This window comes from Pseudopodoces humilis, chromosome 6 (genome assembly GCF_049639895.1).
Source record: "Pseudopodoces humilis isolate 2021_Gansu_Grassland_sample_001 chromosome 6, ASM4963989v1, whole genome shotgun sequence".
Taxonomy (NCBI): Eukaryota; Metazoa; Chordata; class Aves; order Passeriformes; family Paridae; genus Pseudopodoces; species Pseudopodoces humilis.
Window position 1 is genome coordinate 5,290,373 of NC_142205.1, and position 141,871 is coordinate 5,432,243.

At 45.8% G+C, this 141,871-nt stretch overlaps 5 protein-coding genes across 5 annotated transcripts; 2 read left to right on the top strand and 3 right to left on the bottom strand.

The window, feature by feature from the left end:
- Nucleotides 1-1,549: 1,549 nt before the first annotated feature.
- On the bottom strand, nt 1,550-18,731 carry RPIA (ribose 5-phosphate isomerase A). The gene is made up of 9 exons (XM_005517929.3): nt 18,523-18,731; nt 13,027-13,087; nt 10,952-11,007; nt 7,129-7,188; nt 6,216-6,280; nt 5,815-5,883; nt 5,170-5,311; nt 4,583-4,682; nt 1,550-2,736 (listed from the first exon to the last, which is right to left on the bottom strand). The coding sequence occupies exons 1-9, from the start codon at nt 18,703-18,705 to the stop codon at nt 2,639-2,641; spliced, it is 834 nt and encodes a 277-aa protein (XP_005517986.3). The 5' UTR covers nt 18,706-18,731; the 3' UTR covers nt 1,550-2,638.
- Nucleotides 18,732-25,670: 6,939 nt separating this feature from the next.
- On the top strand, nt 25,671-67,047 carry EIF2AK3 (eukaryotic translation initiation factor 2 alpha kinase 3). Its single transcript, XM_005517928.3, has 17 exons — nt 25,671-25,933; nt 32,506-32,635; nt 47,177-47,371; nt 48,959-49,089; nt 50,778-51,012; nt 51,264-51,426; nt 52,302-52,439; nt 52,983-53,105; nt 53,643-53,863; nt 54,194-54,306; nt 55,368-55,490; nt 56,701-56,850; nt 57,852-58,620; nt 62,311-62,478; nt 63,008-63,109; nt 65,290-65,352; nt 66,409-67,047. Exons 1-17 carry the CDS (start codon nt 25,671-25,673, stop codon nt 66,583-66,585), a joined length of 3,264 nt encoding a protein of 1,087 aa, XP_005517985.3. The 3' UTR covers nt 66,586-67,047.
- Nucleotides 67,048-70,103: 3,056 nt separating this feature from the next.
- Nucleotides 70,104-77,185, bottom strand: LOC102099071 (histamine H2 receptor-like). Its single transcript, XM_014258873.2, has 6 exons — nt 77,106-77,185; nt 76,656-76,776; nt 75,534-75,655; nt 75,145-75,418; nt 71,915-72,091; nt 70,104-70,776 (listed from the first exon to the last, which is right to left on the bottom strand). Exons 3-6 carry the CDS (start codon nt 75,550-75,552, stop codon nt 70,104-70,106), a joined length of 1,143 nt encoding a protein of 380 aa, XP_014114348.2. The 5' UTR covers nt 75,553-75,655; nt 76,656-76,776; nt 77,106-77,185.
- Nucleotides 77,186-104,212: 27,027 nt separating this feature from the next.
- LOC148184085 (uncharacterized) lies at nt 104,213-117,154 on the bottom strand. Its single transcript, XM_088057115.1, has 8 exons — nt 117,034-117,154; nt 112,114-112,160; nt 110,892-110,984; nt 108,731-108,896; nt 106,921-107,058; nt 105,742-105,871; nt 104,764-104,925; nt 104,213-104,284 (listed from the first exon to the last, which is right to left on the bottom strand). The coding sequence occupies exons 2-7, from the start codon at nt 112,144-112,146 to the stop codon at nt 104,784-104,786; spliced, it is 702 nt and encodes a 233-aa protein (XP_087913241.1). The 5' UTR covers nt 112,147-112,160; nt 117,034-117,154; the 3' UTR covers nt 104,213-104,284; nt 104,764-104,783.
- A 12,299-nt stretch (nt 117,155-129,453) lies between these two features.
- Nucleotides 129,454-132,596, top strand: FOXI3 (forkhead box I3). Its single transcript, XM_088056730.1, has 2 exons — nt 129,454-130,153; nt 131,203-132,596. Exons 1-2 carry the CDS (start codon nt 129,454-129,456, stop codon nt 131,790-131,792), a joined length of 1,290 nt encoding a protein of 429 aa, XP_087912856.1. The 3' UTR covers nt 131,793-132,596.
- Nucleotides 132,597-141,871: the final 9,275 nt, after the last annotated feature.

Genomic DNA, 141,871 nt, shown 5'->3' on the forward strand with positions numbered 1-141,871 from the left:
AAATGCACCCTAAATAGCCACGACCAGCCTGCCTTGGGTGTAAAAGGACACCTCCTCCCACCTGCTTTTGATAGCATTTTTTTCCCAATGACATCTTCTAAAAATATATCCCTGCTTTTCTTCCCAGGGTGCAAGGGAGCAGGGTGGAAGTGGCAGCCCATTTCTAAAGTCTTCTGAGGAGTACCTTGAAAAATCAAAGCCCAGAGCAAATGCCACAGTGAAACCAGCCAAGGTGGTAAAATCAAATTTGATGAACTCAGGCTCGGGAGCAGCTGCACTGCTTCTGCCCAAGGAAGAGACAGGCAGCTGCAGTGCCTGCCCTCAGCTGGAGATCTACCACAGCATGCTCATCTGTAAACTGCTACCCCTCCAAAAATGTTTGTAATAATGGTGATAGCCTAGAAAAGCAAGGACCAGGGACTAGAAATACCTCTGCTGCCATACACTTCGCTTTTTCCAAGCACGCTTGAGGCAAGGCAGCTGAGCATCAGTGTAAGTGGCTGTGTTGGTGACAGGGCAGAGCCAGGGCACAAAGCCACCCCAGGAGGGGATGGACCCCCTGCACCACACCTGAATGTGCTGGCAGATGAAGATGAGGGTGGTCATGACAGAGGAGGGAGCCTGGCAGCCTCCAAGGGAAAGGATATGACCATTCCCAAACCCCATCTACTGGCTCTGCAAATGTGAGCTGGGGGAGCTTGCACAAGGATTCACACCCTAAACTTTCTCCAGGGATTTTAATTCCACACAGACATTTTAATTCCAGCTGTGCATACAGTGCACACCGTGCCCATAACCCACAGCACAAGGCCCAGTCGGAGTCCCATCCCAGCAGGGGAAACTGCTGCAAAAGTCCCCACAGGATCTACCCCAGCACCCAGAGTGGATCAGGAATCAGACCTGCCCATCTTCAGGCTAAGGAGCCCCTGCTAAGCACAAAGCTGAATGAGATCACAGCTGGTGCAGGGCCAGAAAGTAAAGGTGCAGTAATGGGTTTATTGGCTTTTTGAGAAGGAGCTGTTTGGTTTCAGACAGAGGAGAGTCAACAGCAGCATTCACTCCCGCTAATCTCATTTCCAGCAGCATGCTGAGCGAGAAGGCACTTGGGCACTAAGCTGTGCTCGATTGCTCTGTTTATCCAGGATTACATTAGGAGCCCAAGAGCACCTGAAAACAGCCCCTAGCCAGAGCTGGGGCTTTGCAAATGGCTTCTGCAGCATCGGGCTTGTGGGAAAAGAAATCCCAGTGTTTCCAGCAAGCTGCTGGCAGTTTGCTCAGTACAAGAGCTGGATTTAGGTGCACAGGTTTTAGATGTCCAAATTGAAGACGGTGTCTGTTGAGGAAAGTAGTGCAGATAACAAGTGTTGACCAGATAATTTGGCTTATTTTAAATAATTAATTTACCCTAAGCAAAAGGAAATCAAATGCAGAAGGATGGATTTGGCCAGGGTGAGGGATTCTTGCAAGGGGGAAGTTAGCAGAAGGTCTGACCATGATCTGCTCCATTATCCACAAAGTAAGTTACTTTGAGAAGAAAATTACCACCAAGTCTGGTATAACAGCTCTTTATTTCAGTGTCTAAAACACAAAGAGAGGGCTTGCATTTCAACATCAGAACCATGCAAAGCACCTATACACCAAAAATGAGATACTGAATGAGTGTCTCTCTCCTGCTACACCTGGAATTTAGGCAGGAAGACTCAATTTTCCTGTGCGTTCTGCTCTATCCTTCACAAATCAACCAGCTGTGAGGGGTCATAATTAACCTTCATTCCAAACCAAAGCATTTGCCACTGAACACTACTCCACATTGCCCTAAGCTGCTAAAATATGCTCCTGTAAACTTCATCAAGCACCCAGTTCTGTTCTTGGTCTACAAGGACAAAGTCCTGAACATCTCCAGCTACAGGACAGACTTTAATCAGAGGTACTGAATTAAACGAGAGCAGAGTTTGGCTCAAAGGATGAATGTCTCCTCCATACAGAAGCCCAGAAAAGGCCCTTATCAGTGTCCCAGAGAGGGGGATGTAGAGACCACCCTAGGCTCAGAGAATTGTCATGGTGCACAGAGGACAACCAGACATCCTGAACTATTAAAAAACAGTGGTATAGAAAAATAAAAGGCATAAAATACTGAACCAAAAAGGTTCTAAATAAGGCATCAGCAGGTCCCAACTGGATGTGCTCCTGTTTCATACATCACCCTCCCAGCCAGGATAATTAGGAACGATGCAGGATTGTATTTCTGACCTCCATCATTAAGCACTATGAGCAACCAGAAGGGTTCAAGTTCTCTTTCAAAAAAAAGAAAAAAAAACCCTCCAAACACAAAACCAGGGATTAATGTTTTTGGTAAGTATTTCTTAGAAAAGAAAATAAAAACGTTAAAGCAATTCATTGAAACGATTCATTAAAAAAAGACAACATTCCTGTAAAGTAAAAATATATATATATATAAATAGAATCTATTTTTTGTTTGTTTGTTCACTTGGTTTTTTTTTAAAAAAAAGACATTCAGCATCACGTCAGCGGATTCTGATGGGCTTTCCCGCGGGTCTCCTGCGACAGCCGCTGCTCCTTAAGGCAAAACGTCGGGTTGGCACCGTCACGACGGCTGAGTCCCCGTGGCAGGGCCCTGTCAGCAGGGCTGCTTCTCCCTCACGCTGACAGAGCCGTCCTCCATCCCAAAATACACCACCTCGGCCATGTCGATGAACAGCCCCGTCTCCACCACGCCTGCGGAACGAGAGGTCGCTGGTTACTGCCAGAGCCACCCCTGTGCTCGTGTCCTCTGCTCTGCCTGTGCTTTTGCTCGTTAAAAAGCACCAGCGCCTCCACCAGAGGTGTGGAGAAGTGTCCAGCCTGTATCAGCCACACAGGGAGCTTCTGGCAAGTCTTCTCCATGCAGCCACTCCCAGCAAAAACTCTCCAGAGACTGAGAAACAGCTCCCAAAGCTCCCCCGACATCCACGCTGCCCCAGCCACCACTGTTGCACCAACACAATCATGAGAAAAGCATTTTCTGCCATCTGATGACTCCCTTTGTCTTTAAACTCATCTGAAACACCACCCTGTAAGAGATCACCTGGCTAACACTTGTTCAAATGCTAAGACTCAGCAGCTCCGGTGCTACCTCTGCAATTTGTAGCCCATTTGTAAATGTACTTTAGATTGCATTTAATTATGGGGTGCTCCTAACTTCACAGTGATCACTGAGACACAGCCAGAGGCCAGGAAGGTGGATAGAAACAGAGGACAAGGGCAACCACAAGCACAAGGTGGCCAAAACCCTTCTACCAGCACTGCATTTAGGCCTCAACAGCTTCACATTTAGGCTCATCCACTTCTGGGTAGGGAAGATCTTCCCTTAGCAGTTCCATTTCTGAGCAGAAAACAGTGCTGAGACCAAACCCACAGGATGGAGCATGTCCCAGTGGTTTTTCTCAATCAAAAAGAGATGCAGGGAAGAAGTTCCTGCTGTGCAGAGCAACCAGGCACTGTCTGCCTCTTGCACAGACACAGCTCTAATGACAGAGAGATTTGTACAGCCACGGGCAGCAACTGCATTAGGATATGAAGCACTGCACCAGGGGCAGATCAGCAGTGGTCACCAGAGATCCCTTCCAACCCCAACAGTTCTGTGATTCTGTGACAAGAACTACTGAGGGAAGTAAAACCACTGACCAGAAACAACTACAAGTTACTGGCCACTCTTCACTCAGCCAACACCCACAGCCTCTGCCTGGCCTGGTGCTTCAGTCGTGGAGCCAGGACAATATATGGCTGTTTGTGGGCATGCTGGCGTTTGTGCAATGAGATCCCAACCTGTTCCTGCATGTTCTGGCAACACATGGGCAGTCAGTGAAGGCAGCTGTGTGAAGGCAGGACTTCAGGGACAGGCTTTGCCAAGGTAACTGGAAAGACACCCCGATTCTACTTCCCTGAAGTTCAGAGAGTGCCAGTGCCCCTGGGCAGACCTGGATGGTCCAGAGGCAGCTCTTGCCTGGGCAGCAGGTCTCATGCAAGGCAGGAGTCCTTGCAGAGAGGCTGTTTTATTTGCAAACAGAGCACTCAGCCACTGCTGCTCGAGCCCAGCAAGAGCTTGGGTACACTTCATCCTCACAGCAGGGAGGGTCTCCCAATGGGAATGGGTTGCAGAGCTGTAAGCAGCTCCTGGAAAATACCACAGACAGTGCAAACCCTCCCTCCAGAGTGCACCAGTGTTTCCACTAAAAGCCCCTCTCTAAATGGGCACAAGGAGGGTAAAGAAGAGGACAGGACTGTTGTGCCTAATGGGAAACTGTCAACATCACCAGCAGCACTTCAGGTTTTCACCACTGTACGGAAAAAGCCACATGGGCACAATGTACCAATTGTACCAATTGAGCTGACTGCTCTTGAGTAGAAAGACATGCAGGGACCTGCAGGAGGGCAACACACACACACACACACACACACACACACACACATTTCCTCATATCCTGGCTCTCAAGCCAGGAGAGAGCTGACACAGTCCAGGTTACTTATCACACACCAAGCCTCAGCCAGCTTTTTGTGTTTTTTAAAAAACCACAGACATCACCTGGTATCATTTTTATAGCGCTGTTCACTTCACGCCACTCGTGAACCTTGTCAAACTTCCAGTCCAGGATGAAGTTCCCATTGTCTGTCACCACAGGGCCCTGGAAGCAAACCCAGTTGTCATGGCATGAGTTCTGTGTCTCCTGATCCCAGCCAGGGATTGTCACAGCCCTCACTGGGACCACTGCAGTGGTTTAGAGTCATCATTCAAGCAAACTGGGGCCATCCCCACAATAAACCTGTCAGTGGAACCATGACCCCCAACTCGAGATCCTCCTTGGCAGGTCAGCCTGCCCTGCAGCCCCCCAATACCCCCAGGGCAGCAGGTCAGACCAGTCTGGCAATCCCTCTGCTCCCTGCTCTGGGATGTTTCTTTAGGAGTCACAGCCAGAGAGGCTTTCAATGAGCAGCCTGAACACCTAAACACACAATTCAGTAACCCAAGTGTAATAAGGAGGAATTACACAAGATGTCACTTGTGGGAGTGAAAGCCCAGGTTTCACTAGATAAAGGGCTTGACCTCTGGTCCTCCCTTTGCCCACGTTGAGGTGGTTCCTCAGGGGAAGCAGGGCTGACAGGGACACTCACTGCTTTGTTAACAGCCATCCGCAGCTCCACGACACCGCCAAATTTTTTGGTCAGGGCTCTGGTGACAGGGACATAAGCCATGGGGATCACCTCGATTGGAACTCCCTTCTTCCACTGCTCCCCGAGGCTGTCAGACTTTTTCCTGAGGGCACAGTTTGAGGTGGGATTAGTGTTGGACATTACAGTGCTGACACCATTAACATCACCCCAGGCCCTCTGCAAACCCCTCAGGCCCAAGGCTCAGAAGGACACAGGGTCCATGTGTGCCCTGGTGCAGCACGAGCCAGTTTAATGCATAATGCTCTATCCACTCACAAACCCTGTTTTGACGTGTTTTGGACCAGCAGAACAGGAGCTGTTTTTTCCACAGCCCCATGGCTGGAAAATTTATCCCATGCTGACAATCACTAAGCTCAGAGAGCAGAACTGCCACTTCCCCACAAGCTCTGCTGACTCCAAAGCAGGCCTGCTGAGTTGAAAATTAAGAAAAAAAGATAAATTGAATTGCTGAAATACTGGGAGCCAGGCTCATTTCCATCCATTCCTGCTCTCCTGTAACCATAGGAATGACAATAATGGCCTAACACAGCACCATCTAAAACCTCCCAGGGAGGAGAAAGGAATTATGAACAGTAATATCTTCACCTGTAATCAGCAATAACAATGAAGCACTTTGCAAATCCTGCAACTATCTTCTCCTGTGTCAAGCAGCCACTGCAAGGGGGAAAAAAATAAAAACAAAACCAGAAAACATCAGACTGCTCCTCACTGTGCCTAATGGCCTTGAAGTCCAGTCCCCTCCAATATGTTCCTGCTGGTTTTGGTGCTGGCATTGCCCTACACCTTACCCTCCTTGTCCCCACCCCTCACCTTGTGCCCCTTGTCCCTGGCAGCCTTGGCCAGGAGCCATCTCCCACTGTGGGTGGACACACAGCCCTGCACAGGATCCCCTCCAGCCCAGCCCAGAGACACCCACAGCCACACAGGGATGCTCAGAGCCCCCACCACCAGCACTGAGAGACAGACAGACAGACAGCAAGGCTCACCCGCCACCTTTGATAAGGTTGAGGTCAGAGTCCACCTCATCTGCTCCATCGATGGCAACATCAAGCTGTGGGAAGAGGAGGAAATTGATGTGGGAAACCCTTCTGTGCAGCATCCAGGCCCTGCTCCTGGTGCAGCTCTGGGGGTGCAACATCCCAAGCTGCCACAAATGTCACCAGAGCTGGGACCACCTTGATGCCAGCCTGACCAGAGACAAATGTCTGATGGGCCACCCAAGGATACCCAGAGACCACTCAAGCCCCTCTAACAACCACAGGCATGTGAGAGGAAGAGAAACCCAAACCAACTGCTGGCCCGCAAGGCACATCTCTTTAGCCTCTGGTGTTGTTTAAGGAGCAATGTGCAAGATTTTCCCAGGACACATCTTTGACAGTTCAGCAATATCCCTGTCTCAAGCCTCATCTTGGAAGAGATGCCAAGCACCTGGAGACAACACAACTCAGCAGCCTTCTTGCCATCTAAAGGGACAAGAACTAAGACAGAACTTGGGGGAAAAATAAACTACACCTGTTAAAATCACAGAATCATTAAGGTTAGAAAAGACCTCTAAGATCAGTCCAACCATTCAACAAACCCTGCCAGATCCCCACTAAACCATGTCTAAACATCATATCTAAATGTTTTTTGAACACTTCCAGGGATGCTGATTCCACCACTGCCCTGGGCAGCCTGTTCCAGTACTTAACCAACCTTTCAGTGGAGAAATTTTTCCTAATACCCAATCTGAACCTCCTGTGGTACAACTTGAGGCCATTTCCTGTTCTTCCAACTCGAGTTCTCACTGATGTTCTGCAGTGTGGCTGCCCAAACTCAGCCTCAGGGGAGGACTAAGGAGCCTGGATGCTTTCTGAAGGACCAGGTGAGAGGAGGTCTCACCTCCCTGGTCCCACTCACCTCTGGATTTCGGTCCAAGTCACTCAGTGTTAAGCCGTTCTGCAGGATCAGCTGACGGGCCTGTGTACCAAGAAGACAACAAACACCATTCACCAGTGGTAGGAAAGGAAAACAGACTCTTGGTGTCATCCCCTTGCTGCAGCAAGCATGAAGCCTCCCTGGGAGAGCTCCACTGCTCCACTCTGAGCTCATGGAGTGGCTGCAGCAAGGAGAAAATGATGTTTCCAGACCAGAGCTGTTTAATCAAAAGAAAATCCTGTTGCTGATTTGAACTAAAATGCTCAGGTGGTGCAACAGGACTCCTGGGTTTGGGTCTCTCCATACTAAATAGCAGGAGGCCTCATCAGCTTGGTGGGAATCACTTGTATCTAAGCACTAAAGCAGACATGGAATTTTTAAATCCTATGTTGTTTCAGCTTGGACATCGTTCTCCCTCTCACCAATCCAGCCCTTCTTATCTCCTTCAGCTGAAAAATGGGACCAAGAGACTTAAGTATTTATACCACAGCAATGTGAAACTAACACAGAAAGTATTTTTCATATTGGAAATAAGCTAAAAAGTAAACAACAAACGCACAACTCGTGGGGAAAGTGTGGGAAGCTGCTGAAACAGCTGCTTGGTGGCTCTGACCTACGTTTCCTGCAGTGGCTGTGTTTCCCTCTAGTGGCAACACAACACAGGGCAGCCAGAGCTGCCCCTGCCCAGTCCCTCAGCTTATACAGGGAATCACAGAATTGTTTAGCCAGCTTTGCTAACACCAAGTCCAGCCCTTAACCCAGCACTGCCCAGGCCACGGCTAACCCATGTCCCCAAGTGCCACATGTAAGGGCGCTTACATCCCTCCAGGGACGGTGACTCCAGCACTGCCCTGGGCAGCCTCTTCCGTGCTTGACCACCTTCCCAGGGAAGAAATTTTCCCTAATAGCCATCTAATCTAAACCTCTCCTGGCACAACCTAGGGCCAATTCCTCTTCTCCTGTTAATTCTCACTTGGGAGATCAACCCCGACGTGGCTGTCCCCCCCTGTCAGGGTGTTGTGGAGAGTAAGAAGGTCTCCCCTGCGATCCCTTTTCTCCAGGCTGAGACCCCCAGCCCCCTCTGCTGCTCCTCACACCGGTGCTCCAGACCCTTCCCCAGCTCCTCTCCCTTCTCTGGACACACTCCAGCCCCTCAGTGCCCTTCTTGTCACGAGGCACAAAACTGCACACAGGATTTGAGGATTTGAGGATTTGTGGCCTCACCAGTGCTGACCCAGGCCAGGTCCCCTGGCCTCTTTGGCCACCTGGGCACATGATGGCTCATGTTCAGCCACGTTCACCAGCACCCCCAGGGCCTTTTCTGCTGGGCTACTTTCCACCCACTCTGCCCACAGCCTGGAGTTCTGCAGGAGGCTGTTGTGGCCAAAATGCAGACCCAGCACCTGCCCTTGTTGAACCTCAGATTGTTTGCCTTGGTCCCTCCATCCAGCCTCTCCAGATTCCTCTGCAGAGCCTTCCTGCCCTCCACCAGATCAACATTCCCACCCAACTCAGTGTCATCTGCAGAATATCTAACTGGTTAAAATTGCTATGTTACAAATCATCATTCAAGTGAGATTCCCCCCTTGAACAGGCTCTGCTCAAGTCCAAAGTTGCTACCATGCTGCAGCTAGACCAAGAAGCCCCAGTACAATAGCCTGGAGCAGCTGATTCCCCTGAATTCTACCCACTAACACTAGCAAAAGTGTGTCAGTCACAGGTACTAGAATCCCAGAAACATTAGAATTAGCAGGTAGCACTCCTGGCAAAAAGATATCATTTGAATAGTTTATCGTGGCACTTCCAAGCATGCAGTTTTAACACCCATGGGCTGTGGGGCCCTAAGGACTCACAAAAGGAAATGAATAAAAATCAGTGGGTTGACATTCATCACATGGTGCCCACAAAAGGAGATTTCAGGGATCTGGGGAATTGAAAGCATTGAAAAACACTGTGCTGCACATGCAGGCCAGACCCTGAACGGGCTTAGAGTCAGCAGTGTGGCAATGAGGTGGCTTGGCTCTCTCCAGGTTCTGCTTGCAAGGCAATGGGAGCAGTGAAAATCAAAAGCAGAGCTCCCAAAACTGAGGGAAAAGTGGTGGTAACTGCACAGCACTCGACAGGAGCAGTCCCACTCCGTGCTCTCGTCCCGGTGAAAAGAGACAACGCAAACGCCAGGGGACAGATACTTACCCTGCTCTAGCTTTACTGATGGTGATGGATTAATGACCTGACAACAGGGAAAGGAGGAGTATAAAAGCCACTGAAACCAACTCTTCCTTGCCAGTGACCTCAGGCAGCCATCTACACCTGTACATAGTGAAAATAAAATGCTGTTTTGCTGGCCTGGGAACACTCCACTCGGAATTGGCTGAGGTCTAAGGCACTGCAAGAGATACAAGCCAGCCCCAGGTTGGGAATTTTGCCTCCTGCCAAAAGGTGTACAATCTCTCTCTACCCTTTAACAGCAACTTTTTTGTTTTACTGGTAAGAAACTCGGTGGTGTTAAATGAACTATGACAACATTTCAAGGCAGGACAGGCTCCAGCCCATGCTCACTACAAGAGCTTCATCAATATTTTAAGAACTAATGACTGAACTCAGAGCACTTCTCCTAGATTCAAAATGGACATGGCATTTTAGGGTGGGAATCATGTGAGACAGATCAAAGACAGACTCTCGCCACAGTCTCTATCATCAACAGATGTACTGATACAGGGTAGGTTGTTTTTTTTTTTACACTTTCTGGCCTTTGCAGCACCTTGCATTATAGCCCAGTTGTTTGCGACAGCTGGGAAGAGAGAGCCCTGACACCCCCACAGCTAAATAACTGCAGGGTAAGAGGATGTTAGGTTTTCTTAAGATTTTAGGATAATTCAGGTTGGTCTCTATTCAACCTCCAGGTCAAAGCAGGGTCAGCTCCCAGGTTGCTCAGGGCTTTACCCACCCAGTCCCAGAAAACCTCATAGGACAGGCTCTGCCCCACATGCCACACTGCCTGACTGCCCTCACGGTGACAAGGCTGTGACAAAAGTACAGTCCCCAGGCCCACAGCAGGACCACGAGAAGGACACATGCCCAACTCCTCGACTGGGGTATTGCCACCCAGACTTGAAGACCCCTTGGATGGTCCCTACCATGTCACCTCTGCCTCCCCAAAAGGAGGTTCCCACCTCAGGGAACACAGGCGAAGAGACCAAAGCCAGCTGCCAGTCATGGGAGATGCTCAGAAGCTTCCCCAGCAGATCTGTATTCCACCACCATGCCAGGTTCTTCCTCTCCCTCCAGCCCTCTCAACATCTAGCTTGGTATGAACCAATTCCTGCAAAGACTGCACTGCAAACAAGAGGTTAAGCCAATTTCTCTTCTGACATTTCTCATCAAATCCAGTTGATGCATTTGAAATTACTGCTGAAGACACAAGAGCTTGGTATTATTCTTTACAGCTGATACAGACCCAAAGGAGACAAAGTGAGCTTTGCACTATGAGTCTGCTTCACCACTAAGCAGCATTCTCCTGCAAGTGGGATCCAGAGGAAGCCACACACCAACCCTGACACAACCAGCCTTACCACACTGGCTGCAAATATAGCTCCCAGCCTGGAGCTCAGGTAAGGGTAACACAGCACCACCACCCTCTTTGTGACATCCTTCTGTAGGCTGCACCACGACTGCTTTCACTGGTGCTTTGTTTCATTCATAGCACTGTGAAGCAGAGAGAGGCAAGGTGTCCTCCCACAGCCCACAGGGAGATCCCCTGCAGGAGTGTTTGGAGTGGCAGGCAGCAAAGGAGGAAAGCACTCACCTGAAAGGATGTAGGGATGCAGACAATTGTCAGGTTCTCCTCCTTAACTCGCTCAGCTGCAGGAAAAAAGCAGAAACCTTGGTCTGTTCATTGCACAAGGCAAAAACACAGCAACTTTCACTTTAAGAAACCTCAGTTCAGTGCAGCCCCTCTGATTCACTGCAATTACTTGCTTGGCTTGCAAATAACTCAGTCACGCTCAAAATGCAAACAGGTGCCCCCCTCCATAAGCTGAGGCTCAGTTTCAACAGTCAGAAATGTTTTAACACCCATTCTGGCCCAGCCCAAGCCACCATGAGCCATTAACCTTTATGTCTCCAGCAGCAGAGGAGCTCCATCAGCAAATCCTCACCTGGGAAATTGGCCCCATCCCCTCTCTCACTCCATTAGACAGGTTTTTGCTACTCTCCATGTAAACACAGAGCTCCAGCAGCTGTCTGAAAGGTTTGCTGGCTTGTTGCCCTAGGGACATCACATTAATTTATTATAGAACATTCAAATATATAGCAGGGAAAGAACTAATAAAGTACAGTATTCCATTAAATGGAAGGAAATATTTCCTCCCCCAGGCTAACCTCAAATGACTAAAATCTATTACTAAGATATCATTACGGACAAAATGTTATTTTAGTAATTACAACTCTCAAGCACAAGCCAGCAGCCCAAGAGTCAGCAAGAGCTCATGCACCAGAGCAGACACACGAGGACCATGCTCCAAGGTAATGCTGCTGCTGCTGGAAGGACTGAACATGCAATACGTGAGGCTGGATGTTGTTACAAGCCATATCCCAGTTCTAAAGCAATCAGGAGACATGAAAAGCCAGAATGTGCAGCTTGGAACAGCCACTCCTCTTCAAATACAATAGCCATTTATTTAGAGACTGATTCTATGCTCAAGGAGGGAGTGGTTGCAGTACTGAGCCAAGCCCAGAAGGCTGAACAGCAGTTCCCAGACAATAAAGTGCATCACACAGAGTGGGGAAATGGGTGACAAGGGGCAGCCCCAGCACTGCTGTGTCCCTGCACAGTGGAGGGCTGGGCTCTGCTCAGAACTCAGCCTGCTCTGGGCTGCAGGACAGCTCTGCCCAAGGGAGCTGGAGTCACCAGGGGACTCCCCAGACAGGGAGACACCCAGGTGGGACACACTGTGCTGTCCAGGGAAGTGGTGCAATCTTTATACCTGGAAGTGTGGATGTAACACTTGGGAATATGGTTTGGTGGTGAACACAGTGGTGCTGCACTGGATTTGAGGGTCTTGGAGGTGTTTTCCAACCTTAATGATTCTGTAGTTCCCTCTCTGTATCCAAGCAAGACCCCCAAGAACAACAGGGCTGATCCTGTGCTCCCAATCCACCACAGCCCCCACAGCTGCTCTGCATCCAAGGACATCTAAAATTCACCTCCACAAGCAGATCCAAAGCTGAGCGTGCCCTGCAAAGGAACTTTAAACCTCTGCACCCTCTGTAATGAGCTATTACAATAATTACCCTCACACTCACTTTGCAAAACTGCATTTGCCTCACTTGCATATTTTGCTGAAATTTTCTGAATCACGCCCTGAACAAAACCCTGCACCTGTAGCAAGCAGGTAAACCTGACTGCGGGATACATAAATAAAATGCAGCAGGATTTCACATTCCTTGTTTTCATTACACCTCAGCAGGGCCCTCAGTGTGAATTGTGTGGATGTGGGGAGCAAAATGAGCCACAGGCAAACGGGTTAAAGGAAGCACAGCAGCTGCATGGCCTCGAGCCACACAGCAAGTCAGCACTGGGCAAAGCTGGAACCAGACCAAGGAGTTCAGCTCCAGTTTGGGTGCCAGTGGAGAGCTTTTCCTGGCTGTGTGGGGAGAACAGGTGGCAAATCATTACCTCCTCAGGACTCTGAGGCAATAAATTTGGAGCCCAACACTCCATTTTAACCTTCAGGTTCAAGGACACAGCAGCCAGTGAACAGACCCAAGGCATCAGCTCAAAGTCAGCATGCAGGTGATTTAGGGTGTTTCTTAAGTATTTGGGGCAGATGGAAAAGGGGACTTTTTGTGGTGGGAGGGACAGGAAGGGGAGCATCCTACCTAATCGTTGCACTGCGTGTACAATCGTAGATCCACTTCCGATCCCAAGAACTTGATTGTTCTGCAAGACAAAGAGAGGCAGAGAAATGCTGTTACTGGAGGCTCTGTCCACTTTCCCCAGTAAAACTGGCATTATAAACACATGCAAGAGGAGCTCTGTCCAGGGATGCACGTGGACACAGCATCTCAGCACTCTGCAGGCAAGGGAGGGAACACACTGTGCCAGCAAGGGCACGGCCATGGTCTGCAGCCAAGGGATTTTAATCAACTCTTCCTCTCATTAAAGGACATGTGCTTGCTAATTACCAGCACAGTCCGATCTCAGGGTGTTCAATGCACACTCACTGGTGGTTGCTGGCATTCCATGAAAGCTCTCCTGCCGGAAAGCTGTGAATTTCAGACAATACCACAGAGGAAGAAGGGGAAACAACCTCAAGATAAAATCTCCCAAGGAAGCCACACAGTAACAGGCTGGGTTTGCTGCCAACCATATCGTTAGTAAACAGCACAGATGCACCAGCAGCCAAAGCAGAGCACAGCAGCTGTTCCTGTGAATAATAAAAAACGTTTTCCAAAACAGAGTGTAAAGCTGCCTATAGGAGAGTCCAGCAAAACTTGGAAGGTGGCTGAGCCTGGCAGCATATGCTGAAGAGGATGAAATTTTAACCACAGCTCCATCCTGGCTTTTCTCTGCATATTGCCTGATTTAAGAAGGATCGCTGCCCTGTCATCCTTAACACTGATACACTCCTAAAAGCTACTGCAAGTTGGGTGCACTTGTGTTACTTCTGCAAGACATATTCTCTGCCATGTCAGTCTCTGCTTATTATCAACTCAGTTTCCCACTCCCTGGAAGTGACCTGCAGCCTTCTGCATTTCCCATTTTCAGTGTACTTCGTTTTCTTTGGCTGGGATCCAAAGTTTAAATTGACTTAAAGAGGCCCAATATCACCACAGAGACTTCAGATGAGGAAGATACGAATACAACCAGAGATGCAGGCACAGAGTTGTTGTGCATTATCTCTTGGACATTAGACAGATCTGGAGCTCTTTCCTCATGTGCAGCAAATCCAGAGCTCTCTAGAAATTGTGGCCAGAGTTCGGCAACTGTGGAAAAAGCCACACCTGCAGCACTTCAACCAGCTAAAATCTTGCTGTCACGCACGTTTACCTGGAAAGGTGGAGTTCAAGACAGGTCACACTCCCGTAGGATTAGTCATTCTCTTGCTTCTCTAAGTTAAAAGCTTAAAGAAAACAGAAATTCTCCAAAACCAGAGGCTCAGCTTCCATCCCAGCCCTCACTAACCACCGTGACTCTGCAAAAGCTGGGCACAGCAACAGGTCACTGCTGCACACCTGCAAAGTTGCCAGCAGAAACCAAACAGCTCCTGAGGTTCTCATTGTCACCCACCCAGCAGGCAGAGCCAAGCAAGGCCAGCCAAGGAAAGGACAAGCAAAGCTGTGCACAGGCTGGCAGGACATGGGCAGTACCAGCATTCCCAAAAGACTTGTTTTGACCTGGGAAGAGGCAGTTTCTTCTCTTTGCCCTCATTTCTGTAGGGTGGGACACCTTCTTGGAGCAGCTGGGTACCTTAAAGGGATGGGGAAAGCCTCAGCGTTGGCAACTCCACTGTAATGAAGGAGGAAGAGCTCACAAGGGTCCCAGCCTATCCATTTATAAGTGATTAGAGGTGAAGCAGTCCTTTAAATCAGTCTAAACCGGTGCTGTCACAGCCCCTGCCTTACCATGACTTCCACCTCTCCCTCCTCAGCTCCAACCCCAGCCAGACCAGGGGCAAAACCAACCCCAAAACATCCACTCTTAAAAACATGGGCAGGGCAAACATTGGTGAGAAGCAGAGCACTGAGGAGCAGCACCTCATGCAAAAACATCACATTTCAAGTTGCTCACCAAAAGCCCACCAAACAAAACCAAGGCACTGAGCCACAGCACGTATGGGTGAAGTGGGCAGTGACCACAGCATTTTTTCAGCCAACCCAAGGGCCTAAAGACACTGCCCTGCATTACAGAAGCCAACAAGACAACACACGTGGAGCAGTATCAGCAGCACACAGGCACTGGCCAGTCCAACCTAAGTTTCCAAGGTTAGAGAACAAAGAGATCCAGCAAAAAGCAGCAGATAAATACAGAGCAAAGCCCAAAGTTCGCTCAGTCCTCTCTAGGGCAGCAGGACATAGGGCAGTATCTGTATTTTCATTTCTAACAGAGGTGCTCGCAGGGCCCGCCTTCAGAGGTGTTGTATAAACGCAAAGCCAGCTCTCCCCAAGCAGCTTACAGCTCTAAAGCCACAAGCCCTGTGCCAGCCCCACTCCCCCAAGCTGCCACAACCCCACAGTCCACAGCCTCTGAGGTTGGTCATCTCAGTGTCCACTCCAGAACTGGGGACCTCTGCTCCTGCAGCTGCCCGGGGACAAGCACTGAGGGTAAACACACTTACCTAGCTCTAATAAAAAATAAATGAATAAATAAAAAGAAACAAGTTTTCCTCTCCTAATCCCCCCTCCCACACCCAGGTTTACATCCGCCACACAAGGAGCTGCTGTCCTGGCAGGGCAGGGATGGGTGTGAAGGTGGATGCCAAGCAAGGAGCCTCATCCAGCACCAGTCCCAAGCCCCTGGTGCCACAGATTTATGGCACAGTTGAGCAAGAGAGATTTGTCCAGCAGAACCAAACCCTGGTGTCTCCCACACATCCCTGCTGTGCAAGGGAAGCCTCAGCTTTGCTTTCAGGGATAACACTGCTCCCTCCTGAGGGCTCTAACAAGCAAACACAAAGGTATCCATTACAAACAGCATCTACCCCCCCGCAGCACAAACTGACAGCTGAGACCATCCAGCTCCTGGGCAGTTGACTCTGAGCTCCTTCTCCACCAGTTCTTGAAGCCAGCTTGCACAAGCATCGGGCTATTACCCCAGACACTGCCTCATTTACTTAACCAGCATCATGAGCTGGACATTGAACTTTAATCAGTTGGGACACAGCCAGAAACATTATGCTAAGTTTGCCTGGCCATAAAACAGCACAGAGGCCAGCTATTTCACTATGAAAGTCCAAAAGTACTGGTTTTACTCCAAATCAAACCCTCATTTATGATAACTCACAGCAACAGTGGTGTCTTGGCTCCACACTTTGCGAGGAGTCCTTCCTCCCATGACCCCTCAATGCACGATTTTGTGCTTGCCTTGGGTAAGAAAGGGAATTTTTACACCCAGGCTCCCCCATCTCCCAGACTGATCACTGTTGATCGTGTTGGCCTGGCAGGGACTGGGTCTCAAAGCATGTGGCTGTGCTTCCTCAGGCACCTACAGACTGCTCAGAGGAAGGGGGCTGTAGAACAAGCCAAACTTTCATGGGACATAAGGGAAGCCATCAGCAACTGAACCTCAAAACACTAACCTAGCAAGGGAGGAATGGGAAGGAAAAGGGATTTTTTTTTCCTCCCCTAACTGCTAATATCCACTTTCTTAGCAACTCCTCACCCCAATTTCAACACTGCTATTGCGAAAGGGCTGGCACAGCAAACGCTGCGATAAACCCCTGCGTGACTGTAACCGTTGATCGTCCAAATCAGATTGTGCCAAACTTCAGGCAGCTCCAGCCAGCCCTATCTGACATTCAAGGGGCTGATTCAAGCCCCTGGCTGCATTTCCCTCCCTGCAGAGGACAAGACAGAATCCCCTGGTCAAGGACTGTTGCTCCTTGCTTGGGTGCTCAGAAATGGGGTGTAGCAGCAGCGCGTTCTGGACTTGGAGAAAGGAGCAGTATGTGGCATTACCCGGAACTCCCACCACAGCCCAGCTCGCAGGAGGGTGCACAGTGAAAGGCTGGAGGTGCAAGACATTGCCCCAAATTCAGTGTACACAGTGCTGAGCTGGATCAAGCATGAAGCTGCTGCCAGGGAGGCACACACTGGGGAAGGAAAAGCAGTTTTCTCCCTTTGCCTCAGCTAGGAGTGAAGTCCAAAGAGAAGGAGAAAGAGGCTCAGCAGGACTTATCCATGCACCCCAGGGTCCCCCTCTGAACCCAGGACTGTTCATGCTCTGAGTGGAGGGGAGGGGAGGGGAGGTATTCTCGGTGTCCCCCACTGCATCCGTGAACCTCAGGGCTGCTGTATGTACTGCAGGAGTCTGTGCCACCTGAAGCCCATTCATATCCCCGGGAAGTTCAGTACATTCCATGGCCATTCCATACACTAGGGAGTCCCGGCACCCCACAGCCTGTCCCTGCACCTGGAGCTGCGTCACACAGCCCTGGGTCAGTCTGTGCACTGGAAGGCTCCATGCACCCCTATGTTTTGTGGCTGCTCTGTGTTTTGTGGGGTCCCGGCACCCCAGAGTTTCTCTGTGCACCCCAGGTCTCATCCATGCACCAGAGATTCTGTGTACCCCACGGCCCCTCTGTGCACCGCGGCATCCCAGCACCCCAAAGCCCGTCCGGGCACGCGGAGCCACTCCATGAACCGCAGGGTCCATCTGTGCTCTGTGAGAGTCCGTGGCTGCTCTGTGCTTTGGGGTGTCCCTGCACCCCAGAATCGCTCCATGCATCCCAGGGTCTGTCCGTGCACCGGGGGTCTCTGCACACCCTGTGGCCGCTTCGTGCTTTGGGGAGTCCCGGCACCGCAGAGCCACTCTGTGTGCTGGGGGATCCGTGCATCCCGGAGCCTGTCCATGCACTGGGAAGCTCCGTGCACTTCACTGCTACTCCACGTACTGGGGGGTCCCTGCAATCCAGAGCCGCTCCACGAACTGGAAAAACCCGTGAACCCCGTGGCCTCACTGTGCTCTGCTGAGTCCCGACACCTCGGAGTGACTCCGTGCACCGGGGGACTCGGTGCAATTCGGCCACTTGGTGTATTCAGAGTGCCAGTGCCCCAGAGCCTGTCCCTGCGCCCGGAGCCGCTCCACGCAGCCCGGGACCCGTCCGTGCCTCCGGAGACTCCGTGCCCCATGTGGCCGCTCCGTGCATTAGGGGATCTCTGCACCCCGGAGTCGCTCCGTGCACCCCGAGCTCCGTCCGCTCACTGGGGGACTCCACGCACCCCGTGACCCCTCCTGCATTGGAGGGATCCCGGCACCCCGGAGCCTGTCCCTGCACTCCGGGATCTCTGTGTACCGGGGGCTCCGCGCACTCCAGAGTCGCTCCATGCTCTGGGAAGCTTCGTGCACCCCGCGGCGGCTCGGTGTATCGGGGAGTCCCGACACCCCAGCTCTTGTCCCGGCACCCTGGAGCTGCTCCGTGCACTCCATGGCCACTGCATGCATTGGGGGACCCCAGCACCCTGCAGCCACTCTGTGCTTTGGGAGGTCCCTGCCACCCCGAAGTTTCTCTGTGTTTTGGGGGGTCCCTGCACCCCAGAGCCCCTCCACACACTCCGGGTCCGTCCGTGCTCCGGGAGGCTCCGAGCAACCCGCGGCCGCTCCGCGCACCGGGGCTCCGAGCCCCCCGCGCCCCGCAGCACCCCGGGCTGCCTCACCTGGACGTGCTTGTCCACGGCGGCGAAGGCGGCCCGTTTCTTGGCCTCCTCTGCCATGGTGCCGCCGAGCCGCCCGCGGGAGAAGCCGCGCCGCGCCGCCGCCCGCCCCGCTCGGACCCTCCCTGGCGGCCGGGCAGCCAGGGGCGTGCTGCGGAGCAGGGCGAGCCGGCCGGGGAGCCGCATGCCGGCGCGGCCCGCCCCCGGGGGGCTCTTCCTCACGGGCTGCAGGCCTGGGCCGTGCCGGCTCCTCTCCTCCTCCGCCTCCTCCACCTCCTCCTCTTTCTCCTCCGCCGGCAGGCTGGGACTTGTAGTGCTGCGAGCGGCGTACTACAGCTCCCACAATGCCCGACAGTCCCCGGAGCAACCTGTTGCATCGGTGTATGTACAAGTACCGATAGACCGGGTTTGCCAGGGCTGGAAGGGTTCGGGCATTTCCGCGAAGAGCAGAGGGATGCGGGGTGTGCCACCGGGAAGTGCTGGGGGAGAAGGGAGGATGGCGGGGGAAGCCCCTGTAGGAGGCCAGGCAATGCACTGAGCTCGGGGAGTCGCTGTAACTATGGCCAGGCTTCCACAGGCTTTGAGGAAGAGCCTTTCTTGGACTTTCCCTCAAACTTTCTAGCACGATCTCCCTCAAAAGTAGCAACATGGACGTGAAAAATGCCAGGGGTCCTGTCAGCACATGGTACCAAGCAGCACTTACTCCTTATCTTGCCCTGCAGGAGGGTCAGGACAAAACCCCGTGGAGATCGCCTGTCCTGAAGCACACAGAGACTTTATTTGCCATAGTTTTTTCCTCTACCCTGGGATGACCTCTGATCAAGTTGTTTCTGAAGCATATTAGAGAGGCAGAGCAACCTTGAAGTCCCTCTTACACGGGCATTTTCACTCCTGTGAGCCGCATTAGGACCATTCACAGGCACCTCAGTTTCTCTCCAGCTACAATCCCACAAAGGTGGATGAGAATTGTAGGTATTCATCCCTTAGTACTCACTCCAAGGTCAGGCCACAATTCGTAGAGAATAATCTTTTTATTTGCTCAACAGAAAAGCTGCCGCTGACTTCTCTTTTTTAATTCTGTGTATGACTGGCTTGCTTTGCTGCCAACCTCTGCGATTCTGCTGTGATTTTCAAGGACTAGAAACATTTCCTTTTGTTCTCCCTGGGCAGGCACATGAGTCCTTGAACAATGGGGTGGGATTTCAACAAAGACTCTATTATCATTGCCCGGGCTTAGCTCGGTGAGGCCTTACCTTTCTGTAGAGAGTGGGTGACTAGCTGTTAAGAGCAGCACGTGGCTCTGTGCAGTGGTTCAGTGTTTCCTGCCAGCTGGAAACGATTTTTCCTGCAAGTTACCAATTTATAGTGTACATACACACATCTAGTGGGATATATGTTCAGAGGGAATCTGACCCAAGCACTGTGTTCTTCCATGATGCAAGAAGGGTAAAACTGAAAAAGCAGCTGAGTTTTGGGAGACATTACAAGATCATGTAGTGACAGGACAAGGAGGAATGGCTTTAAAATGAGAGTAGGTTTAGATTAAATGTTAGGAATAAAAAAATTAAATATTAGGAAAATAAAAAATTACTGTGAGGGTGGTAAAGCACTGGAACAGGTTTCCCAGAGAAACTGTGGCTGTCCCAGTGTTTAAAGCCAGGTTGGAAGGAGCACTGGGCAACCTCATTTAGTGGAAGGTGTTCCTGCCCACAGCAGGGGATTGAAAAGAGATGATCTTTAAGGTCTCTTCCAACCCAGGCCACTCTGTGATTCTATGATTATTCTGTTCAGTATCCTAAGTATTTGACTGAAATGAAGAACAGTCACTAAGGTTTTATGCTGACTCAGGAAGCCCCATTCTGGGCTTCTCTCAAATCCCACTGTTGTGGGGAGTGTTAGTGCAGAAGTGTGAGTGATAAACCTGTTGTCCCTTCACAGCAACAGCTGATAGCTTTGGCTTGAAACACATCTTGCAGTGCCTGGTGAAACACAAACATTTCTGCTTCTAGATAATGACCTTTCTGTTAGCAATTTATCTCAATCTGTTGGTGAGTTACAGCTCCAGTGAAAGCAGAAAATCTTTCATTTATGCTGTGCTGAGTCTTGCCTGTGCAAAAAAAATTGGTATTGGACAACTTAGTAATGGATCTTCTGTGAATTTCAGCAACAACCAGTTCTGCTTGCAAACAGCTCAAAGTCCTTTTGTGCAAGCCTGGTTTTGTCCCATGTCAGAGCTTCTCCAGGAGCCCTCTGTGCTTCATTCTGAGGAGGTGTTTGAACCTGCTCTGAGCAGCCATTCTGCCTGTCAAACAGTGGCAAGTGTGAGGTGTCAACCCCAACAGAAACCACGCTGAGGAACGGAGCAGCTCAGCCCTTTCAGGCCGTCACGGTGGCTGCGTGACTCCGGGTGCAGAATTCTGCATCTGAGGCTGAAATTACATGGTAGGAAAATTACATGGTACTGAGATAGCAGCTTGCTGTTGACAAAAAGGGAAGAGCCTGCTCTTCACTCCCTTCAGCCACCATCCACACACAGCCTGGGTACAGAGTTTATGCTGGTGCTGGCATTCCCATGACCCTGTACTGATTCACTTTGCCACTCAGGAAAGAAAAGGCAATTTCTTCTTGCCAGGTGACTGAAGTTGAACTAGAGTTTGAACTGGTAGTTCAGCTGAGGTTGAACTACCCAAGTTTGAACTGGATCAGCCAAACTTAATATATCTCTCTGAAAGGGAGTTTTGTAACTGGCTTCAGCTGCCCTGATCTAAGACAGAAAAGAAAAAAAAAAAAAAAAAAAAAAAGAGCATTCCCACCTTATTGCTTGACAGGTTTTCCTGATACTTCCATATGTTGGCAGCGAGCTGTTCTTTCTGAAAGGTAAAGGAACCACAAAAATCAAGGTCAGTTTTCCCTGACCTTTCCTGAGTAAGGCAGCAAAGTCTGTCAGCTGATAAAGGGACGGCTCTGGGCCCATCTTCCATGGCAGGCTTAACCCAGCCTAAAGCAGTTGGAAAAGTGCATTCTAACCTGAGTGAAATCCTGGGGAAAGCACAGCCCCTCTGGGTGGCAAATTTGTTGATCCAATTAATTGTACTCCTCTCTCAGTGATTAAGCATGGAACAGCTAAAACCCAAGACCCATGAAAGTAAAACTTCACCAACACACTGGTGAGACCAAGTGCAAGACTGAGAATTTCCAAGACAAGCTCTCTTTCTGGTTGGTAGCAGCACTCCAAGCCTGTTACATCCCTGCAATTTACATTCCTGTGACCTAATTTTTCATCCTGCAAACTCCAGTTGGGTGACATTTCCTCTGAATAACACCTGCCTCCCTGCTTGTCTCTGGTTTGATCTGTCGGGTGAAGAATTACTTGGTTTTATTCTGCTTGTGAGAAGGCATCAGCAGGGGTGTGGGTATGCTAATTACAACATACGCAGCTTTTGGAAGGTCTGGATTCTCCTGGAAAAAGGAGGCACTAGGAACGGCCCAGGGCACAGGGCAGCCACGAGGTGGCACGCTGGGCTTTCACTGCCGCGCCTCGCTCTTCCACGAGCAAGTTATTCGGGAAAAGCAGGCAGATCTTCAGTGGAGTTATGTAAAACACCATTCGTGCTAACATCCATCCATCCTGCAAGAACAGGCTTTGATTTCCACATAAGTGGCTAGTCAGATTCAAAGTTATTGTCATATGACTGAAATAGATCTCTTATGTCAGTCAGTCAAAACAGAATGGAGGATGTGAGTCATGCTTTGCAAAAAGCAGGAAGTTTGGTTTTGTTGGCGCAAATTTTTAATACAGAAAGAAAATTATAGGGCTGTATTGCCATGTTTGTCATAAAGATTCGAGAATAACGTTGTCCATCCCTTGGAGAAATGTTTCCAAAACAAGAAAAACAAGAGCTTTCGCACTCTGATTATTATTCATTATTCCTCGGTGCCATGGAATCTAGGAGGAGTCTAGAAGAAAACGTGTACTCTGGTGAAAACTGCCAAATCCTCCCCAAAAGAAAAGGCTGCAATTGGAAGGCTGCTGATCTGGGCGGAGGGTGGGAGGGAACACGAGAAAATGAGGTCATGCCCATGGGTGTGAGAGGGACACCTGCACGAGGTGATTGATGTTTTGCCTTAAGTGGAATAAACCTTCATGACCCAGCAAGGTAGAAGTGCAAGTCTAGTCCTGATATATCCCGATATTCTGGAACTTTCTGGGGTCTGTGGTTATGTCTCTGAGTCCCTCAAATAACTGGTGGGACAAGGGATAAGTTACTGTAAAAAGCATGGCAAGGAATTAAGTTTTTCTTCATTGTCTAGAAATATAATGGAGTTTAAAATTTAACTAAATTTACCCTTCAATGTGACTGTTAAAAACATCACCACGCAGGAAAAATTAACTTAAATGGAGACAGGTGCAGGGGAGGGCAAGTTAGAGCAGAGAGCCAAATGTGTAAGGGAAGAATGAAAGCCTTTGGCTTGGTTTGCCTTGAGAAACAAGGAATTTGATTACCCTTTATAAACATATGAATGGGTAGACACTCAAGAGAGGAGTTATCTAAATAAAGAAAATAGTAGCACAAGACCATATGGGTACAGTAATAAAATGTCATTTAAGTTACTAAAAATGACATGCGCCATTTGGCATGTGCCACAAGGTAAATTCTTTTGGACTTTGTTATAATGAAGGAAGTAAAAAAACCCAAACAGAGATTCCTGGATTGCAATTCAGTGGTTGGCTGGGGAGCACTGTTTGTGACCTGAGTTTGTATACACTTTGTGCTCTAAAAGAGCTGTATTTCCAAATCATCAGAAAATAAGAGTGCAAGCAGGAAGAAAAATTTAGGTAGAAGTCTAAAAATGGCAATTATGAGCTCTTTTTAAAGAATTCATTGGGCAATCAAAGAGCCACAACTTCAAAATCAAGAGAGAAAAAAACATTTTGTTTTATTAATGGACTGGAGAGTGTGAGTAAAATTAAAAAAGAAATAGCCAAAATGGAGGAAGCAGGAAATAAAAAAGTGTTGGTATAAATGAGAAGCTGTGAGAAGCAGAGTAGTTATTGCAAGTGAAGCACATCAAAGGAAATCTATAGCTGGCAAGGCTAAGTCCCAGAAAACCCTAGAAATGAATGGTACAGGCCCATTACTAGATGGACATGATTAAAATGTCAATAACAATGCAGAAGTGTTCATTGAACATTTATGATCTATGTTTGAAAAGAAGCAGGAAGATACATGTGGGGGGGGTCACTTGACAGTGATGTGATTAATTTCAGTGCATTAGTGACCAGTGGAGCTATTGTCTTCCAGGGATAGCTGTGGCCCAGGAGGTTGGAAACAGCTGACTGCAGAGACCCCTTGTGTGTTGACATTCCTCTTTAGTGAACCTTGATAGACTAGAGCAATTTTAGGAGGCTAAAAAAGTGTCAGGTTTGTACCTGACTTCAGGAAAGGAGGGTGTATGATATGGAGTGAATGTAGATTTAATAACATCAGATCTATGGATAATGTTCTGGATAGATACCAAAAAAGGTTGTTATGTCACTCATTAAAGAATTAGTAATGCCAGTCAGAGATCCAATAGAAATCTCATTTCATGCTTCTGAAAGACAACAAATAATTCAATTTCCTCCTGTGTAATAAACTTTTAGAAGCATTTTTACTTAGAACTACACAATATTTTAATTAAACAGGGTAATAAAGCATCAGTGAAGAATACATTAAACACTGGTTAGAGAGATTATTTTTTTTAAGTGGTTATAAATCACTATTGAAAAAGGCTACTTTTAATAGGACCCTCCAGGATCATATGTGCTGTACTACATGCATATGTAATCAATATTTTCATTAGTCATTTGGAAATAAATACAAAATCAGCCCTAATCCAATTTGTAGATGACATCCTCATCAGTCAGGTAGTGCCATCAGGATGACAAGGGTTGTTCTTCAAAATATGGTAAACTGGGTCTGGAAAAACCTGGGGGGAAACTAACCCTGCATGGGGCAATTATATATCATAGATATCATTTATATTAAGTATACCATAAACAGAGACTCGCAGAATGACTTGGGTTGGAAGGGACCTTAAAGACCACATCGTTCCACCCCCTGCCACAGACAGGGGCACCTTTCACTAGACCAGGTTCCTCAGAGCACCATCCAACCTGGCCTGGAATACTTCCAAGGATGAGGCATTCACAATTTCCCAGGACAGATCTGTGAACACGTGGAAGGAACACGAGTTTAAGGTACCACAGGGGCTTTCTCGGGCTGCTGTGACACCTGGCCAAAGTGCTGAGGCAGCCTGTCATGGGCCTGTGTGTGCTGGGTGGGTGGGCACAGAAAGCCCACAGAAAGGTGGGGTCACCTGGGGTGAGGTCACTTGGGATCAGCACGGCCCCAATTTCCGTATCGGGGATAGGGTTACCTGTACCACCCAGAACAGCCGGGGGGGACACCACCGAATGACAGAATCAATTCGTCTGGACAAGACCTCTGAGCTGACCAAGTCCCACCTCGGTCCGAACATCCCCACGGCACTCAGTGCCATGTCCTCTCTTCCCTCGATGCCTCCGGCCGGTCACTCCCTCACGGCCCGGTTCCCGCCCGACGACTCCATTCCGCTCCGGGTTGGGGGGAGGCACTTTCTGCGCCCCACCTCCCCCCGCCCCGGGTGGTGCGCGCCGCTGGCCCCGCCCTGCCGGCTCAGAGGAACAGCCACGTCTCCAGCCCGGCCGAGGAAGGGGCGGGGCCGCGCCGCCCGCGCGCCGGCCGGCAGCCAATCGGCGAGCGGCCCGGTGAATCATGCGCTCGGCGATTGGTCGGTGCTACGGTAGAGGAGGGGGAGAGAGCGGCGTGGCTCCGATTGGCCCGACGGGCTCTGTTGACAAACACCCAGCTCCTCCCCGCCCCCCGCCGCCGGGAACGCCAATCAGAAGGAAGCGGCGGGCTGAGCGGCGTGGCAGCGGACCAATAGGGTGCGTGTCCGCCTCGCAGGGGCGGGTGCGCGCGGGGGGCCGGTACGTGGCGGGCGGGCGTGGGGTGGCGGGCAGGGCTGCGCGCGCGGCGGGCGCCCATTCTGTGGCGGCGACAGCGGCGACGGCGACAGCGGCGTTCATGTCCTAACGGGTGGCGGCGGCGGGCGAGCCGGGCCCCTCCATGCGGGGGCCGCGGGGCCGCAGCGCTCTGGCCGCCTTCGCGTTGCTGGTGCTGCTGGGGGTGGCGGCGGGCGGCCCGGACCCCCCGCCAAGCGATGCCGCGGCTGTGGAGGCCGCGTTCGGGCTGGGGGCGGCCGCCGCTCCGGCCGCTCTGCCCGCTGGTTCCGCGGATGTGACAGTGGAGGACGATGAGGGCGGTGTGGCCCCCGCTGCGCCCGGAGAGCAGGAGGCTGAGGGCAGCGGAGAGGCCCGGTCCGGCAGCAGGTGAGCGAGGGAAGGCGGTGACTGGGGTGGGGATCAGTGCCTGGGTGGGAGTGCGGGATCGGAGTCTGGGGTGAGGGTCGGTGACTGGGATGGCTGTCGGGGTTCCTGAGGGAGGTCAGTGACTGGGTGGGGGTCGGTGTGTGGCGGCTGACGGGGATTCAGTGCCTAGGGAGGCTGAGGGGTGTCAGGAAAGACCATCTCCGTCTGCTTAGTGGGGGTATCAGTGATTGGGATGGGGGTCAGTGTCTGGGATTGTGGTCTCAGCGTGGAGGTGCTGGGGAGGGGGCTCGGGTCCGATGTGAGGGTACTGGGCGGGGTTCAGTGCCTTAGGGGAGAAGGGTGCCCTGTCTGGGGGTGCTGCGGGGGACACGACTGTGTCCAGGCTGGGAATCAGCAGCTGGGGGTGTTAGGGAGGGGACATCGCGTGGGAAAAGGGCTGCAGCGTCCTGGAAGTCGAGTGTGGGGAAGGGACCGTGCAGGAGTGGGCTTGTACGGGAATAGCGCTGGGATGGGGCCGGGAGTGTTGGACTGGAAAGAGGAGAGGAGGGCGAGTTGCGCTGTAGGGTTATCGTAGGGAATGGTGCTTGGGAAAGCGGTGAAATAAGGGTGTCACAGGCCGGTGCGTGGGGCTGGACGGTGGGACACGCAGGGAAGTGTCCCAGGGCCGGAGGAGAGGTGCGGGAAGAAGGAGTGGAAGAGATGAGTCCCGTGATGGGGCTGGAGTAGCGCTACAGGGATGGACAGGCTGGACCGAGGGGGAGGCGGTGACAATGAGGAAAAGGAACTTCGGGACCTCACCAGCGCTGAGGTGCTTGTTCTTCACGTGGTTGTTAGCAGGGAGAAAGGGTGTCTTAGTTCTCAGACAAACAAGCTGCCGGATGTCACGCTATGTGACATCTGCCCCATCTGCTTACCGTGGTAATACCACGTCTCAATCCCTTCCTTGCCTTGGTCCCAGGTGGCAGTTCTGTGCCTGCGGGAAGGAGACCCTAAAGCATCTGTAGTCTAAACTCTTCCCAATACCCGCAGCTCACAGTTGCTCAGAGCACGCTGTCCCTTTCTGTCATTGTTTTGTTTTAAAGAAAATGCAGTTTCCCCGCTTACTTAATTGTGTGTTCAGCACAGACACTAGGGTGTGCCTGAGGGGAAGCCAAACATGCAAGGCAAATTGATGAACAAGTTTCAGAATATAACAAGGGGAAATAAAATACTTAATAACTGCGTGTGGTAAGAAGCTCCGGCAAAAGGAAGACTTAGATAAATGACTCAAGTGCAGAAATGTTACTGAGCTGATTCCAGTCTCTTTCTGAATTGGCTGAGAACGATGAGGTGATAAGCCACAGCCAGAGTTTAAAGGAAGAACGGCATGACTAAGTGTCTGCTGTATTTGAAAACATGAAAGTGATTACCCTAAAGCTTGTTCTTAGTATGCCCAAGCATTTACTTAAAACAAGAAACTGGCTGGTAACTTGGCACCGTATTTTCTTGGAGGACAATCTCACCAGTTAGCAACAGGATCGTTCTTTTGTGTATCGGGTGATCAAAATACCATCAGGTTTATTGCAATTCTACTGTATTCCATTTTTGATAGGACCCTCATTTATTTAGCCTGGAAAATTTTTAAAAATACATTTTCTGTTTGCCTTCTAGAGCTATGTAGAATACACTAAAGATGTTCAATGTAGTAAATTAAGCCTGAGATTATATGTAGCTGCTCTGTAATTGATTAGTATGTTGGAACAGATTTGCTGTCATCAAATAAAAATAGAATGGCTGCCTGGCCATAGTGTTTGCCTGCATTTCTTTATTTTTTAATCTGTGTTTCTGAGATCTCCACTCATCTCATCTAATTGTTCTTCAGCAATACCCAGACAATACAGAGGTTAATATAATCTGGAAAAAAAAGAACAAAACCAAAACCCCAACTGTCTTTGCTCTAGGCCAATGAAAATAATCATCTTAGTTTGAAGATTTTTTTGTTTGTTTTTCTAGAAGAAAATAGGAGGGTTAGTGATTTACTGTGCTCTTTACATACAAACATGCAGGGTTTGCTGTTGGAATAGCTGCTTAGTGTTCAAGTTTAACAAACAGCCATATTTGCAATGTCCCAGTGGATTGTTGAGGGTTTTATGATTCTTTTAAACTGAAAAGATGACAATAAGTTCTGCTTTATTTTTCTAACAAAAACAACTTACTTGAATAAATGCAAAGTTTGGTGCAGTGAAAGGGTGTAGGTGAACTAAAGAAATGTTCCTCCTCTGTCCTGTTTACAACTTCCTTTGCTGTCTTAGCCCTTTTGTTTGTTGGTAAATTATACCTTCACTTCTGTAAGGTAGAACAGTGCTGTGCTCAGGCCTCTTGATCTCAGAAAGTGTGTTGTGTTCAATATGGGATACTAACAAAGGTTTTAAGGCCCAGTACCGGCCTTTTGTCAATGTATGTGGAAGTTTGCAGCAGGTATTTTGCATAATTTCAAGGGGGAACATTATCACTGCCCTTGAATGAGAAGTTCCTGTCTGTGAGCGAAAGAGGATAGGAACAGGTAAGAAAACATTTTCACTCAGCCTTAGAGGCTGTTTGTAGATGGTTGGGGTCATGAAAGTGTGTCCAGATGTGCTTTCACAGTGCCTAAGTGCAAATAAAATCCATCTATACAACATTAGCTTGTTCTCTGCCAGCTGCTCCAATTACTGATATCTCTCTATGCTCCATGAACTGGCCTTCTTTAGTCCTGCTGTTGGCCATCTGTAAGGGCCCAGAAGGGATTTTTATCTCCTCCATCCCTTGGTTCACAATATATTCTGGACCAGCAGCTCAAGGCAAGGAGAAGTGCAGGTCTTCATTTTTCAGGTGATGGATCCTGGGATTTTACTGGCTGCCTTATTTTGAGTAATTTCTTTTTGTATCTTTTTTCCCCTGGTCCAGGCTTGTGGAGATTATTGAATTATGATTTTGTCATATTGGTCATTGGGATTTTTTTCTTCTTTTGTATCCCTGGGATGTGATTCACTCCCTAGTATAGTTGTGATTTACTGTCAACAAGTATTGACACAGCCTTGATGCTGTTTGTTGCTATCCTCCTCGCTTCTTTGGTGTTGTAGTTGTGACTTTTGACCTTAAGCTGGGTAATACTTTGTGTTTTCCCTTCTCAGAAGGGAATCTGGTTTGGTAGTGTTCTCAGAAAACCTGTGTATTCCTGGAAGCTGGCTTCTATGGTCCTTCAGCCTTACTCCAGTCAGAAAGTGATGTTGATAAAGCCAGCAATAAGGTGTTTTTCAGAGAGTAAAAGAGTTTATCAGGCCTAACCAAAATAGAAACTGAGTCAGGAATTCATGTTACTTTCAGTTGGTCAATCAGTTGGCCCAAAGATGCATCAAAAATACTGTTTTTTCAGTTTAATGTAATGGAATTACAGGAATTGCAGCCTTGACATCTTGAGCCAGCAAAGGCTGGCAAACAGGTGGCTGAAAGGTCTGTCTTTATTCTGGAACTGTTGGCTGTATTCTGCTCATGTTTCTAAGAATTGGCTTAATACACTGCAGTAAACCCACAGTAGCACTGTGGGGTGACAAAAAGCAAGTTGCCTGCCTGTTTGTTTTTAAGCTCTGAAATATTTTCTTGAAGTAATTGCCTAAATTGTTTTTTATCATAATGTGTTAATTTAGTGCTCGGTTAGACTACCTGAGCAACAGAAAGATCTCTTGTCACCACTTCACGCTCCCAGTACACAAAGCTGCAAGCACTGGAGTCTCACAGAGAAAGGGAAGGGAAAATCTGACAATGAGAAAATGTAACACTAGAGAGAGTCTTGGGCACAAATTTCAGATCTTACACCAATTAGAGTTCCAGTGACAGGGTTTTAACTTATTGGAGTCCATGAGAGAAGAGGAGAACAGGTATTAAGATTTTAACTCATAGACAGATTAAGGAATGAAGGATTTTATCAGAAGAGTAAGGAGTTTTAGCTCTTTTTTTCATGGTGTGTGGTATTTCTGAAGAGCAAGATGAAGTTGAAACCAGAAATGTGTATATTTAGTTGAAAACGAATCATTTATTTAAAAAACAGAGAGAAATGGATGTTTTTCCTACACCTGGTTCCAGTTCTAATGGTAGCCACACCTAAGATGTAGATACAGCTGGGCTGACTCTGTCCCTCTGTCTCATGGAAGTGTTTGCTCAGTAGGTGAAACAAAGTCCATTCTACAGCTGGGGACAAACCTAGGGGACAAACCCTGAGTGCCACTGAGCCCAAGAAAAGCAAGGATTTTTACAGTGTGCAGAAGTGATTGGTTAAACCAGTTCCTCCAAGTGTGTGCTGCTGGCACAAAGATTCCCCACCCTCCCCTCCTCTTTCCAAATCAGCTAAACTTAAAACTGAGGTGTGGTTACAGCATGATCTGGGTGGCTGGAGGTCAGGGAGTAGGTACATGTTCCAAAACCACCGTCCTGAGTGGTGGTGGAGAGGCTTGTATAGTGAGGTAACTCCTAGGGAAGGTTGAGGTTTGCATCTGGTAAGGAAAGATAATACAGAAATGTAAGATAAAAAGGCATGAAAGATTTGTTACTTGAGGGAGAAGTCAAACAGGAAGAATTGGATAAAGGAAAACAATAGGAATACACGGGAAGGAAACATTTCACAGCACAATTTTAGGATTTGTCTTCTCTGCAGTATGGCTGCCAAAATTCCCTTCATTCTAGCTGCATTTCTACCTCTTTTAATAACCTAGTTGTCAGGAGGATCAACATAAAATTTAAGTAGACCCACTTGGAATAATATTTTTTTATGCAATGCTAGAGGGTTTCAGATAAATTGCTTTACCATAAAGCAAACAGATTGTGTTAAATATGTGTCCAAGGCCTTCAGTGTGTGAGCACTTGTTTACAGTACTTGAAAATAGTCAATCTCCTGCAATCTGGTTTATTATTAACCCAGTCTTTGTTGCTGTACAGTTGGAAACACTGTTTGTAATCAGCTTATAAAAAGTTACGTCTTCTACTCTGCAAATATTTGTACAATTGGTATTTTTCTAACAGTTTCTTAAACTGGGCTTTTGGAGGAATGTGATTTTGGAGGAATGTTTGGCCACCTTCAGAAGAAGGAGTTTCTGAATGCTATGACATTTTTGGAACACTTTAAAGATACCTTTATTTTTCTGTTTATTAGTCATGTAGTGCTATAAACTTTATAAAATCCTATAAATTGTGTGGGTTAATTTAACACGTAAAATGGCCATGTTTTACGTGACCTTTGTTAGAGGTGATGTAATGAGCCACTAGCCCTCAACATGTTTTTAGATCATGGTATCAGTTTTTCCCTCCTTAAAGCAAACTAATAACCCCCATCATTTCCTCCCTAAATTCCATGTTACTACACCATTAACTTTGGACAAATAAATATATTTGGCTAGAGTTCTATGCAATAATTTACTGTCCCTTATTGTTTAAAGAAAAGATTAATAGACATTTCTGTGTGCGCACTACCAGCCCCCTGCCCTTTCACCCTCATCTGAAACTGGTTAATCTCCCCATCAGTTTATTTGCACAGTTCCTTATTCTCATTGAAACCAGTGACTATAAAGGTCCTTCTGGGTCACTAGATCCAGCCCCCCTCAGTGCAAGCAGCCTGTAAAGTGATCAAGTTCTACTCCCTCTGCCTTTGAAGATTGGTGAGCTGCTGCAAGCCAAACTGACAACACAATCCCAGCTTTTTCAGGTCAGAGAGAAACAATCTTCAAGGAAAAAAAAAGGCCCTTTAGAAATGCCTTGTCAGTGCTTTGTCTCTGATGTGTTGTTTAGTTTGTTTGTTTATTTTAATGCTGGAGCTCTAGCACAACGAGAAACGCTTATTCTAATTGTACAGCGCTGTAAGAAATAAAATTTACTGAAATTGAGGAGCTTCAGGCACTGTAGAAATGGGCAGCCAGCCTGCCATGGCACTGTATCCCCAGAGATCAGGGTACTTAAAGCCTAAGCTGCAAAACCCAGTTCCATTGCTTTGTGGTCTGCAGGAGTTGGAGGTTGTTTGTAGTGCCCTGTGTGTGCCTTTAGAGGACTTGTTTTATTCAGACTTATGAAATATCCCAGAAGTTTGATGTTTCATCCAAAATCATTGAAAACTTAGTTGCAACTTAATATTTCTTACATCCTGATTGGCTGGGTTAATAGTTTTGGGTTTAGGTTGTTTTGAAAGAATGTATTAAAGATCAGTTTGGAAGGGTCTAGAAGAAGTCGGATCCATACTGTTTGTATAACTATCTCCAAAAAGATGATCTCATTCAGTATTGTAGTGGTAACATCTGCAAGAGCAAAAAGTCAATTGCCTTCCCCTGAATCTGAACTCTGAAAATGTCTTACAGCATAGAAATTTGTTTATGACATCCAGCCAGAGACTTCAGCTCTATTGTTGGTCTGGGTAGAGCTACCCAGTTGAATTGCTTTTCTGCAGAATATAGAGTTGGGTAAGAGTTGGTATAAAGTAAGGGTTGGAGTTGGATTTTACTGAGCATAAAAGGCAGCTAATAGGTGAAGTCCATCCTGCTGTAGTTCTGACTGTGCATGTTTCCAACTTGCAGATCTCTAGTAATTATCAGCACTTTGGATGGACGAATTGCTGCACTGGATCCAGAAAACAGTGGGAGAAAACAGTGGGATCTGGATGTGGGATCAGGTTCTCTTTTGTCATCCAGCCTCAGTAAACCAGAGGTAAGCCTTAATTTATTTCCCGACTAAATCTTTAAAAATTGAGTTGTCTGTAATAAAAGGAATGCAGCTTCCTCCTTGTTTGGTAGATGTTAAATAATGAAGCAAACAGCTATGAAACTTTGTCAGTACTATTCTCAAACTTTTTTGTTGTTAGTTTTCTGTTTTCTGGTTGTGGTTTTTTGGGGTTTTTTTGAGTGCTTACATCATGTTGCCATTTCAAACTGGAGTGTGTCAGCATTTCAGCCTTGGAATTGATGTATTTGATAACTATCAAACTAGATGATGTAACTGAGTTGGGGAATTGTATGTAATTGCTGATTGAAAACAAGTTACTTGTAATTTCAAGCAAATGAAAGGATCATCTGCTTTGTATTACTAGACTATGTCTTGGCAAGTACTGGCTTTTTTTTTTTCCCCTCAAGAAAAGCAAAAGTCCTTGTGACTTAATAAATGAACAAAGGGTTGTTTGGGGTGTTTTATACTAGATAAGCAGGCTGCCTGTGAAATAGAATGTGTTAGCAATTAAACAGAGTGCTGAAGGTCACCCTGAAGTACTGAGTGGTAAAGGGTTGCATCACTTCTTGCTGATGAACTCTAAGAAGAAAATCTAGAGTTCAGTTTCTTGTTTGTTGCTATTGGCCACCATTAATTTCAATAAACTAGGCTAAAAATTAGAAGGAAGGTTTTTTTCCTTTTTTTCTTTTTTCTTTTCCTGCACTGGGGAGATCTCTGATTCATTCTCTCCTAGAATTAGGAGGAATAAAAACACTGACAAAGAGGTGATTTGTGATGATAACACAACACAGAAGTACACAGTCCTTCCCTGTCAGGGATGGTTGGATTTGGTGACCAATCCTGTATCATGCTTTTGCACAATGAACATTAGAGAATGAAAGTTGAGTTCAGGATTATTCAGACTGCATGACTTTCTTGCTTGTGGTTCTTTGTTGCTGTCTGTTGACACGACCTCTGTTTTGGTGCAAAGAAGTCAAAGGAAAGATGCGGTCTGTTGCTGTGGTAGTGTGAGAGCTGCTAATGTGTATCTCAGGTTGCAGAAGTAATGTGAATGTTGACTCATGTTCCTCTGTTTCTGAGAGAGAATTTTATTTATGCATGCGTCTTTGTGAGATTTGTTCAGGTGTACTGTTGTAGTTTAGAAAAAACACTGTAGGAAAGAAGAACTTTCCCTCTAAAATATCTAAGAGCAGAATTGAAAAGAATACAGAAGAGAGAACTGTAAAGAGCTGTGAGGTTTCAGTTGGTAGTGTGATCCTTCACAAATATTCTCAGTAATAGATACATAAAATACTGGTCTGTTACCTGTTGCTGCAAATAGTTTCTGATGACCACATGAAAATGGAACCAGAGGTTATGAAAAGTACACATTTGAAATCTGTGCAAATGTAAACTTTATTTTTCAGTACAAGTCACAAGCCCAGGTTTTTAGAGATTTTGGGAGTGCAAGTATTTTCAACATTAGAAGTGTTTTTGCAAATATAGATTTTGTCACTCAACTGTCTGTCCAGAGTTTTGGTATTTTTCCAATGTGGTATGACTGTAGAAATGAAAAGTTGGGGTTTAGACAGCAAAAACTGTAGTTTGTCCATGTGATATTTAATTCTCTTCTGTGATTACAAGTCATTAGGTTGTGGCAGTCATAAAAATACATTTTTAAAGAGTGTTTGTTATGGATAGAGGAAGTTGGACTTTCAGATGAGCTTTCAAATTGTTTCATTTCTACAGCTGTGGCCAAAGACACTGAGGGATTTTGTCAGTTAAGATGCAGAGCCTATGAGATAACTAATTTTGGAAGGAAAAGGTCATTTTGGTCATTTAGAAGATGTTAAGCGTTATGAATATGGGCCTTTTTAGACTTCTACTGTCATGTAAACAAATGCTGTTAAGACAGAATTTAACAAGAAACATGATGAAAAGTGATGAACACTCTGAATAAACTGCTTTTAAATATTTAATGTTTAATCTGCTGTCAGTAATCAGCTGAAAATCTTCATGCAGTGAATCTAGATACTTAAGTGAGTAATTCACTTCATTAAAATTGCTGGGAAAATTCTGGTTTGGGTCAAAATACTGATGTGGGCATGTGACCTGTTGAGTTTTATTCTCTCAGACTGAGTCTTGAGGCTTTTCCTTCTTCTTCCAGCATTTTTGAAGTAACAAAGGTTTCTGTGTTAGCAGCCACATCTTTATCATAAAGCAGTAACATTATGTAAGCTGTTAAATTACATCTTCTTTCAAGGAACAGCAGATGAGAAACTCTGTGTTAAACTTGCAGTGAAAAAGATTTGTGTTCTTTCAGAGCAAGGAAAGTGTGCTGCTGGCTCTTAATTGTTTTGATGAGGGTTTTTTTAACTATCTCAAGTGTGAGTATAATGAAGTGTAGTTCCAAGTCCTGGTGCAAAAGCATGAATTTAATTTCCAAGTGCCTTTTAAGAATAGACATTAGATCTTCAAACTTTCAGTGTTTAACAGAACTGTAGTTAACTTCCTTTGCCTAACTGTAAAATGTCAACCTGGCTGTCTGGAGCTCGTGTGTTAATTAGGAAAGTGAGGCAGTGAAATTTCAAATGTTCCAGCAGCTCTGTCAAACGCTTCAGATCTTGAAACTACTGCTTAAGACACTGACAAGTGAGATGTTCATCATTTGTCATGTGAACAGATCAATTAGAAGGGAAAGGCTGCTGAAGTATTAATTGTGTGTCTGGGTAACTAAAACGCTGAAATTCTTTCCTAGGCTCTAAGCTCCAACATAAACAAATCATAGTCGGGGTGCCAATGCTGAAAAGTTGACTCTGCAGTTCAGGCTTGTGCATCAGAATTAAAAAACTCTGTTTCTCTATCCATTGTTTTAAAATGGAAAACCTTTCTCTGTAAAAGCCTGGTTACAACTCCAAGTTTTTGTTACCTGCACGTAAAGATTGCCTAAAGAAGTTCACAGGAAAGTCATTGAATTACAACTTTTCTAAATGGGAGCTTAATTTTAATAAAAGCACTTTGCTCTTTAAAATTTAGGTTTGTAATTAATACACTGTCCATACTTAGAAAATAATACTTTTGGGAGAAGCAGCGTGTTTAAATAATGATGCTTAATTATAGTGAAAGTGGAGAACTGCTTCAGAAGCAGTGAGAAAGGTTCATAGCACATCATTTGCTGATGAGGATGATTCATTCTTTTACCTGCAAGCTTTACACTAAATCACTTAGTAGGCACCAGTCGGAGTTGTTTCAGTGCTCTGGGCAGAGGCTATACTAGGATGGACTTGATAAAAGTACCTGGTAGGCTTGGAGTGTTAAAGACTAATCCTTAAGTAAGCATCTTATTTCCTTATTTGAGACATTGAGGATCACGGGATAAAATCAGTTTCAGTTCACATGGCTGACATTTATAGCAGTCAGAGTAAACATACCACTGTATCCTGGAAAAATTGAATAATTTGATTATGCCATGTCACCAAATCTGTCAACATCCTTATTCTAATAAAGATTCTCATGACCTTTATATTGCATTGTGTGTGTGTATGTATATATATATATATAAAAACATAAATATATCTTTCTATTGTAATAACTACATAAAATCAACTTTTCTACAAACTTAGACATCTGTATCATCTTTTTTGGGGATAGAAGTGGCATATTTTTATGGAATAGCCTATTATATTTTTTTATCCAGAGAAATATGGAGAGGTGGAGAAGTTTTATGAAAACTCAGTGCATTGTCGGGGAAGCAAACCCAGAGAGACTTTGAGCAGATTGTTCAATTTTTGCTTAGAGCAGTGAGTTGCAAAAGAATTTTGAAATCTCAAAAAACTCCACTACTGATTGGATGTAATGTACATTATGAGTGTATCTTCTTTCTTTTTCCTTCCCTTTATTTGCATCATAAATCCTGCCAAATTTTCAATGCTTTGGTTTCCCAGAAGAAATACAGAATTCTGCTGTGAAGTGTCCAGACACCTGGGACTCACTTTGAGGTACTGACTTGGCTGCAGTTTGGGTAAGGCAATCACTGTGCTCAGACGAGCCAGAGAAGAGCCCAAATCTGTCTTGGGTTGCTTTGGGAACACAGGAAGAAATTCAGCAATTCTCATCCTTTGACCTTTTACACTCTGGAATAGAAGAAAATGCAAAATCCACATTGAAATGGGTCAGGGTAAGGCAAGAGGTCAAAATGCCCTTTGAGGGGCTTGAGTTGTGAATTCTATTATGTGCCCACCCAGAGGTTCAGGGAGGGTGAATAATTTAGCAGCGTCTTTGAAAAAATTAGGAAAGTCTCACCCACCAGTTAGACACTGCTGCAGCATTATTTTATTAGTTTGAATAAAACTTATGTTTGTTTGGTTTATGGGTTTCTATTATGGTTGTTTTTTGGTTGAGTCACTATCTGTAAATATCATCCAAGGAAAAGCTGATAGTGTTTGTCTTGGATATGGGTGGGGAACACTTAAGACTGTCAGACACTTGAGTATTTTCACTGAAAAGGTTATTATAGCAGCTGTTAAAGGCAGTGATGAATATTAGGAATTTATATTAATCCTGCTTAAAATTTTTCTGATTCTACTAACATTCACTGGCCAAACAAAAAGGAGATTCTTTTCAAACTACACAGGCATTCTGAGAAAATGTCTTTGTTCTGAATTCTGTTTAAAAATGAATGCCTCTGTCTAGTTCACTGTTAATAATTTTAATGCTTAATCTTGGGTGCATCTTAAACATCTGGAATGGGACACACCAGCAACAGATATAAACTTTCCTGCTTAGTACTAGGAAGAGTCTCCATGCACCATCCAGGCAGACTTTCATAGAGAATAACAAGTTGGTTCTCTGAGGTGTTTGAGTGTGTACAAAAGGTTTTTAAAGAATAGTTTTACTCAACAAAGAATAAAATTTTTAAAATATCAATTCGTGCTGTGAAATTACTTTCTGACCGTAATATGTTCTGAGCAGATGTAAGGCACTGAATTGCCACTCTTTTCAAGCAGGCAGAGTGTAAATCAGTGGTCTGATTATTGAGGTGACTAAACTGGGGAAAGTATGTTTCCTTGTAGGTAAACGTGTATTTTTGGTTGTCTGAAGGAGTATTCAAGTGTCCTGTAGTGACCTTTATTTTGGTGTACTACTGAGATGTATAAAACCACCAGATGCTTAGATAGTTGGAGGTGTCATTCCTGTAGAGCAAGACTGGCGCATCAGCTGGTTCTCAGTCGTACAGGTTTTCTATAATAGACATGAAATTAAACTGTGCTAAATGAAATACAAGATGTGGGGATTGATAACAGTTGTTCTGTTGTTGGAGGTTGGAGATGACCAGTATAAAACTGAGAAAACTGTGTACTAAGATATCCCGTGACAGGTTATCTGCTGCCATCTCCATTCCACTGTAGGGGAAGGAAATGTGATTCTTTGTTGCCTGCGGGTAGAGAGGGAGACAGATTACTGTCTTAAATGGTCCTGGAAAAGCTCATAATGAATAAAAAGTGAGTGCCCAGAATTGTACTTCAAAGGAAGATAAATTCTAATTGCAATTGAGGCAGAGAAGGCTTATTAGGGCTATCCAGGGGAGTGGAGCCTGTGTTTTGCAGGAGGAGAATGGATGTGACTGCTCTTTAACTACATGGATGTATTAGCATTCCTGATGGCACAAGTGGTTCTTTTCAGTTCTGCTGCTGCAAAAACACACACATGTGTGCATGAAGAGGTGACAGGCTTGGGAGACTTCACTAGAGAGACCGGTGGATTTCTGAATACAGATTTTTGTTGCTTTCTTGTGAAACTAAAACATAATTTACAGTTCTTCTGAAAATAAACTTCTAATGTTGTTTAGCAGACAAAAAGTCATCAGTAAAATACTAATTGTTTTAGAATACCTTGATAGCTGGAAGCTGAGCTTTTATAGGAAACACAACCAACTTTTTTAGTGGGAAATGCTAAACTTGAGGAAAAGGGGAATTGCCTGCCTGAGCTGAGTTGGTGGTTAGTGTGATGCAGCACCACCGTACCATCATCACAAATAGGCCTGTTGCTTAGGCAGGTGGTGTTATGTATTTATCTAAACTGCACATCTTCAGTCCTCTTAGTTTGGTGTCCTATTCAGTTAAAAAACCCAAAAGATTTCCTGTAGCTGCAGCTCAGTGGCTGCCTTGCTGACACTTGTAGCTAGCACCGACAAAGCCCAGAGGAAGTGCTGACACGTGTCCTTTCATTGTGCTTTAAGGACGTTTTGGAGGATGACAGCTTCCATTAGGGGACACATGAGCAGCTACAGAACAGGGTGTTGTGACTTGTGTGATACCAAAGCTCTCAAGACCAGTCCTCAGGTGATGCTGTGCCTTGAGCAAAGCCAAGAAATTTTCTCAGAGTCGCTCTGTACGACCAACTTTCATATCATGCTCACAGCCATAGTCAAAATCTCCAAATATTGGAAAGGATTTTTACCATCCCCATTGTCTCTGTTTTTTTATTCTCTTTGTAGTAAAATAACAGAATGGTTTAGGTTGGGCTAGACCTCTAAGATTACAGAATTACAGGGTCCAAGTGTTAGCCCTGCGCTGCTAAGGTTGCCACTAAACATCCTTAAGTGGCACATCCACAAGGCTTTTACATCTGCCTGGGGATGGTGACTCTGCCACTGCCCTGGGCAGCCTGTTCCATCTTTTCAGTGAAGAAGGTTTTCCTTACAGGTAATCTAAACCTTCCCTGATGGAACATGAGCCCATTCCTTCTTGTCCTATTGCTTGTTTCTTGGGAAAAGAGATTGACTCTTCTCACCTGGCTAAAACTTCCATTCAGGTGCTTGTACAGAGCAATAAAGTCTTCCCTGAGCCTCCTTTTTTTCCCAGGCTAACTAACTGCAGCTCCCTCAGTCATTTCTTGCAAGTCTTGTGGTATGGACCCTTCACCTCAGGGTCAAGGTAAGGGATAGGAAGAGAGCTTGTAATTTAATTGCAGATGGCCCACTGCATGTTTTGTATTGGCTGTTTAGCAGTTCTGGTGTTTACAGATACTAAAATGGATCAAATCTAGTACCTAGACAAATACCAGTTTCGGGTAATGGATAACTTAGATAGTTGGAATTCAGCTGCTCAATACACAAAAAAAGTAATTTATTCTGCCCTAGAACCTTTTTTAACTTTCAGGCTATATCTTTATCTATATAAAGAAGGGCCTGTTTCAAGGTTTAAGCATTTTAGACAGTTTAGCAAATCATTCCTCTAGCAGCACAGCTACTGACATCTCATTTCCGAATTTCTTCTGGACTTTGTGCTCCATAAGGAGGTAACTATTAATCTTTGTCAGACTAACGGCATGTTTCGCGCACTCTCTCTTTGCATGCTTGAAAGAGGAGACTCTGATTTGCAGTGTTCTGTTCTCCTGTATCAGGCTCTTTTCCTATAGGAGTTGCTCTGTGACTTAGTTTTTCACATGGACTCTGTGTCCTTATCTGTAAAACCATCCTGTCCATGCAGGGCCAGGGGAAAAAACACACAGGGTCCAGCAGAGATCACTTTGAATCCTCGTCTCCTGAAGTGCCACAAGCTTCTGCTATTGCCCCTTCACGGATGCCAGGTGCCCACCAAAGCCTCTCTGTCACATCCCTCCTCAGTTGGACAGGGGAAAGAAAAATCTATTGAAAAGGATCATGAGTCAAGATAAGGCAGGGAAGAGATCGTTCACCAGGCACCATCACAGGCAAAGCAAACTCGACTCAGGAAAACCAGTTGTATTACCAATAAAACCAGAGTAGGAAAAGGAGAAATAAAACCAAATCTGAAGAACAGCTTCCCCCACCCCTCCCTTCTTCCCTTAAGGCTTAACTTCACCTTGATTTTCTCTCCCTCCACCCCAGAGTGGTGTAGGGAGATAGGGCATGGAGTCTGCAGTAAGTTCATCACACCTTGTCTACCACTTCTTGCCCCTCAAAGGATGACCCCTCATGTTTTTATCCTGTTCCAGTGCGAGGTTCTTTCCACCTCTGCAGCCCCCCACTACCAAAGTCTTGCCATGCCAACCAAATACAAGTATCAATTTTGCCATGGTGGCTGATGAAGTTCAGTGTAGGGCCTGTTTCTGGATAGGCGAGGCTCTGGATAATTTTTTTTTCCACTAATCCACTCCCTTATGTGCTGTTAGTTTCAAGGAGCTCGGTGATGGGCTCGGTAACAACAGCACCGGTTTCTCTCAGAAAGCACTGCTCTTAAGTTTCAGAAGACTTGCAGTCTTATTAATAAAACTTGCCATGTAAAAGAGGGGGATGGAATAATGTCAAAATAAAGTCTTTCTTAAAGCACCGTGCAGTTGGGTTTTTTATTATTATTAAGGAGAACAGTTTTTAAAAGTCTGTTACCATGGCAGCAGAGCAGGCTGGCATCTCTGTATCTCAAAAACCCAAGTCTTGTTTGACTATGATTAAAGTAACGGTGGTATTTCAGTTTGCTCGTCTTCAGAGGAAGGGTCTATGTGATTGCAGAGCAAACAGTATTGAGTTCCTGATCTCTTTTGAAGCTGGGATGGTCTAGTTAGCACACTGCAGTTCCTCAGATTTCCTGTATGGCCCTTCAGGGGAGGGCAGAGCAGGAATAGTTCTTTTAAGGGCAAACTCAAGCTGAACAAGGTACTGTCCCCCTGATGCTGGAAAAGAGAGTGTAAGTCTCAAGCTGCTGTGCTGCTGTCATCTGTTGCTTTTTACAGTTTGTGTAAAAGACAGTTTTCTTGGGACCCTGGTGCTTATACCTGATCAGATTTTAAAATCTGATGTGTAGAATCATAACAGAGATTCCAGCTCTAGTCTTTTATTAAAGTTGTCAGGAGGATGTTGCAGGTGTTGCTTTGAAGAGAGAGAAGAAAGGAGTTTTGAAATGAGTTCTCTAGTACTCATCCAGGCACAGGGTTACAGCATCACTTCACACACTCATCATACAGAAAACACAGGCCCACGAAAGTTGAATTTATTACTCTTTTCCATGGATTCATGAAAAATGAAATAGTAACTACCAGCTTGTGAAGTATGGGGGATGATGGGAGGAGAAGAAAGACTGTAGTAGATACAAACTTGTGTCATAAGGTACTTAATGTAGGCAGGAGTCAGGGACCAGATTTGGTTGCTTGATAGATGCTGTGAACTGCTGCTGGGTGAGCCATACAGCCTGATGGTACCAATCAGCCTGAGCTCTGCTCACTGTTGCTGTGCAGACCTGGTGTGCTCTTTCAGGCTGTCACACCCCAGCTGAGATAAAACCTATTTCCATGGCTGCTCTGATGTGCCGCCCTGGCACTTGCTGGCTCTCACCTCTGCAGAGGAGGAAGGCCACCTAATCCCACCTCTGTAAACAGCTCAATAAAATACTGATTAGGTCATATCCAGGTGCAGCCTTTCTCACGGTCCTGGTCTCAAAGATGCTTTGGGCATGTTCAGTGCTTAACAGGCACAGGAGGTGGTCAGGACAGGTATGCACTTCATAAACAAGTGTAGTGCTGAGATCAGAGGTAATGGTACTCACAAAAAGGAAAAATTTTCTAGACAAACAACAACCTGTCTTGGTATTTCCTGCCTCAGCTTCCTCATTGCCCTTGAACAGTCTCATGTTTTTTACTGATGTAAATCATGGACTTCCCTTTGCAGTCAATTTTCTTTTTCCTGGCTGGTTGAACAGCCCTGTATGATTTTGCTCTTTTACCAGTGCTTTAGGCAGTGGAATAGCTCAACAGCCTCTCTTTTTCAAAAGATTGTGCTTGTGTCTGGGTCTTTGTTCTCTTAAGGAAGTGGGGACATTGTGGGTCTTGCAGAAGTTCAAAGGCTCTGGGGTCCCCCTTCATCCCAGTGTGCTGCTGTTTGATTAGGGTTTGCCTGTTAGTAACGGTACACTGTCATCCTTGTAGTGCCCTGTGCTTCAGGATTTCTGCGGGTACCTGGAGGCAAAACAGATGAATCAGCGTCCTGAAATCTAAGGTGAAGAGGAGAAATTACCTCTTCTATTGGAAGAAAGTCATAAACCCATGGCTCTGTGCAGATAACCTTCCTGCATGCATAACAAAAAAGAGCAGACAATAAGTCAGTTCCAGACCAACCCAAACTGGGGATATCTCAAAAATTGTGTGTGTATGTATATCTATCTATATATATCTGTATTACCTGAAAAATCTGTAAACATTTATAGTAGGGATACCTGTGTTACTGTCTGTCTATGGGTTTGTGGTTTTAATTTGTTTGTTTTTTTAATGTGGAGCATACCAGCTTGCTTTCCCTTGCCCAGATTTCTTTGTGCAGACTCTTGTTTCTACCCTTCAGAATAAAGCTACCATATGTGACTTTTAATATGTTGCCTAGATTAATTTTGAAGAGGCTTAAAAGACATAGTTCTCAGTGAGAAGTAGTTTTCTTAAGAGCGTGCTTGATGTTGGGTTTGATCCTGTTTGTTACAGTTATCCTATTGTAGGGATAATCGTAGAGGGGGAAAAAACTGGTACCCTTATCATTTAAGATCATGTAGGTTGGTCTCAGTTAATTAGTAACCGGAATGAAGCTCTTGCAGCTTATAGTAACAGTAAGACTTGAAAACTATGAGCAGAAGTGTTAGAAAAACATAAAGACATAAAATCCTATTTTAAGGAAAATATTTCACTTGTGCGTGGTTATTTCCTTGGAGTTAGTAGATAATCCAGCCCATCTGTAAACAATAATATTGACTGTTTTGGCACCAGACTTGGCTCAGATGTGTCTGCACGTGAGCAGGCTCGATTTTTGTTTTCAGACGATAAAGAGCGTTAGGAAGGGGGTAGAATGTCACGCTTGCTGTTAAACAGCTCCTGGAAGCTTGTTTTGATCTCTGTTTACACTTTTTTTTTTCCTTTTCTTTCTTTTTCTCTTCTCTCCACCGCTATAAATCAGCGGCTTCCTGCGCCGATCAACCTGCCGTGGCACCTGGCGTACGGTGCCCTCCTTTCCAGTAAAGAGTCTAGACAGCAAATTCCCTGGAAGCGTATGCCATTCCGGATCGTTATGCCTTTTTGCTTTTTTGTGGAGGCTTTTCAGAAAGTGCATTACCTCACCCGTCGGCCTGGAGATTGCGCAGCGCGCGCCGCTGATAGGGCTGCAGAGCCCCGCGCGGAGCCAATGGAGAACTTGGGCTGCAAACTCTTAATGAGCAAAAGAGCAGCGGCTCGTTTAGGGCTCCCTGCTTAATGTGGGGGCTTTTTTTAAGTGTTACTTCAGAAAGACAAGCCACTTAACAATTATGTGCCATATTGCTGACCAGTGAAGCTGAACAAATAGCTATTTACATTGACAGATCAGAGGAATGTGTAAGTGCATCGTGGTAACCTACATTTTCTGTGCCAAGAGATTTGCAGCTGACTGCCTGGGTGACTCACTCCTTGGATTAGGAGATGAGGTAATGCTTTTGAGATACAGGGTGATGTCATTCCTTTACCTGAGCTGCATGCCGATGCTAGTTGCTAGTACTTTCAAGGAAAGTCCCTTTTCTGCTTCTGATGTACTAGAGAATGAGCTGCATAATTCAGATAGTTGTTGTTATTAATGTCCTTCCAAAGCCTCTGGCTGTACTGCTCTTTTGAAAACAGATGCCACCACAAGTGGTCACAAATGCCTTTTGTTACACATGTATGTGGGCACCTGCAAGTGGCACATTTGCATACCTTCCCCATTCTTCAAATAAAGCTATTTTGTTAAAAGAAGGCCTTTGTGGTAATCAGGTGCTGTCTCTTGTCAGCTCTGTGTCATGTAATCCACTTATGGATAGAGTCATCTTAAAGTGATTTTTCCCCCTGTCTGTTTCTGTAGTGAAATAGCTCATTTGTGATGGTTAGTAACCCAAATGTCTCACCTGCACTTAGGGTCAGTTTAACCTTATCCACTCCTACTCTGGCATTTTCCTTCACTGCAACAGCTCTTTCTGCTGCCTGTGCTCCCTTTCCTGATGTGTTCATGGATAGCAGCTGTGTCTTTTCTCAGCTTTTTCCTCCCAGTGTCTCCCAGGATTTGCTGCTCCTGCAGATGCCCTCAAGGTTGGGAGCATTGGCAGGTGATCAGCAGAGCTGACCAACAATGTCATCTGTCCTCTGCAGCTTATGGGGACCAACGTTTTAACAGTTGAGCAGGCAGAAAGCCACTGTCAGGGAAGCCATAACCTGATTTGCTCCATAAATTTGGACTATATAGTTGTGTCTTGCTGAGTCAGCGTCATATATCTTCGAAATTTGGGTGTGATTACTAGAACTAGCCAATGTGTGTGTGCTGTTTCCTGGTGGAAAATTTCCAACTCGGGCCCTGGAGCCAGAGCTTTGGGGCAGGGGTGGCACTTAGAGTAACATGTGTCACACTGTCCCCAGAGCTTGTGGTTGCTGCAGAGTCTTCCTTGCTCAGCAGCAATTCTTTGGCAGTTCATACCACTGTCTCCATTCTTCACAAACCATGGAATGGTCTCCAGCCCTTGGAGCAGAGTATCTCATACTGGCATGGGCTTTCAGATGTACTTGCATGTGTATGGATCTTGTGCAGATCCTTTAGAGGATTTGTTAATGCAAACTAACAGCTGCACAGGCTAAAAGTTGTCATCAGAATTATTATGGGCTTCTGAAAGAGTATATTACAAAAACATTTTGTGGTATTACTCCTCTGTGTTGAATGTTTTCATAAGGTATTTCCACCGTGGTTACAGCTGCAATTTTGGCACTGACATTTTGGTTTTAAAAAGGTGTTTTCCAAATCTTCCCAGTCTTTTGTTTCTCAAGACCACAAGGTTGCTCTGAATATGAATATTTATATAAACCTTATTTGTTTGCTTTATTTGTCCACTGATCAGGTGATCTCTACAAATGACACCCCCCAACTCCCCACCAGAATATTTGCTTTTTTGTTGGTTTATTTCTGTGTGTGTGTATAGGGCTGTGTCTGTTTATTTTTCCTCCCCAATAGTAGGCCATAATGCTCCATTTGTGTATCACATGCATCTTTTCCAGGATGTTTGGCCTTTATTGCCATAAGGTAAATATCTGAGAGGGAAAGAACACACCTAGTTTTGCTTTGTAAAGAGCTTCACAGCTAGTCTCAGGGGTTTATTTTTATCTTCACTTCAATTACACATTGTGCTCCTGAGAGGAGTTTTTATTTCAATTGTCTGTCATCATGAGGCTTTTCAAAGCTGGAAAGCATCGGTGTTGAATCCTGTAGGGATGTTAAATACCAGCAGTGTGGGGTAACTCACCTGAATTTTCTCTTTAAATGAAGTGTGTCAAACAGTGTATGAGGAGATACTAGTTGTGACATGCACACATCTACATCTGTCTTTCCCTCCCTGTTCAGGTGAATCCCAACTTCGCTTAATGTTGTTTGCTCGACTCTGACCCAGTTAGAGGAATAAAAAGTTCCATGTTATATGGAATTTGAAACATGCAGAAGATGTGGTTTCAGATCCTCACAGTGGCTCCAGAAATAATAACAAGAAACCTTCTGCATCTTTTGTACCACTTCATAATACCTATCTGTGCCTTGGAGTCTGAGCAGGAATACTTTTTTCCAAGTGACTAATACACGTGTACCAGAAGTAGTCTTTAATTCCTAATGTGTCAAGTAACTGAATTTAATGTAATTATATTGTAGGATACTGCCCAAATGGACAGAGGTTCTGAAAAATCACTAAAACCTCCCATGTTAATCCATATCCTCAGAAGCTAAGATTATGTGGATTACAATTTCTCACTGTTCTTGATGGGCACAGCCGCTGTGGCTCCACAGCATTAGTTATGGTCCATCATGCTGATAATGAGTTTCTTAATAAGTCCCTTAGTACTCACTGACAATGACTCATACTTCCGAACTAGGATCTCCTTGAAAATCTCTGTGTAATGGATGAAATATTGTATCCCAGTGAAGGTTTTTTAATTTTATTTTTTTTTTAACCTGTGTGTTTAGGGAAAAGCTAGGCAATTTTCAAAGGAATGGTGTGCTTAGAGATAAGCAATTCTGAGGAGAAGTCAGATTTAACTGTCTGGAGAGACAAAGGTGAAATGTGAGCTCTGATCTCAGTGATAATTGCTCTCTCTGCTTTACAGAAAGTTGGATATTCTAGAATAGACATGAATTAGTCGTGAAAACAGCCTCAGTTGTACTTTTAAAATTACTCTATTGAAACTATCACCAGTAATCTGCAAAACTTTGCACTCTAACCAGTGCCTGTCTCTTGGAGAATGCTTCAACCCACATCGTATTTTCTGCAGTTTTGGATGAAACCTGTCAACTCATCGAGCTTTCAAATGTTTTGAAGAGGTGTCACACACTGAACTGTTTTTTAACTAAGAATAGTGAAATGTGGATTTGATTTGAATGTCTGAAAGTTTTCTGTCTTCAGTATAACTTTGAAAAATAGGACTCTGAATACAAAACCATTAGGACACTAGAGCATAACGCACTGGACTTGTTTATACAGCATTTCTCCTGCCATTTGTGGTCTGTGTATTTTGATAAAATTATGGTTAAATCATAGCTAACCTTGAATTCAATTATTTTAGGCGTTTGGAAATAAGATGATTATCCCTTCCTTGGATGGGGACCTCTTCCAGTGGGATCGGGATAGAGAGAGCATGGAAGCCGTTCCTTTCACCGTTGAATCTCTTCTCGAGTCATCCTACAAATTTGGCGAGGACGTTGTCTTAGTTGGGGGAAAATCTTTGACCACCTACGGGCTGAGCTCCTATTCAGGGAAGGTAAGAGCCTGAGAAGGTGTTTTGTGTCTGTGTGTTTTAAGATCTGCATTGCAAACAGGAAACTCCTGAGGTTTAAACTGTGGTGCAGCTTGAGTGTTCAACTGCAGGGCACAAAGGGGCAGAACCTGAGCTTGATGGGCTGCAGTCGGTGGCAGGGTACTGCAGTCTCCTGCCTGGGAGCTCCTGCTCTGCCCCCTGTGCTGGCTTTCACCCTTGTCTCACCATTTGCTAACCCAGCAGAATGCTGTTCCCTTTTTACTGGAGTAGTTTTGTGCTGGGTTAGCTGTAGCAGGGAATCAGGGAGTGCCAGAGCCAGCACAAGGGGAGGGACAGGGACTGTCACCAGAGCATAGTGAGAGGTTGGGAGGGATAACCCCTTCCTGTGGGAGGAGTTCAGCTTTTATCGTCTGGCATTGTTTGAAGTAGACTTTGCAGTTCAACTCACTATGTATTAATGCTTTAGGTGACACCTTTTTTTCAATTAATTTCAGACTTTTCAAAACTAACGTGAACAGAAAAAATACAGCATATGCAAAAGTTAAGGACTCTTAGTTGTCAGTGTGTTTACTATCAGAAGTTGTTCTCCTTATATTTTAAAGTCTTACTTAAAAGTTAAGTTAAATGTCAGGTGTCATTGAAGTGCTTGTAGATACTTTGTGTAGTGAAGAACAGACATCTGTTGATTCAGAAATACTACATTTTAAAACAAGCTAAAAAATAGATTCGGTGAAAAAAATTTAAAGTTCCTAGTGTTTGTTTTCAACAAAATCAGAGTGGGTACACTTCTGTGGAATGGAATCATCACTAATGATATGGTGTGGAATCATCACTAATGATAAAGCACACAGATCCCGAAGCAGAGTTCATGAGTTCCTTTTGATTTCCTCACTGGTCACAGAGGGCTCTGTGCACCAAAAGGCTCCTCCTCCAGTGCTCAGAAGAGGAAATTTTCATTTCTGTTTTGATTCCTGGCTTATGTTCACAGTATCAAAGCTGCTTCCTAGAGGAAATAGTACCTGACTCTTTCTTCCTAAGAGTTTGGGCAGTTTCATCTCTCTGGCATTACCCATATAATGCAAATTCTAATTGAGATTGGGACTGTGAGAGTTCATTAATGTTTTCTTTTCCTTTTAATAGCTGACAAGGCAAAGGGGGAAGGCGTTGTGGTATTTTATATAAATCAATAGTACTTCATTTGAAGCTGATAGAGTTAGGCTGAGACAAATATGATATGAAAGCAGAATTATCTGTGGGTCTTGCAGGAATGTTCTTTTGATGTCCATAGAAATAGTGGAAAAAGAGAGAGCTCAGGTTTCTTTGTGTTAGAAGTACATGCAAAATATAGTCAAATGGTAGTCAAAATACCACAGACTGTAAACTTCCTAGAATCCTTTGAAAGTTTTCATTATGAAAAGCTGTTATCTCTTAAACCAGGCTTTTCAGCATCCCTCCAGCCAAACATCTAAAGTCACAGAGTTCCAAACTGCCTGCCAGCCAAGAACAGGCTGTAAGGATTGTTAGCTTTGAATATTGCTGTTGATTACATTTGTTTTGAAGTTGCACATGTGAGCCTGCCTTGTCCCTCAGGTGAAGTACATCTGTTCAGCCGTGGGCTGCCGCCGCTGGGATGACGAGGAGACAGAGCAGGAGGAGACGCTCCTGTTACACCGCACCCAGAAAACCGTCCGAGCTGTGGGGCCACGCAGTGGCAATGAAAAGTGAGTCAGAAATGTTCAGGAACAGTCCCGTAGAGATGGTGAGACAGAAAAGATAGGAATCAGATCACAGTTGCTACCCTTGTCCTTGCTCACCTCAGAAACATTTGCCACTGTAGTACTGCACAACGCAAATGTCACTATAATGTTTGTTCTAACTGTTGTTTTTGTACAAGAGGAGACAGTTTAAAAGTCCTCTTATAATCTACTCACTTTAAGATTCTTTACCTACTAATGGTTATTGTCACTGGGGAGGTGGGTTAAACGTGATGTCTTAAGCTTTCATTTTAAGTTGATGTTTTAAATCATTCTTAAATTTATGTTGTTCATTCCATAATGTAGGTGGTGTGTTCTTTCTAAGCTGAAGAAATTGGTTCAATCTGTGATTTTTCTAACACTGTCACATTGAAGTTTTAATACATCAAGATTTCTTTAAAATTGCAGACATGTATTTTCTGAAAAACAAAACAAAAACCAAACTCACTTCATAAAACACGGACTTCAAAAGCTGGGTTCTGTACATAGATACAAGTAACTACCCAGCAACATAGTGGAGAGCCAGTCATTCCCTGTTCCTCTGCTCCCTCTTCTGTTTGCAGCACGATGTGACAGGTTGTGAGTTTGTAGCCTATCAGAGAGAACATAATGAGAACTCAGTCGATTAACAGATCAGATGTCTGAGAATATAAATCTTGGTTTCTGTGTTTATTTGAGACAGATATTAACCAGGAGAGGTGTGTCAAAACCATATTATTTAGTCTGGTGTCCCAGAATCCTCCTGTCTCTGTGGTGAGAAACATAGGTGCTTTCCTGGTGACACATAATGGGTAGGAAACATCTGGGGTTTTAATCCAGAATAAGTAACATCTTTAATAAATTGACTGAGTGTATGAAATATGCCAAACCTTTACCTGAAGGGTGTATATTCTTTAAAGAGCCAGTTTGGGCTCCTGGTGGTTGCCAGATTGGTAAGAAGCATTAGGTACCCAAATACACTGCTCAAGAAATATTTACCACTTCATGCTGTCCAAGACACAAACATGCCATCCTTTTCCCATTTGTCTCTTTGTAGGTTTACAAGAACTGAAGAGTTTTTTTGCTGTGCAAGAAAACTCTGCTCCTTACACATTTCATTTTGGTGTTAACCTATGGGACATGAGCAGTCCTAGTTTTATGAAGTACCTGTCAAAGGATCTGAGTTAGGTTGTATGTGTCGTTAAACAAAAAAAGCATTGCCCCTTTCTCAGTTTGAAAAGTCTTGTTTCCAGTTAAATCCACTAAATTTGTGAAGAGAAAAATGGCTTGTTAGAATGCTTCTTCCTAGCAGCATTGTACTTACTGCTTTCATCAGCTACAGAAGGTTTTCTTACTAAGCAGACCCAGCTGTAGTACTTGATGATTTTAATTTTCCTCTTCATACACTAAACCTTTAATGCCATTGGCCCTACTTTACCAGCTTTTTTCTCAGTTCACCCATCATGTTGGACAACATTTCCCAGCTTGTTTGATTTGTGTTCTGGATAAGCATTCCCCTCCTAGTACAGTTTTGTTCATTTGACAGTCTGAAAGTTTATTATGAAAATATGGGCCAAATATAGGTAATTCAGTTTAGAAATCTTCTGCACAGAGGACTTTGGACTTCCCTGGAATATAAAAGCTGTTTCTACAAAGGTTTTATCTTTTTCTTTGAGGTGGAATTTCAGTGTTGGTCACTTTGAGCTGCGCTATGTCCCAGATATTGAAACTAGAGCAGGATACATTGAGAGCAATTTTAAATCAACTATGAACAAAGAAGAAACAAAAATTATTTCAGATGTGGATGAGCAGGAAGCTATGATGAAAGACACAGTGATAAAGGTCTCTGTGGCTGACTGGAAGGTGATGGCTTTTAACAGACGAGGAGGACATCTGGAATGGGAATACCAGGTAGGGGGAAAGACAGAATATTAAATATCACAAAAGTAGACGTTTTGAAGATGTCTTTCATCTTTGGTTTCAGGCACTGTCTTTGTAAAGAAGCACACATCTGCTTGTAATTTTTTTTACTGAAGTTCTGACTTTGAGCTGCTGCATCTGTTACAAAAATTTAAACAAGAAATTTAAGCACTTTTTTCTTATTCTTATTTAATAGCTCATTAATACAACATTAATTTTCCAATTACCTCTTTCCCCTTCAGTTTTGCACTCCAATTGCTTCTGCATGGCTGCTTAAGGATGGCAAAGTAATTCCAATAAGTCTATTTGATGACATGAGTTACACAGCTAATAATGAGGTACTGGAAGATGAAGAAGATCTTGTGGAAGCTGCCAGAGGGGCCACAGAATCCAGTGTCTATTTGGGTGAGACACCAACTGCAGCATTTTCTGTAGCAAACATTATTCATTTCTCTGTTGAGGTTATAGTAAAGCAAATCTTTTTGTACTGGTAGATTTCAAGCCCATAAATCTTTTCCATTTTGATTCTGAAATGTTCATTGCTTTGTAGTTTCAGTACATTGGAAATGACTAACAGTCTTGAAACTTTAGAAGGCAGGTTGACAGCTAACAAAACAGCCTTATTGCCTATTGATTTGTACACTGATTGCAGTAACTTACTGTGAAGAAAATTCAGATAAGATTTTACATGGCTTAGTTTTCATCCAGCTGTCAGGATTCATTGGATGTGGTTTGTGACAATTTGAAATAGAGTGGCTCGAGGTCCTCCTCCTCAGCTGTCTCTGGGAAGTAAAGGTGCTTTAGTTTTCTTAGGCTTGGTTTGCCTTAGCCTTTTTCTCTGAGTCTTTGCACCTTGTAGCTTTCCAGTTAATGGTTAGAAAACAGATAAAGAGTAACAGTGGGAAGAGGCCAGATTGATCCAGCCTTCCTCGTAATGGCTGTTTTGTGCAGCATTAACAAGGGTAGGAAGTTTGAATGAGGTCTTAACTTCTGCAAATCCCAAACTCCTTTACAGCTCTTAAAAATTGCTGGCACTTTCCTGTAGCACCAGATTTCCAGCAGTAATAATGAGAAGTCCTGAACTCTTGCTTTCCTGGAATAGAGGGAAGATCCTACTGATTTTATTGAGCCTAGCAATCAGACTCAGTATCTCAGGTTCTCTGAATATGAAGGAATATTTTCAAAAATGTTTTTAACCATGTATTTTGACTAGGCAGTTTTATTCCAGGGGTAAGAGAACCAAATCTAAAGACTAATACGCTTCCTTGTTTATTACTTAGGTATGTTCAGGGGCCAGTTGTATCTTCACTCATCAGTCAGAATTTATGAGAAATTCCCAACCAACCCAAAGGCTCTGGAATCCAGGAATGATAATGCAATTATTCCTCTTCCCAAAATCAAATGGAAACCTTTAATCCGTAAGTAACAATTCAGAGTTTAATTTATTACCTCAGTTCACAAAAGGCAGGACATTTTTCTGATTTCAAGTGTGTTTCAAACTAGTCTGATGTTTCCAACTGTAAACTACCTCAGGAATATCTCTGTGCTTTAATAAGTGTTTAATGTTTTTCTAATTAAATGTTTAATGTCTTGTTTTCTTTTACTAGGGATTTGACAGGGCGTTTATTAGTAATGAAATGTTTGGTCTTCTTAAAAAAATTTTTCAACAAAAAGAGGAAGAAGTTTTTTGCAGTGATGTGAATATGAGTGAATTGACTTGTCAAGGGGGAGAATTATTAAGGAACTGTTATTTTAAAGTACCTTTTGTAATGTTTCCTTCTAGGAAGTTTACTTCTCATGATCCGATTCAAGAGGCATTTTATAAGATTATGCAACTGGAGTTCTCTTTAAATTAATGTGAGAACAGAATTTTACAAACAATGGAGATTTTATATACTCTGCAGAATAAGCAGTCTGTACTTGAAATAAATCTCAGAAAATTTTGTCTTTTCTATGCTTAGATTCTCCTTCCAGGACTCCAGTGCTGGTGGGCTCTGATGAGTTTGATAAGTGTCTCAGCAATGACAAGTATTCCCATGAGGAATACAGCAATGGAGCACTGTCGGTTCTGCAGTACCCGTATGGTAGGTGAAGTTCCAGACTTTGAAGTGTTTCAGATACCTAGGTTTTATTATCTGTGATTTTCAATAAATGACCATTTGTTTGACCTTAAATATGTGCATTTTTTTTAATATTTAATGAACTAGGAAATTTTTGCTCTAACTAGGATTCGTGGATTGCGATGGAGGTACTATGTGAAGCACAACAAAGTGCCAGGAATTGCTACTGAAGAGCTGTTGTGTGTGCTGCTATTGCTATTGAGAGTTGTTTGCAGTGGAAAAATCTTAGGAATTACTTTTTTCTGGATTTGCTAACAGTGCTGGAGACTCAGGATGATTGTCACAAGTTTTCCATATGGAAGATATTCTGATTCAAAGCTAGGAAGTCCTAGTTGCTGTCTACAACCCTAATTAACTGAATTTGCTTATGTGCCATTTAAAATCAAGGGGCATGAAAATGAAAACACCCCATGTCTGTTGAGACCTATTAATGAGAAGCCAAAGCTGTTTCGTAGGTACCTGCAAGTAAGTCTGTGTTCTCTTTGTGTGTTTTATACACAGATAATGGTTATTACTTACCCTACTACAAGAGGGAGAGAAATAAACGTAGCAATCAGATCACTGTTAGATTTTTTGATGACACAAATTACAAGAACATTCGCAAAAAGGATCCTGTTCTTCTTCTTCACTGGTGGAAAGAAATTGTTGGCACCATTGTATTTTGTATCGTGGCCACAACCTTTATTGTGCGCAAACTCTTCCATCCCCACCCTTACAGCAGAGTAAGTATTTTTTTCTGAATCCCAAATACAGAAGGAATTATTTTAGCTGTTTCTTTCAGTTTGGACTCTGCAATGAGTAATATTAATAAGTTAATAACTAATGAGATAACAATATCAAAAGCCTAAATTTATTGTTTAATCTGTAAGTGAAGGCTGACAGCTGCCACATACAATTTGCTTAACTGCTTCAGCAAGCAGATTAGACTGCTTCTGACGTGTCTGGAGATATTTATTTAATGCCATGTCTAGGATACAAACCAGTCTCAGGCACTCAAGGAGTTGATTTTGTCTGTTTGTTTGTTTTGTTCTTGTTTTGGAAATCCTTGTTAGCTGCGGAAGGAGTCTGAAACACAGTGTCAGACTGATTGTAAGTATGAGCCCACTTGTGGAGACATTAAAGACAACAGCTGGAGTGATGCCAAGAACTCTGGATATGTGTCAAGGTGAGGTCTGTTCAACACAACATAAACAGGGTGTTTAATCAGTATGGCTGCTAATACTGTCTGGAGATAGAAAGAGTAGGTGTTCACCTGTTCTTACCTAGGAACTCCTAGGAACTCCCAGTCCTCTGCAGGATAATCAGCATCTGGCACAAAGGACTCTGTGACCCCGTTACTTGTGGGACATTGCAGTTATGATTAGTCTGCAAAATTCCAGAGAGTCAACAGATTACATGTGATCAGAAGTATTGCTCTCATATTTCTTGCTGATACGCAAAATAAGAGATTGATCCTTGTAGGTCTTAATCATGTTAATTATGGATCTTGTAGGTCTTAATCGTGGATGTGTTTATGGTGTAAGGCAGAGAAAGGCAGTAGCAGATGGAAATAGATGACATTTAATATACTCTGCAGAATAAGCAGTCTATAAAATAATAAAATAAATAATAAATAAAACGGTTATTAGTTTTACAAAAGAGTTGGTTAAGGCAGAAGGCTTAATAGGAGCATGTCATACTCTAGAGCAAATGTGACCATTTCCTGTACATTTGTAACTCGGTGAAAGTAAAAACTGGAGTGTTTAAAATGAGGAAAAGTAAGAAAAGTAGTGATATTTAAGAACAGTGATGTTTTGGATGGAATGTTTAGAAGGACTAGTTGCAGAAACAGTTTTTTGTGGTAGAGTTAAAGGCAAATCATGATTTAGAAAATACTCAGCTATAGAAATGTGGGCTATATACTCAGGATCCAGTAGGTATGCAACATAGTGATCTGAAAAACCTCTTCAGTTTGTCCAGTGCATGCAGAATGAATCCTGCTGGCCTGTGATAAACTCTGCATAAATAGATATTTAGCAGCTGTCCATTTCATAGATAGGGAATTGCTCACAGTGGGTGAGCAGGAAAAAATAAGAAATTCTGCAAATCCTTCAGCATGTTTTGCCTGTACAGAGCTACTTCAGTCATGGTCATAAATGATTTTATTTTTCTGTCTATACTAATGCATTTTTCTCCTCTATCCTCCCTCCCTTCTTCTGTCCCTTCCTCATACCCCTCTGTTCCCAGATATCTGACAGATTTTGAACCAATTCAGTGTCTGGGTCGTGGAGGTTTTGGAGTGGTTTTTGAAGCCAGAAATAAAGTGGATGACTGCAACTATGCCATCAAGAGGATCCGATTGCCCAACAGGTAATGAACAGGTTTGTTGGGACACAGAAGAATGAATGATTGGTGAGATCCCATCTTACACAGAACCATCTGCTCCTCAACTGAATTCTCAGCTATTATATTAGGATGAATGACATACTTTTTAATGGGGGGCTGGCTTAGTTTTGGCATAGAAAATTGGGCATATGCAATCCCAGCAGAGGTGACCTGCTTGGCTAAAACACTTGCATAGTAGATCCCATTGTAAGGATGCTGCTCCATGGGGATTTCCTTGATGAATGGAGCCTTTGTGAACAGGACCAGTTATTGTAGTGTTCTTCATTTGCTTCTCTCCTTCCTCTCCTTGCCTTTCTGATTCCATCTCCTCTTTCTTTTCTCTTTCCCTCACCTACTTTTTTGTCTCCATTTGCCCATTTGTTTCATTTTCTTGTCCCACAACCCCTGCCTTTTCTCTCAGTCATAGGTGGTCAAGACATGCTGCTGAATTACCCTACCCAGAGCTTGCAGCACTTATTTTTACTGGGAGATGGGAGACACTGCTTCTGGAAATCTCAAGTTAGAACAGCAAGAGGGAGGGGGTAAAGCTATGAAATCTAGAATTATTATTTTTTTTTGAATGTGGTAAATAAGTGTGACCATTTAAGATGAAAGGTTTTGTTCAGAGATTTAAGGTAGCCTAAATTCTTCTTTTCCAAGCATATTCAAAACTGTTAAATAAAACCATCAGACTTTATTTGATCCAGTTATAGTCTTATTCCTTCAGTAAGACTGAAGGCTGTCTGCTTTCCTGTTCACAGAACAGAAATAGTCCTTATGCAATCTCCTTACCTATTGCCAATTACAAAACAAATACTAAGATATTGCTGTCTGTCTTTTGTGTCAGTGTCTTCTACATCCCTGTAGAATATTTCTGTTTAAAATCCTTTTTCTGTCCTTAAGAACAGTTGAGAGGAAGATGAACCTTTCCTTCTTGTTTTTGCTGCCTGTAATTATGTGTAAAGGGAAGACTAAATACTGAGCCATTATGAGCACATTCTGTTCCTCCACACTTCTAAGCTAAAGGAGTTACTCTGGGGAATTTCAGACATACTTTTGTTTTGATGTGAAAAGCAACACTACTGGCCTGGTATATACTGGGGCAGCTTTGACTAAATTCCTTTTGCTAAAATTTTTGTGCTGTGCTGTTGATTTTTGTGACCATGTTTCTTTTTCTGCTCACCCCAAACTGTAGGGAGCTGGCTCGTGAAAAGGTCATGAGGGAAGTCAAGGCTTTGGCTAAGCTTGAGCATCCAGGGATTGTTCGGTATTTCAATGCATGGCTGGAAGCTCCCCCTGAGAGATGGCAGGAGAAGATGGATGAGCAGTGGTTAAAAGATGAAAGGTAACTCATGGGGCTCTTTTTAACAATTGCATTTGAGATTGTCAAGAGAACTAGAAAACTGGTAGAAGATCTGGGAAGATGGAGGGACTATCTAGGAGAGATGGTTGCTAACTTAGCCTGACAACTTTTCAGTTGAACAGGTAAAAATATATCAGCCTCTTGATTTATAGTTCTCTCTTGTGTTAAAGTCCTTATTTCAGCTTAGGAAGCATCACATGGTTCTTAATTGAACTGGTGTAACTGAATCTTGTAGTGAGTGGAAGGTTGAAGCATTCAACCAGTTGCTGTGGTTCATTTTCAAACTTTGGCATCTCTGCCTTCTTTGTTCCTTTTTACTGCCTTCTTTCTCTTCATTGTCTTCAGTTAGGTGGACCTGATACAGTACTCAATGAATTAATTTCAGCAGAAATATGTGAGGGATAATCAGACTGATGATTTGTGAAGCTTGGTAGAAAAAGATTAAAAATGGAAAATTAGATAAAGGAGTTAGAGAATGTGAAGAGAGAGGAAAAAGTGGGTGTATGTTGGCATTTATAGAATGAGGCCTAATACAAGAGTGCTGGGTGGTTTCATAATAGCATCTTAACGTGCCTCACAATTTTTAGAATGCAGCGACCTTTATATTTCAGGCATCAAATTAACATTTCACAGCTGTAATTCTTCCAAGGCACTTTAAATAGTCCTTGCAGTGCGTGTTCCAAAGGGCTGGGTTTTTGCAAACTGAAGATGAGCCTGATTGCACATTAGGAACCCAGGCAGTAGAGCTTGTTAAATATTCCTTTATCAACACTTTTGAGAAAACATTATCCTTTCTATGACACAGGTGCTAAATCCTGGTTATTAGTGATTCCCACACTTGGGCAGTCATTCCTTGTTGAGGTATGACGCAGGTGTCAGGGGTAGCAATTGTTAAAATCTGGCCTTTTGAAGTGCATTTCTAGTGGAATAATCAGAATCTACTGCAATTTCTCTGGTATTGATCTCTCAACTTTATCTTCCAGCACTGATTGGCCACTCAGTTCTCCCAGCCCAATGGATGTCCCATCATTTAAGATCACAACAGAACCATTTTCAACAGAGGAACACATTGAAGTTACTGCAGCATCGTCCAAGAGGGTGAGGTCTGTGGGGATACCCTGTGGTCAGTCAGATTCATCTGGAAGCCAGTTTTCCCCTCTGGAATTTTCTGACACAGACAACAGGGACTTGCAGCACTCAGAAGATCCACTGTTAAACCTTCAGGACAGTGTCCTTACAGGCTGTGATGTAGAAGACAGTACTATCAACAGTAATGAGCTGGGACACTCCTTAGAAATCTGTTCTTCAGCTGTTCCTGTTGTACATCTGAAGGAAGGGACCTCCTCCTCTATTGTGTTTGAGGATTCTGGCTGTGGAAATGCCTCTAGTAAGGAAGATAAAATTGATGTTTCACATAATGAGAGTCCTTCTGAGGATAAAGGGAAAAGTACAAAGGAATCTAATAACAAGAAATCTGCTTCAGGAAGTCCCCTCTCTGTTTCTCCTCCAAGGCCAACAAGTTTAAGCCTGGACCTTTCTAAAAACACTGCAGAAAAAGTCAAACCCACCTCTCCAAAGGTGTATCTGTACATCCAGATGCAGCTCTGCCGGAAAGAGAACCTTAAAGACTGGATGAGCAGAAGATGCACCATAGAGGAGAGGGAAAGGACAGAGTGTTTGCAGATCTTTCTGCAGATTGCTGAAGCTGTTGACTTTCTACATAGCAAAGGATTAATGCACAGGGATCTCAAGGTTTGTATCCATAGGTTGCTGTATGTGGGAGGAATGTGGCACTGGAGACAAAGCCTGCCAAAATAGCTGACTCCTCTCGGTGACCTCAGCACGGGTGTTCAAAAAGCTGAATTAATATCTGTACAATAATGTGGAGGCGCAGTACTCCAGGAAATAAACATTCATCACTTGTTACTGCAATTAAAGTCTTTCTTACAAGAAAGACTTCTTGTACCTGGCACAGATCAGTGGCATTTGTCCTATGGTATTTTTAATTCATGTTCTTTGTACAGGGTTATTCAGTGCTGAGCTGTGTGACAAAGCTATTTTGGATCCTGTTCTACTATTTCAAGTGAAGCAGATAATTGGCAGTGTGAGCTTGCAGTTGGACTTGATCTTAAAAGTCTTTTCCAACCTAAATAATTCTGTGATTCTAATTCTGGTATTTTCCTTCTTTCTATAGCAATACAGCCTAAAAGGGGAAGTATTGCTCTTGGTTAGAGAAAGTAAAAATTAAGTATTACTGCTCTGGGATTGAAATGTAAAGTGTCCTGGAGTGAGCCAATGCCAGCAATCACAATGAAGCTTTCTGAAGGATTCACAGTATTTTTAATGTCTCACAGCATCCAGACAGTGAGGAATGGGAAAGGTGGTTTACACCTCTGGTGTTTAGTGTAACTGAAGTCAGGAGTAACTTGTACTTTCTCTTTCATTTCGTTCATGATCCTTCTATGCTAGTGCCTAATTTTGCTGAAACTTAAAAGGAGGTTCAAATCCAATAATCCTCAAAGGATATGTCAGAGTTAGAAAAACTCATGAGTCCTTCCAAGTATTTTCTTTTCCCATCAGCATTAGGCAATTACCTTGAACCAGTTATCTGACAAATCTTTAGTGCTTGAGAAACTGACCATAAAATAATTAAATCCCTGTACAAATATGTTGCTAAACATGTTAATTAATAACCTTTCTTAACAATACTGTCAGTTGTAGCCCTCTGCAGTCTCACTGAGCTCACTGTTCAGTAAATCTTATGTAGATCTTCACTTAAAACTGTATTCGTCTTAGTCAAAAGGTGTGGAGTGTTTTGTTGGAACATCTTAAAAGTTCAGTGCTGGCAGCAGTTTGAACAAGAGATTTAATTTTGTTTACTTGGTATAACCAACTTGGAAGCAGTCTCCCTGGATGAACAGCTTTCTCCTTCAGGAAACTTTCTGTGCTTGTATAGGTGTTATTCTTGGACCCCAAAGTTTATTTGTCTGTTATGTGTTAATTTGGTCAAAACAACATGCAGTTTATTTAATTATTTTCCATACTTTTCAGAAGGTCCTAGGAAGAGATCTCATCTAATTTTGCAATTTGTCCAAGGGATTGGTCATGCAGCCCTGAGTTGGTGCCAGCACTAACAAGTGAATAACCTGCAAAGTTGCTTTGGCTTGGCTACAGGCAGAGCTCAGTGATAGCAGAGGCCAGTTCTTGCTCCCATTGGCACCAACAAAAGCTGGTAGATCTGTGTGAAAATACATTTCTATGTGGGCTTATTAAAAGATCCAAGAAGTAATCTAAATATTTTAATTAACAGTGCACATTAAAAATGCATTAATTAGGCTCCTGCTAATCAGAGATACTGTAATGACAAGATGGCAGGAATTATGTGGGCAAGCGAAGAGGTCAGAGTTCAAATTCTTTTGAAGAAAGGAAGTGCAGAAATGAAAGTCTGTCTGTCAAGTGCATTTACTGTTACTCCTAGGATAAGCTGTCGGTCATGCTTGGCAGCTCAAAAGAAATTATCAGTTTCACAGAACTGCAAGAACAGTCTTGGATACATTTTGCAGCATTAATTGAATTAAACAGAGTATTCCAGATGTGTGAGAAGCTTATTCATGTCTCTGAAAAAATGAGAATTCTTATTCTGACTGAAGAATATGGAGAAAAATTTCTTTGTGCAGGTGGCTAGATAACTGAACTAGAGGGTGGTTATATTTGACTCTGCTCCTCTGATGATTTAAATCAAAACTGTGTGCTTCTCCCTTAGGCTTTTTCTTTTCCCAAATGTGATCTTGATTGTTTATTTTTGCTGGTATCTTGTAATAGCAGAGAGTCCATTTCCCTTATTTGTAGAAACTGTGCCAGCCTGTTCAGAGACAGTCTGTGTCCAGACAGAGAAGTATTGAAATAAACTTTCTGTTATGAGGATTTTTTTTCCCCAGGAAGCAAGAAAATCTTAACTTGTATGTTTGTTGGAGGAGAGTAAGTCAATGGGATACAAACTCCTAATGGAGATGTTTGTTCCTTGAGCATTAAAATTCTGATATCAAGACTTTTGACCATGTTGGTGTGCTCTGAGGGGTGGGTGCTCTGTAAATGCTTCAGCCAGAGCCTAGAAATGCTGAGGGTTTACAGGACAGTGGCTTTTGTGCCCTGAATGCACTGTGACTCCAGAGGGCTGGACATTCATTGCAGGGAAATACAGTAGGAGATAAGACCTGGCTCAGAAGGCAGTTGCAGAGGCAGGATGTGAGCACTCTGGAACTGTTTCTCTAGTGCCTCCCTCAGAGGTGGCCTTTGCCTTAAAAAAAAACAAGAAGCCTTTTCTCTGTCTTGTTTCTCATGCTCACAATGGGTTTGTCTTCAACTGAGGAAGTCAGATGGACTTTAAAGAAGGTCAGCTTTGTGGTCCTTTATCTATAATGTGGAAAAATATTGCCTTTTATCTGTCTGCCTGCTCCTGTTGTAGGGCTTATGTCAGCAGAGCCTAGACCATATTCTCCCAGCTTTGGAGGCTTCAGGAGCTCTGAGAGGAGCTTGCCCAGCACCACCTGCCTCTTCACGGCTTGGCCCTGTACAGCATCTTACTGCTTCCTTCCCCTTGCAGGATCAGACTGTTCTTCCCCCAAAACTCTGTGTTTCTATTTGTAACCCAGCTGGAATGGTTATATTTCAAGGGAATAATCATTCTTTTGGTGGGTGCTGTTCTATCAGCCAGGAAGCAAATTTCTTGAAAAACTGTCTGGGATATGCACCATTGGCAAAGGGACATCTCTGTTCCAGTCTCTTTTATCAATAGGCTAAGCCATGGAAAGTTTGTGGCAAACAAGCTAAAGGAAAGTTAAGCCAGATCGTCACTGTTGCTGCCTTTCTGAATTGCAAAGTTCTTAAGCTTCTGTCAAAAATAAACTGTTAATTCTGTTATGCAAACAGCTGTTGCCATGTTAAACTGCACAGTTACACTGAAAAGCAGACCTTGTTCCCCTTGTATCTAATTTAACGCTAAGATGATTAGTTAATTACAGCTATGTGCTGGTTAATAATACAGCAAATTACTTTAGCACGTAAGGATTAAAATACGAAAGCCCTGGAGATGGAACTGCAGCATGCAGTGTGAAAGTGTCATGTGATGGGGAGCTGGATAACTTACCTGTGCTGTTCCCAGCAGTGCTGGCTCTGGGATGTTCTCAGCAGGCCTGTGTGCTGCTGCTAAACCTCTCCTGAATGACAAGAAATGAGCAGTCTGAGTTTCAGGAAGAGACAATGGTTAATGCAGGAGTAATTCCTTTTTCCTGAATAGTTACAATTCTTAACTGCTATCTTAACTGCAGTTCCATGAGTGTTTTTAACCCTGACAGCTCTGAGTTAGAACCAAGTGTTGTAACCACTGAAACACAGATGCTTGTTTGTTACTTACTTTTTCTTTTCACCTCTTTGTTTTCTCAGCCTTCCAATATATTTTTCACAATGGATGACATAGTAAAGGTTGGGGATTTTGGACTGGTGACTGCTATGGACCAAGATGAGGAGGAGGAATCAGTTCTGACCCCAATGCCAGCTTATGCCAGGCACACAGGACAAGTAGGGACCAAACTCTACATGAGCCCGGAACAGGTTTGTGCTCTCTTCTCCAAAGCTGTGCCTGGAAGAGCCCTGAATTTTTGGGAGCTCCGAGATCAGGCACTCCTTGTAAACCATTGCAATCAAGTCACTTAGATTCTTTCTCATCAAAATAGAGTTTTGAGCTAAATGGAATTTTAAAATGAATATTTAAATATATGTATTTGTTGTAGCAAAAATAGTGGCTAATTATTCAGACAGGATGCATTAATTTTTCTTGGTTTTAATGCAGTATAGGAAGGCAGCTGTAAAAGATACCAGTTAATTGAGGAAGGAAACACTTTTTTGCATGAGGTTTAAGTAAGGTGGAACATTTTGCTTTGCAGCACAGAGGAGCTGAGGATCAGGACTTTGCTCCCTGGTACTCATTGCTGAAGTTTGCCAGTGCTCCTGTGCTGCAGCTTTCAGCTCTGCACAGGGCTGATGACTTCCACAGGTGGACTTGCAATGGTCTTGTTTACTGTGTAGATAATTGAATCCAGTGAGTAGCTTGATTGCCCTGACCCTGATTTTGCTTTCTCAGATCTGTGGCAACACCTATTCACACAAGGTGGATATCTTTTCTCTGGGACTGATTCTCTTTGAGCTGCTCTACCCCTTCAGCACACAGATGGAGAGGGTCAAGGTATGTGTGGTGTTGGGTTATCTTCAGCTTGAGCATTTGTTTAAAACAGCTGTTTGCTTGGTGGAACACTGGCAAGAGGTTCCTGTCCTGTTTTCTTTGGAGAAAAGCCTTGCAGCTAGGAGCACAAGTTCTTTATCAGCCTTGTACAGTCCCCCTGAATCACTGAAAATAAACTGCAGTCTTCCTAATGTGTGCAGTTGAATTGAGGCTTTAATTTCTTCACAAAGCTCCTCTGTTGTCAAGCCAAGTAAGAGAAATTATTGAACTACGGTATCCAAGAACTCAAGCAACAAATATAGCTTGTGACTTTAAGCCTACCAGCTTGGTTTTCATTCAAGAATTGGAACCATGCTGTGCATTTTGATTATTTCTTCCTTCATTTGCATCTGCAGTGCTTTTTCACCCAGAGCACTTGGTGAAAAATGGTTGTTCCTTTTCCTATAGGGAGTCTTAGCTGTGAGTCTCGCTCAGCTTCAAGCACAGTCTTCCCATAACTGATGACATTCATTGCACCAGATGTGAATTTGAGATATTTGATGGTGCATTACAGCTCTTGCTTTCTATTAAAATGTGAGATCCATCTTACTCAGGAACAAGTTCATGGAGAATAGGGACTACAGCCAGAAAGGTCTCTCCTCTGTGACAACCAGTGACCTGTACAGGAAAGAAAGAGTCATTAAAACTTGTATTTATCATTTAAATGTGCTTGGGGGCCTTATATTCTCAGATGAAGATGGAGTGGGTTTAGCAGTGACGTAAGAAACAACTTGAACAGCAGCCTGACCAAGTACTTCATCTGTTGCATTCTCTTGATTAAAATGATCTGACTTTTAATGGCACAAGGAGTACAGTCCAGAGGAGGAATTGGTGTTTAATTTGAACCCCTGGCAATGAAACCAGTTTCAGTTTCTCTAAATCAGTTTTACTGAAACAAAATACCCAGGAAACGGCCATCCTGCATTCTCAGATCTCTTGCAGCAGTGATTACAGGCTTTGCCCTTCCAGTTTCTCTCCTAAGAACAGAAGCAAAGTAAGTAATCAGAACGAAAATTCCTAAATTGCGTCTAATTTGAATTTTTTACTTCAAGAGAGCGCCCTGACTTTCCAGGATTTTCACTCATTTCACTCTTTTTGCTAAAAAGAAACCATGCCCTTTCATTGCCAGCTTCTGGAGTTTGGCTACTTCAGTAGTTATTTCTGAGTTGTTACACTGAGGTTTTCATTGGCATCAGCCAAGCATTAGCACTGCTTGCTGAAGCAAAACATGCTCTGCCTGACCAAGTAACCCAGCAAATTCTAGGAATTTGTGACAACTGGCTGGAAAAATCCCCAGAGGTGGAGCATGAGAGCTGCCTCTGTCTCAAGCTGCGAGCAGTCAGTAGCAGTGCAATTTATTTCCAAATGACATGCTGGAAAACAGATCACTAAATGCAGACTGAACTGAGAACCGGAGAAAAGTTTTCTGAAGCGTTTTAATGTCATCAAACTCAGTTCTCTTGAACAGGAGTTTGGCTGTTGCCCGTCACTATTAACTGGTCACTTTATACTTCCAATGGAGTAATAGCGAAATTAATTTTGATTTAACTTTAAAATTCTTGTATTTTGTGCTCAAGCTTTTGTAAAAGGAGATGCTTCCAAAAAAGTTTGTGCTGAATACTGTGCTTCTGGCTGAACATGGGAAGAACGGTCACTAGATGGAGCCAGTGGCCTTCGTATGAAAGAAGCCCAGAAATGCCCAGCACAAGTGCTTTCTAAACTGCTGACAAATCTTCTCATTCCTCCTTAAATGTCAAACAAAGACTGGTGCTCACATTGGTAATGCAGAGACAGTCACTTCATGTGTCTTGGTACTGGTGTAGGCCATCTTGGGTGTGCACACATTTGTTGATTTTGTTCAGCTAAAGTGAGAAGTACAAGTTTATGTATCTGACTGATTTAAAACTACAGGGATCACAATTCCTGTAGACAACTCGTACTGCTGCAGGCTCAATACCTAGGGAAGCAGCAACTCACCTGTTCAACTAGGTTGTGATTTTTAACTACTAAAGCAACACTTTAAAACAGAGGATTTTCTTTCCAGCAGGCTGATTTCTTTGCATAATTTGCATATTTTTGAAGGACAGGGTAATATTATTAAAGAATTTTGGAAGAGTTACATGTCATTCTTCATATTTTTGCAGACCTTAAGTGATGTTAGGAATTTGAAGTTTCCACCATTGTTCACTCAGAAATACGCACAAGAGGTAGGTACATCTGATGCTGTTAATTGTAGCCTTTTCATTAACAATTGTAGCTTTTTTTTCTTTCAATTTCCAATTGCTTTGCAGGTAAAAATGGAGAAACCAGGTTGCTTTCATGTTATTAAGATGTATTTCTCTATCCCAGTACTTCTCTACATTTCAAAGCTATAATTACATTAATGGGCACGATGACACTTTTGTCACAGTTTTCCTCCAGGAATTCATTTTTACCTGGCTTTCCTTTGTCACTCACAGTCATTCATTTTACATACATTTTGTCATGAATTCCTGCAGCAAATCCATGTTCCAAAAGTGCAGAGTTTCAGACAGGTAAAGGAGAGGCTCTGGGTTGCACCATGTCTGCATGGGATCCCCTCCAAACTGGACCTCCTAAGAGGGAAATCACATGAGCAAATTGTGCTGTGTTCTCATTAGTCAGGTTTGTAAAGTGATGTGGTTGCAGATAAAGAGGAGGTGATGCACAAAACCTCCCCAGTAAAAAGCTGAGATTCTCTCAGGTGTTCAGGGTAGCTTGAGTGGCCAAATGAGACCAGCCTTTCATGCTTTACAGCAGAAGGCTGCCTGGGAGAAGGGGTTGTGCTGTGCTCAGCTGGAGCAGGACACTAATTCTGATTAAATTTGAAACAAATATTCAAACTACTTGTATATTTAAAGGAAAAATTCTAATTTCCCATGAGAAAAAGTCAGTGTAGCTAAATATGTGATGGCTTAAACATGAATCTAAAATTACATATAAATTATGTATATTTTATTTTGATTGCAAATAATGTGAAGTTTTTTATAACTCTGTTAAACCTTGATCTGGTTTGCCAAACAGTTTTCAGTCTTTGACAGTAAAGACACTTTTAAGAGATGCACAGTGATACATTTTAAAATATTTAGTGCACTTCTAACTTCTGAGCCAAAGCACTAACACCCAAATAACTCAGAAAGCAGCTGATTTTCCACTTGTTCACACAGCCACGGCTTAAGCCAGGACATGAAATGAGGAAGAGTTTGTGGATTGGTTCATGTAATATGTGTTGTGTTTTCTTTCAGTACACCATGGTGAAGGACATGCTCTCTCCAAGTCCCACTGAACGACCAGAGGCTGCAGCAATCATAGAAAATCCTGTCTTTGAAGACTTGGAGCTCCCACCCAAACCCGTGCTCAGGCAGAGGTCACGGACAATGAGTCTGTCAGGAAATAAACATTCCAGACAACCAAGCAAATAACTATCCTCAGGATCACTTCTTCCACTCGGCAGGTTTCACAGGGATTGTTCAGCAGAAGGATCCTATGATGCAGAATGTTTATCTTGGGAATAGTTTACTTCAGCTTTTTTTGCCATGTTTAATGTGTAAGACGTGTTAGACATATTTTCGTTTACTTTGACAGCCAACGAAGCCCAGTAACCAAACCTTTCTCATTCCATTTTCCTTACCTTTGCTCTCCGAAGCGGACGGGTCCAGCTGCTGTGCTTGCCAATGTTGTGCTCCATTATCCTTTTTTGCGGGGTTTCTTGGGTTTTTTTGAAGCTTTGTAAATGTCAGCTTGCTGGGTGAGTGAGAGATCTGTAACATGTAAATAGAATTAAAATACTGTATTTTTATAGAGCAAATTACAGTCTCTAAACCTAGTGAGTGTCTATCTGGGTCACTTGCTCTTTGGTGAAATGAAGATGATTTTGAAATTAACTTTGACTCCATTTTTGTCCCTGGTGGGTAAACTGGGAATCTGCACTATTTTTAAAGCAAAAAAGTACCACAATTGTACATATTGTCACTGTCCATAGCCTGTCATTAGAGGAAATCATTTCATACTTCTGCACTACAGTAGATCTTAGGGAATGCATCTTATATGGATGAAGCTGTAGAGAAGGAAAAGGAGCTTTTTGCCATTAAGTGGGGGGTTCTATAGGCAGTGGTTGGAAGAGCCATAGTCAAAATTATGTACAAAAATGTTGTGATTCTGAAAATTTAAACCTAATGAAGTCATACATGTCGTATGTAATCTTGTAGATTTGTACTTTTTAAAAAAAAATCAACTGGTAGGCATTTGTGTAATCTGCTAATTTAACTGCCTAATGCCATGCTTTTATTTCTCACTGTAAATATGTTAATTTTTATTTATACAATACAGAATCAATCCATTTGGGTTGGTGGTGTACAGGATGCACTTGCTGTAATTGTTGAGTGCATTGATTATTGTGACTTCTTTCAAGTCTAAATGATTTAATAAACTTTTTTATTTATAAGACAAAATAGTAGTTGCTTCTGTTGGAAGCCTGCATCCGTGTGTGCTGCAGATGGCAGCCCTGTGCAGTGGGAATAGGATGGGCTCTGCATTCCTGGAACTTCCTTTGCTTCCCTTTCTCACACTGGCCACAGCATGTGTGATGATGCAAAACTGAATGTGCTGCTTGGGAGCGAGATAGGATCTGGAGAAAGAAGGGAATTGAGCTCTAAACTGGGTGGATTATGGAGGCTCACCAGAGAGGGGAGAAAGGATAATTCTTAGGCTGTTAGAACCGTTCTTGCACAATTGTATTTTTCTGTTTTACAGACTTAAGTTTGTTACAGTCTCTGAGATCAGTTTCCTAAAGAGATACTGGATTTAAATCCTTCTGGGGATTACTGTACTGTGGTGGGACACTGTGACCAGCAGTTAAACCAGCTGACACCCTGCAGCTTTGTGATAAGGCAGAAGTAGATTACAATGATTGTCTCCCATGTCCTCTTGGATAACTCTCCTAAATACTGACTTATCCAGGTGAAACCAGAATGCTGCTGTGAATATCTGATCAGGAACAGAATTTGTGTTTAGCTGGGTTAAAGCAGGAGAGTTAAGTGTGTCCTCTTCCCTTGGATGTCCCTGTTGGCATCAGCTACAGCTGCACAGTGAAATGGCCACATGTGGAGCCTCTCTGCCTTCCCTGCCAGCTCAGGGATTACAGGTGGGGCACAGGAAATGAGGAATAAGGTATTTTTAACTTGCTGTATACCTGGATGTGGGTAGCCGCCTATTCCAAGGGCCCTGCAGCATTTCAGTACCAGAACTGGCCTGTGTGTTCACACCAGGTGTGTCTGCATATTCTGGGATGTTACACTTGCCCTCAAAGGCACGGACAAGTCCTCCCCTGTGAGGTCCCTGCCCAGCCATAAAAGCATCTGGCCATGCTCAGCTCTGAAATTCCTGAGCAGTCTTGGCTTCTCTAAGCACTGGAGTGTGTGAGTGTGTCCCTGTCTTTGTCCCTTACTGCTCCAGGATTTGACAGAGAAAGGCTGTTCTCTAATCTGAGAGCTTTTCCTGTGAATGATGGGTACTTTCCTGCCAGCTGTTTTGTGGGAAAACACCCAAACTGCAATAGCTGTGAGCTCACAGCCCTGCAAAAGGGGCTCTGGCCTGGGGCTCTGCTGTGCTGTGCAGCATAGGGGTCCCATCCCATTCTTTCACAGGATGTTGCCTATCCCTCAGCTCCCTTCCTCCCCCATAGCTCTTGGGAATGAAGCCCCATTCCTTGTCCTGTTTTATCAAAATTACCTGGGTGGCAGCGGCAGGATTCCTGCCCTGTCCACCTTTGTGCCCATGGGATGCTTCCCCCAGAATAAGGTGTTATTACTTACCACTTCCATGTTGTTGCTGGAGCCATAGGGTCTGGAAAACCTCACCCTCTCCATGGAGAGTCATTTCACAGGAGAACCACTGCTGAGGTCAGGGTTGCTTTTTTCTACCAGGCTCTTGAGAGAGAAAGAACTCCTGACCCTTGTGCTGGCATCTTCAGTAGCTCAGCTGCTCCAGGCAGGTCATACTGCATTTTGCTGCCTCTGAGGACAGTCCCCTGCTACCTTTCCAGAGTAATCCTTCAGTGAGGCACTTGTTGCTTTCCTGCAGGGAGCCAGTGCTGGTGGAAATCCAGACAAGCACTTGGGAGTAGTAAAAACAATCATTCCCATTTATCATGGTTTTTTTATGTCTTTGTGGTTAATGCCACAGTGTAGACACAAGTAATAATTCCTGTTCACATCCCATCTTCGGATGGTGTCAGCCACCTGTAGCTTTGAAACCGTGGTGCCCCTGGTTTTACAGCAAGTCTTTGTCATCTCCTGAGGTCTGCCACATGAAATGTCCCCTTCCAGAATAAACAAGGGAACTCACAGATAATTCACAGAAAGCCACGGAAAGCTCTGAATATCCAGATGCTGCAGAAGCAGTGAGCTGGACCCTAAGCAACAGCCCAGGCTGCAGAGTGCTGCCTCTTCAGGAAATGAGCTCTGCTTTTTGGCCACATCCCTCCTCTAATTCCCAAACACTGACTGGCACACGTGGAGTTATTAAAACTGGTCAAATCTGTAAAGAAACTGAGATGAAGAGCTACGGTGGCTTGATAAGAAACATTGTCCTACCTGACACAGAACACCAGGATGTGCACAAATGTAAGGTCACGTTACACCATACTGGTTTGGGTTTTTCTTTTACCCAACATGAAGGTTGAATTTGTCTTAGGAAATATTCATTGGAAAAATAATTATCCAGGAATGAATTAGTTCCATTAATACAACAAATTGCCTCTAAAATATCTGAGTTCCTCATTATTGAAACTGTGGAAGGTGAAGAAATGCATCTTTGTTGTATTGTCCCCAGCTCTAATATTCCAGCCCCTCCTTCCCCTGTTCTCCTAGCCTTTGTTTTTCCATTGGGATGTGCTCCAGCACTTTCTGTATCACCACCTCCAGCGACCGATCCTGAATCCCTAGGACTTGGGTTTGCCCTTCGGGGCACCGTTGGGCACCGTCACGCTGTGTTCCAGGTCTGGAGCAGTCCTGGCAAACGTGGCTATGGAAACCATGTCTTCCCCAACATCCACCTGAGACCTGCGCCTGCAAATGAGCAGCTTCTTGAGGGCGTGCTGGAAGTCCCTGTTGAGGAAGGCGTAGAGCAGGGGGTTGATGGTGGAGTTGCAGTACCCCAGCCACGTGATGATCTTGAAGGTGCCGAGCAGCACCGTGCTGGTGGAGTCGGTGCCTCTGGCCGCCAGCCAAACGTTCAGCACGAAGTAGGGCAGCCAGCACAGCACAAACACGGAGATGATGATGCTGATGGTCCTCGTGGCCTTGTTCTCCAGCTGCAGGTGGTTCTGCCGCTTGCTGTTGGGGTGGTAGTGGATCTCCAGCGTCTGGGACATGATGCGGGTGGCCTTGAGGCGGGAGGCTCGGTAGATGAAGAAATACATGCTGCACATGACCACGAAGGGAAGGAAAAACGCCAGGGCGGAAGCCACGATGGCAAAAATCCAGTTGGTGACGAAGATGCATTCTCTGCCCGCATCAAAGTCCACGCCGGGGATCTCATTCCAGCCTTGCATGACGGGAAGGAAGGAAATGAGGGATGAATATACCCAGACCATGCAGGTCATCACGATGCATCTGCAAAAGGAAAGAGATGCGGAGGGGAGAGAGGGTCTGAGTAATTTTGAGTTGAGAACACCCAGTACGATTCAATCCCCATGGTAACCTGTGAGGGATATCGCTGCTGAGCAGTCCAGCAGGGCGTGGAGAAGGGAAAAGGCTGGAGTATACCAAGTCCAGATGTATGTATCTCTAACAATTGGGTAATTGGCCTGTAATTGACAGAATTGGGGTCAGCTTGAGTGCTCTGAGCTGGCTGAGAAAAGATGAGGGAAGGTTTTACAGATGTTTGTTAGTATTTTGAAACAACAGCTTGTAAATTTTTTTGCTTTCAGCTTTAGTATCTGCCCATTATCTCACCCTCTGGGGCCTGATGGGGATGGAGCTGATGGACACCAGATGACAGAATCTGCAAGGGAGGCCACACAGCCCCCTCCTCTCTTTGCCTGTGATACACAAATAACATACAGCAGGAGTGACAGGGGAAAAAACGTACCTAGAGGAGCCTGAACCCACCCTGTAAAGCACCCCACTGCTGCAGTGTCCTTTCTGCCCACCACCAGATGACTTTCCCCACCCTGCAGTCCTCATTTCAGCCTTTCACATGAAACCTTCATGGGAGCTCAGAAACTCCCTGTTTTCCCTGAATATCACTTCAGAAAAGATGGTGAGTTTTAGAGAGGGAAGACTACTGCTACATGCATCCTTCTGGGTCTCCTTCCACCTAGTCTTTAGAAGTTCTTCAAAGTTCCTCTCCATCTCTGAAGATGTTTCAAGGCCAAGGCTTGAGCAGCCTCGTCTAGTGGAAGGTGTCCCTGCTCACAGCAGGGGGATGGAACAAGATAATCTTTAAGGTCCCTTCCAACCCAAGCCTTTCTGTGATTCTATGAAATGACTGCACGGGGAAAACATGTAGGTTCAACTCAAACCATATCACTGGTTTCTACCCCATTTTGCAAACCTTCCTTAGCTCAAAAAATACTGTCCCGGGAGCACCATAAAATCCCCTCGGCCACATCCTTGTCTTCTCCTGCACCTCATTAAGCATTTTCTGCAGTTGTAAATGGTGAAAGCTCCTTTTGCCACATCACTCTGCTTCTGCTACCTGTTAACAGCTCACCTGGAGGGACCCAAAGTGAGGAGCAAATGCACTCACCTGCCACGGGACATCCTTCTGGAGTAGTGGTAGGGGGTGACCACGGAGCAGTACCTGTCCAGGCTGATGAAGCACAGCGTGACGATGGATGCCGTGCAGAACATGACATCGAAGGAGATCCAGACCTTGCAGAACACCTTCCCAAACAGCCACATCCCCGTCACCTCGTAAATGATGCTGTGAGAGAAAACAGCTGGAAATCAGAGCTGGAAGGGCTGTTTGTGCCCCCCCTGGGGGTGTGTAAGGCCAGGCTGGCTGAGGCTTTGAGCAACCTCATCTAGTGGAAGGTGTTCCTGCCCAGGGCTGGAACAAGAGGATCTTTAGGGTTCATTCCAACCCAAACCATTCTGGGACTATTTCTTTATGACTGTGCTGAGGTAATGCTGTATTTTATCACACAGGTCCTAAAGATGGGCACACAGCTCAGACAGCAGGGATTCATCCTCAAAGCACAACCCAAGAAAGGAGCACCCCACAGCTGGAGCATGACTGAACAAGAGCAAACCTATGCTTCTTGCAGCCTAAGTGCCTTGAGAGAGGTTGGTTTGCCCCACAAAGCTCCCCAAATTTACATCTGCACAGCTTTGTTTATCACAGCATTTTCCCAGTGCCTGACACAGCAGTCTTTTAATATTTCTCCTCAGTTCCTAGGGCATGGGACACCTCCAAGAAACTCACTTCACATCTGATGAAATGCTTCAAAACCAGAAAGGATTTCCACTCTTGGTTAAAAAAAATACAAAACATGCTAGGAGGAAGCCCATGCAGCTTGTATATTATGTGGCTCATAAATGCCTCAGCAAGGTAAACACACCAGCAAAAAACAGACATAGTACCAGAAATATTTCTAACAAAGTCAAGAAGGGCCTGTGTGAAGTGAGCAGCGAAGGAAGGAGCATATGGCAGCTGTAGGAAGGCTGATGCATGTTTCTATAGCATTCAGTGAAATGCCATTTGCTTCTCCTTCCTTTCTCCGGCTTTTTGCAACTCCTGGGATGCTGAAATCACCACTGTGAGTGAATTTGATGAGTGACTCCCTAGTCCTGCAAGGCTTTAATTTTGCTGTAACTTCCCAGCTTGCTGGTTAAATACAGTGAGATCAGGGCTGCTGAGCTGCAGGGCTCAGGTGTCCAGCAAGGGAGAAAGATTCAACCTGATGTCAGAAACAAGGCCTGATCTACATCTCATCAGCATGATGAAGGGTCCCAGCCTTCAGCAGCTCTTTGTTCTGTGGGACTCCATGCAAAAATCCAAGCAAACTACAGCAGAGCCTGTCCTCACACCGTGGGCAGCATGCAGGACCCCACAGCACACACATGGAAAGGTTTCATGGATCCTTTACAGAGGGGAAGTGAGGCATTAGAGTTGGAGCACAGGGTCAGTTCTGGACTTGGGTGCCATTCTGCCATTCCTCAGAGCCCTCCTTATCCCTAGAGATGCTGCAGAGGCTGTGGTGTGCCCTGGGCTCCCAGAAGGAGATGTGCTGCTGTGGGGACACCCTTGCACACAGATCCCAGGTGAGCAGGTGCCCAGTTCTCACCTGCACACATCTGGTAGGATGCACCTGACCTGCAGATGTTCTCACAGCGTGGAGTAATGGACACCTGACCCCTCTTCTCTGAGGTAAAAAGTCTCTGCAGCTTGGAAATTATGTTGGATAGCAAGGAGCAGTAAAAGCCAAAAAAACCACAGAGTGAAGTCACCCCTGCCTTGCTCTTTTGCTTGCAGAGGTAAAGAATGGCTGGAAATATTCAGCCTGGAAATGACAGGCTGGCTGCAGTACTCAAACAAAAAACCACTGCTGCAAACCAGCCAAGCCAGGAGCAGAACAAAAGTCTTACTCTTATGAAATTAAGACACAAAGTGACATTTGTTTTTCCCTCTGTCACATTTTCCTGAGCCAAACTGCCTCCTAAGATAATTTCTTTTCCTTCCCTTTGGCACGTAATAACCTGCTGACTGAGGAGCAAACTGAAATCCAAAAGGGCAGCACAGATGTGAAGCCAAAACAGTGGGAAAGTGTGAAACAGCAGCCACTGTGTTGGCAGGGCTGGAGAACGCTGCTGGAGCCAGCAGGGTCCATTCCTCACCACGTGGCCACCAGGAGCTGGCAGGTCCTCCCACCAGGCAGCACCAGGACATTCAGGAGGGACAGAAAGCACCAACCATGCCCTGAGCTTTGCTCCCCTTTGCAATTTTTGTTGTTTAAGTAAAACATCACTAAAAGTAGATTCAAAATAGATAGGAGGAAGAATTTTTTTATAGTGAGAATGCCCAGAGATGCTGTGGCTGTCCATCCCTGGAAGTGTTCAGAGCCAGGTTGGATGGACCTCTGAACAGCCTGGGCTGCCCATGTCCCTGCTCAGGACAGGGGTTGCACTTGATGATCCCTAAAGGTCCCTGCCAACCCAAGCTATGGTTCTATGATAATTTCAGAACCTGAACTTAAAATTCATTGAGCATGGAATTTAAGTTAGCAGTAATATTTTTTAAAAATATTTTTAAGCATTAACTGCTTTTTTTTTTTCATTTGATACCATGAACTTTTAACTCAGTTTGTAATTGCTTGTCGGGACAATATTTTTCAGTGCCAAATTCAAAGGAATAGGCAGCCTCATGAGAACTGAAGCAAAGAGCATGAAAAGAGTTCAGCTTCCTCATACTGCCCCATGAACTCTAAACAGGGAGCAGTTCCCTGATTTGCACAAACTCATGGCTGCTTTGCAGGACAAGGCAGCCAGGATCACAAGTCAGCTGCTTTCTGGTTTTGTTTTAGTTTCTGTTTTAGCCAGGACTGAAGCTTCCATAAATATAAACCTCATGCAGGGACACCTCTCAAGTGGCTCTTCCTCCATGAGGTACAGGGGAAGCCTAAATTCCTCTGCTTATACTGAAGAAATTCCTTACATTCCATATGCTGAGCTACTCCTGGGAGAGGGGGCTCAACAACTGGAGCTCCACGTGCAAAGCTGGAAATCGAGTTTAGATCAGCAGCCAGGGTCCCTGTGTGGCCAACAGCAAAAATACCCTTGGGAATTTGTCTCCAGGCATCACAAAGGGATCCATAACACAGAGCAGAGGCAGGGAAGCACATTCAGCCACCACGCCACAGCTCAGCCCTTCGGAGAGCCCAGCCCTGAGCCCAGCAGGTGAATCCCAGCCCTGCTCCCAGAGAGGATGGAGAAAGGACATTTGTCCTCCTCTGCTACCCCCTCAGGGATGTTCCTCACCTGAAAGGCATCACCAGACAGGCCACAAGGAAGTCTGCCATGGCCAAGGACATGATGAACATGTAGGTGACGGTGCGCAGCCGCTTCTCCACCACCGGGCAGAGGAACACCACGGTGTTTCCCAGGAGTGTCACCACGTCGATGAGGGTGAGGACCAGCCCAGTGAGCACCTCCTGGAGCCCGACCCCTCCCTTTGCAAAGGAGGAGGCAGCAGAGGAGAAATTAGAGAGCCAGGTTTCATTCCTGTCCATCAGCATATTCCCGCTGTTAAAATCTGAACGAGACAAAAGGGGAGAACCAGAATGACTTTAATGACGATTGGTACATGTGTGAAAGGGAGGAAGGAAATAATATTTATGCTTAATTTGCTCCAGGAAAAATCCACACACCCTGCTGTGCCTGTGCCATCACTGTCCCGTGGTTAGCAGCCCATTAGAGGTGTCTGAAATCCTGAGGGTGAGGATAAACGTACAGCATTGTCTGAGGTCCCTCACGGCAATTAAAAGCCCTCCTGTGAATGAAAATGCACCATCAGATGAAGCATGAGATCAGAAAAAAAAATAGAAATGTACTGAGAGCAGAGAGAGGAAAAGAAAACAACTGAAATAAAAACCTAAAGCTGCTGGGCTAAATCCCACTGAACAGCATGCCAAGTCCATGTAATCTGGGGGCTGGAGCTAGATGATCTTTAAGGTCCCTTCCAACCCAAACCATTCTGTGGTTCTATAGTCTCATTATCATCTTGGCCACCCCCAGACCAGCTGGGGCTGCCTGTCCAGGCTGGCTGCTTCCATAACCCCATGTACAGTCTGTGCTATACCCTGGGCTGTCCTGGTGCTTTTTCAGGCTCTGAAGTTTAGAGGTTTTTTACCACCACAGTGGGCAGCTCCACCTCCAGTCTGAATGGCCTAGCAGGGCTGCCAGCAGCTACACAGGGAGCAGAATCATGGGATAACAGAATGATTTGGATTGGGAGATCATCAAACTGAGGTGTCTCAGGTGCAGTCTGAACAGATTCATGTTCCCTCTGTGCCCAGATGGGAGGTGATGTTAACTCCTCAACTGAGGATTTTTTCATTGAGGAAATCCACGTTTGTGTCCACAGCTCAGTTCCCAGACTCTGACCAAGAGGTGTCACAGGCAGGTGGGAAGGTGGGAATGATGCCCTGCAAAAACTCCAGCACTTCAAAGCTCACTGGCATAGCTGAGGGAACACAAAGACAAAACTTGTGGGGAAAAGAGAATTGTAGAAATATTTCCCAGTGGTTGTATTTAAATATCATCACTTCTCCTGTGACTGGGATCTGCTTCCACAGTACCCTCAGGTCAATCCCACACCTCCAGGGCATCCTACTGAGTGCAGTGTGAGGTGGGCCTGGATAACATCCCTGTGGCCCAACTTGCCTCATCTCACAGGGGCCAAACTTTGCCTTAGGAGGAGTGTAAGAACAAGGCAGAAAAATGTTCTTGACATCTCCTTGTCCTTCCTGCAGCCTATGATCCAGAATTACCTCTTAAGATGGTTTCAATGGTTTCTGAATCATGAAATTGTCCTGCTTCCCCTCTGGCCCAGCAAACTTTTAGCATCCATGACCTCCTATAGCGACAACTTCCACGGCTCAGCTCTGTACCCTGCAAAGAAACACCTCTTTTTGCTTGTTCTGAAAAACAACAAGCTTGTTCTCAGCTTGTTGTGAGCCTGTCAGCAGCCAGCTTCATTCAGTGCCTCTGGTCCTTGCACTGGAAGAGGCACCACACAACCCATCCCCATCCAGCCCCTCTGGCACTGCTGGGCTCTCCAGCCTCTGCCACAGCCCCAGCTCCCTCCTCATCTGACAACTTGCTCATTCCTCATAGGGAAGCAACAGAGGATTCCTGCCCATCCCTCCTGCTCTTCTGAGCCTCTGAGAAGGACCAAAACCCCAAACAATTCCCAAGAGATAAATGCTCTGTGGATTTACCTAAGGGCATGATCTCTCTTCTGTCCTGCTCCCCTTTCACCACCATCCCTTACAAGATTTGCTGATTTGAGTGGCACTGAGCTGACCTTTCCACTGGGCTGTGGCCATCCAAAGGTCTTGTTCCTGGGCAGCAACAAGAGCTCAGAGTCCACTGCTTTAGATGGGAAAATAGCATTAAATTAGGAAATTAAGTTCTCTCCATCTTTTTGAAACTCCATCACCTCACAGATGAATTCCTTCTTCCACTGTAATGCTCAGTGAGTCTCATAAAATCTTTTTTTCACTTCATTAAGTCAGACATTATCCTTCATGCCCTGGTTAAGTTTTCTTTTGCCTGTAAATATCACCACTTCATGAGTCACAATTTTCCCAGCTGAAGATTTCTAGAGCCCCACATACCCCAACCCCTATCCCTGTAAAGACAGAGCATCACTGACCTCTCTGTAACTCACCCTGCACTTACCCCTCCTGCATGTCACCTTTCAGACAAGTATTTTTTCACACAGGGAACTTCCTTCTTAACTCAGGACTATTAAATTTCCTTAAAAGCCCCCACCATGAGGGTCTATATTGAAAACCTCTCAGAATTCCAAGCCACCCAGGTGTCTCTTTTCCACCTGCTGACTTCTTCCAAGCATTCCTATACAACTGTGAAGCTGGGCTGCATTTCCTGAAAGCAATAGTGACCTTGTCCTTGGATGTAATCATCTGTTCATGCACCTACTCATCCTCCAAAATCCTCAGCTCCGTCCCCTGACTTCCATTTATTTGCTGGATTTAGTGGTTTCCTTACTTTCAAGTTAAAAATAAAAAACGAAAAACAAAATTAAAAGGCTCAAACTGTTTAGAAAAAATAAATAAAGAAGGAAAGCTCTTCCTCACTGGAGCTGGGAATCACTGGCTGAAACCTGAAGCTCTCCTGCTCCTCCAGCACTGAAAATAAGCAGGTTTTTTGGACATCATCTCAGGCAGCCCCCTGGGTTAGCACTGCTAAAAGTCTGCAGGGTGTTTTAAGTACCTCAGGCCTAATGAAAATGTTCCTTGGACAACACTCCACATCCAAGCAACAAACACCCCATAACAATAAAATAAAAAATCCAGTCTCCAGCTCTCCCATAATTGACAGGAAAGAGGATAATCTGTGCCATTCTTTCTAACAGCTCCACTGAGGGTGTCATCAGACTGGATGAGCTCCTGTGGAACAGCTGGATTTCAGTGCAGCCACGTTTCCTGGCAGGAAGAATCGTTCAGGCCGTTCTCCTCGCTGTGTGTTCCACACAGACAGCTCAGGGACAGCCGGCTGGGAAAACCACATGGACCAGTTTGAACACTTGGGTTCTCCCAGGAGACCACACTGCATTAGGATAGGCTTCTAAGGCATGAACAGCAAAAAATCAGGTTTTTTCCTAAAAAAAAATCTATGTAAAATTTTAAAGTCTAAATCATCTGGTCTTCAGGTTTTAAAAAATCACTGCCAAATTTTTTGTTCATGGGTAGATGAGAATGATAGATAAGAATCCTGGATTAATTATTTGGGTTTTTTTAGACATGACACTGAGACAAGAAGATTTTGAAGTCGCACCTGCCTGCAAAGAATGACTGTTCCCACACAGTCATTAAGTTTGTATCAGCGTTAGAAAGACTCTAATTAAAACAGATCATTACTCACACTGCTCTGTGAACACACACCACTCTCAAACTTTGAGGAGAATTAGGACATGGTTATTAGAATTCCTCTTTGCAAGATTTCTGTGCTCCTCAAGTACCATCTCAGCCACCAGCCTGGGTTAAAAGGTCTTCTCAAGTGAAAAACTCACAGCAGGCTCCTTAATTCAGGATAAATCCAGGAGTATGACAGCACACAAAAACAGCAGATGTGCCCACACTCACAAAATATTAGAGAAACACTCTTTTGTCATGTTTTTTTCTTTTTATCAACACAAAGGTTGAGGGCCTGGAAATAAGGCTGTCTTTATTTGACATCCATTACTCCAACAATAAAAATAAGGGATGATGGATTCTTGAAACTTCAGGTTGAACCCTAATTCAGGGTGCAGACAACTGGATCCTGCTGCTCCTGATCCCTTTTAAGAATCCCCAGGTAGAGTCCCTGGAAGCTCATCCACAGTCCCTGTCACAGCCCAGGGTGGATGTCTGCATCCTTTTGCCTCTGACTGAGAAGCAAACCCATATCCAAAATGTGCTAAATTCAGTAATTCAACTAAGAAGTGCTGCTCTCCAACCACCTGGAGAATTGTACAGGAAAGCAGGGGATTATACCATCTTAACCTCTCGGTGGAAATTACTGTGACAAAGCAGGATATGCTATCTTTCCCTAGGATGCACTTCCTCAGCTTAAAATATTGGAGTTTTAAATACTCCTATGAGCTGAACAGCCCTGTGGTTACACTGCTGAGATAGCCCAGAGTCTTTCTACATCATCACTCTTCCAGTCTTTCCTGTAAAATCAAAGGGATAAATGCCCAGTTGTACCATAAGGTGGGATCTTCCCAGGTTTCCTGGGGACCTCGGATGCCTTAGGGTTTGCATTGTTCTTATTTGGGCATTATAGTTTTGCTTCCCTGCAAAAAAATGATGGGTTGGATTCTGCTCTGAGGCTGCCTGAGCAAAGCAACTCCACCATTTCTGCTTCCCTTTAAATATCCAGAAAGTTTGAGCTGATTTATTCAGCAGACAAATCTCAAGCCAAAGGTTAATTTCATCGGTAAAAGGCATATTTTGATGACAAGGGAGGGGGGAAAAAAAGCCCTGCAATCTCAAGGCTGATTGCACTTTAAAATCTTCGAGGAATGATGAAAACTGGAAATATATTAGTGGGAATACATCTGCTGCCAGGCTCTGCCGAATCAGGTACAATCCAGCACCTGGCAGCAGGGAACAGCCCCAGGACCTCGCACACCTTTCCCTCCTCCTCCCCACGGGAAAACTGCAGCAGCTCGGTGATTGCTGAGCACCGAAAGCCATTTGTTGAACTGTGCAAGGCTGTGGGTGGCGATAAAGGAGGGGGAGAATGCCTGGGGATGCTTCCAGCAGAACAACACGGACCCGAGGAGGCCGGGCAGCCTTGCGCTGACTTTCCTGCTACCCAACTTTCCCCTTGGAAGGACAGCATTTCTCTTTCCACCCCCAAACCTGCATAGAACGGCTTCTACAGCCTCTCTGAGAGCCCTGGGGCTGGGAACACAGCAAAACACGATATCCTTACCTTGGGCACACGGCTGAAGCAGCTCGGCGCTGTCCCTGAGCCCGGAGCTCAGCGGGGCTCTCCCCGCTGCAGGGCACCCGGGGCTGGGCTCGCCGGGATCCCGGATCCCTCCCCTCGGAGCTGCTCCCAGCCTCCAGCTGATGATCTCTGTCCCGAAGCAGGGCTCGGAATCCTCACCCACAGCCGGCACAGGGGTTTGGGATCGCCTCCGGCAGCCACAGAGTGCGGGGCAGCCGCTGCCTGCTCCGGGGAGAGAGGAGAGAGCGGAGCCGCATCGCAGCCCCGAAACTCACGGGCAACTTCAACCCGCAAACGCCGGGCTGCTCACTGCCTTAGGAACCGAGCCGGGGTGCCAAATCCGAACCCCCGGCAGGCAAAACCCTCACCCTCTGGGCAGCAAAACCCTCAAACACCGGGGAGGCAAAACCTTCACCCTCTGGGCAGCAAAACCCCCAATCCCTGTAGTGCAAAAACCCCAAACTCTGGGGTGCAAAATCCTCACTCTCTGGGCAGCAAAACCCCCAAGCGCTGGAGTGCAAAAAGCCCAACCCCTGAGGAGCAAAAAGCACCAAACCCTGGGAGGCAAAACCCTCAACCCCTTGAGTACAAAGACATTACCCCCGGGGTGCAAACCCACAGCCCCGGGGTGCCGAATCCAGCCTTGCTGGGGTCAGACCCCCCAAAGCTCTGGGGGCAAAAGCGCCGAGCCCCAGGACAGCAAAACCCCCAGCCCCAGGAGGCCGAGGATGCTGAGGAGCACACCCGCATCAGCCCGGGGCAGCGGGGATCAGCCCGGAGAGGGCTGCGGGTCCTGCCGCGGGGGGGATCTGTCCTGGAGGTGGGGAGGAAGAGGAGGGAACCCTTCCCGAAGGGGAGACAGTGTTTAAGGGGGTGTCCTTCGGGCAGAGGCTTCAGGACTGCAATAGAGGGGAGCGGCAGCGGCAGCCGGGCCCGGGGGGAGCTGGGCCGGGGGAAGGGGGGTCAGGATCTGCCCGAGGATGGGGATGAGGATGGGGATGGGGATTCCGCCGGCAGCACTTACCGAGGCAGGCGGAGGAGCCGCCCCCTCTCTCCTCCGCCCCGCAGCGCCCGTACCTCCCCGCTCCAGCCGGGAAACCTTCCTTCCCCCCGGGAAACAGAGCTCCCCGTGGAAACGATGCTCTCTTTTTTCCTGCTTTCAAACCAGCCCTTCCCGCTCCCCTCGGCAGCTACAGGGACACGGCGACCTGGTGCATGAAAACAGCAATAAAAAATAAGAGGCGTTCCGCGGGCTTGGCTCCCCTGTTGCCAAACAGGGTGTTTTGTTCATAAACTAAACCGAAAATTCGCAAGAATCCCGGGCTGGAAGAGGAACCTGTGGCACGAGGTTGGCGAGATGTCACCTGCCCTTGTCCCCGAGGCTGGGTGTGCTGGGAGGGATGGGGTGCTGGATTTTGGGAATCGGGCAGCGGGCTCTTGAGGCACACCCGTGGCAGACCCTGGCTGAATTGGCTGCCTGGAAAGGACCAGTCCTCCTCATCCTCCTCTTCCTCTTCCCAGCTGCAGCTCCGGGCTCAGGGAGGGACTGGCACCTCTCAGGCTCCTCGGGGAGCCACTCAGCCGGCAGACAGCAAACTCGGCAAGAAAAGGGGTAAAAATCTGCTTCTTTGGGCGCTGGGGTAAATGTCAAGCACAAAGATTGGCGTTTGTAACCCTGGCCATAGCTCCTGTCCTGAAACAACCCCAAATCACTCTCAAAGGCATCAACTCCGCACTGAATCGCTGCCATCAGCACATCTGCCTCCTGCTCCTTTTGTTTTCCAAAGATTGTTACAAAGGTTTTGAACTCTGGATTCACCCACCACCAAAAATTACACTGGAGGATTTTTTTAATGGGTGTGGAGAGGAAATCTCTTGTTCAGGGTTGGTGGAAAGTAAAGAAATTCAGATTTACTGTCCTCTCCCTGGAATAACTCAGCACCTAGCTGGCAATTGGCCTCTCAGGTTTCAGGCTTGTCTTTGACATTAACATCAAAACTGCGATAGAAGAGCACCTTTGGGTCATTTTGTGTCATATTTATTGCTTCAGAAATAGCAGATTGCCCCTCAAACATAATAAAATCTACTTTAAATTATGGATTTTCAGGAAAGGAAAGGGGAGGAAGAATTATGTCACAGCCAAACACAACCTCATCCCTATACTCTCCTTTATAAGAACAAAATATTTTCTATAAAGCAGGAGAAATAAGTAATGTGTGGACCAGAGTTTTCTGTGGATTTAGATTGATTCCATCACTTTAGTCAACATAAACTTTCACGTGTTTCTGAAAAAATCAGCTTTGACAACTTCAATGTAAATATTTTAAATTATTATGCTTAAAGTTGTCTTCTAATTTACATTTAATTTTAAAAAGTTTTAATAAAACTTGAAATTTGAGCAAAATATTTTATCTCTGATCAAAAGAACAATTTTCAAACCTGAAGAAAAGGTTCCCCAGCCTCTTTGCAAGCTGAGCTCTTGAAGCCACTTTCTGATCTCCTTCCTTACTCCATTAATGCCACTGGGCCAAAGAGCAGCATCTCATCAGGGATAAGAAACAAAGGGGTAGAAGTTTTATTTAAAGCTTGTACCAAGCTCTTTTATTTCTCCATTTGCTGACAAACAAACATCAACAAATAGAATTAAATTATATTTATTATATACACATTTTATATAAATTATATTTTGTATTAATATGAATATATTAAAAGCATAATAAATATATTAAATTGCAGAAAAAATTAAAAAAACTTGTCATTTTAAATAATGGCTAGCTTCTGGTGGCTCCTTTTTTTTGACAGAACCTTTTCAAAATATACTTTTCCATAGACTCATAGAATCACAGGATGGACCTTTCAAGGTCATGCAGTTCCAACCCCCCTGCTGTGGACCAGGACCCCCAGTCCCTTTTGCCAGGGCTGCTCTCGGTCTGTTCATCCCCCAGCCTGGATTGATAATCCACACAGGTTCAGCACCAGCACCCAGCCCTGCCAAAACCCCCTTCTCCTCCATTTCCCTTGAATTCATAGCACAACAAGAGCCCAAAAACCCCAAAGGAAGCTGCCTCTTTCCCTAATTAGTGTTAATTGCCCGTTCCTGGGCCGTGGGAGGGGCTGTGGTGCTGTCTGTGGTACCAGAGAGTTGCACAGCTGGGTTCTGGTTTTACTTTTGCTGGGCCCTTCTTTGTCCCCCTGGATTCCAGGCAGGCTGTCAGACTCCAGTAATTGAGTTTTCATGGAGTAGAGAATAATAGCAAAGGCCTGCAGCTCTTCCAAAGCACCAATCTCAAAAGAAATGACAAAGGAGAGAGATAACAGCAAGAAGAAGTGGTCTGGACAGAGTCCTGCAAATGCTGTGTCAGCCACTCATAATGAGGTCATCTGTGAGCAATCCACTTGTCAGCATGTCACAAACCATCAAAAAAAAACAACAACAAAAAAAAAAAAAGACAAAATTTAACATCTACTGGAATTCCAAAGATATTGTCAAGCAGGGATTCCTGGGATGTTGTCCTTTGGGTTGCATTATATTTTCAATGCTACCTGGAAAGGGAGGAATGAGGGAAGATGGAGTTTATTTAGCTTTCTGACCTCCACAAGAAGGAGGGTAAGAGGAAATGTACATTTCAGAGCCTTTAGCATGCCAAAAGCAACTTGATCTTAAAAAATTTGAGCAGTAGTAGAGCTGTTTGTGCACACACCAAGGTACAGCTCCTTAAACTGGTAAATAAGGTGGAAGGGGCTGGAATACTCAGGAATGGTCTGAGGCTTCCTTTACACGTGGTAGCCACTAGGAATGCATTGGTAAATCCCTTGGGAAGGAGGGAAGGAGCTCTGACCAATGTGTTGTGTTGCCAAGTAGGAGGATACAAGGAAACTTGATGGGTTTTAGACCTCATGGCTCAGCAGTGGAGATGCTGCTGTGGCAGATGATAGCCCCACCAAGCACAGAGATTTAGAAGCTGCACAAAGAATAATGGGTAAAAAAAAGCCAGTAAATCACATGGCATTGGGCAAATATGCCCATAGGAGTGGCAGTTTTGGTGTTTTCCTTTGCCTCTCAAGGGGGAGCCTGTCCTGATAGCGCTGATCCCCTTCTTGCTTACGGCAGCAGCATGAGAAGAAGAAGGATGAAAGGAGCATTTTCTTCCTGTCTGTCTTGATTTAGCCAGGTGTGAAAGTATACAAACAATTGTCTGGACTGTAAACAACTCTTTCCTAACCCTGCTGACTGACAGGGTTTCTGAGCAGAAGCCTCTGGAGGTGCTTGCTAACCACTTTGTGTCAGCCCCAGGGCCCAGAGGCAGCTGCCAGCGAGATGTTCTCTGTGCCAGGCTGCTCTGGCAAGCTGCACTCCATCCCTGTGGAAGAGCTTTAGTCATCAGCCCAGGCACTGAAGCTCCTTGGACACACAATCCCTGCTGTGCTCCCTGACTGTGCTTTTTCAATATCTTATGTGCTGCAGCATTTCTTGTGCTTGATGAACTCTACCTGACAATTTCTGTCTCCATCTTCCTCCGTCCCATATATTTATATTCTCTTTTTCAGGTGGGGTTTATAATCTTTCTGCTTTGACATAATCACTGCTAAAATGAGGAATTGCTCCTGTTGCCTGTGGCAGGCTCAGCTGTTCTGTGCTGCTTCCACTTGCCCCTCAGACCCCAAAAGTGGTCTCTCTTCTCTGTAGAGGGTATTCACTCCTAACTTTTTCTGTCTTAACAGTATGCAATTTATATTCTGGAAATAAATAGCACAGGTATTCCCACTACCTTCCAGCAATGTTTATGCTGATAAACTTTAAACCCTGCAAATACCTCCATGTCTCTGGGTGTGCCTCAGCTGAAGTGTGTCACACTGCTGAAAAATCAGGATCCTCCCCATTATCAAGGGAACTAGAGAGACACAAAATATTCTTGGTGAAATCCATGGAAATTACTGGAGCCTGAGACAGTTTATTAACCATTTATTATCATTGCACCAATTAATTCAAGGCAATAAGATGGATATACAGTCATAGAATTATAGAAAGAATAAAAGAAAATCCTCAAAATTTAAACTGGCTCATGAGAGCTGGTGTTTGTACATATTGGGAATTTTTTTATGGATAAATTCAATGGTTCTGGTCTTAAGGACAAGTTTGGATCATTGGATCAACCCCATTTGGAGAGGAAGAAGAGCAATCATACTTTCAATATTCAAAACCCAAACTCTAAAATGCTGAGGGCGTGTTCCAGCCAAGTGTGGATCCAGCCCAGCCTTTCCTGCTGCTCAGGATGCAGATGTGGCCTCTGGCACAGAGCAGGATCAGGGCAATGCAGAGGGCTGGTCTGCAGGGCACTGCTGAGGAACAGCCTGTGACTCCTTTGAAGCTGCTTGATGATGAAAACTAGTTCCAAAATCTTTTTTTTGTTGTTCTCCATGTGTTTCCCATTGGTACAAACCAGCCATGTGTGTTTGCCAGAGGGACCTCTGGTCACTGTTCCCAGAACTCTGCTGAGAGCCTCGTAACTGCAGGGCTGTAGGTACTGAACTGAGTTAATTTGAATGTGAAGCTTTGTGTCCAAGTTCTGCTCTGTCACAGATTTTCCCTTTCCCAGAAGAGTTTGAGGCTTATAAGCTCTAAAAGCACATTCAGACGGAGAAATGGCCCAGCTCTGCCTTGTGACTTGCAACAGTGACAGCTCCTGAGTGTTCTTGAATGTTCAAATTGGTCTTTGCAGCTTCAATTCAGCCACACCCTGGTGTCACTCCACACAGGAGTGAACAATTCCAGCTGAACCTTCATCACTGCTTGGGGAGACCTTGGGCATTTCATTCCATGGAGGGACAATAGATCTGATACTGCCAGATCACCATCCTCTGGCTGATAATCCAACCGAGAGGTATCCTGTAATTCAATTAGAGGTGTCCAGGGCTGGCAGGGAACTGTCCCTGAGTTTACTTGAAGGCAATAATGATTTTTACAGTAGGACCAGCTGTTAGACATCAGGAGACTCTCTGGGAGCTGTGGATAGCTTGCACTGCAGTGTGCACACACCTGCTACGAATTCTCATAGCTCACATCTCTGAAGTGGCTTGTTTGTCTCCCTGAAGCTGCGGGGAAGATGACTTTTATTTGTGTAGGAGATCTCCCCAGAAATTTGATGGCACTTTTACACAAAATGTTTTTCCATGCACAGGGCATGTCCCAGATGTCAGATGGTCAGGGTTTCGCCATGGTCACGCTCCTTGCTGTGCTTACACCGCGGCACTTTCACTGAGGATGGTCATGTTGTGCAAACAAAACCCTTTGTCCAGAAGGAACCTTGGTGTTTTTACCCTTAAACTGAAATCCAGTGAGTAACATTCCCCACAGTGCTCTCTCATTATGGGCTCCTCCATTCCTAAGCATCCGGATTGGGCTGGGCTTGCAACAGGGTTGTACAACTGAGCTTGGTGTGTGCTTTGAGTTCCCAAAAACCATCAGAAAATTCAAGCCCAAGAGGTATGAAAATGCTCAAACTGAGTCATCAGAAATGAGTGGACATTTTTTAAGCCTTCACTGCCTACCAAAAGCTGCACAGTGACTCAACGTTATGGTCTGAAGCAAAACCTCTGGTTCTGTGTGTTATCTATTAGACCGTGTCGGATATGAGGGATGGAGAAAATTATAAATCTAGTCAGAAGTCCCACTGAGAAAACACCAGAGCTCTGTTGCAGAGACCACCAAGGGGATTTGAAAAGGCTTTTGTTGATCTTGGAAGAAAAGACACCATTGATACAAAACAGTGTCCTGAGAGAGAGGAGAGCACTAAACACCCACAGACAAAACCACTGGAGGAAAGAACTCAGGATATCCTACATGCTGTATCAGGACACAGAATCTATTTGAATAGCTGCCATATTTTAATTGCTTCCAACAATCCTGTTTCTTGGCTCTGTCGTGTATTTCTAGCAACAGTGCTGAAATTATTGTATAACTCTTAGGGAAAAAAAAAGAGAACCTTATCATCGAAACCACTTGTCAGGCTGAAAAAAGTTGCCAAAGAAAATTTTCTTTTTCCTTTTTATTGTTCTCCTGACAAGCTGGACAGGGGCTCTTTTCTCTTGTGCTGCAAAATCTAATTATATACATACATAAAAAATAGAGAGCACTAGCCATTTGTCTCGCATGACTCACCACTGTCTTTGCAAATGTCACAAATGCTGGCAAGCAAGCTACAATCACAGAACACATTAATGTCTCACAAGGCTGCCTGGCTCCATTACAGGCTGGCACGAATTAAGCTGAGTAACTGGGAGAAGATGGGAGGAAGATTTCACTGGACACCTGGGATTATTGTGTGCTGGAAGCATGGCAGGAGACAAACCACTAAAAGACAATCCAGTGCCTTCAATGGCAATCCCTGCTGCAGGCTGAAACCATTTGTACGTCTCAGAAGAGATGAAAAAACAGTCTTTATTTTAAATAAAGAAACCCTTTATTCATTTATCACTTGGGCCTCCTGTTTTAAAGGAAAAAAGGGGATCTCTCTCTGGAATACATCTTCATGGCCACCTCCTGCGCAGGAGCAAGGCTGGTCCCTGAAAGCCCTGCCCTGGACCAGGGGGTGGGAGGAGGGTTTCTGCTACACCCCAGTGAGACCTTGGACACCCTCACCAGGGTGCACAATAAATGCATTTCACTCCCTCACAAACCCCACAGGATCCTTCTGGTTCTACAGCACCTCTTCCTCTCTGCCCTGGGGCTGCACCGGGTCTTGAGATCCTCCCTGCAGCACCGTGTCCAGCTCTGGGACCTCCAGCAGGACAGGGAGCTGCTGGAGCCAGTCCAGAGGAGACCATGGAGATGCTCTGGAGTCAGGCTGGGAGAGCTGGGGGTGCTCACCTGGAGAAAAGAAGGCTCTGGGAAGACCTTAGAACCTCTTCCAGTGCCTAAAGGGCTACAAAAGAGCTGGAGGAATTGTTTTGACAAGACATGGAGTGACAGAACAAGGGGAAATGGCTTCAAACCGAGAGAGGGCAGGGTTAGATTGGATATTAGGAAGAAATTTTTTACTGTGAGGGTGGTGAGACCCTGGCACAGGTTTCCTGGAGATATTGTGCCTGTCCCAACCCTGGGAGAGTTCAAGACTGGGTTGGATGATGCTCTGAGCAACCTGGCTCAGTGGAAGGTGTCCTTGCCCATGGCAAGGGTGCTGAAACTGACTGATCTTTAAGGTCCCTTGCAACCCAAACCATTCCATGGTTCTGTGATTCTACGCATGTCAGGGCAGGGCGGAGGCACAGAGGAGAACCCTGGGCTGAGCAGAAGATGAGATTATAAAAGTCTCAGTCTCAGAACATCAGACATGATGGATCTGCTATAGATAGGCTTTAAGAAGTAGACAACTTTTTTAAAAAAACAAATCTACTTCTGAATCCCTGGAGGACTCTGAAGAAACTCATCCTTTCACAGAGAGACGGGCAGTGAATTTCTGAAACACAGAGGGTTTCTTAAATGTTCTTCCTCAGCTTCCATGGCACTGATGCCAGGACCTGTCCCAAAAAGAGCCAGTCTCATTTCAATTTTACAGTCCCGTTTGAAAATGCATCCCATCACTGTTGAATCCCTGAAGCACAGCTCTCAGTCCCATTCACATGCACAGCATTTCCTGGTGGCTGGGCCAGGGACGGCTCCTGAGCTGTGAAATGTTTGAAATGTGTGAAATATGTGGAATGAACTGTGTGCAGTCCCCGGCTCCTTCAATGTGCCTGGAGCACTGATTTTATCTCGCTGGGTGACATCAGGGCAGTGATGCCTGATTTCTTGAGAAGTTTCACAGTAAAAAATGACAAATCAGGAAGAATTACTCATATGGACAGGGAGATTGTGGACAGGAAAATAACTATGCTCTGACTGTTTAAATGTGAGACCATCCTATGTTGCATTGGGAAATTGTGCTCTTCTCTACAAAAAGCTGTATTGTGCTTTTTTCATTTGACAAGTATATCTGTGGTATATTTTTAGCTTTAATTAGGTATTCTTTCAAATCTTACCACTGCCCACCCAGAGCAAGTGGAGTGGCATAAACACAGACACAATGTAGAGTACCTTATGCTGGAGAGCACAGCAACAGCACATTAATAATCTTTTCTTTTTCCCAGGCATTTCCTCTTGAATCCAGGAGAGAACTTGTTTACTGGTGTGATTCACTAGTTGAAGAATAAAATGTTGTCTGGCAAGGTTAATATTTCACATTTTATTATGGATTTTCACTTGAGGATCTAAAAATTATTTACAAGACTTAAAGCTTGAACAAAACATTTTTATTTTTTTTTTTTTTCAGTAAATTGTGGCTGCCCTATCCCTGGCAGTGCTCAAGGTCAGGTTGGATGGGGCTTTGTGCAGCCTGATCTAGTGGAATATGTTTTGGTATTTCTTTTCAGAACATGATTTCCCTTCCCCCATACCCCCCATTACTTTACCTATCAAAAATTTTGCATACAAAATCATAATTACAAAATACTTTAGAGCTGTATAAAAAAATCCCTTGCCTTATTTTTACTAAGTTAAGCAAGGTGCATTTGCATGTAAAAACCATCTCATTGCTTGTCTTTTTAAGCTTAACTAAAGCTGCAGAACACTGCACAGCTCCACAGGTGGAAAGTTGATCAGAGCAGCTGAAGCCTTGCTGTTCCAGCGGGAATGGTGGAATAATTGCCCACGGTTGTGCTGAGAGTACACACCTGATCTGAATGTCTATGGAAGGGTTTGCAGAAACCAGGATGTGTTTGGGCCGGCAGGAGGAGGAGCATGCTGCTCCTCCGTGATGGGAAATCACTCTCTGGAAATGGTGCTTTGCTCCCAAGTAAGCCCCAGGGAGATTAAAGAAGCATGTGTTGGAAATTAGGTCTTATTCTCCAAGGATTTTTCTTTTGGCATGGTGTGTGAATATTACTTTGTCATTAAATCTGGTTGGTGAGGGAAGGGATAGAATATAAAAGCAAGGCCAGGGAAGGCAGATGAAAAAGTGTAATGGTTTGGGGGGCAGCAAGAATCACTGCACATATTGACAGGTTGCTAAGGGCATGTATTCATGCTGGCACCTCTGCTGGGGATGCCCAGCTGTGCCCTCTGCCACCCCACAACTGCACCTGCTGGGTATCAGAAGGAGGAGGAGAGAGGGAAACTCATTTGGTGGGTTATGATAGAGAAGAGGCTGAATAGAGGAAAACACATCTTGTCTGCTAAGATGATGAACTCCTTTGAGCTGGATTACACAGCTCTTCAAGGGCAGGACAAACATCCATCTCATCAAAACCTCATCTTTTCCAGGAACAGATATAAAGACAGTGGGGAAGGGAATGAAAATCCTCATCGTTGATGGGGACAACAGAAATTGGGGTGGGGGGGTGAGAGTGTGTGCACAGTGCCCTGCCAGACAACCATGCCCCCCCAGCATCTCTATATGATATCTGTATATCATATAAATACATATCATCTCACTGCTCTCTCATATTTGCTTTTTTGCCCCTTGCCCCCTGTTCTCCCAGCTCAGTAATTCTTTCCCAGGAATTCACATAGAATGGTGCATCAGGTACTGTCCCCAGCCAACAGTTTAGGAACAAAATCCAAAAATGTATTTCTGTTGACAACTGCGTCAGACTGATTCCTAAGCACCACAGAAACCCTCCTCTCCCAATAATAATCTGTCTGCTTTCCACTGCCTCCTCTGTAATACCAAAACTCATTTTTGATTGTTCTGTTTTTCACGTCTGGCTTCGTACAAGCCAGGCTATGTTTGTTTATTTGACGCTGACTTGTGCTAGATAAATATGACCTATGCCAGATAAATATAGGTTGGATTCAAAGAATTGGTATCCAGGCTATTTATGTTAGCAGCTTGACTGAGTCAGCTTTAATCAAAGTAAAGAAGTAAAATCTGAATATAGAAAAGGAACCAGGTATAACAATAACACAGGTTATAAATTGCTTTCATGTATTTTCTTCTCTTTGCAAAACAATATTTTTCTGACCTTTATGGTGAAGTTGCCACTCATCCCCTTTAGATCTGACACCACCCATAGCCACAAAAATGTCATTTCCCAGATCAGGGACATGCACAAAAGCAGGTGAAGGTGGGAGTGACCTTCAGGCTCACCTGGGGGGGCACTGCCATGTGAGCAGTACCTGGAGCAAAGCTTTGCTCTCTTTGCTCTTGATCACTCAGGGTGTGCAACTCTCCCCTTCCAAACTCAGAAGAGGCAGCCCAAAGAAAACACTGCTGGCAGAGGATCCCCAGGAGTCTTTGGACAATGAGCTGGAAGTGGCTGCATTTTACAGAAATTCATAGTCAAAAACTAGTGCTTATCTATTAAAACTGTGTCTGAAACAGAGTCCTTTGGCTCTGAAGGCTGAATCCCAAATTATTCCTGGAATAAAATGAGGAAAACAACCTGATCTGAAGCCATCACCACGGGCAGCAGAGACTTCCCAAGCAGCATAACCGGGGTGCTGCCAGTTTCAGGTCTGATGCTCTGAGCCGTGGGCACGTCCTGGATCTGAGGATCTGAGCACTGCCTGTGTGAGACTGAATTTAAAGCATTTTCCTTTCTCTGCTACATTAACTGAGGGATAAGCACCTTCCTGCAGCTTGGGGGTGAGTGTGCAGAGGCAGACAAGGTGATGGGTGATGGGTGAAGGCAGGGACGCCTCCCACCATCCCAGATTGCTCCAAGCCACATCCAACCCAGCCTTGGACACTTCCAGGGTTGGGGCAACCAAACTCTGAAAAAAATTCATCATCTTTTATGTAGATTATTGCAGAAGATTAAGGTGCACGTGAATATGGGTTTTTTCCTGATAATTTGAGTTTTTACTGTTTTTTGTTGGTTTTTTTAATATATAGCTCATGTTGCACAAAGAATTGATGGAGAGCGCTGTATCCTGTCCCTTTTTTAATCAACACCCAGGGTGTGCAGAAAGGCTGCTCTAACTAGAGCAATTTTAGTGCTTTCCAGCGAGATCACTGCTTGGGAAATGCTACTCCATTAAATAGAACAAAAAATATCACATAGAACCCCACCCACCCCCCAAAAAACCCCAAACAAAATATAAAAGCATTTGTTGGGGAACAGAAAAGTTTCTGGCAAGAGAAAAGACCCCCATGGAAGATCAGATTCCTCACCACTGCCCAGTTCAGACTTTTGCCTGTTGGTGCTGTTCCATTAAAAACCTTTATTTTTTGGTAAAAGGAAATCCTGTTTTTCTGGCTTGTGCTTGTCATGATGGCCTCAAGGGAGCTTTAAATATTCATTTACTTTACCAGAGTTCAGAAATACTTTGCTCAAACCAATTAAGTTTTTAATTAAAATGCATTAGAAGGAGAATCTTGCATATTAAATTTCTCCTTTTATTTTATTTTATTTTTTTTTTAAGAGGCACAGCATTCAGTAGAGTTTGGCAGCCCCTGCATTACAAGTTGAAGCCAAATTACATTTTCAACCTTTTCTTGTGAATTGCCTGACTCACAGAACTGAAGCTCATGGAGAAGAACCTTGCAACTCCATTTACCTTTTCCCAATGTGCTCATTTATGTATTGATCCCCAGCTTCCTGTGACTGAAATGCTGTAATTTTAAAAATAAGCAGCGTTTCATCAGCGAGCATCGTGCTTCTGTGGATTGCAAGGCCAATATCTGCAATTCTCTTAATGTAGGAGCTGCTGCAGTAATTGATCTGTGCCAGCACCCACCACCACTTGAATGATAAATCCATGTTTTAAACAAACTGGAATAAAAAAACTGCAGTAAGCCAGGCAAAAAAAAATGTGTGGAGAGAGCCAATAGAGAAAGCTGTGATAAAACAAACTGTTACAGAGCCTCCTCTGTGCAATGTCTTGGGAGGGGATTTAGGCGTGGGGTGTCTACAAGAGGTGACTGATGATGTTGGTTTCAAAAAAAATGAATCTTCAGTCTTCTTGTTGTTTTGTGCTTACCCAGAACACACAAAATCCCATACCACTGGGACAGCAGGATACAGAAAATATTGCCATTAGTGGGATGAGTCTGAAAACCAGTTTTCCACACTTGTTATTAGAGATAGGAAAACTTACTTGCAGTCTTCATAAACTTGATTTCATATAGGCTGCTGATATAAAATGAAAAATGCCACCATAACACAAAAATACTTTTAGTTTGCTTGGAAAACAAATTGTGTACAGTGAAAAACAACCATCTCCAAAGTAAAGACAGGAATATTTTATAAAGTTACATTAATCTCAGATGAATCTCAGGTGAAATTACTTTTCTGTAAGGCCAGAACTATAAGAACAAAAATAAAGAGAAAATTCAGGGCACATATCTCCTCAAAGGAGAAAAATGTCTGTATTTGGACATTTTCTAGACTCCTCAGATGGAGGCACCTGGCAGCACCTCTTCACTGGCCCATGGTGTAACATAAAATAATGACAATATTACTGCAGAGGCAGAAATGTGTCCCCAGAGGTGGGGGATGAACAGCAGAGCCTATTCCCACCCAAAACAAAACCCCAGGGGCCCAGGAGAGCCTGTGGACTTCTTCCAAGATAGAAAATGTATCGATTGGCTTTGAGCCTAGGATTAAACAATCAGCAATTCTGCATGTATAATTTGTAGGTTACCAGTGGCAGCGTCACCCTTGGCTGTTCCCCCTCAAGCAGATCCCCTTCCCATGGTTCACCCTCATCCCTGTCAGGGATAAATGGGGAATAAAAGAACTGTGGCGAGAAGCAATCTATATTTTTCATTTCATGCATTGACACATGAAACAGCCTGTTTCAACTCAATGCTTGGGTTTTAAATTTACCCTTACAGCTCTGTGTTTAGGCAAAAAAAGCCTGCTTTTTTTTTTTTTTGCTTTTTAAATATTTGGCTTCCTGTTGTTCATCATCCTTTGTCCCTTTAAATGGGGGCCCATTGGTACCTTTTTCAAGTTGGCAAGAACACTGGGAAATAGAAAACCAAAAAAAAATTTAATTTCTAAATTGAGAAGCAAATGTTTTAATTTTTATTTTTTTATCTGATTGCAACTAGAGACTTGGTTTTGGTGAAAAAATGAACAGAGTTAACTTTTCAGATGCCCTTCCACAACTATCCAAGTGTCATCTCCTCCCAGACATGGCCCTCACCACCAGATTCCAGCATCAGGAGTCAGCCCTGGCTGAGCTGCATGGAAAAGGTCATGAACAGAACAAGAAATTTCCTTATGCCTGTGAAAATGGGGGGAACTGCCTGACTTCCCAGGGAAGAGGTGAGCTCAGCATCACCCCGTGGAGATGTTCAGCTGTTTCCTCTTCCCACTGTGTCTGGACCACATTTCCAACATGCCCAAGTCTCCCTTTGCCTTATGGTGGGGTTGAAGGCACCAAACCCGTGCAGTTGAGTGCCTAAAAGGCAATAACGATGTTGGAAATGGATGTTCAGAGCATTTCTGGCCATCTTGCCCAAACAGCACCTCGCTGCCACACTTAGCAATTTTCCAGTGCCTTGCAAGCTCCTGGCCCCACCATCCCTGACAGCCCTGGGCTGTGGTGGGAACTCAGCGTGAAGAGGAGCAGAAGGGTTTGGAGAGAATCCCCTACCCAAGCCTGGTTCCCAGACTCTGGTCAAGGTCCTGTTTGGAAGGCCATGAGTCCCAAATGTGAATTATAGATGGAATTAGGTCATCCCTGAAAAACAATCAGAATCCTCTTTCTTTGTCAGATGATCAGCTCCCTAAAAACTCTTCCTAGCAAAACCACAGGGCACACATGGATTTCCAGGTCATAATTTGGACTTGTGTACTTAAATTCCTTTATAGCATAGCCAGGGTCCTGTAAGTCACAGAGACACTTTGGAAAGAGACCCACATTCAAAAAACACATCTTCAATGATAAAAAAAGGTAGAAACTTTTGGGTTGTTTGTTTGTTTGGTGTTTTTTTGCCTGCAGGAATCCTTTAGCAAATGCATCTGACCTTGCCTGCCAAGTGTGGTCAGCCAGGGATGAACAAACACAGGGGAGAAAACTGCTGGAGCCTGCAGGGCTCCTGTAGGCACTCAGAGAGCTTTTCATAAAATCAACAGGAAACTGGACAGCAGGACTGACCTACAGCTCTCTGACCCTACTCCTCTGTGGCATTTAGGGTCTGCCTGTGTAACTGGCACAGCCTTATAGATATATGTATTTAATATATATATATTATATATGTGTGTGTATGTCTGTTTTGTTTGTTTGAGTTTTTTTGTTTGGTTGGGTTTTTTTGTTTTTTCCCAGCCATAGAGGCAAAGGCTGAAGTATCCACAACATGGTGGAAATACCCAGAGGAAGCAAGCCATGAGTCTGAGTAGGGATGCATCAAGCATTTAAACCTTTCTGCACTGCTCTCACCTGTCCTCAAGGTGTTCTTGAAACTCCTGACAGGAGCCAAAGTCCCCAGTGAGATCCCTGAGGCTACTGGTCCTTACCTGTGCCCTGTGAGACTCCAGCTGGTGACCTGCTGCTGCTCTGCCAAATTCTATCAATTGTACAACACAATCCTGAGAAGGCAAAACCCTCCCAGCAGTGAAACACACCTGTGTTGGTGGCCATCAGTGGTCCACACCTGGGAGCAGGTGCTTCTGCAGTAAAAAATTGGCCTGAAGGCCAGAAAAAGCCTGAGAATAAAGTTGTCTGAGCTGCACTGAAGTTCCCAGCTCAGCATTAGACTGAAACCACTGACATATGGCAGCCTCACAAAAAAACCCAAAACCTGTTGAGTTTAATATTTTATGCTCACTATGGAAAGCTGAAGCTTCATCAAGATGAAGATGGCACAATAAATGGACTGACTGAAGAAAGTGCTTTATAACTGCAGAGTGCCCAGTGACCCACAAGAGGCTTCTGCAGCATCCAGGTGCCGTATCCCTGGACACGGAATGGGAGGGAAAATGCAAATTTCACGAGTTGCCAGTGGAGATTTGTGCTCAGCTGGTTAAATGTCTGAGCTTTCCTCACCAGAAAAGTGCTGCTCACTGTCACAGCGTGCTGTGCTGTGCAGCCAAGCCCAGCAAAGCAATTACTGCTGACCTGGAGGTGAAGGGCATACAGGCACTGCTGGGATGCTTCGGGCATTAATGGATCTCACACTCCCCATTTGGGAATCCAGCAGCTAAATGTGCTCCATCCCATGCTGTGTCACACGTGTGATCATCCTTTCTCAGCTCTCTGCAGTCTCTGCTGCCAGAAGAACTCCACGATGACGGCGCCTGATGCAGGCTGGAAGAGAAGGATGTTTATTATTGTTAAACATCCCTGAATATCTAGAGAGTATCATAACATGATCAGAGGCTGCCTCATAGTAAGAGATACTGTACAGAGTAAGGTGTGCAGCCAGAAGGTTCCAGCTATTAAAACCTGAACTCCCAAAGCAGAGCACTTCCAGGAACTTGCTTGGGTGTCAAGCAAGGAGGTAAAAAACTTGAATTAATGAATGATTTGTGATAGAAGAATCTGATTTGGCTGATGGTGACAGGGTGCAGGAGGTCTGGTGTGATGCACAAGGGATTGATTAGGAGGAGCTGTCACTTGGGATGCTGGATTTCTGGCACGTGGGGTGCACGAGCAGTTTTTCCTGCAAACACAGAGTTGTGCCTGTAATCAGGCTGAGACACACACGTGTGCACACACACACAGAGCTACATCCACACAGTGCTAAATAAAAAACTGCTCAAACCCTAGCCCTGGCCACAAGGCTGGGCAGCCAGATCTGGCTTTCATCCACAGGAATGGCCACTAATCCTCTACAGCAGTGTTGTGCTGGTGAGCCATGGGCTAAGCATGAATTCACTTACATGGACCAGCCTGTTCCAGTGCTTCAGCTGATTTCCCTGGCCCTCTGATTTAGCATCATAGAAGTGCCCTCAGGATTCCTTTCAAACCCATTCTCTATGGTCTGGTTAAATGTGGAAACAATACAATAAATAAAGATAATAAAATATAATAATATTTAAAAACCCCAAAAAACCAACACAGAACGAAACAACCTCCCCAAAAGCAGCTTTCAGTGCTACCCCCCCAAAAAAGCTATTTATTATTCATGTTGGTCAAAGTTTTGAGTGAACAAGGGATGAAGGCTGCCTTCTCTGAGGGGAAAACACCCCAACAAACAGTGTTTGAATAGGAAAACATCTATTACAGGTTGTGCAGTAACCATGGAAAATGTGAATCCAGGAGCAGCTTTATGAGAGGTGACTCAGATATTGGTCATGCCCAGAAGAGCAGTCAAAACAGTGAGGAAGAGAGTGACAGGAAAGCACCTGCATTGCAGAGCTGATGTGACTCAGAAGAGAGTTTCATCTCCAGCCTCGCAGATTTCTGTCCTGTCGGCAAGTCCCATCCCCAGGAGCATCCCAAATCCATCCAATCTGCCTTTCCTTACTAGCTGTAAGCCTGGGAGTTTGGGGGTCACACTCAGGAACTTTTCCCTTCCTTCCCAGAGGTGAAATTTTGGGGGAAGAGAGGGTCCCCTTCGATGCAGTTTTCATTCAGGATGAAAAACTGTTTTGGCCACAAAACTATTTGAAAATTCAAGCGGGTTTCACCAAACTTCCCCTGCTAGCATGGTTAGGATTGTGTTGATTAAAGTTGACTCTGCCCTGAAAACAGTGGATAATCAAATAAGATCAAAATTGAATGGAAAAAGAGGGTTACAATTTTCTAAAAGCCCAAGTATTGTCATTTCTCCAGTTCCTCTGTTTTTCAGTCTTCAAAAAGCTAAAAATGTGCCAGTGAAAGGAAAAGGCCTGACTCCAGTTAAAAGATGATTCCCACACTTCTTTTAACCTAGAGCAACTTGCTCCTGAAACCACAAAACACCCCAACCTTGCACTCACCCCACACCCCACTGCCAGCCAGGATGGGCTGGTTCCCACACCCTGCAGTCCTTCCCCTCTGCCTGGGCACCTCCAAGTTGTCCTCCATCCCACAGAGCCACAGCACCAATGGTCTTCTTGTCTCACCAGGGTGACCTCCAGAGAGGACTGGAGTTAGATAACTACCAAGGACTGCAGAAATGTTGCTTGGATGTTTTTCCTGAAAGCACGATATTGGGATCAGAAAGAACTGTATGAAAAACCAAAGCATCAGAGCTGGCATTGCTCCATCTGGCTTGCACAGCTCCATTTGGAATTAAAAAAGCCCATTTATTTTGTATTAGGCAAACAAGAAACTGGTACAAAGCTACACTGGGAACCTACCACTTCTTGTATGTGCATGGCTGGGTTCAAGGCAGCAGTGGACAGGCACTGGCTCAGAGGGCACCTAATTCCCAAGCACATCAGCTGCTGCTCAACTCTTCTCCTTCTGCTTTGCTCCACTTCTCAATTTCTTTCCTAGTCTTGAAGCAATTTTTCCCACCTCTCAAGGCTCTCCAAAAGCCTCAGTGGGGTGTGTAAAGGTTTGTGGCTCTGTTTTGAGCCGGTGCCCCAATTTTTGAGGGTTCTGCTATTGTGCTATTACTGCCCTGTCACACCTGGCACTCAGCACCAGTCAGAGCAGCAGCATCATGTGAACAAGCCTAACTCAGCACCTTGCAATGCCAGGGTAAGGCAGAGTTAAAACCTGCAGGAAGGTTAAAACCTGCAGCAAGATTTGGTTCATTGATTTTATTGCAGGAAGCTGTGACCACTGCTGGAAAGAGTGCAGGGGAGACAATGGGGAAAGTGAGCACTTTCAGCTGTGGGACAGCAAAGAGTCACATCAGGAGTCTCCTGTGTCTGACTTCAATTTCCTTTTGATTTTTTTCCTTATTTATTTTTTACAAAGTCTCAGCCTCTTAAAATAAGTGGAAAATTTTCCAGGGAGCCCAATAGCCTTTGGATGCAGTTTTCAGGGTGTGTGAACCCACCACCACAGTGAGAAATGCAATGGGATTTTGGGAGCTCCTCTGTCACCTGCAGTGCAATACAGCTGATCTGGCTCTCCAGGTAAGGTAGTTTTTTGTCACAGCTGAATTGAAGAAGGTGTAGGTGATTGTAAATGTGGTGCATCAGTCACGGCCTGTATCTGCTTTTGAGGCAGTTTGATCAAAATAAAACACTGAAGCACTTGTTTTCACTTTTTGTTATTATTTCTGTCTTTCCTACGCACATTCCTTGGATAAATGCAGTGAAATCTCACAGTGTGAACCCTGATGGAAAGCAGGAGCAGCTGGCAGAGGAAGGAGCAGCTCCCAGGCTGGAATACCCTCATGTGTTGATCAGACCAGGAGCTCCTGATGGGACAGTTTTCCTCGCTGACCTGCTTAATTAATCGACTCATTATCAGCAACTCACCCAGGAGCCCAAACATCACCCATGAGGATATTTTCACTTGATATGCATCCCATAGAGAAATAAAATCTACTTATTTTTTGTATTTCTCTGGCATATCATTTTCCTGCTGAAACACATACAACTGGAGGTTTCCAGCTGGCCATGGAAGGATGAGAACTGAATTTGCAAATATCACAGCATGTTTCCATTTAACAATTGCCTTTTTTAAACAAGAGAAATATTTTATATACATTGAGTTGGATGTAAAAGTAGGTCCTCCCTAGGGGGATAGGCCTGGTTGGATATCACCTCTGTTCACAGGGAAAACAGCAGTGCTCAGGTCTACAAAGGCCACGTGATGCCAGAACACCTGAGATGTGTCCACTGCACCAAGAATGACCTGCAAGGAAGAGGAAATGATGTATTTATTTTCTATTCTTCTTTAATTTTCTATTGGATGATTCACATAGCTTTTAACCGAACCAAGGAAACCCTCTTCATCTAAGCAAGCTCAAATAAAGGCAGTGAAGAACTTTTTAGTGTTCATGAAGTTCTGTGAAGGTTGTGTCCCACTAGCAACCCCAGAAGACTGTTCCCAAACACTAACAGCACCTGAGCTGCCACAGAAAAGCAGCATGGAAACAGGCATGAGGCCAGCTGAGTCTGGTTGGAAAGTAAAGACCTGATTTTAGGGAAACTGGGAGGAGTGGCTGGCAGTTGCTTTTGTTCTGGACTGCCAAGCCATCACAATAAACCTTTCACACTTCTCTCTGCTTCTCTCCATCTCTTTTGAATTCCATCATTTGCCCAAGAAAGTGCCATTAAGACTATACCACTCAAAAAGATTTGTTTGACCACCATACCTTGACAAAAATCACTTTGGCAAAACGCGTTAATTGGCAAGTTCTTATAAGTTCTGCTCAGGTTGGTGGCTGAGCCAAGGGCAGGGCTGGCCCGGCTGCAGCAGATGGTGGATTTGCATCATTCACTCTTGCTCTGTTAACATTAAGCATATGCTGAATGATTTATTGGACAATTGTGAGTTGAGGGTGGTGGCCATGGGAAGAGTTTTATCCAAAACAGGAGGAAAAGTTGATTGGTCAGTGATGGGGCTGAGGATCAGCCCTTGAATGTCCTGTCAGCCTTCAAAGATGTGGTGGTATTTGTGGGCAATGCTGTTTGCAGAGCAGTGAAGGTGTCCAAGCATTTACTGCAGGTGCTTCTCTTTTATAAATGTCACTTCATACCACTGAAACTCCAACCACCAATGTTTTGTTCTGCTGGGCTAAATTAATCCTCTAATTACACTTGTAAAAACACCTCTGAAAATTTGTGCCTGTTACGACACAAATCACCAGTTCTTCCCAAGAATGCTCTTCCAAGGAAGCTGTTGTGGGATTTTCTGCCTGTTCCCATGCAAGGTGCAGGCAGCATCAAACACTTTAGAGGGTTTAGTCATTCCTTGGTGAAGTAGATGCTCTGTAGTGGTGGCCAGAATGACCACAGACATATTTTAGCCTGTTTTTCAGCACTGTGAAGTTCATTTAGCCACTCAATAAGGATGTTTTGCACCTCTGATGTCCAATGAGATAATTTGTGGAGACTTCTAGAAAGACTCAAAGTGGAGAAAGTTATCGATGGATTAACACATGATAATTTTGAATTAAATTTTCCATAAAGGACGCATGAAGTAAATTTAGAGTTCAGTCAGTGCTTCTATGCTGGGAAATAGAAAAGACAAAATTAAAGATGGAAAATGCTACTTCAAAATTTGTGATGAAGATGAGGGATGAACCCAAAGCATCCTTTTCCCTGAGCAGAAATCTCCATTATGAATCCCAAGGAAGACAATTCTTGAGCAGCTTAGCAGGACCAGGCAGAGAGTGGGATCCTGATGCCGACTGGGATTCTAATGACCGAACAGCCAAGGAAGTTCAGTCCAAGGATTCCACTTCCAAAATGAGAATTTCCCCTTCTACCCAGGAGATGGCACTAAGGCATTCAGGCAAAAAGCATCACTTCAGCCTTACTGAAAACCTGTTTTTCTGAAGCTGTACATTGAGGGGGGGAAGCTGCAAATTTTACATTCACTGGGTTGTGCTTCTTGTGATGGGACCAATTGAGTGTCCTGAGAGGGAACACGTTTCTGATTGTCCTTCTCATGGCTCCAGTGAATTCTCACCAGATCAGAGCAGCCTCCATTCAGGGATGTTCCTCTGTTTTGGGACACAGGGAAGCACCAAATACTCTGAAGAAATGTGCCTACAGCTCGACCATAGCAGTAACAAGGCAGGATCCTGGAAAACATCTCCTGATCTCTACCAACCACTTCCTGACTCATGCCCACCTTGTTTCTCTGTGTTTCAGGGGTTTTCTCTTGCACTTTGTTACTACCATAAAACCTGGTTGCATCCCATTTTGAACCCTGTTGAGCTCATGGCTGGTGCCATCTTGGTGCTGCAGAAAAAGGACTGAAAATGGATGGTGTTGAGGTAAAGTCAGTATTATCTAGAGCTTTTCACCTCTGCTTGACCCCAGTGCTCTTCACTCACATGAACAGGATCCATCCACTGAAAAGCCAGAGCATTGTTGGAGGCACCAGGAAAATTGTAAGCCTGTTCCTGTGTCTGCTCCCTTCTGCCATCTGGATATATTATATTATATGGATATATTATATGGATATATTATATGGATATATTATATGGATATATTCAGGCATGCAGCCTGAATGTCCCCTGCATGCAGCAGCGACTCCTGGGGAGCTATGAGAGCCTTCTGGTGTGTTTGAACTGCCTTGGAACCATCAGTTTCCATTCCCAGGTAGTTGGGATGGGGCAATCACTGCCATGACACACAGACCCCTGTTTGGAATGGGCAATGAGGGTTGAAGAAACAAAGGTTTGAAAGAAAATTTTGGGAAGAGAAATGGCAGGAGATGGGAATGCAACAGGCTGGATCCTGGATGGGGGCCGAACTGTGAGCACAGTTTTCAAAAGCTGCATCTCTAAGCCTGGTCTCCAAATCTGGGAAGTACCTGAGCAAGGATGCTGCCAGAAAAAACAGGAGGGACATTTATCTCCAACATCAGCAGCTTCCTTCCTTCTCCCTGGCACAAACTTGAGGACCCCTTTAGCAAACCCAGCACCCATCTGACTGATTGAATATCCTCATTAGTGCTCCTGACAGGGTGTAGCACAAACCAAAGATTCTTATCCAGGCATTTTTTTTTCACCGTGGTTGTGATTAGAATTTAGCAATATGCTTTTTCCTAGTGATGTTACCTTGTATATGTGTTCTGAGAACTCATCTAGACACAGCCCCCATCAGTGCAGCAAAACACAGCAGAGCAGTGTGGAAATCAGTTTGAAGAACCCAACTCCAGCATGGGAAGACAGGAAAATGATGCTTTTTTCATAAGAGAAAATTATCAGTAAGGCCACAAGGTTAATTTTTAAGTGGTGTAAAAGCACAAATTCTCCTTCAGAACATCTCCATTCTCATGGTCTTGTTTTCCCCAAAAAAGTCAAACTCTGTCTCCTCTCTGAGGTAAGCAAGTATTTTTCCCTATTTTTTAACTTAAATATTTCTGTCCTCTAAAATTGCCACAAGTCAGCTACACTTAGCTACAGTGGAAATCCCAAATGCTGCATGAGCTGTGGTCAGCAATGCCCCACATCAGAGCAGATTTGCAGAAATAGTCGCCCATTCTACTTCCCCGTATCGTCTGCTTGGAGCTTGGCCCTGCCAGACATCATTTTGCTAAATCTCGCAGAATTTAGATGATGAACTCCTTGGGGCAGGTGCTGCTGTGTCTACATAGGTCCTGCCACCAGCAGGTCTGGGGATAGTTGATATTACTGTAAAATAAGTTCCTTTTCTCATTATTTTTGACATTTTAACTGTATTTGTTAAAAAGGTCTTGCTTATCCCTCAATACTGCAAGGATGTACTTTAAAAGGAATACCTTTTAGGAGTCGGGGAGAGGTTTCTCTACACCACCTACTCTGGGATAATTTTGGCATCAATTTAGAAGACCTAGTCAGATCACTAAAGCCACATCAGAAGGGCTGTCAGCCCTTTCCAGGTCTGGGATCGGCGGCTCTCCATTGCCATCTTCAGGCTGGGAGCAGCCTTGATCCTTCCAGAAACCTACAAATCCCAAACGGATACGGCAAACTCAATTCCCGTTTAGCCAGCATTAGCTGAAATTAATGGTCAAAACCTGGAATAAGTTGTTAAATGTAAAGAAGGGGAAGGAGCTCTGCAAGACTGACACTCAGCTGCCCTGGATAACATGGGTATTTCCCTCCCTGTAAGTACAAAAGGTTTTATAGAGTAAATTAACACTAACAATGCTGTTTAACACGCACTACTTCTCACTGAGAGGCAAAGTTTTATCCCCAAGTTTTCTTTAAAGTACATAAATTGAAACTGCCTGAGTGGTTTTAGATCTGTAGCCTTCATTGTCCCCCTGCAAAGAAACCTTTTTCTGACAATGATAAAAGCTGAGGTTCTTGGGAGATTTTAATCATAATTTGTACTTAAGGAGGTCTTTGGCAAACTTTTCACATCTGATAGACATGGTGGTAGGTTTGGTAGAGATGAGGTTTCCAAGGCTTTCAGGGTCTCTGATGAACAATATCACACAGCTTGGAGGGCCAAAGAGCTGTAATCACAGAACAACACAAGTAACACATCCTAAAAGGAATCAAAAAAATGTGGAACAATGTAGGTGCCCTGGTCCAACGGGGCCAGCCTAGGTGAGGCTCCTCAGACCCAGCATTGTCACTCAATGAGCATCCATGCCACTGCCCCACCTTGCCAGTCTCCAGACAGTGTCTGACCACCATCACTGTAAAAAATATTCTCCCAATTAGATCTGGCTGGAAAATCACTTTCTAGGAGCCCAGAAAATCACAGAACCATAGAATGGTTTTGGTTGGAAGGGGCCTTTGAAGGTTGTCTTGCCTAACCCTCCTACACAAAGCTGGGACAAATGCTGCTACTCAGAACACTCCAGCAGCCAAACTCTCAGGTCTCACAGTAGTTTGGACCAGGTCCCACAACTGTTTATACATTTTTCCCACTGCCTCAGTCCCTGAAACCCCAGCTCTCAGGGCCAAAATGGATCATCCCAGTGATTACCACAGCCACTCTAGCACCACTCAGTGAGTGGACTCTCTCCATCGCGGTGTCCATCGTGCATCCTTCCCAAAGGGCAGCCATTGTGCAGAGATGGGAGATGACCAGTCCAGCCTCTTCAGGAAGATGCTGTAGCTGTCTGCGTACTCAGAAACCCAGCGGCTCCTGCAGAGAACACGGAGAAGGGGATAAGGAGGGGACCTCCACCCTGTGCTTCATGCACCAGAACAAGGGACCTGCCTCCCCTTCTGCACTTGACCACCTAGCCAGGAATGTGCGTAGAGCAAACAAAAGCACATTCAGGTGGGATGGGGGAGAGGGGGAACAGCCTGTCTCCATCAGGAACAGGGCAGATGCTGCAACACACACAGCTGCCATCGGGATCAATCTCCCGCCTGGACCAACCGTTAGACAGGCACAGTCTCCACCCCAAATATAACTCCAGGATCACAGATTAAAATCTGCAATGCAGAGCTGAAATAAATCTGTGTTAGGGGAAGGTGGGGGGCATGAGGCAGCGGGGAAGAATTGCCTTTCCAGTGAGAAATGAGAGCTCAGGAGCAGTTTATGCCTGTTTGGTTCACAGTGTGCAGATGAGTCACGTTGCAAACAGCTCCTGCCCTGTTTGATTTGAGAGAGCCCTTTCCCAGGGGAAGCCTGGGCATGGAAATGATGAGACATTCCTCCTGCCCCAGCCCCATGGAGATCTTCTTTCCACTGTGATGAGGCTGTCCCAGAAGTTGTCTCCCCACTCCTCTCAACCCTGCTGCAAAACTTTTCAAGAAAAGGCTGATCAGGCTTTGGAAGTGGATTTGTCCCCAAGGGAATTTCTTTGGGCCCATTGCATAATGTGGACAAGGAGAAATACACTTGGGAAATGCCTTCCAACTCCAAGCAGCTCCAAAATCTCCCTGACCTACTCCTACCCTGTCCCCCACTCCCAGCAGCCACCCTTTGCTCCCCACCCTGTTTCCCCCTTACTCATTGAAGCGGTTATCTTCAGGGAAAACGGGAGAAGGCCTTATCTCCTCTGTGTAGAGCGCACCACGGACTCCTTTCCAGTGCTCAAAATCTTGCTTGTAGGTACTTTTCCAATCGAGGTCAGAGTAGTCTAGTGAAAGAGAGTCCAAATAATTGAAAGATTTTTTTTTTTTGCATCTCTGTCTCCTATATTGCACAGTCTGAGTGTTCCCCCTGCCCCTGAGCTCCATCGGCTCTTCATGCTTCCAGCACTCCTGTTGGAGTTACCATGATGAAGGGATTAGCCAAGGGAAAATGTAGGAACTGCTTCCCTGGTGTAGATAAGGTCATTTAGATGAGATTATTCAGCCCTTATTTTCTATAGCCTGTGTGAGGGAAGCCACACAAAGCAGACCTGGAAATGGTATCTTTTTATCTTCCTGTCTGGATACTGACTTGTCACCTGGTATAAATTTTCCCATATTGTCTGTTTTCTTTTCCATCCTGCCATTCACCAGGAACTAAACCAAGGAAGAGATTCATGGCTCACTTAACCCCTAATTGAGGATCATCACAACTGCTGTGATACCTTCCCCAAAAATCCCTCTGGGAGCTGGTTTGAAGAGGTACCATCTCCCATCTGACTCTCCAGAGATGTCTTATCTGTGTGTGTACAGCTTGGTGTGTGTCCTTCTGATCAGATCTAACTGGGGATAAACATGCAAGGAAGACACACTAAGAAGAGCCACCCACTGTAGACAGATTTTCTGGGTATTTTAAAAATTACACATTCCTATAATGAGTCATTGGTACACTGAGGCTGAGGTTACAGGTGTCTCACACGTGCATGGCCATGTCAGGCTGTTAATGCAACCCAGCATTCCTGCCTTATGACATTATTTCCAGGGAGACCACACTGAGCAGGGCTGTGGTCCATGGGATGGGCTGTCTGGAAGGTGGGGTGAAAGAAACACCATTTACAACACTCCAACCTCTTCTAGAAGATAACTGTTCTTCTCTGCCCTGCTTCTCCCCACCAATGGACAGATGGTTACAGGGGATCTATGAACCCTTTCTGTGTCACTCACTTTCACTTTACCCTCCTCAGTCTCTTCTGGAATCACATTAAAAAGCATAAAGACAGGCTGAAGGCCACCAGTCATTCTCATGGGGCAGCTGCCACAGCCTCCATCCACTGACCTCTGATTAAAACAGATGAGCTCCGGTTCTTGGTTTTGTATTTATCAGCATTGTGCAGCCCTTCCAGGTACAAATCCTGGGCAAATTGCTGGTAGGTGACCAAGCCCGTGGATGGCAGTTCCTTCGGCACCAACGCCTCTGAGATGTGGGAGGAGAAGTGAATTAGTCAGGAATCACCATCAATTACTCACCCAAATCCTACCCTTTGGATAGGGTAAATTGAAGTCCCATCCGGCAAAAATTAGGGGAGACCCAGTCAACTTTAGCAGAGCTTTGATGAGGTGCATCAATTTTGGGGGTTCATGACAACAAGTTGAGGAATGATTTATGTTGGTGCAAAGCAAGAGGAAGGAGCCCACTGTCTCAACATTACCCTGGAGTGCCAAAAGGAGACCCTCTGCAGCAGGCCTGTGAGAGGGAGAAAAACTGCACTGCTGGGACACGCAGGAGCAGAGCAGGAAGGGAAAAGCGCGGGAGCTCAGGACCTCTGACCAACAAACCAATATGATTTTGCAGATGCCCTTTATTGTTTACATTATACACTTATTTATACATTCTAAAACTGCTGTTCACGTGATCACACATCTTTTCATTGGTGCCCCTATCCTGTCCACGCGCTCTGCACGCACCCCTCAGGGCACAGGATTGGTTACAGTCCAGGTGTTCCACTGCCCTCTGTTATCTGGCTCTTGTGGTCCTGTTTTCTTGTTTTTCAGCCTCTTTTTCTTATTTTTAGAATAGCTTATGTCTCAGCAACCTTGAGAAATTCCAGAGGGTCTGATAATAAACTCTAAATATAGTTTGGCTGGAGCACATCACGGCCCAAGCTGTTCAGATACATTGCTACAGAAAAGCCCACAGGACTTTTGTCATTAGCATATGACAGCTTCAGATGGGTTTGGTAAGGAGATCTTTGAAGGCCTCAGGTGTAAGTGGAGTCCATATGGAGACATATCTGTCTGAGATGCTTGTCCAGACTCTCCTATTGAGTGGAGAGAGAAACCCTGCCAGAGTTTACTTCACCTCTCTGTCAGGGTGGCATTAAGCTACAGGAGATGGCAGTGTCTTTGCTCCCCTCTGATAATGAAAGGATCTAGACACAGGCATCCCACACTGGGAGAGAGCAGCTCAGGAAAAAGTGAGGACATTCCTGGCCATGTCTCCTGTTTGTTCTAGGGTACTACTCAGCAATTACACCCTCTTCACTCTCAAGTAGGAGCTCAGAGAAAAATCCCCACTGCTTTAGGATGGTTGTGCGTGGCTGAGTGATATTTGGTGACCAATCCTTTTGTTTTCCTGACTTCCATGAGAATTTTAATCCAAGCAAGCAAGCTATTAGATGGTGTGGCTGCAGGCTGGCTAGCAGCACCTTTGCTGCATTTGCTGTCAGACAGGCACCCTTAGCAGAAGGCATTTGAACCACTCAAACCCCTCATACCCAACCAGAGTCCTTTTCCCTCCCTGCAATTCTACAACATGGGGTTGACTCTCCCTCTATCCCAACAGAGCTGTGAAGATAAAACCCTTAAAGACCCTCACTAGAAGTGGCTCTTCACACACCAAGATGTTTCTAAAACCCCAGCTCCCTCTGCCCATGTTTTGAGCTGGCCTGGGAGCTGCATATTCGTGGTGACAAGGTGCTGTGCCCATGTGTGAATCCTCACCAGGCTCAGTCCAGCACTGAGGCATCATCAGGATGCTGCCATCCATGTGTGTCCAGCCAGCATGGACCAGGGGCTGGGGGGCTGGCAAAGGCCCAGGCAGACAGTCCCTCAGGCTGCTCACCAGCAGTGCCACCATCAGGGCTTACCTTCAGTTCTAGCTGACAGAGGAGGAATGGACGGGCAACAAGACAGGTCGTGCATAGGCTCAGCAAGAATCTCCAGTTTCCCCACCCGTCCTGGTGTCAGGTCAGAGGAGTAGCACTCTGGCAGGTAGCACTTGGATACCTCTGGAACAGGAGGGAATGAAGGTTTCTGCAGAAAAAAGCCCCGTGTGAATGGAGAGGCAGCAGCTAGGGAGGGCAGCTGCTAAAGCATCGTCAATTTGCCCACAGAAAGCCCAGAGTCCCTGGTGATACAGTGGCCACAGAGCAGCTCTGTGGCTCTCACTGACATACAGGAACTGGCACAGCTTCCTTTGTCTGCCCATTTAACAGCTTGGGACTGTGCTGGGCCCTGGGTGGGCAGTGGCAGGGAGGGAGGGAGCCCTGGCAAAAGCAGTGGGAGAGGGAAAAACTCCAGGGTTCATGTCAGGGAAAAGCTAAAGGGGATTCTGGTGTGGCTGCTGCCTCCAGCCTCTACAGCTGCATACCACAGCTCCAGATGCTTTTAAGGGGCTCAGAAAGGGATTCTCTTGCTGTGAGCTCTTCCAGGCTGCTGAGCCAGCAAGGACCATCCTCACAGGGTTTGTCTCTTGTTGTTTTGGAACTCTGAGGGTTTCTGTTTGTCCCTCAAACTCCCGAGTTCCCTGGGCAATCCCCTAATGTTTTTCCTTTTCCAGGCTGGCAGTAGGGAAGGTAGAGGCTGCAGAGCTACAGGAATTACCTGTGTCTGGGGGATTCCCCACTGAGGATGGCCAGAGCTTCTCCTGAGGGACAAGAGCCTCCAGGAGACCCTGCACCAGCCAGTGCTTTCTTCCTTAACCCAAGGAGTTCCCCTTCCCCTTGGGAGTAGGTTAGTGCCCAAAATTTCACAGATAAAAATATCACAGTTGGTTTACCCACTTACACAAGAACAAATCCTATCAGGGCCAAGAGGGAAACATGAGCCTCCTGAGTATCTCATCATCACACTACCCAGTGGGACAGCTTTCTTTGGCAGGCCTTTGGAAATTAATAAGGAGCCAAAGGGAGCTGCAACCCAAGAGAATCAGACACAGCTTCTTCCCTTCCCATCTCCCAAGCTACACAAGCACCTCCACAGAAAGCGTGCAGCCCCTCAAAAGTAACATTTAAGTGAAATAAACAAAGGAAAAGGAGAAAAGAAAAAGTAACTGAGCTGCACGGCTTGGAAACTGCACTCCAGCAGGCAGGGGTTAAACCCTGCCCTGGCAGCCGGGCTCCTGGAAGCGGAGCAGCCACCTCAGGCTGGGGCTGCCCGGGAAGCCCTGGCCAGCCCGGAGAACAGCGGGAGCCCCGAGCAGCAGCGCTAATGAAGGCTGCTGGCAGCGGGAGAGGAGAAGAAGAGGAAGAGTGAGAAGAGAGGAAGAGGGAGAGGAGAGGGCTCCCCAGGCTGCTGCCCGGGCGGGGATGGCAGCGGTGTCTGCCGACAGCCCCTCTGCCCCGCCGGGCACCCTCACACAATGATTTCTCTGTTGTTGCCTCCCCCTTTTCCTCCCCATCCTCAACTTTTTTTTCCCTCTCTCGTGAGCGTACGAGCCCAAAGCACTCCGGCAGCCGAACATGCCCCCCACCACCTCTCCGCAGTGGCCCAGTGCAAACCGCAGCTGTCCCCACCGCGCTGCCACAAGCAATTAAACCAGGGCAGGCGGAGCGAGGCAAATCAGATTAAATAGCTCAGGGGGTCGCTTGCACCGCAAGGAGATTAGAAAAAAAACAACCCCAGCTTCCCCACAGAAGTCTTCTCAAGCCCGTGTCAGGGCAAGGAGCCATCTCCATCCCAAAAGCAAGGCTGTCCCGGGATGGGTCTAATCCCAGCCGCACGGGGAACGAGCGGAGCCCGAGGCTCAGGCACCGGCTCAGCAAGCACTCGGTAGTGCCCTGACTTAATGAGCGTAATTAGCATCGCTCCCCAGCAGCAGCTTTAGCAGGGTGCAAGGGGGGGTTTCCCGCAGGAGGGACGGGGAACAGGCCGAGGGTGTTTGGGCCTGGCGGGAGCAGCCGGGGGCTCAGGGCAGCGCAGGCCGCGCCCGCTCCCTCAGCCCTGGGGCACCATCCCCGAACCCACCCGGGCCGAGAGCGGGCCTGGCGCCTTGGGCTGGGCATCCAAGGCAGGAAAAGAGCACGGTACCGGTACGTGTGCCTGCGTGGGTGAGTGATAATCGCCGTGCCAGCCGAAGTCCTTCCGATACGTGCTCTTGTACTTGTCCAGCGCGGGGGGCAGCTGGAAGGGACAGAAGGCAAACACAAGGAAGCAACTAAGCCTCGGGGGAAGCCCTTAAACGTGGTGATACGAACCCAAAACGCTCCGTCATAGCTCAGGAGAGGATGAGCTGCTCTTCTGGGTTACCTGGGGCCACTCCAACAGGGCAATTCCTTGCTCAGTTAAGCCCCAAGCAGGGTGGCTGGGAAGGTCCTACACTACATCTTTCGGCAATGGTTTCTGGGGCTCTTCTTGTCCCAGGATTTCCCTTGCAAAAAACACCTTCCTCCTGCCTTCCTCAAACCTCCTCTGAGTGCCCAAATGGCCCCAGGCAGAGCACTAATACAGAGCTGCCGAAATACTTTGATCATCTGCTGAGGTCCAGTGTCACTCAGGTTAAATCAGCACATGCCTCCATCTTGTGTTTCAGTAGCATTTGCTATGTGCTTATCACATATTTAAAGAGCTGGCTAATGTCAATACTCATTCTGCAAAGCCATTGGAGAAACTACGGAGGAAAACTCTGCCAGGGGGTATAAAGCCAGAGACACCTGCTCCAACATCAGAAATCCTTGCAGTGCAAATTTCTGGAGATGGGGAGGATTTTAGGGAGAGAGCACTATCCGTGTGTTTTGTCCCTCAGCAGGTACCATGGGCACCACTGGAGCCAGGAAGGCTGGTGGGATGAGCCTTCAGGCTGCCTCCAGAGCTGATTCTGTGCTGAAACATTAAAAGTGATAACTCATCAATGCATGGCAAGGCCTGGGAGAGGTGAGCTCTCATTTTGGGTGTTACTGTGATCTCCACTGTTACACAAACACATCCACCACACAGGGGTGGCTTGGCCAGCCCAGGCACTGCCATGTCCCTGTGATTAGGGACACTGCAGCAGCACATGGCACCTGAGGGAGGGCTTTGTGTGCCTTGCCAACAGTCACCCACTTTGGGCAAGGAGATCTTTTATATTCTCAATCCTTTTTTTCTAACATTTCACTCTTTTCCCCCTCTGGGCTTCCCAGACCAGTGTTTGCCTTTGACCAGGATGCAGAATTCCATTTTCACCAGTTCCTATTATCTTCCCAGACCAGCAGACCCAGCCAAACCCATTACTGAAACACCAGTGAGGATGAGAGTCCTGTGTGTACTTCACCTTCCATGGCTTTGCATCCCTCATTATATCCATGGTGACTCAAGAACCTGGATGAAAAAAATCACTCAGTTAAAAACCAGCAGACCAGATCTTCTCCTCCATCCCACCTCAGGGGATAGGAGAACTGGAGACCTGAAGCTGGCTACTGGCAGGAGGAGGGGGATTCAGATGGGGCTGAAATACTCAAATTGGCAGACTATGACTGATTTCAGCCAACTTCAACAAAGTAAAATATACCCAACCAGGATGTACACAGATGGACACCTCAGGGGATGCAGTCTGTTGGAACCCAGAAGGGATGAGTTGGAGGCATCCCAGCACCAGCAACCCCAGAGTCACCCAGAGGGTGAACAGATGTGACTCCCTGCTGGAATAGGGAGCATCAGTGATGGCATCCAACAATGCCTGTGTGGTCATTGTGTTTCCAGGGTCAAGGGAAAACTCCATTGTGACACCACTGAACCACAGAACCCTGGAGGCCTTGGTGGAGGAAGGGGAGCCTGAGGGGGTTGGTGTTGTTCCTTGGAGGCAAAAGCACCCCAACAATCATGCTGGGGAGCTGTTACCCACTTTTTCAGCTACAGCCAGCCATGCTGGGGACACATGGCCAGGAGAGGGACAAAGCCTGCCCTTTGTGAGCACTTGAAGCCCATCCTCCCATAAATCCTGCTAAAGAGGTGAGCAAAAGATGGGGAAGCTGAGGAGAAAAGGACATACTCCGTGGGTGTGCTGAGCAGAAGGAAACAGCATCCTTCCCTCCCTGCATGGAAGGATGAGGAGCTCTGCAGAATTAGGGCAGGCAGGGATCTCCACTTAGAGGGTGGCTGAGGACACCTGAACTGTCCCCTTCAGATACTGCCATTCTCTTCCTCTGATGAGGCACCAGGGAATGCTCAAATGGAGTCCTCTGTCCCATGAGTAAGAGAGGAACACCACACCGGATACACAGAGCAGTATTTAGTCTTTAAAAAACACCAAGCCTTGACCGGGTTTGGATGCTTTTCACCAAAAGACTAATGTTGCCTAATTTTGGGTGTGCAGAGGGAGGACACCTCCCTCTGAGCTGATCCTTCCTGACTTCCTGGCTCATTTAGGACAATTCATGTGACTAATGCAGGTACACAGTTGGGGCTGAAATAAATCCAGAGACACAGGTTTTGTGAGCTGAATCTCATTCAAGGGTCTAATTTCTGTAGCTGCGCATGAGCCTAGTGCAGCCATTGGTTCAGAAATGAGATTTTCTGCCACTACAGCGATGCAAATAGTAGTGAGTGCTGGTGATGAGCCAGGAAGATGAGATCTCAGCTCCAGGAGGAGAGCCACTCACGGACCTGTGTTCACAGGCACCGTCGGAACAAGCTGAATTCCATGAGTTATTTCTCTCTGCACACTGTTACCAGTGTGCAACTGCAGCCCAGGGATGCTCTTGCACGGTCTGTGTGCTGCTGACAGCTCTGCACTGGTGTCAGAAAAGAGGAGAAGCCCTTTGTCATCACTGCATTTTATGCAAATTAATATTAGAATAAATAACGCAACAAGGAAGGAAACTATTTCCAGAAATGTGAAACTCTCATGTTCTCCTGTGCTTATATTAAAGGGATTACACTCCATTTCCTTCTTAATACAGCTAATGCTCTATGGGAAGCCCTCAGGCCAGGGATTAAAGCACTTATTCAATTAATTAGGAACAAACTTCTGCCTTAAAGTCAAACACACAAATATCGGTAAGCCCTTGAGAGTGTCTTCCTTCCAGAGCAGAGAAAATGGATCCTATTTCTGGTGTAAATGAAACCAAGCCTGCAATCTAGAATTACTAGGAATAATAAAAATTAAGAAGAATGACTTTTAAAATACCACTATTCTATAACACAGCAGAGTAAAAACAAGACACTCCCATCATCTCAGAACTCAGCATTGGAACCCCCATAACAGGGAGCAAAATCAGGTCCTACAAGGATAATATAAATGAGATACAGTTTTAGGATGTAACATTGGTAATCAGCTCCAAGCTGCAGGCACAGCAGTGTTTGGGAATATTTGAAGTTAGGGGTGAAATTTTGGCCCTGGTAAACACAAAAAAAAGAAAATGCTTATTCAGTAGGATCTGAATTTAACCTAAGGTGTCTGATTCATTACTGAGATAGGAGAAAATTCCAAAACCTGGCTCCAAATCCTACTCTTTCTTGATGATAGCTTGATCCTTACGTCTTCTCGCAGGCACAGCTCACATGAAATTAAAAGGCATTTTGCCAGAATAGTTTATGCAGGAGCAGCCCACTACTGCTGTTCAGTTTCTCATTTCTTCCTCCCAAATATCAAAAGATGGGGCTGATAGTTGCCAGCATCATCCCAATTAGAAGTGGATAAGAACCAAACTCACAGCTCTCACTTTCCTCTGCCTCCAAGAGAACTTGCCTCCTCTTTGCTAATGCAGATATGGAGAAAGCTGTGCCCTGCATGGCTGCTCTCTGTGTAGCTGTCTGCACATCCCTGAGAGAGAAGATAGTGCTGAAGACCAAACAAACAGCTGCAGGAGGAAATTACTATTAGTAATTGGTTTATTTTCACAATACTCAAGGGAGATGATGGCTCAGATTCCCAGAGTCAGGAGCTCAAACCATTCACCTAAATGGCAGTGCCCCTGTTTCTCAAGGCAATGACAACTCCAAACATCCATGAAGGTATTCAGAGGGTGCTGGTGCTTTTGGCCTCTCCACATTGTGCTACATGCATGCACAGAAGCAAAGTACACGTCAGCCAGGACCAGAAACTCAAAGGCAGATATTTATGTGTTTGTGCAGCACCTTGGGAGAATTTGCCAGTAGGCCCAAATGTGTGATAGCTGAGCTCAGATCCATTAAAATCAAATAGGAAGACTTTAAGTTAGAGTCTAGGACCTCACCTATAATGTAAAACAATGAGATTTGTTACCTGACCTGTGCAGATCTTTCCTGGCATCCTGCTGGTCATTCCCCCTGAGGTCAGAGGTACCTCTGTGCCTCTGGAAAGTCAATCTCACAGTCTCAGTAAGACTGCAGTTGCATGTAGGACATGATGTAGAGATAGATTTCACCTCAGTTTGGCCCTAACTTACAATTTTTGCTGTCTTTTTCCACCTGTGAAACACAAGAATTCACTCCAGGTCTGTACTGCCCTTGTGCAAGGCACCGCTCTGGGCACTGGCAGGATTTGGGGGAAGCCAGATCTCAGCTATTAACAATTCCATGAACAAAAACATGGCCCAGGAGGACATACCTCCCAGTCAGCCTAGCCCCAGACAAGTGCTCCTTGGGCCAGGAATAAGATTCATTGCCCCCATGAGGATGTTGAAGGAGGGAAGTGATGGGTAAGCAGGACCCCCAGCTCGTGGAAGAGGCAGGGTGTAATCTGGGAATCTCCATTCAGGTTATCACCACCAGGAGACAAAGTGCAAAGACGGGGCTCTTCTTCAAGGGACAAGTGTTGACAGCCCATTCTGTCAGCAGGAGGTCAGCCACCCATTTGGGTGTAAAAACATGAACTTTCCTGGCAGTGCAGCAGTCCAACATGGGCACATTTCCCATTGAGTTATTTATTTCATCCTTCTCTCCTGCTTTCCTCATAAATTGGTGGTGCATTTATGATTTCTTGTGAGCAGAAACAAGCAGCATCCTTCAGCCAAAATCTGAGGCCCCTGTTGCTCTTCCAGCCACCTAAAACATTTACAGGACTGAGCCCTCAAAGCCAAGCTCCTTGTTGCACAGACACTCCTCTGTGCAGAAGACAGAGGCAGCTGGTGAACTCAGTCGTGGTGTTCCAAATCTTTGGGCAATTCTGCTGTAACCTGCTAAAACAATCAATTGTTTGTCCCTGATAATCCCCCAAAAATCATCCATCTGCAGAGGGATGGCTGAGATCTCATCACTGCCTATGCGATGTGTCCTGTGATATAAATCATGGCATATTTATGCACCTGTGTAAGGCAAATACATATAGGCATTGTCAGAGAGCCTAAATCTGCTCCCTAATGCGGTTGTTTAAACAGCCCTTTAACCACATCACTTTTCTCCTCGTTAGGTTAAGTTGCTGGAGGTGAAAAAGTCCTTCCAAAATGGTTTTCACTCACTCACTCAGTCCAAAGTAAACATGCCTCTGGGACCATTATGTGTATCAGGTATCCAAGGCTTTGTTAAGAGCTTGCCTGTTAGGTAAATTCTGCTTCTCTTTCTCTTTGGAAGAAGCAGGTTAAAATAAGAGACAGGCTCACATGAGTAAAGCAGAGCAGCGTTACAGAGATACAGGAAAAACAGACAAAATTCAGAGCAGCACACACAAGTGACCCAAGTCTGGGGAGTCTCTTGATCTAATATAACTCTGGTTACAATATGACATTGGCCTGACTTACGCCTGTCACTTGTGCTCACATTCATCAGATCTCATGGTCTGTGCTGGACTTTTTCACCACAGTCAGCAGAGCCACCTCATGGAGCTAAAAGCCCAGAGTAACAAGCAGGAGCCTTTGCTAATAAGACAAAAAGAGGAAATGTGCATCTTTAGCACATCATGAAAGCCCTCCAGGTGCAGGGCCACAGGCCTGGAGGAGCTCCTGGGGCTTTCTTTGAGTGTCACCTTGCATTACAACTGCATCTGCTTCTTAAAGGCAAGTCTGGCAGGACAATTACCACTCCAAATCTGCTCACCCAGACCCCATCCACACCTGACTGCAGTGAAGAGGAGCTTTTCCATTGACTGCTCCAAGTCACTGACTGGGGGATTCTCTCACTGCAGCCATTAGAACTGTTCAGCTGATCTAAACTTGTCGGGGAGAATAAAGAAAACACCTGCTTCCAGTGAGAGGAAAAGTAAAGTGAGATCAAACAGAAGCAGGAGGAGAGAATTTAAGCAATGCAAGAGGTGGCTGCATGTCATTTCAGAAGTCACCTTTTGTCTTTGATCTGTGCTTAGGAAGCGGGCACCTCCTGGATCAGATGGCCAGTGGAGAAATGTGCCACCGAAGGCATCCCACCTTGAAGTCTCAAGTGTTTGCTTTCCCCAGGGATCCTCCTTCTACTTCCGTCGCCATGTAAATCATCTGCCCTAAGATTTCCTTTAGAAAAACCAAATAATACAGGTTAGGGAGCAGGGAGCAGGACTTGTGTCCTCCCCTAATGCCAGGATCATTCACTGTGATGAAGTTGAGCCTTCTCTTTTAAAACTATTGCACATGCACAGGTAGGTTCCCTAAAGATCAGGGACTTCTTATAAAAGGTGCTATGCAAAGAAAAAATCCCTGTCCCTGAAAAGCTTACACTCTAAACACATGAGACAAATCAGGACTTTGAATGGAAGGATTTTAAGGACTAAGCACTGAGACAAAGCAAGCTACAGATCACACAGAAAATCTGTGGCAAAACTGTGGATAAATCCCACTTTGCTGAATCCTCACTTCTGCTCTTAACAGCTCCTTGGAGCACTGCCTGGCTTTTGTTAACAAAGCATTTGTTTTAGCAGCACACTTTGGGGAAATAAAACACTGTGCCATTTTCATGTGGCAAGAACATGCAGCATCTTTCTGAAGGCCAAGATTCATATCAGGTGTGAATGAAGATATTCGCCAACCCTGGGCATGCAACAAAATAAACTCTCTGCATTTAGTTTGTTGATGCCTTCAGTGAGTGTTAACAAGTGGAAAAATCACGGGCAAGAGAGAGCCTGGTCTCAGGTTACCCCATAAATTGGTTAAGGCTGCAGAGGGGATTACAGTCCCAGAGCCATCCTAAGCACGGAGATGTCATTACGGCAAAATCAAAGGTAACCATGGGGCTTGGCAGGTAACTGTCAACAGCCACGGGAAAAAGCCAGCCTGGGAAGGAGCTCCACGTCAGGATGAAATTCAGTCACCTTTATTTTCATTTCAGGTGAGGGGTCAAGCAGAAAAGCTATCCCCAGCGGCCTTTATTTACAGTTTTCAAGGGAGCGGCTGATGAAGCATTTAGAGGAAGAAGGATGAACCTGCTCTCCCCTTGCTCAGGGAGACCAGCCTGATGACAGACAGGGGATGCTGTAATGGCACAGGAGCTGGGAAGGAGCCTTTTATGAATGAAATGGCCATGGTGCCAAAAAAAACTCCCAGTGATTTCAACAGGGTCAGGACTTCTGTAATATTTGAAGTGAGCCCAAGGAAATTATCTTCCCACTAGGTCACTTTCTGTAGCACAGGAGCTCACCCCCAGCATTGGTAACAACAAAGAGCCCCATAAGCAGATTTCAAGGCATTTTTTTCAACTTTTTTATTTTACTTTTTTTTTTTATCCTCCCTAGGCAACCAACCTGAATTTTTAGAAAACCGCTATATTGTATTTTTTTTCCTTCTAGACATGTTGAGAGTTTGCTATAAAAGCCTTGCAAGGTTTTTGTGTTTCTCTGGACCTCTTGCTGTTGAATAGAGAAGCTATAAATGGTTTTGTGTTGTCAAGTCAGAACATCTACATCCATGCTTGAAAAAATACCAGAGACTGTTGTGTGTTCTGAGCTCACATCCACACAGCCCAGCCAGCACTCCCAGTAACAGACTGGTCCCATGGAAACTGCCCACTGGAGAAGTTTATAGCCTCTGAGCCATGCCTGGGGATGGGAGAGTACTGTAAATCCCAAAACATGCCTGGTCCCTGCTAATAACTGGACAGCACAGACTGCTGCAGGTCACTGCCTGGCCCATGGCATAGTGCTGCACAATGCAGCAGGGGAAATACAGCCACTGAGTTTGTTCTGGGCATCCAGTGCTCTCCTGTGCTGCTCTCAGGGAAATGGAAGATGACTTGCAAGGGAGTTTTTAAGTCCTCTCAGCTCACAGCTGACCGGCACGGGGATGAGGGGGTGATGGCATCACACAAAAACCCCACAAGGCACAGCTCCAACTCCTCCACAGACTGTGGGCTGCAGCCAGGCCATTCCCAGAAATCCCCACCCAGACAATGAAACAGACAACAAAGGGTGAAATTTATCCTTTTCCACATAGGCACTGGAAACCACCCTTCACCCTCCCTCCTCTTTAAAGACCTAAACCCAACCAGCAGCCAGTTTTGCAAGGGTTAACCAGCATGAAATGAATGTGGAGAGACAGTCCAGGCCTGTAATCACTTATTATTTTCAGGTAATATGCTTTATCTCTGACTAATCTCCTCATCTGGAGAAACACTGACTGCAGACAAGAGTCACTGGGGTTATCTCTGATGATGGGGCTCCACGGGCTGCTGGCTGCGTGGGACCGAGGAGAGGCCAAGGAGAGGACTTCAATTATGGCCTGAACTATGCTCTGGTAGCTGAAAGGCCATTGTTTAATCTACTAGAAATCATCTATTTTAGCAGATAAAGGGATTACTTGGGTTTTCTTTTCCCCTAGAACAGCATGTTATTCCAACTACTAATGGAACATTCGGTATTTAATTAAAGAAAAAGCACGGGGAGAAGCAACACAGGCATCAACATCACTTCTGGGGAAATTCAAATTGATTGTCACCCTTTGATGCTGCTCAATCACCTCTATCTCACTCACCCTTCCTACAACCCAGATTAAATCATCTGGTTCTCTCCATCCTGAACATTTGTTGTTTTTTTTTTTCTAAGGGATCCTATCCAAAACTTTGGGACTATGCAATGTGAATTCAGGAGTCTGCAGGAATCCCCTGACTTGTAAAGAGCCAGGTTACGCTCTCCTTGTCAAGAGGAGATTGTGGAAATTTGATTTTGTCTCTTCCACACGCTTGGAGTTGCTTGCTGTCTGCCTGGCACTTTAGAGTGACCTGGTGACACAGGTCCCACATTTGGAAACTCAAAGTGGCTTCATTGCTCGTGGATGAACTGGAACTGCTGCATGCAAAAATCTGCTCTGTCTCTTTTCCCTCGCAGTTCCCTTGTCTTTGCCATCTCCATTTTCAGAGACGTTTGCCCTCTATTTTATGTCCCACAGACTAATGACCATAAAGGGCAGTTAAAAGTCATTCTCAAGCGCTCCTCTGTGCTCAGCAAGTACAGATTCCCTTTTTTTATGTCCTCCACCCCTTCCATCCACAGACTGTGGACCCAAAGGGTTTCTGGGGAAATATTAGAGGCAGGTGCAAATGCAGGACATAAGGGTCCACACCTCTGTCGAGAAAATTGTCAACTAACAACAAAAAATCCAAATGAAAAGCAATAAACTCATTTCTGTTAACATCTGAATCTTAATCCTCTTCCCTTTACCAGAATAAAGAACAGGCTATGCTCAAAGAGATTATCCATCCATGCAGCAGTCAGCTCTTCCTCATGGAGATGACTTTTTGCACATACTCCTGCTGACTGTCCCAGTCCTGGCACACCCCCAAAATCGGTGACACTTCATTGCAAACACCAGCTGCCTTTTTTTGTTTTGCCTTCCTGACCATTCATTTCTTTGCACACAAAGCAAGGACAGGGACCAACTGAGTAGCATGATTTTCTTCTTCCATAATTTTTCTGTGCATTTTTGTGGCTGTTTCAGTTGATCTTTGCCCACATGTGTCAGCTACATCCTCCTTCAGGTCTCTGTGTGGTAAAATGTCTCAGACAAACAGGGCTGTCCATCTTGTCCACCCGGCTGCTGCCTGTCCGTGCAGTTCTCATCCTTTCTCCCTTTCCTCCTGGTCTTTGCCTGGCTCATGCCAGTGTTTGATCTGCATCATGCATCATGGGACACAACAACCTGGCTGCAGATGTGATCATCTTCAGGGTTGTGATCATCTGCCTTTGCCCAAAGTCTTTGCTGACTGTAACTCCATCCTTTGCTTTCTACAGGCAGCTCCAGAAGTTACTGTGAATTATCAAGTCACCCTGTCTGCTACCAGTCATTGTGTTGAACCAGTTGTTCAGCTTGTTCTTGACCAGCACAGCTGACCTCACCTCTTCATAATGTTCTTCAGCAGCTTCTTACACATATCATATAGCCCTAGGACACTCCACACACCTATTGCAACATGCCAGGTCAAATGACTTTTTGAAATTGTGCAACTGAAGAGATGAAGTGCTTCTTGATATCTCTGAACTTGCCAGGGATCAGCCTTTTGCACTGGTTTTGCTGTACTGTCCCTCTTGCTTTGTGGAAATGAATCTACCATGTGGCTCCTCTGGCAAGGAGCACGGTGAGGATCTGCTTGGGGATCAGGAAACACAACGTTTTGAAGGTCCCTTGTAGGAACTCACATGCTAGGAGCCCTTTTCCTTGTTTAAGGGATCTTTTCTTTCCTAATAACATACAGGTGCCTGGTTGGGCCAGTGACCCATGCCACAGCCACATCAATCCATTCTCAGCCCCTCAGAATTCTTCCGTCTCCTGACCTTTAATCGAATTATAGAATGGTTTGTTTTGGAAAAAACCTTAAAGATCATCCAGTTTCAACACCCCTAGCATGGGCAAGGACATTTTCTACTAGACCTGATTGTTGTCAGTCCTGTCCAACCTGGACTTGAACACTTCCAGGGATGAGGCAGGTTCTCCAGCCAACCTGTGCCAGAGCCTCACCACCCTCACAAAAGATTTCTTCCTAATATCCAATCCAAAGCTGTCTTCTGTCAGTTTAAAACCATTCCCCCTTGTCCTGTCATGACATGCCCATGTAAAAAGTCCTTCTCCAGCTTTCTTGTAGGCTCTCTTCAAGTGCTGAAAGGCTGCAATAAGGTCACCTCAGATCCTTCTTTTCTCCAGGCCAAACAATTCCAATTCTCTCAGTCTTCTTTGCACCTTTGCTACCAAGATCTTTTTGTCAGCCTCCTTCTGAAGAATTATAATCTCCCAAACTCTGAGAATCTCTAAATATCTTGATGGCTCATCTTTAAAAACTCTGGTAATATTTTCCCCATCTCTGCAGCCTGTCGTTCTCTGAACTCAGGGAAATCTCTTCAACATTAATGCAGAAGACCTCAGGGGAAACCCAGGTCTTGCTCTTCCTCTCCTGCTAATTTTTGTCTTCCTATGTGCCAATCAGAGCTTTTCAGCTCTGTTGACTGTTTAGTTTTTGCACTTGGACTTCTTTTTGCTTACAGAGAGTCTCTAGAGCCTCATGAGAGCCTGCAGGCCCTTGCCATATCTGTCCTGGTTAGTATTGCCTTTGCCAGTTTTTGTATGTGCCAATCAGTCACAAATGACAGTCACTGACATGAGTGGTTCACTCCCAAGGTCAGGCTTAGGCACGCCTTGACTGGTAGCAAAATCACCTGAAATTCTTCAAAGAAATCAAGGAAGTTCTTCCTCTGCATCAGCCATAGGAGCCATAGAGATGTGAGCCTCAGGGAACCTGCTCCACAGCCCTGAACAGAAGGGCTGATTTCTCTAAGGTGACAAATCTCGAGTTTACCAGGTTTGGTTTTTTGATTCCTGCTGATGCCTCTCTTGTGCTTTGCATCACTGCCTTAAAACAAGGATTTTCCATGTGGTGTCACTCCCTTGCCTGTCCACCTGATTGACACAAGGTTATGCTGGAACATCTTTAACTGGCTCATTAGCAGTGAGATTTTACCCAAACCAGTCTCAGACTCCTGCTTCTGAAGGCCAAAGCTCCCATTTAGCAGCAAACATTTTGCTGGACCACTTCCCCTCATCAGACACGGACCAAGCTGGAGACACCAGATAGCCAAGAAGAGTGAACAGAGTTCAAAATATTTCTTTACAGTAGCCTTTATAGTGTCACTGTTGTCAGCTCTCTCTGTGTGGCCAGCTGAATTGAGCCCCTACTCTGTCCTGCTTCAGTTCTGGCCCCTGATTTCTGCTCTGACTTTGTCCTTTATCCTCAAGCTCCAGCTCTTGCACAGATATTTATAGAATACAAACAAATCACCCATAATATTCCCTTCTTGTAAGTAATTAAAGAGAGTTCCTTGAGAAGCTTCAAGGCATAGCTGCACATAGAGTGGTGGTATCTGCTCACAAACATGGTCCCAGTTTTAGTTTAAATCCCATAGGGTATTTATATTGTATTTAACTGAATAATAAACAACTTCATCCCTGTTATTTTACCCTGCTACTCATGATTTTATAGGTGTCATTACAATTTCATATAGCATCAATATGGAGTTATTATAATTTCTCATTTGTGTGCCTCATTCACCACAAAAGCACAACAAGGAACAGCTGATTGTTCTCAAGAACCACAATAGCCTTTTAAAAAATTATTAATTTTTGATACAGACTCCATCATCTCTTCTCTTCTTAGCTTTTTTTCCTAAATGTGTCCTTTTGCTTTTCCATATTAAAAGACACCCTGCCTATTTGCCTCCCATTCCCAAGCAGAGATAGCTCTGTGTCAGTGAATTGCTCTCTTCCTTAATTAACACTCCATAGCCTCAATTTTAGACTCCTTCACATTTGGTAGACAAGGATCCTTTATTTCCCCCTAAAACGATGACAGAAACAGAATAATGAACCAATTTCCACCAAATTTCCCTGAGAAAATACTCAAGGATTAATTTTTCACAGTGAAATTCTGAGATCTTGGTTTAACCAAGATCCACTTAATAATATGGTTTATTATGAATGGTTAATTCATATATGGTTAATATATGACTTAATTCACATGACTTAATTCATATATGGTTATTATGAACGATAATAACGGTTCAACCACTTAATTTGCACCATGGTGATTTTATACCAGTTTGTAAAATCCACCTCCAAGACTGAACTAATCAAACACTTTTAGAAATCAGTTACATCAAGAGTTGCTCCCTCTTGCTGGAGAACAGCAAATTAATTTGACAAGGTCTATTTTCTGTCTACACACACTCATTGGCATGAGTTTCATTGCCTTCCTTCAAGAAGGAAATTAATCATTAATTAGGAGATGCACCCATATATTTCTTTCCTTTAACAGTGAACGGCTGAAAGTCTGAACATCACTAAATCATTTGCCCAAAGCCTTTAAATAATGAGCCAATATCAGCTCTCTTAGTGCTCTAAAATCCTCCCAGTGTCCCAAAATTAAAAGCCAGCATTAATGGCCCACACAATATGTTCCTGGTTCAGAGTGTTCTGAAACCCTTGGCTGTGAATTACCAGGACTGGCTGATCATAAAATATTTCATTTTTGTGGTTGCTATTTAACATAACCCCTAGTTATTAACAGAGCCGAAAATGCTCTTTCGCCAGCACCTGAAACTAACACACTATCTGATTTTTTCTGCTCCAGACAAACATGAGAAAGAATTACTAATTTAATACTCCTCTGTTTCCTTGTGGTGGTGGTGATGGCAGCCACTGCCTTTATCTACTAATAGTTTTGATTATTTTTACCTTAGCTGACCATAAATTTATGTTTTTCTGTTTCTATTACTCTCTCCAGAGTGGAGGTGGCTTATTCAGATGAATTAGGACCAAAAGACTTTGGCCTTTACCTTACCCTATAGGAGTCATCACTATAGAATAACCAGCCCAAGCTCTAGTTCAAATATCCCATTACACACAAAAAACATTTTAAAAGCACAGAGATCCTTTATTTCAGCCCAGGTCAATTTCTTGCTTTAGGCAGGAGGGAAGAATCCCCTTGCTCAACATTCCTCCCAGAAAAGACACAACCCAATAGAACCAAGTCAGGCACACCTCACTGCCAAGTGGACTTTTTTACCATTGCAAAAATAAAATGAGGAAGAGTAAAATTTGTGTGATCAGAGTGAGGATTTTAAAATACTTTTTATGAATCTTAAGCCTGAGGAGAGGCTGGAGGAATGCAGGGTGCTGAGAACTTCTGCAAACGTGTTTCCAAACCCCTGGAGCGTGTGCTTAATCCAGCCACAAACAGGTGACTTCCTTCTGTCTCCCACCAAGTTCCTTTTCCCCCCAAACCACTAAAGTCAGGCTTCTTTCCCAATTTTGGTAAAATCACTTCAGATACACAGAGTTACTGAAGCCTGGCCACATCACTGAGTCCCTCAAAACTGAAATTCCCACTTGCAACTGTCTCACTCCCAAGGTGTCTATTTAATCCCACTTTTATTAGGAGCACAGCTCCGGGTAGTTTACAGGGGTTACAAACAATGAAGCTTTTATCAAAACTTCGGCTAATCAGTCGCTAACAAGCTCTCACTCAGGAAGGGGCTAGGCTAAAGCTAAAGCTAACCTGAGGGGATAAGAAAAAGGGGGAAAAAAAGGATTGGGAAGAGGGTGTTCTCAAACTGGATTAGTGCCCCAGTCAGCCACAGAAAGTTGGGTGAGCACAGCAGCCATAAAGAAACAGCGAGAAGGGGACATAGAGCAGACACTGTTCCTTTCAGTCTTGGTGTTTGCTCCCAGCAGCCTGAAGTGCTGCAGCAGCTACAACTTGTGATGAACTATGATTTCTTCCTTGCTTTGTGGCCAGGTTCAAGAGCTCCATGACACTCAGCAGCGTGGAATTGCACTGAGAAAATATTAATATAAATAATCCAAAATGTTAACCCTCAGTTTGCAGCCTGCAGAGTTTAACAGAGACCGTGAACTCAAAACCAAACCAAGACTGTTGTTGGTAGCCTGAACATCGTGGGATGAGGACAGCTGCCTAGGACACATCATAGAGTCTGAAAAATCAAGAGAAGGTTTGAAAACCTCTGATCTTATCATAAGGTGGCAAAGTTAGATCACCAGAACTTCAGTCCAATAAATGACTAGATACAGAGAGGGAGGAATATACATTATTCTCCTTAGGTAAGGGATAAAAATTACTTTAACCTGTGTACATGTACACAGAACACCTTTCCCAAATTCACAGCAGTGAAACATCTATCACACACCATCAAATATTGTCTGTTAGCCATTTGCAGGACAAATCAGGGGTTGAATGAAAAAAAGAAGAGATGTTCTTATACCATATTAATAGGGAGGAATATCCTTGGCTCTAAGGAAGAGAGGGATACTAGATCTTTAATTTAATTTGAGATGCTCTTAGTAAATTCCTTATTGTTCTTGAGTGTGGAACCACTGGAGTACTTCAAGAGAAAAGAGAATTTTTCCATCTTGCCTCTGAAATTCTCAATTTCACTGATCACTCTGGAGAAAGATATAAAACAATTTTTACTGAGCAGATTTAATGTGGACCATAGTTACCACCTTGCTCCTTGCCAGCCCTGGGGAAAAAGCAACACTTGGATTGCAAATGCAGCCAAAACAAAACAAACCTGCAGAAATCTGGGGCCATTGAAGGGATCCTGGTTTCACTATCCTCCTGGTAAAGCCAATATGGGCTATTGTGTTCTGTTCCCCCAAGACATGCCCTGTGCCTAGAGCTCAGCATCCTTAGGAAATGGAGAGAGGTCCAGGTGGGTGCAGGTGTCTGTTCCCACTGCTGGGCTGGGCACTCAGGTCTGAAGCATTTTTGGGTTTCCATGTTCAGCTGCACACACACCTGAGATCCACACCAGAAAAGTGGAGCCTGTACCTACATGTTCAGAGGAGCAGAGCCTCAGGCACAGCCCGTGTCTTCCTGCACGGGGAAAAGTGCTTGCTGTGTGCACGACAAGGACAGGCACAGCACCTAAGACAACAGCAGGGACAGCAGCAGGCAAGGACGGGGAAGATCTTGCTCTACTGCAGCACTTGGGAAGCATTGAAACACTCTCCAAGGCAGCTAGCTGGAGAGGTTTGCACTTAATCACAGCTGACTGGGCTTACAGCTCAGCCCAACTCGAGGTGCCACGGGCTCCTCTACCCAGCACACTTCACTGCCCACTCACAGAGCCAGCAAAGCTGCTGAAACCCAGCCCTAAATCTGCTCCCAGTGATGGACAGTAGCCTCAGACTCCTACCTTGAAACTGATTTCAGTTTTGTGCTTTGTCATCTCTTGCCAGCTCCCCAATGCATTTCTTCAAGGCAAACATCTCCCAGAGGTCTCTGGAAAAAAAGCAGCATTTAGAAAGAAGAGGCAGAGTGCTGGATCTCTTCATGCTCTCCTCATGTCTTGGCAGAAGGGAGAAGCAACAGGTCTGTACTGAGAGCTGATGATGTTTCGAGGCAACCCTGCATGCTACTTGCAGGATAAATGCATTAGGAAAATTAAATGTTTTTACAGCCATCATACCATCAAAGCTTTATTCTCTCCACTCTTTAAATTAAGTGTTGGTTTGCATATCCATGCCATCCCAGCTATGTAATAACCTCTCTAAAGCTATTTTTGTTTCACATTCCTTATTATTTGGTAAAGCAAGCTGGAGTTTTCTGAGGACACGCATTTTTATTAGAGCTAATTCAGCATTATTTTCTAACCCGCTTCCTTTGTTGGAGGCAGAGAAATCAGCTAAGGGAAGCTCGAAGGCAGCACCCCATGCCTGTGAGGGAAACTGCCTTCCCTGCCTCGCCATAGCCGGACTGTTCCTCTAGATGGCTCTGCCTTTGCCCAAGAACATCAAATCCCTGGAGCAAAAACCTCAATTTCGAGCGATACAGCGATACCACTGACTGCTCCTCTCCCCCCTGCAGTGATCGCGCGGGTTTCGGCCAAACGGAAAATACAGATTTGTTGTCATTTTAGAGAATAATATTTTCGGCTTAGCTCTTCAGAGTCAGAGGGGAATTGCTTTTTAAAGTCTACCTGTTTCTTGTCTTTTAAATGTCCTTTCTAGCTGTGATTTCCCCGTAAACTGCTTAGTTTGGATGCCTGCTGTCCCGTCAGACTTCAAACCGGCATTTTCCGGCATGACCCTGCTCTAAAAAAGATGAGGAGTTGTTATAAATCTTAAAGAGAAGGAAGCTGAGAAGGGAAAAGACACCTTGTGGAACGTAATGTAAACTTTTCTCCTGCTGTTCTGGGTATCCAAATACACACGGAAAGCTCTTTCCCCAAGGGATGCAAAATAAAATCAGCAACAGCAACAGTGACGGCAACAAAATAACAACAGAAAAAGAAAAAAAAAAAACCACACGCACACACACAAAAACCCAAGAAAACAAAAAAACCCTAACAAACCCCCCAAACACCTCTCTTTATGATTAAAGGAGAAAACCCCAAATCCTAAATCTTTAACCCAGTCACTTTAAAGTTACTCAAAAAAAGCTTGTTCACTTGTTTTAAAACGAAATACAAAGTTGAAAATCCGTCGTCTATTATATCCTGGCTCAAATCACACGGGATGAAAATTTGGGGTTGGAGTCAGCTCGGGAAAGTTTCACTGGTTTACATGTGCTTTTATAACTATTTTATGGAAGACATAAAATGCAGACTTTTCCCAAAGCTCCTCTCTGCCCCAAATCCTGTTGTCAGACCAAGACACCCGGCGCTTGCAGAGAGCACTTCGTGTATACACCAGGAAAGGGCATTTTTTGGCATTTTTACCAACAGAAAACTGAGTAACAACTCTATTTAAGAACGGGGGATGACATGAACATCTCATGTATCTGGTATTTAGACAAAGTCTCTAAATCCTCCCGCATCACTGACCATATTTTTGTTGTTACACGTGTGCTTTGCCTCGGACCAAAAGATTTGCCGGATCTGGCCCCTGTGTAGATCCCGGCTGTCGGGGTCGGTATGAACACCGAGAGCTTTTTCTCTGCAAAAGGATGCGCTTTCCTTCAGGCTGCCCAGAAGAACTAAGGCGAAAATAACTTTTATTAGCTAAATCTCTCCCCGCGCCCTCCAGCCCGGTCCACCCGAGGTACGAGCGAAGACGCCGGTGGTGTTTGTTTAATTTCGGGCAATTCCTTACACAAAGCAATTCCTTATCCAGAGCTAATGAACTGCCATCTCAGCCCCGGCTGTTGAGAGACGGGAGGCAAAACTGCACTTCAAGAACAGAGTTTAAGCGAATTCCTCCCTTGGCGTTCCCGTCGGGGGAACCTCAGCGATGCTCATCCCGCTCCGACCTCAGCGTCGGGGCCGAAGGGATCGGGGACGATGGCATCCGTGGGGAAAGCAGGATGGCAGGGGCAGCGCGGACAGCTCCGGGCAGGGGGCGGCCGCTGCCGGGGCGACCGGGCAGCGTCGGGAGAGACCCCCGGGTCGGGGAGGGGGGGCAGAGCACGGGGGGCGGGTCCAGCTCGGGGATGCTGCCCCCGCGCTGCCGGGAGCCAAATCCCTGGCGCCTCCCGCAGCTCTCCCGCCGGTCCCTCCCCCATCGCCGCTCTCGGGGCCCGGCCTTGCCCCCCTCCGCCTCCCCGGCCGCCGCCGAGCCGCGCTACTGGCTGCTCCCTGCGCGCCGCCGCCGCCCGCCCAGCCCCGGCCCCGGCCGCGGGCGGGGAGTCCGGGCGCACGGCAGCGCCTATAAGGGCGCCGCGCCGCAGCCCCCCGGGAGTTTTTGGTGTAGGGCCACCGGGGCCGCGGGGCGGGGGGTGTCGCCGGGAGAGGACGGGAGCGGGGGGGAGCGCCGGCCGCCCTGCATGGCCAGGGATTATGAGCGCCGGTGAGTTGCAGCAGGCGCAGCCCAGAGCCTCGGCGCCGGCGGCCGCCCCCGCGCCCCCGCAGCCCCGCAGCGCCCAGGAAGCCCCCGACATGGCCGTGTACTGCAGCGAGAACTTCAGCGTCTACCCCCAGCCCAGCCTTCACCCGCCCGGCGCCGCCGCCGCCGCCGCCGCGGCCGCCGCCGCCGCTGCCGCCGCCGCCGCCTCCTCGGGGCAGCGGGCGGGCGGGTACGCGCTGGGGGACTACGGGGCGCCCGCCAACGCCGGCTACCTGTGGGGCATGAACAGCCCCGCGCCCTACCTGCAGGGCCCGCCCGGCGCCGCCGCCGCCGCCGCCGCGCCCTTCCTGCCGCCCGCCTCGTACGGCTGCTCGCGGGGCGGACAGCTCGTGGGCTCGCCCCCGGCGCCCGGCTCGCCGTCGGCGGGGGGCGCGGAGCTGAGCTGGCTGAGCCTGGCCAGCCAGGAGGAGCTGCTCAAGCTGGTGCGGCCGCCCTACTCGTACTCGGCGCTGATCGCCATGGCCATCCAGAGCGCTCCCGAGAGGAAGCTCACCCTCAGCCACATCTACCAGTACGTGGCCGAGAACTTCCCCTTCTACAAACGCAGCAAAGCCGGGTGGCAGAACAGCATCCGCCACAATCTCAGCCTCAACGACTGCTTCCGCAAGGTGCCCCGCGACGAGGACGACCCCGGTGAGATGCCGCGCCGGGCGGGAGGGATGGCTGGGCAGCGGGGACCGGTGGGTGGGGTGCGGACACCGGCACCGCCGTGAGAGAGGGACGACAGCCGCTGTCCCCTTCTAAGTCGGGGACTGTCCTGACACCGCGCTCTCCGTCCCCTCGGGGCCAGTGCTATGATGAGACCGGGTTTATCCATCCCTTCTAGTCGGATGCTATGATGAGACCGCGCTCCCCCGTGCCCTGACCCGGGCGCTGTGATGTGACCGTCCCCTTTCGCTCCAGCCAGACCCGGCGCTGCCCCGCCGAGGTGTAGGCGGCCCCAGCCCTCGCCCCCTCTCTGAGCAGCCCGGGAGCGCCGGTTGTGCAAGGCCCGGCTCCTTCGTCCCGTGATTCACGGCTCCCCTCCCTGCCCGCCGCTGTCCGGGCCGGTCCCGGGGCACAGCCGGTGCCCGGGGGTGGGCGGAGGCGCGCCCGGGCAGCGCTGGTCCGGCCCGCCGGGACCGGGACGTGCCGGGCTGGAGCCGCTCGGGACGTTCTGGGGTCACTGCACCGGTCCCGGCCGTGGGCAGGAGGCTAGTGGGGACAGCTGATGCCACCAAGGCTTATGCGAGGTCAGCTCGGTGCTGCTTGCTGCAGTTCCCTCGGTGTGCCCGAGTGGGCCTGCCCTCCTCTCCATCAGCTTTTCTATGAGCCATGGCCCAGGCACTGCCTTGTCACCCAGTGCTGAGATGGCTGCAAGTGCCACAGCTTCTGTGAGGTAGACAGTGCAAGGGGAGCCCCTCTTCACGTTCTCTTTGGCCAGGTCTGAGATAGTGCTGCAGATCCGTTTGTGCTTTGGGAAGGGGAGGTTCTCCTCTTCTGTGTGGCCTTAAGGTTCACTTAAGGGCATTGGAGGGATGGAGGTGGGAATGTCCTGGAGACAGGTTTTGGATCCCATGTACTGGACAACAGAGGGAGGAGGAACAGGTGCAGGAGAGGTGTGGGTTCTGTGCCAGGTGGACAAGACATGGATGCTGTCGCAGAAGTTGACGTTCTCTCTTGTGTCTCCTGTTTTCCACCAGGGAAAGGGAACTACTGGACCTTAGATCCCAACTGTGAGAAGATGTTTGACAATGGGAACTTCCGTCGCAAACGCAAGCGGCGCTCTGAGCCCAACGCCCCTGCGACCGCCTCTGCGGCCTCCTCTCTGGGGGGCCTGAAGGCCGAGGAAGAGCGACCCATCCCAGCCACAGGCAAACCGTGTGGAAACAGCCCACCCCCAGAGCTGGACCCCTCACCCTCTGCCAGGGACCATCCCAAAAGCTCCTCTCCCTCCGGTATCATTTCATCCACCCCTAGCTGTCTCAGCACCTTCTTCAGCGGCATGAGCTCCCTGAGCGGCGGAGGCAGCCGGCTGACGGGGGGTCTCAGCAGTGACCTGCACCACAGGAACTTCTCTGCTGGACAGCTGAGCAGTGGCACTTTCACCCCTTCCAGCAGCTCTTCTCAGGAGGTGCCTTCCCCAGACCAGCTGCAGCGGGTCGCGGGACCTTCCCCCGCCTACTACAGCTCCTTCCACCCCAGCAGCGGCAGCCAGGGAGCCCAGTACAACCACTACTACAACTTCACAGTCAACAGCCTCATCTACACACGGGATGGGACAGAGGTGTAGGGTGCTGGGGCAGCCAGCCGGCCAGCGCTGCAAAGGGAATGGGAGTTGGACCGTGCGCTTTTGCAAACAGCATTTCAACGTGGACACTTCCCAGGAGTTCCTCCAGGAAGACTCATCTTCTCACCTTTCAAAATAAGAACACCCCTTAAGCACCAGCAGAAGGCAGATGCAAAGTTTTCTCCCCATCCAGGAAAACATTAGGTCATGTAGGTGGCTTGCCATCTAAATTCTGCAGGCGTGAACTGAATTAATGTTTTCAGAGGTTTCTAATCCTGAATGTAGAGCAAGAAGTTAAAAAACCATAGCCATAAAGTGGTATTGGCAAAAGCCAAGTGTAGACATCCAGTGAGTCTTAGAAGAGAGCAGGAAAAGAAAAAATGAAGAGATTTCTTATGAAGTGCCTTGTACAATGTATTAAAAAAACTCTTCTGCCAACAGTTGCCTCTGTAAGCCCTTGCTTGTGCCCTGATCTGCAATATGCAGTGCACGGGGGGATACCCTGTGTAAAAACCCACCCCAAACCTCCCCAAACCCACAGAGGGTCTTCCTGTGTCTGGCATATTGTACAGCAGGGCTGTGTCCTGTAAAACAATCTTCTTTCCCCGAGCTTAGTACCAAAGATAACTCTAGCCATGCAGCTTTAGCACAAGAATAAACACTGGGGTATTTTTATACATATTTGTACGTAATGTAACTCTTCTGTACATACGTTTCTATGTGGTTTTATATTTGTAAATTATGCTCTGGAGCTGTACTTATTTATAATGTGTTTTAAACTTTGTTAAAGTTTATTTTACTTTTTTTCCCCCCTTTTTGTTGTTTTATTTGTTTTGAATTTTTTGTTGGTTTTGTTTTCGTTTTTAGTGTATTACTGAAACTTTTCAGGCTGAACAACTGTTGGGAATAAAATATTAACAATTGTTATATATTGGCCTGGTTGTTCATCAGTATATTTGAAGTATTTTAAAGCTCTGCACGAGACAGGTTTTTCTTTCCCATCATTTGGGATAAAAGGTGTAAAAATTTATGAATTATTTCATCTGCACAGTAGGGTGGAGAGAAACCTGCTTTGCTCCTGAAGGAGACACATCTGAGCTGGTTTGCAGTTTCTTGGAGTCTCGCTGTGCAGAGTGGGCACTCTTTCGTTTTTGTTTGTTTTTCTCAACGATCTGAATCACAACTGGCCTTTTTCAGCCCGGTTTAGTAAAAAAAATACAAACTTGCAACAGTAAGAGAGGCGGGACTGGTTCCAGCGCTGTGCCAGCTAGCAGGAGCCTCGGTCCGTTTTGCAAATCGGTTTCTCTAATGGGATTGCACCTGCTCACGCTGTCGGCCAGTGAAGAGGTGGCACCAGTCAGCTAGAGGGCCAGACAGTGCCTCTGGGAATCCTTCCTGATTTCCTGCTGCTGGGAAAGGAGAATCCATTATCCAGTAGCCATTAGGCTAAACAATCAACCCCTAATTCCTGCCCTTTCCACGAGCTGTGTGTTGGGGGCTGTGTGCAGTTAGGGCATAAATGTTAAGTGTCTTCATGAGGAATGTAGCATGCACAACGAAGTTAAGCATGAAATTGCAGCTGTTTAACATACGGGCATCTGCCGTGATTTAAGGCCGTCCCTGCAGGGTATTCAGAAAACGAAATAGTTGGCAGCGCCTCTGCACTGGCTACCTGCAGAACATACAGGGCAGTGATGCAAGACAAACCGCTGGCCTGATCCAAAATATAATGAAGCCATGACGAAACATCAGATGACTTCCATGTGCTTGGGATCGGGACCAAGTACTTGCCCCGGCACTGGCCAACCACCCTTTGTGCAATCGCTGGGACCAGTGGGCGGGTGGCAAGTCCTGCCTCTCCCCCCTCCCCCTCGCCCCTTCCCAGCACAGATACCATCTTCCTGGCTTTAGGGGTAATTCCTCCTGATTTTAATTCCATCTCAGGTGATGCAGTGGCAGCGATAATGGGAGGGAAAGGGCAGACTAACACTAGGAAAAGGACAAGGTGGTCAGTCATGTCCTGCTTCAATCCCACCAGGTGTGGAATAGCTTTATTTGGATTTTGGACTGCTGAGTTTGAGCTAAAAGCAGTGGAGGGATTCCCAATACCTCTGAAAGATGAGTAAGTCAGGACCTGCCCACTTGTGTATCTAAGTGACCACTTCAATCCTTTCTCCCCTCTGCCAGCCTGCTCTCAGACCTTAGCAAGTGTTGAGCCAATGCAGGACACTCGTGTGTGTCCAGCTCATGTTCTTCCACTCAGATTTTTTTAATTTACCCTCTTCCATCAGCTGTGTTACTGCAGGCATTACCCCTAAATGTTTGAGGATGCAGACCCAATGGCAAATTCACTTTGCCACTTCCATCAGCTCTATGTTTCTGCACAATACCCATAAACTTTTGCTCCTGAGGATCCTAAATCTGACAAATTTGTATTGGAGGGTGGCTAGCACCTGGCAGTATGTCCTCAGCAATATCCCATGGCTCAACAAGCTTTGTGCCACTTCAGTTGGCAGGGGCATAGCCAGAACCTGCCAGAGCACAATCAGATAAGGGCTCACCCAGCACAGTGCTCCAGCCCTGGTCCTGAGGGATGGTGGTGGGTTCAAGAGAGGCTTTGGCAGGTCTGACTGTCCCCAGTGCACCTGTCCAGCCACAGGCACCAAACCCTGCTTCCTCCAGGGAAAGCATATCCTTAGCTGGAACCAGGGAATGTGGCCCCTCCTGCAGAGGAGCTGCCCCTGGAGTGCTCAAGGGACACTTGAGAGGAGATTTCAGCAAATAGGCACCCTGCACACTGCAGAGGGGACAGTGAATGAGCTAATGCAGCCTTTTAGTTTTCCTCCTGCCACTGACAGAGACTTCTTTTTAGCAAATCTTGGGAGAGAGAGGGCAAGAGGATTGAGTTTAATGAAAGGCATTTAAAAGCAGCAGGGCTTTTGTCATGGGTTTAGGGATTTACTGAGACTCCCCGATTGAAGGAGGGGGGAGACAAAGGCAATTAGCCTGCTGTCCCACCCTGAGAGTCCCCACTCCCCTATAAATGCCAAGGCCATGCCTGGATCGGGCAGTTCTCCATGACAATGAGCCTCTCCCCAGCCCGGGTCAGATGATGGCCCAGAAGCCCCGGGCATAGCCCACTCCCAGGGAAGTCAGCCGAGAATTGTCCTTCCTTGGGAAAAAGGCTCAAACCTCAGGCCTTCATCCTCTCTGCTCTGGCAGCCTTGGGGATCACCCCATAAAATATGTTCTTCACAGAACGTCTGGCTTTAGGGGAGCAATGATTTCATGCAGATTAGCAGGTAGCCCACAGATCCCAGCTGCTGGTCACTAAAGTTAAGCATCACAAGAAATCTCATCTTTGCTCGTTTTCTCCACTCTTTTGAAGCATTTAGAGAGGTGCCTCCCCAGCTGTGGCACTCTCCGTGAAACCACGCTTGTGCTGATGCCTGCAAATCCAGCTGCCCGCTACCTCCGCACCACTCCCAGCACACACAGCTCCTAAAAAAGGCACTCCCCGCTTGAAGAGAAGCACAGTCCAGAGGCATTTCCAGAGATGCGCTGGATCAGTAACACAGATGCTTGCTGGCTCCTACGTGTGGCACTTCTCCAGCACGGGGTCGTTTAACTCCGCTCGGCGCTGGCCTTATCGAGCTGCCAGCAGAGGGTTGGGGCAGGCACCCACTGCAGGTCTGCACTTGAGCTGCTCCGCAGTACAAAGGCTCTGCCAGTACAGCTGGATCAGCCCAGTCCCCTAGAGGAGACCCAGCTCCCATCAACAAAGGCAACTCTGGTGCCAGTAAAGTTAAACCCCCCACCCCCAGCAGCAGCGGCGTTGCGGGGCGGTGGGAGGGGATTCCAGAGGCAGAACGGAGCCATCCGCACTGGGTTTCATCGCCCGCCAACTCCTTTAGAAGTGGGGCTTCAATTACTGCCACTGGCCATGGATTGTGGTTTGCTTCTCCTCTGAAGGTGGAGCCTTTGATTTGCCCTGTCGCTCACCAAGTCCGTGGAATTTGGCCACAGTGTGTTGTGCCTGTAAAGAAGGTTTTACTGCCTTTTTTTATTTTTTTTAAATGCTGATCAAAGGTGATTTTTCACAAAATTTTTTAGGAATAGTTCGAATGATACAACAGTGTTCTAGGAAAATACAAGTATCCCTGCCCTTGCCCTCTCTGTATTTCTGGAGATAAAAAAAAAAATCTTCATCAGACTTCTTGAGATAAGGCCCTACAAACCCTGCAGATCTCACCTGGCTCTGAGTGCAATGTACCTAAATTCTGCCCAGCTCAAAAATGGAAACTGGTCCTGTCAGTCTGGTTCTGATGGCACACAAAATAAGAGGGAAAAAGACTCATTTTGTAGCTTGACCAAAAGAGAGTCAAGATGAGAATCAGACCTGGCTGATAGTCCATGAATGGCTGACACCTCAGCTAGAAATAGTTGTGTCAGATGGAGACTGCAATCATTGGGAAATTGTTATTTCTCCTTAGCTTTTGGAGAGTAAAAAGACTAGTTTTATTGCCCTGTTAGAAAATCCCTTCAAAACTAATTTTTATTACATTTTTTTTTTTCTGATTGCTGAAAGAAGGAAAACATGGATTTGCCTTTTCTTTTTTGTCCTGTTTGGCAGAAATCTCCATCAAGCTGAATCCCCGCCCCTGTTCCCCCCCTCAACATTTTCTATTAAAAAGAAAGTTGATGGAATGTTTTTGACCAAAATTACTGAGCGCAATATTCACCTGGGTAAGGTGACGAGAATTTGCCCCTCAAGGAATAACTGAAGTGTAATGTAAAACATCAAAGGTGTTATTTTTTATTTTTTTTTTACCTTATACCTGAGCTATCTCTGAATCATATCAAATAATCTTCTCGTTTCATAACACTATACAATGCAGGCTAAAAGTGTATGTGATCTGCTTTGTGTACTGCTGAATGGATGATTAAACTGTCTAACCTGAGGGATAGTCATCCAGGGCCTGCCCCAAACACAGTGAAGTCAGGGGAAAGACTCCCACTGACTTCAGAGGGCTTTGGAGCAGACCCATAATCAGCCAGGCTCTCATATACTTCAGGTGGTGTCTATGAGACTGCCCCGGGACACGTAAAAGGAGCTAAAGATTGCACATTTGTGAAATGAAAGTTGTAGGCCTGATCCAGGCAATTGGCTGCCCTAGGAGAGCAGAATCTGCCTCCTCATCTGCCCCAGCTCCTTGGATCATTTCCTCTTTCCTGCAGCCCATTGTGTCTGGGATTTATTGACAAAGCAAAGCTCTCGCCATGCAGCCGATCCACGCTTGCAATAGCAGGGACAAATCAGGTCAGGACTGATGGGTAACCTGACTTCAGAGCCTTGAAGGGGTGCTGATTTTATATCTAATGAAAGTAAATAGCAGAGCTGAGCTGGGCCATTTCCTTCCCAGGCCAGTTTGGAGCGTGGCAGAACCCACACCTCACCCCAGCACTTGAAGGCCACCACAAAGAGTAATCCTGGAAGGCATGGGGGTAGTGCCTCAACTCCAAAGCAGTGGAGGGGGTCAAAGTGAACACAGAGCAGAACCAAGCTTGGGTTTCTTTGGCAGAGTGAGTGATACTCAAACGTGGATAAATTACATTCCCCATGTGTGGAAATGACATTTACACTCATGTAAGTGTTCTTCTAGTCTAGACAATGGACATCTAATGAAGCCGTCAGGCAATGGGTTCAAAGCAGACCAGAGGAGGAGGTGTCTTACAGGTGATGGAGATACCCTGGGATCTTGTTTCAGGAGATTTGGCCTCATCCTAAAAAACAAGCTGGCTAAGTAAGGGCAGACAAGTTACTCTCTGCAGGTGCCTGAAAAGCTAATTTAGGCCAAGCTTTTAGACTCCCCCAGGGCAGGAATTCATGGATGTCTGCAGATATGGGACATCTGTCATGTGGGGTGGTGTATCTGGTTACTAATAGTACCGTGACCACCAGAGATGAAGGTTTCAAAGCAAGACACAGCCCTAATCCATAGGTGAGCATCCTTTCTCATGGGAGAAGAAAGCTCCTGCCAGGGAATTCTTTGAGGTGGGATAGGAAGTTTTGATGAGCTTTTTTGCTCTCCTTACTTTATTCCTGTTCATGCACTGCTGTAATCTGTGCAAACACCTTCCAGCAATGCAACATGATCAGTGTATTCTCTCTTGCCTCCTGCTAGAATTGCTTGTGAAGTGTAAAGCTTTTGGATTTAGTGACCTACTGAGACACTTAGATGCTCAGAAGTCGATGAGATGGAATGGGATTCATCCAAGGGTGCTGAGGGAACTGGTGGAAGAGCTCACCAAGCCCCTTTCCATCATTTATCATCAGTCCTGGGTAACTGGGGAGGTCCCAGCTGGAGGTGCCAATGTGACACCAATCCACAAGAAGGGCTGGAAGGAGGATCCAGGGAGGTACAGGCCTGTCAGCCTGACCTCAGTGCCCAGCAAGGTTATGGAACAGAACATCTTGAGTCTGATCACACAACACAAGACAGGCAAGGGATCAGACCCAGCCAGCAAAGGTTTTGGAAAGACAGGTCCAGCCTGACCAACCTGATCTCCTTTTGTAACCAGGTGACATGCCTAGTGGATGAGGGGAAGGCTGTGGATGTGTCTATCTGGGCTTGAGCAAAGCCTTTGACACTGTCTCCATTCCTGGAGACCTTGCTGACCACAGCTTGGTCAGGTGCCCAGGGAGGTGTCACAGTCACTGTCCCTGGAGGTGTTCAAGGAAAGACTGGATGTGGTACTCACTGCCATGGTCTGGTTGACGTGGTGGTGTTCAGTCAGAGGACGGACTCAGTGATCTCAGAGGTCTTTTCCAACTTAATTGTTTCTGTGATTGTGTTTTCAGGAAAATACTGTTTCTTATTTATCCAGTCTGCTCTCCTATCCTCCTAGAACAAGTTCTTTGTGAAGGGCAGCCTGTCTGGAGATGGTGTCTGGTGAGACACTGTCTGGTGAGAGCTTTGGTGCACTGAAATTTGCAGCTCCACTGTCCCCAGCACTGAGGCAGCAGTTTTGAAACCAAGCTCAAATCATTATTTGGTCAGTAGTGTCAAAACCATCAGAGTCTCAGTGGCAGAAAGCTGGACAACCCTTTCTGGGCAACAGGAGAGCAACACTCCTGAGAGAGCTGCGGTGAGATGCTCTGGCCTCGTACTGCTGAAGCTTCATTATGGCCCTCATTTGGACCAGAGATCATCCTCAGGTTCAGGGAAACAGATTTACATTCTGGTTAAGACAAAGTGAGTTTGTGGTTTTCACAAGCAAAGTGAAAATAAACCACAGTCTCTTCAATCTCTTCAGACAGAGCTCTCAGCTCATGGGAAATGTGGGGGGGACTTTGTCCCTGCTTGTATGTAAACCCAAGTGAGCTGATGGGGAGCAGCTGGGCTCTGTAGCTGAGGCAGCGTGTGACTAAACGTGAGTACAGGTTGTCAAAAGATAATAAGAGCTGTCATACTTTGGTAGAGAAAAAATAAGTGTCTTCCTCCTCTCCAGCATTTGTCCCTTATCCTTGGCAGCACGGTGGGGAAACAGACCTGACATAAAACCAAGGAGACCCTTCAAGGGATGGGGGAATGTGTTTATTGTGATGGAACAAGGGATGGTATTTATTTTCACTGTTTCAGGCAGGGAATATATGAGCAGTGGGAAAACCACAGCAATGAGCATGTCGTGAATGTTAAGGTCATTTAGCACAGCTCTGAATGCTGTTTTATTCCAGAGAGCAGCTGCTTGTCACAGTGTGAAACCTCATTCCCTACCCTGAAAAGGTGACAATTCGAAGAGACAAGTATGACTGAGGAAGTGTTACAGGCCCTGTTTTACTGCAAAGGGTCAAGGAACATCATGGGAAAGTGATTTGTTAAAGGTCACACAGTGCTATGGCAGAGTTAGGAGTTAAATCCACACCTTGCAATGCCTCCATCACTAAACTGTCCCTGCTGAGTCAACCTGAAACACCCTGGCGTGGCTCCAAACTCATCCTTCCTTTGCACTGTTACAGGAAATCACAACGAATCCCAGAATTTTTTGCTGAAATCTCATCTGTAGTGGCTTTACACAGAGGCATGGGTGCTGCTGGGGAAACATTGGCCCTGCCCAGGAAATCCTGCAGCATTTAATCTTCCTCCCTCCAAAGCCCACAAATGACCTGCACATCCAGGGATTGGTCCTCTCCCAAGGGATTCTCATAGGATGTAAGACCTGATCTTAACCACAGAACAACTGGAAATGTTCTAAACCTGCCATAAATAATAATAAATAAATAATAATGCAGGTGAGAGCAGCAGTGACTTGAAACTTGTGATCCTTTTCCACGCATTACAAATCTGCCCAGGTTTTGCAGCAAGAACATTTAGTTTGCACACCACAATATTAGAAGAAAGGGTTAAAATGCCTTATGAACTAAATCCTGCTCTGGAGATCTGATAATCTAATTACAGCAGCTCAGGTCCCTTCTCTACCCCCAGTGCAAACCTCTTTGCATCCAGGAGTGATACCAATCTGATTCCACCCAGTTTGAGCTCTCTCCAAGCAGCAGCCTTGCTTGCACTTGTGCAGCTCCATGAAGACACTGCAATGCTCTAAGACCATCCATTCTTCCTGTTCCTGAGGGTGGAGGGATATTTTTCCCCCAGTTTTTGGTGACAGATGAGCTCCTAGACTCTGGTGAAATGCTTTGGATGCAGGAATGTCGCATTCCTCCATGCCACTAGCAATCTATTTCCACTAGAAGTTAAAGGATGCTCAGAGTTTTTGTGAGGAGGATGCTGGAAGCAGGAGGAAGGATGATTTCTGAACTGACCTATGGGGAATAAAACAGAGAGTACAATGGAACTGGTAAATGAGCCTAGTATCTTAGGCCTAATCAAACAGAAACCATGGGAGAGACAGACACAGATAACTACTCTCTGGGGTAGAAGTGACCAAGAGATATGTTGTGGAACTTTGTAATGATTACCAGGCAACTGGTGTCATGAAAAATGTATATCCAATGGGAAACTTACCAAAAATAGAAAGCTATATAAGTGCCATACAAGTAAAACCCTATATAAACTCCTTGTACACTCAATAAAATGGGTTTCTGATCTCAACTCGGCTGTCCCCATCTCTCAATCGCCAATACTGACCTCTTTTCCTGGACAAGTCACTATGTCCAGATCCTCACCTGTGAGGAGGTGTTGGCTCAATAAATCTAGGAAAATATTTCAATTTGCAGCAGAGGAACTGCCCCATGTCCCAGGTGTGACTCCCTCCCTGAGCTCCCCTGACTGTGCACAGCCCATTTCCCCTGCTGCTGACAGGACCTGGCCACCTCTCTCAGGTGCAGACACCCACCTGCAGACATGTGTGATCCAGTGTCTTACCTGCAAGCTGCATCCTGCCCTCCCTGCCCACCCTGCCCACCTACATGCCTGGCTCACAGATCCTCACCAAAACTCCCCAATTCTTTCTAACAGAGGGGTTGGTTTCACCAGCTTCAGGTGTTTCCAGCAGAGAATGTCACATGTCTACATCTGAGCTAATCACCCTTTGAACTGATAGAGAAACTGGGGTGATGTACCTGCCTGTATCTTTTTATTTTATATTTTTTTTTAATTTTTTTTATGTTTTCTTCAGGAATGGATACATTGGTCTCTAGATCCCTACTGCCAATGGAGAGATTTGCTTTAGTTGGCTCAGTTCCCTCTCCACAGTAAAATAAGTGTGATTAAAGTAATCAAGGGCATGAAGGGCAGGGGAACAGTTGTACTTCACCAGGCCTGGCCTTCAGACCGTGCTGCTGCAAGGATGTGGGGGGAAGGAGGGGTTAAACAGGATAAGACAAGCTCATCAGGAACCATTCATTCATTTCACTGCCCATGGAAAAGGTCCTTTTTTCCTTTTGCTCCAAAACCTACAGGAGCCACTGTGTTTCTCGAATTGTTGAAGGAATGAGGCCAAGTCCCTCTTCTGATGCAAATTCCTTTGGATGCATCCTGCCATTCACAGTATGGACAACTTCATTTTCTCTGAAAGCAGCACAGGGAGCCATGCTGGGCCCAGGGTGACGGAGTGACACCGAG

Excerpts from the sequence above, each read along its gene's own strand:
- RPIA (XM_005517929.3), bottom strand. The coding sequence starts at position 18,705 with ATGCGGCTCCCCGGCCGGCTCGCCCTGCTCCGCAGCACGCCCCTGGCT. Across the intron at positions 4,683-5,169 it reads GGATGGCTGTTAACAAAGCA|GGCCCTGTGGTGACAGACAA; the intron begins GTGAGTGTCCCT and ends GTTTGCTTCCAG. Across the intron at positions 2,737-4,582 it reads CGCTATAAAAATGATACCAG|GCGTGGTGGAGACGGGGCTG; the intron begins GTGATGTCTGTG and ends CTCGTTCCGCAG.
- EIF2AK3 (XM_005517928.3), top strand. The coding sequence starts at position 25,671 with ATGCGGGGGCCGCGGGGCCGCAGCGCTCTGGCCGCCTTCGCGTTGCTG. Across the intron at positions 49,090-50,777 it reads CCACGCAGTGGCAATGAAAA|GTGGAATTTCAGTGTTGGTC; the intron begins GTGAGTCAGAAA and ends TTTTTCTTTGAG. Across the intron at positions 51,013-51,263 it reads ATCTGGAATGGGAATACCAG|TTTTGCACTCCAATTGCTTC; the intron begins GTAGGGGGAAAG and ends TTTCCCCTTCAG.
- LOC102099071 (XM_014258873.2), bottom strand. Across the intron at positions 72,092-75,144 it reads TGTCTGGTGATGCCTTTCAG|CATCATTTACGAGGTGACGG; the intron begins GTGAGGAACATC and ends TTTCTCTCACAG. Across the intron at positions 70,777-71,914 it reads AGAAGGATGTCCCGTGGCAG|ATGCATCGTGATGACCTGCA; the intron begins GTGAGTGCATTT and ends TTCCTTTTGCAG.
- LOC148184085 (XM_088057115.1), bottom strand. The coding sequence starts at position 112,146 with ATGGATATAATGAGGGATGCAAAGCCATGGAAG. Across the intron at positions 110,985-112,113 it reads GGGATGCAAAGCCATGGAAG|CTGCCCCCCGCGCTGGACAA; the intron begins GTGAAGTACACA and ends TGTCCCTTCCAG. Across the intron at positions 108,897-110,891 it reads CCACGCAGGCACACGTACCG|AAACCTTCATTCCCTCCTGT; the intron begins GTACCGTGCTCT and ends TTTTTTCTGCAG.
- FOXI3 (XM_088056730.1), top strand. The coding sequence starts at position 129,454 with ATGAGCGCCGGTGAGTTGCAGCAGGCGCAGCCCAGAGCCTCGGCGCCG. Across the intron at positions 130,154-131,202 it reads CCGCGACGAGGACGACCCCG|GGAAAGGGAACTACTGGACC; the intron begins GTGAGATGCCGC and ends GTTTTCCACCAG.